The sequence below is a fragment of the Salvia splendens genome, chromosome 2 (genome assembly GCF_004379255.2).
Source record: "Salvia splendens isolate huo1 chromosome 2, SspV2, whole genome shotgun sequence".
Taxonomy (NCBI): domain Eukaryota; kingdom Viridiplantae; phylum Streptophyta; class Magnoliopsida; order Lamiales; family Lamiaceae; genus Salvia; species Salvia splendens.
Window position 1 is genome coordinate 7,328,678 of NC_056033.1, and position 141,197 is coordinate 7,469,874.

Below are 141,197 nucleotides of genomic sequence, written 5' to 3' on the forward strand. Positions count from 1 at the left end.
GGAAATGGTGATTATGTAAAATTGGTTGAGCACTATCTATAACTATTATTTTATTATATTAATTTTGACAACTATTTACAAAAATATCACCGTATGGCCAGCCATATTGTGGCCGCATAGCATTATTGATTCAAAAAATCTCACTGTCTTTTCCCCCTACATTCCGACCTTGATGAAACATCACTCATCGTTCCAACAAAGCAAAGTTACAGCAAAAGTTAATCAAGATATATACTCCCTCCGTTCCATAGTAATGGAGACGTTCCTTTTCGGCACGAAGATTAAGAAAAATTGTGTTAGGTGAGTTAAGTAAATGAAGAATAAAGTGGAAAATGAAAAAGGTAGAGAGATGAAGAGAGGAAAAGTAAGAGAGATTAAAGTAGGTGTGGAAAAATGTGTTGACTTTTACTAAAAAAAGGGAAATGACTCTATTACTATGTAACGTATCAAAATGACAAAATGACTTTATTACTATAGAACGGAGGAAGTAACTGCTAAACCTGGCAGGCCAAAAATCACTAAGTTAATTAACTAAACTTCAAAAACCCACTATGTTATCCTATTAGCTTGGAAATCATCAAAGCGAAAGCTCAGTTGCTTTTTTATAAAATTGGTTATAACCGTTTTGTGTAACATATTCTAAATTGGTTACTAACCCTTATTAACGGCCGTAACGATTGAGTTATTCCAATAAAGTGTGACTGATTATATATCGAAATAAAATAAATGTTTTGACTAGTCTAATATTGAATATTTTTTGAGTTTAGTGATGGTGTCATTTTAGCTCAGCCTCTCGCCGGCCGGACCGGCCACGTCTTCACCTTATGACATTTCAACATATTGGTTTAGTTTTTCTGTGTGAATGCATACGTACGAGCTACTGTACGATGTTGAAATAATTTTGTGGTTTTATTTTACAAGGATTGGTTAAGTTAAATATGTAAATAGTAATTTTCAGGTTTAATTAGTATGTGATGTGGATATTTTTCCGGCCATTTGACTGATTATGAAACCCTTGATCCATTGGTGGTTGAGCTGAGGTGCGAAGGAGACATTTGGGGGGCATGGTCCAGACTCCAAACATAATTTTATATAAGTCAAGGGTATTTTGGTAATTTAATATTTTAAGATTTTTTAGGTCACATATTTATGTCTAATCCAAATTTTTTAGGTCACATACTTTTTAAACAATATATAGATTTAAGAAAAGAAAAAATAAAGCGAAATATACATCTATATATCACTATTTTCGTATTCAATTTATATTTTGAAGTAAAATACCTCCAACACATTTGGTCATGACTCAACCGTTAGATTGGAATTGTGAAGATTATAGTATTTGAAAATGTTAAAGAAGATGGCTTGGTCAACCAAGCCTTGTTACATGAGAAGTGTAAAGACGAGCGTGAGAAGGCTTTGCATGCAAGCTGCGTACGTGAGAAAGCAAGTGACAGCTCTCAACAAGCTGTCATCACACCAGCCAACACCTCACGAGCTCAGCTCGTGACTGTACCCACGCCCACAGCTAAGATGCGGGACCATATATGTACTTGGAGAGACGTGGTGCTCAAGGGATTAAAGAAAGAAGTAGATTAGCAGAGTTTGTTGTGATTAGTTTTGTAATCTTGTTTTAATCTTGTACTAGATGGATTAGTGTAGCGTTCTAGATGTTTCCTACGCTGTGCATATGTATGAGCTCTTGGAACAATTTGCAATTAATGAATGGAACAATAGATCTTCACTCAGATGTGTTATAATCATACAATACACAAAACTTCCTTCTACATGCATTTCATTGCTTTCTTTCATGGTATCAGAGCAGGATTCCTTTGATCCTGTCTCTCCTACCTCTTAAATCTAGCTTGCTAGTCAGTTTTCAAAAATGGCAGAAGCCAATGAAACCATTCCCTTGGCAACACTGCCACCTATTTTCTCTCAACTTTCTCCAATTTCAGTTAAGCTTAATGATGGGAATTTCCTCATGTGGCAGCAGCAGGTAGATGTTGCAGTTTATGGCTATGGCCTAGAAGGTTTTCTCACAGGAGAAGTGGATCCCCCAGAGAGGGAAATCCTAGATGCTGATGGTGAAACAATGGTAGTCAACCCGACTTTTGTCACATGGCAGTGACAAGACAGAAGAGTGGCTGGGTGGCTCTTGTCTTCTTTGTCTGAAAATGCCTTAACCTTGGTGGTTGGGCTGAGATCTGCAAGGGACATCTGGAGAGCCCTTGAAACTAACCTTGCAAGCCGCTCAACTGCTATAGTAATGCAGTATAGGCAACAAATGCAGAATTTGAAGAAAGATGGTCTGAGCATGACATACTATTTAGGTAAAATGAGAACTTATTTTGATTTGCTTTGCTCAGTTTGGTGTAGAGTGTCTGAAGAAGAACAAGTGCTCCACATCCTGGGAGGTCTTGGCCAAGACTATGATCCAGCAGTATGTGCTGTGACCTCAAGGATAGATCCATGGAACATTGGAGATGTTAGTGCCTTTTTACTCAGTTTTGAGTCAAGAATAGAAACTACTAGAGCTCAATCAGTGAGTTCAGAAGGATCTCAGCCAACACTCAACCTTGTTCAACATCAATCTGGACAGAAAAGAGACAAGCAAAGCTTCAGCAGCAACAGATTTGAACCTGGAGGTGGAAAAGGCTTTGGAGACTGAAATCAAAGAGGTGGCTGTGGTGGTAGATCATACGGAAGAGGAGGGAACAAGATAGTGTGTCAGCTTTGTGAGAGACCTTGACACTCTGCAGCCAAGTGCTGGCATAGGTTTGAGCAGAACTACACACCTCCTCAAGTTCAATTCAGGGGAAGTGCACCACAACAACAACAACAAGGATTCTTTAATCCTTCTGCACACCTTCTTCAATCAGTTCCAAGGTCTCCATCAAGTGCTTATTCTGTTGCTGCACCGTTAGAATTTAACTATGGCACAAGCTCTTCCTCAAGCTGGTATCCTGACTCAAGAGCTACTCATCATGTGTCAAATGATCTCAACAATCTCAACATCAGCTCAGAGTATACTGAAGGTAAGACACTTTTGCTTGGTAATGGAGATGGTGTTAATATTGCAAACATTGGTGAGAGTACTTTTAAATCTCATTCAACTAAATTTTCCAGAAAGCTTCATCTTAAAAATTTCTTGCATATTCCTAATGTCACTAAAAATCTCCTCAGTGTATCCAAGTTTGCTCAGGATAACTTTGTGTTTTTTGAATTTCACCCTAATTTCTGTTTTGTTAAGGATCCGAGCACCAGAGAAATTGTGCTCAAAGGAACCATTGAGAGAGGTCCTTATTACTTCCTAGTAGACCATTCCCCAATCAAGAGAAGCACTAGCTCCAATCCTCTCTCCAGTCAAGGATATCCAGATGTTCATTCATTGAGTTTAGCCAATTCTGAATCTTGCAGTAGCTCTTCCTGTGTAGCTAGTCAAAATTTGTCCTTGTGGCATAATAGATTAGGCCATCCTACTCTTGATGTAGTAAAGCTTGCTCTAAGCAGTTGTAATATCCCTTTCAATGAAATGAAAAATTCTTCACTTTGCTTACGTTGTTTAGTCTCCAAAGCACATAGACTGCCATATTCCAGTTCAGTATCAGAATATCATTCTCCACTTGAACTTGTTCATAGTGATCTTTGGGGGCATCTCTTGTCAAATCTAGAAATGAATATTCTTACTATGTGTCGTTTGTTGATAATTTCTCTAAATTTACTTGGATTTTTCTTCTCAAGGCTAAAAGTGATCTGTCTACTGTTTTTAAACAATTCAAAGTCTTAGCTGAAAATCTCTTGAGTTCAAGCATTAAAATCCTACAATCTGATTGGAGAGGTGAGTTTCAAGGTTTAGTACCATATCTTAAGGAGTGTGGAATCATTCATAGAGTCTCCTGCCCTTATACCCCCAACAAAACGGCCTAGCTGAGAGGAAACATAGGCACATAGTGGAGACTGGTTTAGCCCTCTTAGCTCAATCCTCTTTGCCTCAATCTTTTTGGGATGATGCTTTCATCACTGCAGTTCATCTGATCAATCTAATGCTCTCCAAAGTCATCAACAACTCCTCTCCATATGAGAGGTTGTTCCATAGGAAACCAGACTATTCCGCCTTAAGAGTTTTTGGTTGTCTTTGTTTTCCTTTGACTAGACCTTACAATAAACATAAATTGCAATTTAGGTCTGTTAAGGGTAATTTCCTGGGGTATAGTCCTTCACACAAGGGATATAAAGCTCTCCTTCCTGATAGGAAAGTCATAGTAACCAAGGATATAGTTTTTGATGAGTTAGTTTTCCCATTTCATCAGATTTCTCCAGTTCAGCCAAAATCTGCTGACTCTTGTTCTTCATCTCATCATATCTTGCCCTTTCCCTTTCAGTCTGCTCCCATCACTCATCATCATTCTTCCCCTGTTCCAGGTCCTCCTCCATCATCACCACAAAGTGCTTCACAGCCTCTTTCTGACTCAACTTCTACACATTCTCAGCCTCCTTTGCATTCACCTGATCAATCTCATGCAGACAGTGCCCCTCCTTCTATGGATACACCGATTCCACCCACTCACTCCATGACAACCAGATCCAAATCTGGGATTTCTAAGCCTAAACTCTTCACCATTTCAACATCTCCATCCTATCTGCCTAAATATGCTTCTGAAGCCTTGCTCATTCCCATCTAGAAAAATGCTATGCTGAATGAATTTATTGCTCTCATTTAAAACAAAACTTGGATTTTAACACCTCTCCCACCAGGTAAGAATCTTATAGGCTGCACATGGATTTTTAAGATTAAATTTCATCTTTCTGGTATTGTTGCTAGACACAAAGCCAGGCTTATTGCTCAAGGTTTCTCTCAACAACCTGGGTTTGATTTTAATGAAACTTTTAGTCCAGTTGTAAAGCCTACTACAATAAGACTGATCCTCGGTTTAGCAGTCTCACTTGGTTGGAGTGTTACTCACCTTGATGTGAATAATGCCTTCTTGAATGGTGAGTTGAGAGAGGACATTTACATGAAACAACCTCTGGGATTCGAGCAAGGTGGACCTCACCTTGTTTGCAAGCTCAACAAAGCTTTGTATGGCCTTAAGTAGGCTTCAAGAGCTTGGTTCTTCACAGTCCATTATGTATTACTGATTCTAGGATTCACTCAATCAAAGGCTGATGCCTCTATGTTCTTCAGGCAGAAGGGTGAAGAGGTTATTTATTTGTTGATATATGTTGATGATATGCTTATCACTGGAAATGCTCTTTCATCCATTCAACAAGTTATATCTTAGTTGAACAAGTCCTTTTCTTTAAACGATCTTGGGGAGGTGAGCTTATACCTAGGTATTGAAGTGGTTAAAACAAGTGACAATGGACTTCATCTTTGTCAATCTAACTACATCAAAGATTTTCTAAAGAAAGCCAACATGACTGGAGCAAAGGGGTGTCCAAATCCTATGGTATCCAACTCTGAGCTAAGCAAAAATTCTGGTGAGCCTATTTCAGATTCAAGGCTTTACAGAAGCATAGTAGGAGCATTGCAGTATGCAGCTATTACTCGGCCAGATATTAATTTTGTTGTGAATAAGGTGAGTCAATACATGACAAATCCACTTGATACACACTGGAGAGCAGTGAAGAAGATATTAAGATACCTATCAGGGACACTGGATTATGGAATTCAAATCAAATGGAGACATTACATCATTTTCTAATTCTGATTGGGCAGCTGATCTTGATGATAGAAGGTCAACTACTGGAGTGTGTGCTTATCATGGAAGAAACCTAATATCCTGGTGTATTAAGAAGCAGACTGTAGTAGCAAGGTCAAGCACTGAGGCTGAGTATAGGAGTTTAGCTCAAGCATCATCTGAAGTGGCTTGGTTGACCTCAATGCTTGGAGAATTGAAGATTAAGAAAGGGCATACTCCAGTGATTTGGGTGGACAATATGAGTGCAATTGCTCTAGCCTCTAATCCAGTGCTCCGTGCAAGGACTAAGCATATTGAATTGGACATGCACTTCGTTCGTGACAAGGTTTTAAATAATGAACTTGAATTGAGGCATGTGCCTACTGGTGATCAGATAGCAGACATATTTACCAAATCCCTTAGTCACCAATCCTTTGTGAAGCTGAGAAAAAGGTTGGGTTTGGTTTCTCTAGCCTCCCTTGGATTGAGGGGGCGTGTTAAAGAAGATGGCTTGGTCAACCAAGTCTTGTTACATGAGAAATGTGAAGACGCGTGAGAAGGCTTTGCATGCAAGCTGCGTACGTGAGAAAGCAAGTGACAGCTCTCAACAAGCTGTCATCACACCAGCCAACACCTCACGAGCTCAGCTCGTGACTGTACCCACGCCCACAGCTAAGATGCGGGACCATATATGTACTTGGAGAGACGTGGTGCTCAAGGGATTAAAGAAGGAAGTAGATTAGCAGAGTTTGTTGTGATTAGTTTTGTAATCTTGTTTTAATCTTGTACTAGATGGATTAGTGTAGTGTTCTAGATGTTTCCTACGCTGTGCATATGTATGAGCTCTTGGAACAATTTGCAATTAATGAATGGAACAATAGCTCTTCACTCAGATGTGTTCTAATCATACAATACACAAAACTTCCTTCTACATGCATTTCATTGCTTTATTTCAGAAAAGTTTGAGGTATAACTAATTAATTATAACAAAGACAAAAAATGTGACATAACGCTCTAAAATTTACGACATGCATAAATCAATAATAATCCTTATTTCAATTTTCCTAAACAAATAATAATACGGACCGTTGGAGTCACTTTCAATATCTCCACGCACTCGTATGCCTAATCACATATTCATTGGGCAATACCAAAAAAAGATCACATCACAAATAGGATAGGTTTTTAATATTGCAATTTTGTGCAATATTTTTTTGCTTCAATTAGAGGTATTTTTTTTGGACATATATCAAGTCAAATATGGGCATTTGCTTTGATAGTTACGATTTAACCCCAATTTTAATTTCAAGAAAGCATGCAATCACATCTAGGGCCCCAAATTTAAAGGAATCACACTGAGGAGAACCAATGAGAAAATTCAAGAAAATGGGATTAGTGTTTACTCCTACAATATATTGTAGTTGGGTAAGCTAGTATTATGCAACACAAAATGCAAAATATATAAATGGTGCACAAGTTGGTTGAATTATACCGTAGTACATTTTGTTTTTCATAGACCAGTCAAAGGTGTACGTTACTATCACAAAAGTGGTCTAATTATAGTAGTAGGAGTAGTACTTAGTTTTTATCACCTTTAGCATCTAAATTTCTATAATTCAAGTAGTAGTTAACTTCATTTCATTTACATTTGTTGTGAATTTAATGTGATCGTGTTTGGCCATGTAGGTCTCAAAATAGTTTAGTGGAGTAACAACTAGATGACTTGATTTTCTTAAAAAAAGATTATTATAATTATTAATTTTTCATTATTTGTGTGAAAATAAGTTGGAATGTGAAGAAGTAACAAAACATGTATCTTTATCTATTTTTAACTTCTCTCCCTATATTTTGATTTATTTGTAAATAATAGTGCATACAAGTACAATAATGTACAATTACGAGAGTGTAGCTTAAAGATAGTATTCCAATTTTTTTATACTTAGGGTTTTCCAACACTTCAACTAAATGGGAGATGGCAAAAAGTGGCTATTTTGATGTGTCGGAATATGGATTAGATGTTGGATGTCGAAATTCACGACTGATGAAATAAGAGGATGACAAGGATTGGATCGAACATGCAGGGGAGGTTAACGTTTTATTGCATCTTTTAGAGAACTAATTAATACTCGAAATATGAAATGATGGTTGTTATTTTGATTAGACTGAATGTATAAGTATATTTTGCTCATAAGCAAATAATCGAAAATCAAATACAGTAATTAATTTTGGAGCAATTCATAAATTAAACGAGTATATATATCTTATGTACTTTCAAGTTGAGATTTGATCCATTTAAAATAGAAATAAATATATTTGACCATACTAATAATAATAAACTTCCTGAAAAAACAAATATAGAGTCATTTGTTTGAATTCTCCAAGTTGTTTATTTTTATTATATTAATATAAAGCTGTGACGACGCAATCAAAAAAAGCTCTTAATCAGTCTATGCTTAATTATTTATTAAAAAACTATCGACATATTAATCAAAATATTTTAATTATTTTGTTGAAGAATAATGTCAACCCACTCACTTATAAAATAATTTGGGACGAAATATCCTTCGAACATTCCCTTTAGGGAGGTGGCATGATATTGTTTTATTTCTATTCTTGGAATCCTTGCATATAAATTACTAATGATTTATTTACAAACTTATCTTATGATGGAATACAAATAATAGTACTGTTGTTGTGGCTAATGTATTTAATGATATTTCAAATCAAATTTCCGATGAGTTTTAAATTTTGATTTCATCAGCAAAAAAATTTAAGATCTCTTTTTTCCTTCTTGTCCGGTTACTCCATTATTGACGCATTTCAACGAAACTCTGAAATTTTTGCATAGCTCGATTAGGTCATACACAAACACACCGAAAAAAATAGCCAAGAGATTATGAGCTGCCGATATCCTAAGCTCTTTCGTAGGCTTGAAAATAATAGACCTTACTATTGATTTTTCTTCTTCTTACATATGAACATAAACTTATCAATTTGAATGCATATATTCTAATAATGAATCAATTCGAACTAGCAAGATCAACTTATCTAAATCTAATTTACTAACATCCGAACAAACAATTTTATTTTGATTAGATTTTCCAGTTAAATTTAGACTTACTTTGATTTAAAAATGTTGCTCTTGATTTGATTTTTGATTTGGTTTGTCGCATGAAAAGACGACTGTTCATAAAAGCAGCAGCATATTGTTTAATTAGTAAAATTTTAATCATAAATAAAACTACTAATACGACATTTGGCGCTCTTGCTGGCTTTGTTTTATTCAATGGACTAATTTGTCATTAATTAATTTTAATATAAATCGCAGACAGGTGTTAATCGCAGAAACTATTGGAGATTATCTACCTAAGACAAGATTAAGTCTATAATTAATGTGTTTCATAATCACTAATCTAATCTTTTTGTATGTGCTAAGCCAGTAACATCACCATCGTTTCAGATAATTTATTAACCAACTACATCCAAATTCCAAACGCATTTGATTGGATATTTTAGTTTTGTAGCTTGTCACACTTGTAAAGTTTTTTCCTTCAAGTAGTTTTAATTTTGGCAGTTTGTTAATCAGGCCAAAATTGAGCGACTTGGTTAAATAGTTACCTCTTTCTTATTATTAATCCGAAATAAGTGAATTGGTTAATTCTCAATAATGCAATATTGATATCGGACTGAATAATTCACCATTTATTAGGATATCAATATATATATATATCCACCTAAATTTTTAAAAACAATATATCAATACGACTTCAATTTATAAAGCTTGTAACTTCGTTTTATTTATTGAGCAATTATTAGTGCAATTTTTTTACAAGTACTAGCGCAGTTGAACATGATGAGAATTGAGACCTGCTTTTTATAACAGAAAACCAAAAAAAATACTCCATCCGTTCACGATATAACGCCCCGTTAGGTAATCCAACCCTAAAGCTAAATCCTTACTCTTACCCAAGCTTCTCTCATAATCCAGAAGAATCTTGGATAGCTTTCGCTTCTGCTATGGCAGAATCTCTCCGAGCAACAATTCGTTCCAGCTCCTCAACCTTTTCAGACAAGGAAGCAACGTGGGAATCGGTAGAATCAACCAACTTGTTTGCAGTTTCCAACGCAGCACACAGCTATATACATTGCAGTGAAAAGGGCGATCGTTTAGAAAATTTATCATATCGATGCTAAAATTTGAGAAGAACTACATAAACAACGATTAAACTGTATGGTTTTTAATCCGAGTGATCAGAAATGGTAAAGTGCGACTCTGTCTGAAACAGGAAGCATAGAATAACACAATAAACTGAAAGAAACCATATAGAAAACGATAGTATTTTAGACGACTGGTTTCTTTAGCGCTAACCAGCCTTTTGCTAACTTGTAAAATAGAGCTCAAAGATGTGTGATAACAACAATCAAGAAGTTTTTTCATCACATGTAACTGCTGATAATTTTGCAAAAACTGCAATAAGCAAAGGGATATAACTAGCGATCATAAAAACAATCGAACTATTTAGTTTTCAATCTGAGTGATCAGAACCAGTAATATGTGTAACTCTGTCCAAAAAGGTGAAGCATAGATTACTTTCATGTTCTAACTGCATAAGTGATGAGAGTAAGAAAAACACAATAAACTAATAGAAACCATATAGAAAACAATAGAAATTTTAGACGACTATTTTCTTTAATGCAAACCGAACTTTTGCTACAGTCAAGCTTCTTTATAACATTGAACTGCTTATAATTTTGTAAAAACTGCAATAAGGCAATAAGCATATGACAATTTATCTAGCAAATCATAAACATCAATGGTAATACGAGTGACTCGGTCCAAAAGTGAAGCATCTATAATTTCAAGTTCTAACTATATAAGTGATAAGAGTAAGAAAAAACACAAAAACTGAACGAAACCATATAAAAAAGATGGAAATTTTAGACGACTGGTTTCTTGAATTCTAACCAACCTTTTGCCAACTTTTTTTATCTAAAGCTCAAAGATGTGTGATAACAATCAAGCTTCTTCATAGTAACATTTGACTACTGATAACTTTGCAAAAACTTCAATAAGCAAATGAAAATTTATCTTGAAATCAAGCAATGTGTGACCATATGCCCGATACAGGAGAGCAGTTTACCTTGAGCGTTAGGGCAGTCCATGAGTGATCATCACCCTTAAGTGCCCCTTTCAGTTCATTGAAATTTTCCTGACAAAAAGCAACCAACTGCTTCAGTTTAAGCCAGAAACAAATGTTTAAGATAACTTCATGTGAGACGAGATCAATAATTTGAGGCATATTAGCTCATACTTCCACATACAAATGGTCTCTAGCAGCCTAACAAAGTATATACGAAAATCAGATCAAACAATTGAGGAATTAGCATTCTCAAGATTATTATTCAGAGAGTACAAAAATATCAAATTTCAAGCTCATTAATTCCATGTAATTTTGATGGAGACGCATAATGATGAATAAAAATAGAAGCTAACAAGTAACCTTGAATATGTTCTTGAAGTTTTATGCATAAATTCAACCAAAACTAATTAATCCCTAGCTGCGAAGTCATTGTAGGAGTCTAAAAGGTCAGAAATTGCAAAGTAATCCTAATGGAAAGGGAAAAAGAATTATAGAAACACAATTCAGCAACACAACAAAGAGTTAATACAGCTTGGCATGAACTAGATTATTGGTTACATCGTTTTGTCTGATCATATTCATAATTACAGCTTGGTTGGTCTTCAATTGAGCAATGAATCTGAAATTCAATTCCTTCAATTCAAAACTGTACAATTCCAAAAGCGAAATAGACGCTGGATGTTTCTAGAAATCATCTTCAAACCAAACAATTCACGGATCCGACGGAAATGCAGGCTCAAGGAGTTGGTGGATGTAAGAGAATACCTGAAATAGCTTGGGAATTTCAGACGCCGGGAGTTTAGAAACTTCGGCGGCGACAGGCGGCGAGGCGTGATCGTGGGGGCTGCCGGAGCTTTCTTCGCCGACGTCGCTTAGCAGATCGCTGATGCACAATAACGGACCCCCAACTCCCCTCATCTTTCTCTCCCCACCTCTCTCTCTCTCTCTCTCTCTCTCTCTCTCTCTCCTTTTATTATTGAGCCCAAATTTCGAGTCTTGGGCTAACCTCAAGCCCAGAGATGAACTAAGAGCCCAATTATACCCTTTCAGGGCCCAATCTAAATTAAATTACCTAGATATATTGATTGGAAAAAAGGAAATTTTCGGTGCTGATCAGATTGAAGTTTTGGCGTGAAGAAGCTGAGTGATAATCATTGCAGATGGCCGGCAAAGCGGAGGAGAAGAAATTAGAGGAATGCACTGTTTCAAAGTATGCATATTTTCTTATCTATCTTTTTCGCTCGTAAATCTTGGAATTCTTGATTATGTGGCTGTTTGTTGTTTTTAGTGGCAGTAGAAATGAGGTTAGGTTTTGTCATTTAAGAAGGAAATTGAGGATAGTGATGCACTAGGAAGCTCTACTCCACTCGTTTAGAACCTTTATTTGACGCAGTAGCTCTATGGATTTGACTTAGGGCGTGATGAATTTGTGAAGACTAGAAATTGTTTTTATGATTGGTGTTGTCATGGATATGATTGATGATTCTTGGATGGTGGTTGATTGATGGCACTTGGTTGAAGCTTGATTGAGTTGCTTGACACATTGATGTAAAATCCGGTGAAGGATTGCTACCAGCAATCCTTCACCGGATTTTACATCAATGTTGTCATGGATATGATTGATGATTCTTGGATGGTGGTTGATTGATGGCACTTGGTTGAAGCTTGATTGATTCTATGGGGGTCTGGGATCTTCCTCTCGCAGTCACAAGTGATTAGATTGGATATGGAAAGATGGAACATTGAGCATGAATTGAACGAGAAAAGCAAACCATTGGCTGAATTACATACAATTGGATTTTTATGCGTAGGTGAATTGTGCAAAGAAGCAAACTTAAGGACTTGAGGTGTAGAAGCAGGCCTATGTTCGACATCAATTGAGAAAGATGTGACATGGAAAGCTCTAGGCTCTCGATCAGATTTCTCCATGACTTGGAAACACACATGCAGCTCATGAGTGTTTGGATGGAGAGTCTTGATAGGATGTGGATGATGATTTGTTGTGGTAGATTTGCAAAGAAATCTTGATTCTGATTGGTATGCACATTTCAGAGTATATATGGAAGAGAGAATTTGGAGAGAGAGAGGATGCCAATAGTCAATATGGGACAGCCTAGTGAGAAGTTGTTCTCGAGCTGCTCTAACATTACTTAGAATGGATAACGTTAACGAAGCTCATGTAACCTGCTAACTACTAGAATGAGAGGGCTATGACATGTTGTGAAGTGAGAAGCTTGTTTATAGCAACAATAGTGTAGTAGAATCTGTTGGTTGCATAGCTGTAACTAATCCTGTATTTAACAATCTTTGGGTGGAAGAAGATTGTGACTTCTCTTGCTGAATAATATTTTCTGATTATATGCCTTGGTTTGATGTGTTTGCAACATTTTGTGTTTGTCAGTGCTTTGGGGACATGGATTTTCTCAGTGGCGGGTGCTCTGATTGCGATCCCAGTAGGAATCAAACGGAAATCCCTGGCGCCCCTCGTGTTCTTTGGTACGACAGGTACCATGCTCGACATAATCATGGGGATCGATGCTTGCGAGAGGGAGCACGCAGAGCGCCAAATGAAGCTCTTGGAAGCACAGAATGCTGCAGCAGCCGATGCCACTGCTGAATCTTGATGCAGCTCCTCCTTGGTCGATTCTCTACTGGCTGTCACAAGCTGGTTTTCTCTGTTGTTGGCATAACTTCTCTGTTATCTTAGGGAGCTGAGACTGTTTTATGTGCAGAAACTCAATTAGCTTGATACATCATTTTCCTATGGTGTTCATTCTTGGAGTGGTGTTATGTTGTTACAATAATAAAGAGGCATTAATTTAGTTCTAGTGAAATATGAATAAGCTCTTGAAATGGATTATTGAATGTTTGGGAACTTTAAGGGCATCCACAGAGCCGGTGGTTTTGGCCCGTCCAGTTGATGCGAAACGCGTTGCGTTGTGGAGATGCTAAGGGATGAGGCGTCGAGGCCGGACGAGTTGGCTTAGGGTTGTAGTTTATTTTTACGTGAAAAGGTTAGAGAATTTGTGTAGGTATTTTAATTTTGCTACTAAGCCATTAGGGTAAATATCAATTAAAATTTAAAACTATACATAATTTTATTAAAAATGTCCTAAGCTATACGAAATAATCCCTCCGTCTCACAATATGAGTTACATTTGGTATGAGAACGAGTTTTAAGAAATGTAAAGAATAGTGCGTTGGAAAAGTTAGTCAAATATAATGTATTTTTTTATATTGATTTTATAATAGGAAACATGAGACGGATTAAAATGACAAAATGAGACTCTTATTGTGTGAGAGAAGAGTAGTATTTAATTAAACTCCAAATTATTTGGCCTCCTTTTTCGGCCTCCAAAAATTGCATTGCACAAAAATCACGCCATTTTAGTCTTTGGTAATTAAATTGACAAGTTATGTCAAGATTTCCATATGTAAGGTTCGTCAATAAAAAACAACCCACGACGTCGTTTAAGGCGTCTATTCATTCTCTGGACTAAACCGAAATTGTTTCTCTCAAAAATAGAACATAAAAAAAAACGAGATAACACAGCCAGAAAAAAAAAGGCGAAGAAATGGAAGATATTCAAACGGAGCAACGGAAATCAATTGCAGCTCCAGTGATTTTCATCCTTGTATTTGCTTTCCACTTCATATCTAAGTACATCGAATCCCAAAAAAACAAGGTTTCTTCTTTTTCTATTTTGGGGAATTATTGATTTGATTTCCAATTACGGGAGGTTATCGATTGTATTAATGGCATTTCGTAATGTGTGATGTGAAAATATAGATGATTTCTGTATCGTTTTAACATATATTTTTGGCTCATACAGAAAGGATCAGGCGAAAACTTGGATGCTAAATTGCGACGAGAAATCAAGCAGCTATTGAAGGAGGCCAGTACTTTGTCGCAGTAAGTACGACTCTGCATACATATGTATATAAATTTTTTAATTATAAGTTTGTGATTGTGATTAAAGACAAAATAGTTTGTTTATATGGCCATCGTATGCATGATTTCTGGTAAATGGATATATAGGTTTATGTTGTTTTCATGATTTCATCTTTGATTGATGCGTGTTTATCATTTTTCAGGGGAAGTAAGTCTTTTAACTTGTTGAAATCCATTTATTTTCCAAGGAAGCAGTATATTATTTTGATTGATAATATCCATGATCATTTTTTAGAACCAAGATGATCATTAAATTATTTATTAGTAAAAGTACACATTCTCTTCTTGGGTTCAAAAGACTTTGAATTAAATGAAATGATTTACTGAAGGTAGGAATATAATGTATTATCGTTCCATAGGTTGGTTGTGGAGAGTTCTAATTGGATTTGGACAATCATATTGTTTATTCAATTTGAAAAGCACTGTATGATTACAATCTCTTGCATTTAAAGTATGCCTAGGAAACCAGTCAAACATGGTGACAGTGAAGTGTTTAAGTTTCTCTCTCTTTGTATTGGGTATGGATACTCATAATGCCGTCATTGTTTTCAGGCCTTCAACATTTGCTCAAGCTGCAAAACTAAGAAGAACGGCAGCTGCAAAGGAGAAGGAACTTGCAAAATGTAGGATATCATTTCAGTTCGAGTTCTCTTTTCTAGGAAATGTTTTTCTGAAATCAGAGATTAACTCATATCATATGCAGTCTTTCGATGGTTAAATGCCATGTGAATTATGATATCTTACATTTTTCAGATTGAGATATGTGTGTAATAACGTGCCAACTTGCTTATCAATTAGGGATCCTTTGCATTCTCAAATTTACTCAAATCAATCACTGAATTATTTGACTTCACCAGCTGTTAGTTTTTGTTTCATAATGTTGAAGCACTATGATTATTTATATTCCGCTAAACAAGCAGAGTTGGTATATACTCTAATTTTATCTTTCTTAGTTCATAATTGGGAAAAGGTCAACATATTCTTCATCTTCACGGTCTTCTTTGACATGGTTCCACCTGTATTCTGTGATTGGTGGTAGGCGATCTGAATCGTATTATCAGCTCTTACCATTTTTGCATGATGTATTTCTGATATTATCATTTTGGAAGAAAGTCTGAGCATCATTTCATCATTCTGCTGCTGCCTTGTCTCAAGTCTACGAACTGTTTCAAATTATCTTGTTCTTATGTTTAAATGAAGTAACCTTGAGATGGCAAGCACCATTTCTGGCATAGATGCACCGTTTTTAGTCATGCTCTTTTATTTATTTCTTTCTTATTTATATATGTTCAGTTCTGACTGTGTTTAAATGTACTCTCAGATTGCCTCTGTTTTCCGCACTTCTTTTAAAACCTCGACTCCTTTAATGCTTTATTACTTTCCACTGATGTATTGCATGTCTGTAAATTCAAGTTTCTAAGCATTTGACATACCGTCCAAACCAGATCTAGAGATGCAAGAGAAGGATATGAAGTTGTCAGTTACTTCATACGGAAAACACTTGATGATATCAAAGGTCATTATATAACTCTTGGATGTTGCACATGCGGTTAATCTTTCGAAGTGCTGACATGGTTGGGATTTACTGTGCAGGTATTTACGTATTTTGTGCTGATTTTATGGTTCTGGAAGATACCCGTAGCCACAATATCTGATCAACTCGTGCACCCTTTTGGTAGTGCTTCTCCCACATATAGTATTGGTTTTGTTGTACCAAAGATATATCAATCCATCGATTCTTGACAAAATTATTCAGTCAAAGGAATATCTGATAGTTGCTGCAAGATTTATGCCTTATACTCCACATTCTTAATTGGGGCTTCATACAGTCGGCTTGCTTTTACAGGAAGGTTGCTTTCTTGGAGAGCAGGAAATTCTTTGAAGGACAGTGTTGTGGTAATGGAACAATCCCCCTCTTTTTACAGCCTACACCAATTTGATGCTATAAGACTTTTCAAAGTACACTAAAAATTCTTAGTTGATTTTAAGAAAAGCACCAAGGTTTTGGTTCTAACTTCTAAGTTTACTGAGATGTGGAGTTCTTGAATTTTGCTTTGAAAACGTTATAGCAGTCAAGTCTCTATTTCAATTGATTAAGAACGAGGCTTCTAACATTTCATTTTATGTATCTGCAGATTGGAGTCATACCATGGTTGATAGTATCCACCAGAGTGAGCAAATTTATTTGCAGAAAGGTATTCGAGTAAGACTTTTATTTCTAGGAGAAAGGAAGATCAAAAACAAATGGAAACTACTTAGATTAGCCTGCCATTTTACTTTCCTATTATAACAAGTGGTCAGTTCAAATTATGCCCCAGTTTTGGTGCATTTATTCTTAGCGTAGCACTGTAGCTTAGCCATCGGAAATTTTATTTGCCTTGTACTTTTCCAAATAGGATCAAAACTGTTAAATCATTGAATGTATTATTACACCAGCCATACTTTTTGTGTCTATACAAAACCAGTTGCAATATTTCAGCACAAATGTTATTCACTATTGAATTGTTCATACACAAGGTTCCAACTATCATGCTCAATTTTGGGGTGTTCCCGTAAAAGCGGGAAGGGAGACTGATACCATCTCAAGCCTCCCATTTTCCCAATCCCTATTTGTATCAACTGTTACTTTAAATTTGAAAGGGCGGTTTTTACCATGTTGAAACACACTACGCAATAAAATCAACCAGATCATGTAGAAATTCGGGTTATGACCGCCTCCCTTTTCACCTTCGTTATCGACCTCTTTTCTGGCACAAGAACGATCCTTCTTGAATCCAGTATGGCTCGGACTAGGCCGGTGAAGTTTATAGGACGAAAGAACTTTCTCAGCAGGGATGTTACCAAACAGAAGTTCAGCCGCTTTGTTGGTCACAGAAATGGGAAGGTATTTAGAGTCATCCCACAGGTATAACTGGAGAATGAGAAGAACTTCATGAATCCAAGTTTACAGCTGAACATCTATAATCAGCAGGAAGAAATTCAAGAATTAGTTGTACCAAGAAAGGTCTATATATGGTCCCTATCATATGGAGACGGTCTGAGCTTCTTTGGCAATATAAAGGAATGGTGTTATGCTCCGTGTTTGACCTGCCAGAACAAGCTTATCAGTATGATGAATGCTCTGCTTGAATGAAGAAGACGTTCAAATGCTTGTATCGTACGCTAGTCTGTCATTCACTGGGGCACCGCATATCTGACAGCCAATAGTTATGAGATCGTCAACCAAACTGTTCTCACCAAGTGAATGTAGCCGCCTGCTAATAAACATCCTCTCGGCTTCAGGTTCTCGGAGATCTGCCCAAGTAATTGGCAAAAATATTTCACCAATGGATGCGTGAAAACTTGCTTTGCAAGAGTCCTCACATTGGCTTAATTCCGACAGAGAGGAGCAATCCTGGGTACATATCTCTTCATGCAATTTCCAGTTTACATTCAATTGCCTTCTGCACTAAGGATTATGTCACATTATTTGCAAACGGAGCATTATAGAGAAAGTAGTAGAATTCCATCATTCAAACATCTTTATCCAATCTGAATTTGGTAAAAGAAATGGAATAAGGGGGTTCTGAACTCACTTCATTGTAGTTCAATATACTGCCACAGTGAGCAAGGTTAGCTCGCTGCAGCCAGCCAGCAACTTTCCGGAGTTTGTCCTTCACAGTGATCCCCACACGACTCTCTTCTATCAATTTATCCAAACCTACGCGCCATGCAAAATATAATGTGCCAAGAAGAACTAGCTGTCTTAGGAAATAAAACTACACTTGAAGCATATTATAACCAGCAGCACCCTGGCTGGACAGTCATGCTTAACACTGAATCTATACTATTACAAAATATATGCTTCAGATTCAACTGCTCAGTCTGAATATCTTATAAAGATAGTGCAGCATCCTGTGTCTATGTGAGAGAGAGAGAGAGAGAGAGAGAGAGAGAGAGAGAGAGAGTACCCTTGGGTGAAACAAAGTCATCTGGCTGAAGCAAACATTGCAAAGATGAACAAAATAAAGCCCTGGCTTCAACAGTATCTCCATATCTTGTGATTTTGAGATCTGCATATATTCAACTGATTACTAAGAGAGCACGAAACAATGAAATCCATAAAAATGCAGCCAGAAATGGACAAACTTTTAGGACAGAAAGGACGATAACATTAGCAAGATACTGCTTCCGTCCTAATCTGGAAGAGGTAAAACGCTATTTCACTAAAGTAGAGCAACAAAATCTGGCTCGTATGTATGCTCGTTGCAGTGGATTCAAGAAGATAGACCGAGTGACAGTCATAATGCAACTCTCAGGGCCTTGATTCTTGAGAAGAAGAACTGAGAATCTAACTAAAGCAAACACCTTTAGCAAGAAGAAGAAAAACACTTGATCACAAATTTCCCCAACTGTCGTATCACAGTAACGATCCATGGATTAATTATATGCTACAATCATCCCAATTTCGACAAAGATCATGATAAATTCACAATCAGAAAGCAATAAAGCCAATGCACCAGAAAACTAGTAAGCATTACTAAAAGAAGCAGCATTACTTCGCAGCAGAAAAACACGCCCAACTGAAATTAGGGACCTCATATGCTTCTGCCAAATGGTCGCCGGGAAATACGACCTCGTTTCATCCCCCACCAGAACGTCCATCCTCACCACCCCTCCTCCATTTCCACCAATTTTATACTGCACTCGGCGAAATCCATCAACACGGATGAATAAACTACTACTCCATGATTTAATTAAGGAGCAGAAAACGCATAACATATCCATTACCCTGAAAAATACCTGTATAGGGGTGAATTGGTGAACGAAGACTACGAGCTGTACATAATCCCCAACATAAGAAGATGCTTTGCAGAGATCAATCAGCGGTCCGTACCATCCGATCGCCGTCGCCATTTTTTCAGTTAGGGCTTTGCCGCGTCTTCGTATAATAATTTGAATCGCAGCATCTTATATGTATGGATTAATTAATTCTTTCATTTTTATGATGAGCCCGCTATAATTTGGGCTTTGTGTTGCTCGTTCTGCAACTTAATAATCAGTTGGAAAATTCCACGAGTTTTAGATTTAGTCTGGGACGAAAAATATAGTTGTCTAAGTAAAAATAGACTACATCGTTGTACTAATCACTTGGAGATATCGACAAATAATTTTCCAACAATCATATTGGACACAAAATTCACCAAAATATTTGAGCATAAAATAATTGCAAATAAATTCAAACATTATAATTTAACTCATTTTGAAAGCTAATTAGCATTTCCCTCATTGGCGAAGCTAGGATTTCTATGATGGGGGCTCCACTTTTAATAGTTATGAAGTGGCGAAGCTAAGATTTCTATGATGGGGGCTCCACTTGTTGGGGAAATGAATGCTGGAATTATAAGAGATAAATAATACCGGGCGTAATACAATCCAAGAAGGAAGAACTAAAACTGAAAATTACAATGAAATCGAAACTGTAAACTGGAAATAAAACTTAGCCGAGTCGAGGAGGCTTCTTTCCGCAAGATGAGATACGCCCCGGTAGTGCTCTCGGTTTGGCGTGTCGTCCCCAAAGATAAAACGACTGTGTCTCTGTTGAAGCAGCACCGCAATCAACAGAGCTCCGACGAACTGGAAGAGGAGAGGGCAGAGCTTCGAGAAGAAAGACAATGCAGAGAGAGTATGATGCTTGTGAGTATGTTCGTATGTTGTTCTGTTGTGCTAATGCAAGGAATGACTAGCCTATTTATAGGCTTGGTCCACTGCGGGGGTCAACTCAGCCTTGATGGCTGTCATCATGGCTCATCATGGTGGCAGTGGCGGATTCAGAAATTTTGGTTTGGGGGTACGAATTGTACAACATATTAATACATAATAAAATAATATTTAAAAAAATTAAAAATAGCAAGAATTTTTTTGAGGTACAAGTTGAGTACGAATAATATTACATAAAATGATAAGAAGAATAATAGAGTATAATTTAAAAATCAAAGTAATTAAAAAATTACTAATAGAGCATAATATTTGACAAACAAGAATATTATTTGAGGTACAAGTTTCCCTACAGAATATACTTATTACATAAAATTATAAAATCAAAGCAATTAAAATAATTACATAATAAAATATAATATGAAAATTCAAAATAATCAAAACATACTTCGTCCTAAAAGATCTAATAACTAAAAATGTAAGTGCACAAACAGAAAATAGCGAAGTTAAACAAGACATATTTTCTTCCAAACCAAACTAAAACTACATACAGAAAGGAGTGAAAAAAAATAAAATTACTTGCACCTCTACCAGGTCTCGAACACTGGTGTAGAAAGAACAAAGTGAGAGCATTTTTCCACTGGACCACCAAACTTACATGAAATTTAGCACTGAAAATATTCTTATACTAACAAAGTTTGGGGGTACAGTGGTACCCCTTGTTCCAACGTGCGTCCGCCAGAGCATGGTGGGGCAGTAACCGTCGGCCGTTACGAGTTTGAAAGCTGGAGTGGTCGACGTTGAATCTAGACGCTGTACATGCCCTAGTTCAACCGTCACATGTGGACTTCGTGACTTGATCAAGGCCGAGTTGATCAGGCTGCTGATCAAGGCGCATCATGTCAAGTTGATCAGGCTGCTGCCCAAAACTGGGGTGGTCCAAAACATTAAGTGTGGATCTAGGGACAAGCCCAAAGACCAATTGCCAAGATCCAAGTCCAAGACCAAGACCAAGGGCACGGGCGCGGCTCGGCTCGGCGCGCGTGTGCGCTCTTTCACCCATCTCAGTCCACGATAATTACTAAGTGTAATAAGTCACTTAATAAATACACATTTAAAGATGTGTCTCATCTCCTATGTGGGATAATTAACACTAGTTAATTACTCCCTACACTTTCAACTCATACCTTTATCAAAAGCTACAATGTGACCAACTTTTATCCGCTATTTCTCACTCACCGGGAATCGGATTTGAGAAAGTGAATATACTACGGTCATCTACGCGGAACGTAGATGGACGCTATATCATTTAATTTTCAAAAATTAAATGTCTCGTCATATTTATTATTAGTCAAACTTCGTTGATCGGACATCTTAAATTCAAGATTCCAACACCATTGTTAATAGTTATGAAGTTCATTCGATGTCGGTGATGTAGAAAGCTCAAATTAATTAATATTTAATAGTTTTTTCAATTTTTATGTAAGAATAGTATAGATGGAAATGAATTTTCAATTATGAAGTGGCAACTTTCTATTTGTTATTTTTTACACTAATAATTATGTCAAGTTTAAATCCTAGCATATATAGAAAATGAGAAATATGGCACCGCAGAGATTCAAACTTGCGACCTCTGGGTTGCCAGACTACGCCTCAAACCAACTGCGGTAGCGATACTATACGATTAGTGTAGTTTGCATATATTATATATACACTCAATCGACAAATTGATGGGGGGACCAAAGCTCCCCCGGCCCCAATGTGGCTTCGCCATTGTTTCCGGCCAATAGGGATAGGAGTTGTTGACAACTCATTGTGTGGTATGATTGATCATTGCCAATTGTAACAAGTAGTTATAAATAATTATAAAGAGGTTGAGCCAACAGAATATATAGAAAACTTTGCAGAAAATAAATGTTGGAAATATTGAAGCCTTTTAGACGGGTAAACTCTTGCTATTACAAAAGAACCAAAAATTGGAAGGTAAGTAAAACAAAGTAAATACAATAAAAGGAACAAGATGCAAACTATATTCTTCTTCAAGTCGAGTCGAGGTATCCCTCTCTCCGCAAGACGAAATACGCCGCGGCTAGTGCTCACGGATTGGCGTAATGTCCCCAAAGATGAAACGACTTTCCTCCTATCGAGTTGAAGCACCTCAAACTCGTAGGCTCCGGCGAACTTGAATTGGAGGCGAGAACCGAGCAATGCAATGCTCCTAAGATGCGAAATAAAATGATTGAGCTAGAGAGAAGAGAAAGTGTATGTTGTGGTGTCATCTTCCTTCCAAGATCAAGCCTATTTATAGGCCAAATGAAGGTACTTGAAAGGCTTGACAATCAAGACATGACATAACATTCAAGGATGTCTCTATAAAAGAAAAAAAAAAAGACATGACATAAAGAAAATGGAGGTTACTTAAGTTGAAAGGCCAAAAGCCTCTCTCTTTTCCCCACATTTCTCACGTTTTCCTACAATCCCCCACATTGGTTAGAGCGCTGCAAGCTCAAACCAACACCAGACACAAATGCATGTATGCAGACTCTTTTGCTCAGTTCTCAGGAAACGATACTGTATTTGGAGAGGTAACTTGACATTACGCCAATCCGTGAGCACTAGCCGGGGCGTATTTCGTCTTGCCGAGAGAGGGATACCTCGACTCGACTTGAAGAAGAATATAGTTTGCATCTTGTTCCTTTATTGTATTTACTTTGTTTTACTTACCTTCCAGTTTTTGGTTCTTTTGTAATAGCAAGAGTTTACCCGTCTAAAAGGCTTCAATATTTCCAACAATCGCAAGACGAAATATTGTACTCTTGTTGAAATCATGTCGACCGAAGCTGGAGGAAACATGAAATTCAAAGCTGGAGTAAAGCAACGAACGGTCGCAATGTCAATGCGCCATGGAGTGGTTAATTCCTTGAGATCTATTCTCTTGAGAATGATGTTTATCGTTTGTCATTTGACAAGCAAGAACAATTTAGACTTGGTAGTAGTAATTGGGATGCATGGGCTGTTGAATATACCAATGCACATATGGTTCAATATAATTGTGTACTTATTGATGAAGACAATATTGTGCAAATTATTTGAAAGTGTTGTTATAAACAACAAAGATCACGAGGTGATCGCAATGGTCTCCGACGTGGACCATGGTAATAATCCAAATGAATGGTTTGTTGATACGGGTGCCACATGTCATGTGTGCTCCGAGAGAAGCGTTTTTTTCTACTTACAAATCTGTTGGAGGTAGAAAAGTACGCATGGGAAACCTAGCCTCTTCTGAGGTGGTTGGTGTGGGAAATATGTTCCTAAAATTAGGATCAGGAAAGGTTCTTACCCTTAAAGATGTGCTGCATGTCCCAGACATCCGAAATAATTTGGTGTCAGGCTCACTTCTAGTAAATCATGGATTTTCACTAGAATTTGAGTGTGAAAAGGTTATACTGACCAAGTATGAAAAGTTCATAGGTGAAGGTCACCTAGTGAATTTTGAGATACTTGAAGTATACTATTAACTTTGAGTTGCATTACACAAGATATCCCCAAGTACTTGAAGGGTACTGTGATGCAAATTGGATCTCTGATTCAAAAGACTCATTTTCGACAAGTGGGTATGTGTTCACTGTGGGGGTGGTGCTGTCTCGTGGAAATCAACGAAACAGACGTGTATTGCTCGTTCCACCATGGAATCTGAGTTTATCGCTTTGGATAATGCAGAGGAAGAAGCCGAGTGGCTCAGAAATTTCCTAGAATGTATTCCATGTTGGAAGAAGCCAGTGTCGGCAGTATTGATACACTGTGATAGCAAAGCAGCTATAGGTAGAGCACAAAGTGGCTTTTATAATGGTAAGTCTCGACATATTCGTCAGCGACATAATACCGTAAGCCAGTTGATCACAAGTGGCATTATCTCAGTTGACTATGTAAAGTTAGTGGATAACTTAGCGCATCCGTTAACAAAAGGTTTAAACCGTGATCAAATGCATAAATTGCTAAAAGGAATGGGACTGAAAACCACATCTTAAAAGATGAGTATAGTGGTAACCCAACCATACGATTGGAGATCCCATGGGATTGGTTCAATGGGAAAACGAAGCTATACAAATCTAGTTGTAACACTCAGAAGATTTTAATCTTTGCCCATTCTTTAGAAAACATTGAGTGTTGTAACCTGCACGTGGTAAGAGGTTAAGTTTTTTTACTTTTAATGATTCTTGAAATCTCAAGGAGATGCAGTGTGGCAGGATACTCATGAAAGAATCACCTATATAAGTGAGAAGTGGGGCCGCTTCGTGTGTGTGAGTCACTTATGAATTCCAAAGAGGTGTTCCACGGCCGAAACGGACACAAACATGAGAACTGATGGAGTTGAGACAATATTGTGTTGATGCTATTGACTAGGCATACACCAAGGAGGAATAGTTCAAGGCATCGCGTCCACTAGTCCGCCGGTATGTCCGATAGTGTTGACTATGGAAGGTTCAAAACCACAAGTTACCTCTCCAAATACAGTATCGTTTCCTGAGAACTGAGCAAAAGAGTCTGCATACATGCATTTGTGTCTGGTGTTGGTTTGAGCTTGCAGCGCTCTAACCAATGTGCGGGATTGTAGGAAAACGTGAGAAATGTGGGGAAAAGAGAGAGGCTTTTGGCCTTTCAACTTAAGTAACCTCCATTTTCTTTATGTCATGTCTTTTTTTTTTTTTTCTTTTATAGAGACATCCTTGAATGTTATGTCATGTCTTGATTGTCAAGCCTTTCAAGTACCTTCATTTGGCCTATAAATAGGCTTGATCTTGGAAGGAAGATGACACCACAACATACACTTTCTCTTCTCTCTAGCTCAATCATTTTATTTCGCATCTTAGGAGCATTGCATTGCTCGGTTCTCGCCTCCAATTCAAGTTCGCCGGAGCCTACGAGTTTGAGGTGCTTCAACTCGATAGGAGGAAAGTCGTTTCATCTTTGGGGATATTACGCCAATCCGTGAGCCATAGCCGGGGCGTATTTCGTCTTGCGGAGAGAGGGATACCTCGACTCGACTTGAAGAAGAATATAGTTTGCATCTTGTTCCTTTTATTGTATATACTTTGTTTTACTTACCTTCCAGTTTTTGGTTCTTTTATAATAGCAAGAGTTTACCCGTCTAAAAGGCTTCACTATTTCCAACTATAAATATCTTGCGTTTGAAATTGTAACAGAGAGGTTTGGTTCAGTAGTTTAGTAGAGTTATAGAGATTATATTGTAATCTTGTATTACTATTATTGTATTCCATTCATTAACCCCATTCATGTAGTAGTTCTCGTTCACATAATCTAGACTATACATTCATATTCTTCAATCTTCATCATATGTACCCTTTTTCTTAACTCATAAAAATGTATATCAGGAACATCCAATTAAGTCTTCCCGCTCCGGTGGATTTTATAACTCAAATTTCACAAAATTTTTTTTATCAGTTTAACTTAAATTAATTATCTAATTTAAAAAGAAAAAATAAAAGTATAAAAAAACATCCCATTGAAGATATGGGCTTTTTCCATTTATGAGAAGCTCATTCTTAATTTGGGCATTGTAGTGCGATTACTAGCCCTTAGAGCATCCTCATCCGTGTTCTTGCCAACGAGCATGGATGTGGGCCCGGGCCCACTTTTACTCTCTGCTCTTAGGCAAGAGCACAACACCCACATCCGTGCTCCTCCACAAGGACAAGCTCAAGGGTCACACCATTCTATTATTCAATTTAAATAAAAACATTTTCACAAAATTAAAATGCATTAAAAATATCCGGAATACTATTACAAATTACAAAAAAGTAAAAATTATATAATTAAAATCCTAAAAATTAAAAAGTACATAATTAAAATCCTAAAAATTAAAAAGTACATCATTAAAATTCTAAAAATAAAAAATTACATAATTAAATTTATAAAATTAAAAAAAACACTACTCGTGGCCGAATTTCGCCCAAATGTGTTTGATTAGGTCTTCTTGTAGCTCAATGTGGGCTCGGGTATCGCGCATTGTATTTCTTGTTTCCATCCTCTCGCCACCGTCGTATGCACACCTCGGCGTGGGGGAGATCTCGCGGTTGAGTTTCCGACTTCATCCTCGTCGTATAAGCTAGCCGTCATCGGTCCTTCGTCGGCTATAATCATGTTGTGCAAGATAATACACGTGTACAAGATGTCGACGATATTTTTCATGTACCACAGCCGAGACAAGGCCTTCACAATGTTGAATCGGGCTTGAAGGACCCCAAAAGCTCTTTCGACGTCTTTCCGAGTGGACTCTTGACGCTCCGCAAAAAGAACTCATCTCGGGTCTTGCGGGTTGCTGAGCGTCTTCACGAAAGTCGACCACCTTGGGTAGATACCATCAGCGAGATAGTAACCCATGTGGTATGCATTTCCGTTGACGGTGAAGTCGATTGCCGGTGCTACACCATTCAAAACATCATTGAAGAGTGGTGAAGAATATAGCACGTTCAAGTCATTGTTGGATCCGGCAATACCAAAATATGCATGTCAAATCCATAGGCGGTAGTCGGCGACCGCTTCAAGGATAAGTGTTGGGCCGCCGCCTTTGTGGCCGCTTACGTGTTGTCCCCTCCAAGCAGTCGGACAATTCTTCTACCTCCAATGCATGTAGTCAATGCTGCCAAGCATACCGGGAAAACCATGGACTGTTTCGTGAAGACGAAGCATCTTTTGGCAATCATCGGTGGTGGGTGCCCAAAGGAATTCCTTACCGAAAGCTGAACGTACGTCGTCGCAAATATTTTAAGGCAAAGGATTCCAGTTGACTCACCGACATGCAAATACTCGTCGAAGAGGTCAACCGTTTGCCCAGTAGCAAGTTGTCGGATGGCACACGTACACTTCTGCAACGCCGATAAACTTTGCCGACCGGTTGCATCTGTACTTGTTTGAAAGTATTCAACACGGGCGGAGAATGTGATGACAATACGCATAAACAAGCGTTTTGACATGCGAAAACGGCGTCGAAAGTAATCTTCCGAAAATCGCGGCTGGTCGGAAAAATAGTCGGCAACGAGCCTTTCGTTGGCTCCCTCCCGGTCACGATGGATGTAGCGGCGAGTTGATCTAGTTGGTCGAGGAGGAGGGGCGGGGGTATTCGCGGTGACATAGGCTTCATAGGCGGCACAATATTGTTCTTAGGATTCTTGATCTTCGCGCTCCGCTTCCGCAATGAGATTGGTGAAATCCATTTGAGAGGGTTTGAGTGAGAGAGGAAGATGTAGATAAGTTGTATGAAAAAAATATGAATGAGAGATGAATGAGAGATGATTTGATGTGAAAAATGGATGATAAATGTGCGTATTTATAGATGATTTTGAGAATAAAAAAAAATTTAAAAAAATCAAAAAAAATTCAGAAAACGGTAAAAAAACGGCCATATTTTTTGGAATATGAAAATATATTTTTTAATTTTTGGTATTATTTCCGATTAAAAAAATAAATTTCCAACAGAAATGTCGTTGGCCAATCAGGAGCCGCCACGTCAGCCGCGTCGCTGGCACTGACGAACGGACGACCCGCTGCTTACCGCAGCGGATGCTTTTATCGTGGCAATTGTACGTCACAAGATTTAAGATAATCCTCTGAGATTTATACACCAAAACCCTAACCCTAACCCCTAATTCGATTAAAAAACCTATTTTCTGCTCAACGTCTCAATCCTCCGGAAATGGATCGTTTGAAGCTTTTCGACAAAGACGGCGATTCTTCAGACGAAGACCTGTCCAAAATTGAAATCAACCAGGAATTTGCCAAACGCTACGAGCACAACAAGAAGTGAGAGGAACTGCATAGGTACGAAGCGCTCAAGAAGCAGGGCAGAGTCGACTCGTCGGACTCGGATTCAGAGGAATCGTCGTCTGGGGAGGAGGAGTTGAAGAAACCGAGTAAGAAGACTGACGCCAAATTTTTGAGGCGTTGATTAAGGTGAAAAATCAAGACCCGATTTTGAGGGAGCAAGATGCGAAATTGTTCGAATCCGATGACGAGGATAGCGATGAAGAGGAGGATACTGCAAGTATGAAGAAGGGGAAGCCAATGTATTTGAAAGACGTCGTTTCGAAACAATTGATTGAGGCGGGTCCAGAGCTAAGTGATGAAGAGGATGGAAGTGGGGATGATGGAGAGAATAATAAGTTGAAGAGTTATTCGCAAGAGCAGGAGGAGCTGAGGAAGCAGATTGTGAAATCTCTGGAGCAGATTGTGCCAAGGATGAGGAAGATGAAGAGGATGATAATGTGCTTGGGGAGAAGATGAATGGGTATTTCGGGGACGATGAAAAGTTGGATAATGAAGAGATGTTTTTGAAGGATTATTTTCGGAAAAGGATGTGGATTGATGAAGGGAAAAAGTAAAGACCATGGCGATGTGGATGTAAACATTTCAGAGGACGAGGATGAGGTGGAGAAGCAAGAGGATTATGAGAGGGAGTTGAACTTTAGGTTTGAGGAGAATGCTGGCGACAGGGTGATGGGGCATTCGAGGAAAGTGGAGGGATCCGTGAGGAAGAAGGACAATGCGAGGAAGTCACAGAGGGAGAGGAAAGAGGAGAGAATGGCACAGGCGGAGTTTGAGAGGAAGGAGGAGCTGAAGAGGTTAAAGAATCTGAAGAAGAAAGAGATAAAGGAAAAGTTAGAGAAGATTAGGGAGGTGGCTGGGACTGAAGGGATCTTTCTAGATAAGGATGATTTGGAGGATGAATTTGATCCTGAAGCACATGATAAAAAGATGAATGAAGCATTTGGTGAGGAGTATTATGGTGCTGAGGATGTTGATCCGCAGTTTGGGACTGATGATGATGAAGATGAGGATCTCGAGAAACCAGATTTCGACAAAGAAGATGAGTTGCTTGGACTTGACAAGGGTTGGGACGAGGTGGATAAGTCGGGTGAAGGGTTCAAGTCGTTTAGAGAACGAATTATGAAAGATAGGTTAGCCAGTGGGGAGGAGGAAAAAGATGGAGAGGATGAGGGAAATCAGAGGGGAAATAAGAGGAAGAGAAAGCATAAGCCTAGCGAAGTGGAGAAGGCGGTTATAGAGGAGCTGTTGGATGAGTACTATAAGTTGGATTATGAGGACACCATTGGAGACTTGAAAACTAGATTCAAATACAGACCAGTAAAGGCCAAGAGGTTTGGATTGAGCGCGGAAGAGATTCTTGCACTGGACGACAAAGAGCTGAATCAGTATGTCTCTTTGAAGAAGATAGCACCATATAGGGAGAACGAATGGAAGGTGCCTAGGATCAAGACTATCCAGCTAAAGCAGAGTAAATACAGAAAGGGTAATACTTCTAAGGCTGTTGATGAAGACAGGAAGGGGAAGGGGAAAGAGGTGGAGGTTAATGCTGTTGGAAGTGAGAAATCGCGGCCAATGGAGTTGAATGGGGAGGAAAAAACTGTTTCAAGAAAGAGGAAGAGAAAACAGGAACAGGCTGAGCTCAAGATATCACAGTCCAGGCTTATGGCATATGAGAAAATTCCATCCAAATCTAAGAGCAAGAATTGTTTTTGTAGATACTTTGTTGTTTAGAAGGTGTTGTGTTTCTGCAAGCACACATATAATCTGTTTGTTGATGTGCCCAGTAATGTTTTCTTTGTTGCTTTGCTGTTGCTGCTCTTTCTTTGTTTGGCCATTAATGATGACAATGGTTGTTTCAGCATTAGCAAAAGAGTATGTAATTTTGGAAGATGAACATTATGAATGAATGGCCTTGTTTATTAAGAACAATTAGCTGAGATAGCTAGAGCATTTGCATCCCCGTGCTTAAGGTAGGGTTAAGCACGTGATTTCGTGCTTAAGGCCACTGAGCATGTGGCCCATTCACGCACGCCTTTGGTGCAGCCGATGGAGACGACACATTTTATTTTCTATTTTATAATTCAAAATTTTATTTATTAAAAAACTAATGACACTTCTTTTGGCCCTCAAATGTTTGTGGCAATTTTATCAAATTATGCGTTGTTTTCATTTTTTAAAATTATATACTCCTTCCGTCCTAAAAAAATAGATTAGTTTTACTATTTTGAGTCATTTTCCAAAATTAGACTAAGTCTAAATTTGAATTTTTTTTTATTAATTACTCACTACTAATAATGTGGACCTCATAATTCACTAGCAGTCTAACACTACTTCTATACTACTTCCACTATTTTCCCCTCTCTCTTTCTTAATTTTTTCCATCTTTTTCTTACTATACCAATTGTATATTAAAACTCATATATATACTCCAAGTTTGTCTATTCCTTTGGGGACAGAGTATTTAATGTAGAAATTCTTTGTTAATTATGTAACTTTTTGTTATTTTAATAAAATTATTAATTTTCATTTTATTCTTAATTAAATATTTATGCAATATATAACAACAAAGGAAAAAAATCATATATGTAAATAATATAAGTACATAAGATTAAACGTGGAGATTTTTTGTTTTACGGGTATTTTTATTTTACTTTCTTGTAAGAGAAATATCGTTGTTGAGTGGAATTTGATGGTGTTAAGTTAGCTAATTTAATGAAGCAGAGACGAATACGAAACAACATTTTATTTTATATGAGCAACATAATACTCCATAATATGTCTTCTTAATCTCACATAAAGCCACATAAAACTCTATAATAGTGTGTAGAATTCAGATACAATTGTATTCGTGATTACATTCTATACAGTTTCAATTTTATATAATAATCAAGGACATTTAGGTTCGCCCTTAGAATTTTTCATGTCTCTATAACAAGGGCACTCGTCCTTATTTCCGTAAGTTCCCGATGGCACACAACCACACTTATCGCAACATATGTGGCAATATTGCAGACAACGGTCAGCCCGCCCCGCCTTGGAGCATCGCTTCGCACATTTCTGGTCGCAAAAACTTGAGTCGTTATCCGCCATTGAAGACGTGATGATCAACATCATAAGAATAATTGAAACTACAAATGTCGTCACTGACTTCATCTTGATTCAATTCTTTCCTTGAAAAAAAAGTCAATTTTATTAGTAAAAGAATAATTTAAATACTATGCTATAACAAATAAACATGGAATAGCAGAATAAGATTCATATACATTAAGATGAAAAACACGAAAATATAAATAAATTACCAACCTGAAATGGTTATGAAAATATTGTTCAGCTACCACCTTTCAATGCCAAATACAAAGGCCTATAATGTTAGGAATTTAGATGTTGTAAAATGAGTAACATTGGTGAGATTTATATATAGAGTTAAGTTAGAAGCAGTTGCTCCACACGTCGCATTTCTTTGCGTAAAATACATCAAAGCTTCATATGTAAGAGAGCTGATTTTTGCCTGGTTTAGAGATCATGGGTGTCGTATGCAGCTTCTATCTGGATTCTTCTCTTACCAAACTTTCTTTAATTTTTTGTTTTCCTATATCTATAAAATTAGTTTGTGTTATTTTAATAATAATTATATCAAAGTATGAACTGCTAATGACGTGGAGCTCACTCTCCACTGACACTACCCATTATATCTTTCTCTGATTTACTAATTACATATTAAAATCGTTACTAAACTAAATGTTCATACTTTTCAGGGACAAATGAATAATATGTATCTTGCAACTTCAAAAATATTTGACAAAAATTTAAATTGATATTCAACTTTCCTCTAAACCTACAAGAATTTCTCAGCTTATTAAAGCTCGTAGGATATGCCATTAATTTATTTAGAATGTCTTCAATTGCTAAAGATTAAATTGAAATTAATTTAGATTGAATAGACTCGTAAATTACTTCAGAGTATAACTTACATTTATCTCTTAGATTAAGTATCAAATAATTGTACGCATCAACAAAATCAAACAATATTGATGACTCAAAGTGTTTATATACAAACCTAACCAAGTTTAAGAAAATAGGAGGGATTTACATTCACAATCGGCAATTGAAAATAAAAACAAAATTCATCACCTCTGTCTTCCATAACACTTGTTGGATTACAAATTTTCAGCACTATAAGAAAAGATAATTCCTCACTCACAAGCAAGTGCTTAAACCTACATTATTAGAAAACAACCAATTCTACACACTACAAATTGATAAACTAACTACGTACACCTGTAGGGTTTTTGGGCTTTCAAATTGCAGAAAAAAGAGCCCAATGGGCTCGGCCCATTTTGAACAAAAAAACAATTATGAAAGAGAGGTCAATTTGATTAAAATCCACCGTGCTGTTTTGGCGAGCTGACTTACGTGTCCAAATAGGAAACGGCCTCCTGGCTGTGCTCCTGTGATATCGGTCACACCTGATTCCTACCCATATCTATATAAACCAGAGAGGAAGACTCCGGAGAAGTGTCGTCGCTTCCACCATGGCATACGTCGAGAGAGGTTCATTTCCCCCCATTCCTTTTGATAGCTCGTTTGATAATTAATTCATCTGTGTTGTGTTTCCTTCTGATCCTTCAGCTAATTTGATGCTCATTTCGATTTTTCGTATTTGGCGATCCTATTTTTTTCACAAATTTTACATGATTTTGGCTCAGAAGGATTGATTGTGAATCAAAGTGATAGTTTATGTTCAGCTTATTTTAATTCGTGACGATGTGTTATTGTCTTAAAAATTAAATGATCGATCGCTCAATAATTCGAAACACCGCTGTTGCTGCTGCTTGGTTGGTTGAAATTAGGGATAAGTCTGATTATTACTCATTAGAGATGATAAAAATGCAATTCTTTTAATTCATTGTTGGATAATTTTGTATAGGGAAATTTAGATATGAAGGAGAAGTTTTGTTTCATATATGACTCATTAATCTGCTATGACAGTCAAGTTGTCATGTTGAGGACTATTATTTGTTTTTTAAAAAATAATGAATAATTCTATTGTTCTATACTACATATGTAGGATATCTGAGTGAAAAAGCCGAACTTTTGGCCCCTGTGTTGTCTGAGGTGGGGAGATGAACAGAATTTCTACTGTTATTTAAGCATATTTGATAGCTCTTAGAAAAGTCATTCTACAATTTCTTTGCATTTCCTTTGCATTTTCATTCCATTTCCATCGTACCAAGTAAATGAATAGAATGGAAGGAGAAATCACATCCCATTCTCTTCTTGGTATGATAGATGGAATGAGGGTGAGAATGGAATTAGGATATGAATGAAATGACATTTTCTTGCATTTCCTTTGCATTCTCATTTCATTCCCTTTTTCATTCATTGTGCCAAGCAAATGAATAGAATGGAAGTATGAATCACATTCCATCCCATCATACCAAGAAGGGCCTTAGTTTCTGATACTATTTTGTGTAAATTCACCTGCCGACTTCATAAAAACTCATTTGCATTGATATGAGACTTGATGCATCATTCATGCATACATCAATATCGATAAATAGATAGATGTACATGACGCACATCCATTCGATGCATCATTTGAAACATCTTAGGGACTGTCCTGCCCTTCAGGTGTTATCAGAGATAAGAGAACAATATGGCGACTGAAAACAATCAGACTTCTTCTGGGCCGTAATCAACTTGATTGGGGTTTTCTTTGCCACAATGTTTTCGGTACTCCTATTCTTCTGGCTAAATATAGCAGTTTCACTGCGAATCATGTCCTCATTCACCTATACCTTGTGCAGATGGAGAAGACTGAAGCCTACCGGAAAGGTTCCGGTGCAAGCAAGAAATGGGATGGCGGTGGTCCAGGAGGACCGGGAAGTGGCCCATATGGTGGGGGTGGTCCACGTGGGCCACCCCGTGGAATGGATAACGTTAGAGGAATTGATCACAGTAAATTTTTCCCTCATCTTTTACTAATGTTCCCCCTTGTGGCAAATTCTGGTCATTAACTTGGAATATCTAAATCTTGCTTTAGGTGCAGCTCCTGCTTGTGGCTCTTGCTGTGGAGGTTAACTTCATATTGTAAGATAGTTTTTAAGTTATAAATTTGGCTATGTTAAAAGTGTTTTTATAGTATATCCGAAGGCTAATCGCTATTTCACAATTGGCATATGTACATGGTTATTTGTTATGTGTATCAAAGTTATCTTCTGAGTGCCTTGTTTGATTTCAATAAACTACTTAGTTCTACATTCACAACTGGTGTGTCTGGGTAAATACACTCAGCTGGTGAGTGACAGATTCGGGCAACTAAACTCGTGTGGGTCAGTCACATGGGAAAAATTAACGACGAATAAAAAATATTTGCATAATTATTTTTAAAAGTAGATTCCAATTTAAGCGGCATTATCTTTTGAGATTGAGTAATATGCACGAATTTTTAATTTTACCTTTTGACATAAAATGTGTGAATAAGAGAAAATGAGAATAAAAAGCATAATATAAAAAATATAGAAAGTGAAGCAAATTGTTTGAAAAAAAATTAGGCTATTAGCAATTATGGCCCCGACTTTAATCTTATTTATCAAAGTAAATAATTATTTAATGATCATTTGCTCAATTGCATAGTTAATCTTATTTGTCGAATTAAATAGTTAGATAATTCCTTTTTTTAAGGATAAATAAGTTTAAATTTAAAATCAATGCCATAGAGGATTCGAATTCGAGACCTTTGGCCTCGGATTTTACCTGTGTACGACTCGGCCAACTTACACACAATAGTTATTCCATTTGTCCCACTTAAAATGACTATATTCTTGAGTGGCACCATAGTTTAGGTGAAATTGTTGAACAAAATAAAGTAGAATGAAAAAGGTTTTATAAATGTTACCTTAGGACAATAATGTTGGGCTTATAATTAATTGTTTTAGTTGGTAGTTGAGCAGCTCTCATTTTTAATAGAGCCTATAAATTTTGCCCGTTGAATAACTCAGTTTGTATGCTAACATTGTTTTATTAATTTTTTTTCAGTAGTTCCTATATTGGAATTGATTGTGAATATGTGTTTATGCATATTGTTGGTGTGCTAATAGTTTTATTTGGATTTGTTAAAAGCATGTTATAATTTGTCATTTCTCAAATCTTTAAACTTTTTGTATATAAATTGTTTTAAGAAATTAGAAACTAATGTCTTATGATAATGTGTATATACATATGAAATGTTATTTTAATTTTACCTGAGATATGTCTGGACATTTTTTTAAGAATTGAGATTGAGTATGCAAGGGGTATGATCAATTGACAATTATTTGTTAATTGAAAACTGATAAAATATGTCAACAACCTACATTATAGATGTCAACATGAAGATATTTGTAGTTGGAATACAAACATGTTCACGTTGACATGTAAATATGTATGTCAACACAAGAATAAGTATGTTAACTATAGATTTTTGACATACAATTGCTTTTATGTTAACATCTATAACGTATGTTATTACATAATTATCTGTTATCAATTTAAGATAATTAGCACCTAATAGGATCCGAGTATTGCAATAGTAGTTATGTTTTCTATATATAATGCGACACATAAATATATTGTCAATCAATTTGATTAAAATTTCATATTACAACTAATTGATTAAAGGTTATAACTAACTTTTAAAAAATATCTCAAAATTTTGAATGATTTTAACTATCTCAAATTAATTTTTTTATACAACATATATCATATTAAAGATAATTTATAAGGATTTTACCAAAAGCACTTGCATATGTTTCGATGTCAAAATTTAAAAAAAATCTTGAATTTTCATATTTTATTATGAAGTACTGTACTAGTTTAATGCCAACATAACTGTCATAATATGTCAATATAATACATATACAATGTCAATGCTAAATTGTGATGACATATTCAATGAATCTTATTAATATGTTTAATACACTATATTGACATTTTGATCCAATACCTTAATTTTGGTAGTTATCTTATATTTTAAAATTTAAATAATAATAAAACGAAATTACATATGACAATTTATAAATCACTAAATCTCTACAAATTTTGTGATTTTAAATAGGTCATAGTTAGTAATTAAAGGTTAAGTTAACCATCGATCACATTTCCTTAATAAATATATCAAGTTAATAATTAATTATAGAATTAAAATAAAGTATTTAATTAGTTTGTAGAACCATTCAAGCTATATCGGTAGTATTAAACTTTTTGATGGCTATGATATTAAATTATAGTTTTAAATTAATGAGTGGAGATCGAACTATTAGATCAAGAGAGGGACATGTGCCAACTGGTCTATGCAGACCCAACCATATCCGCAAGACACGAATAATTAAATCACAAAACTTTTAAACTGGTATCCATTTAAAGTGATCGAATTTATTAATACTAGTAACTTTTTGCATTTTAGACTATATAAACAAATAAAATGTGGAATTTGGAATGTTTGTACATTTATTTGTACAACATACTCCCTGCGTCCAAAAAAATAGATAAATTTTACTATTTTTAGCCGTCCACCAAATTTAATAATATAAACTCTACAATCCACTAACACTGTTCATTTTTTACTTTTCATTCCATCTCTTTCTAACTTTACCAATTTCACATTGAAACTTGTGTTATACACAATTATGTCTATTTTTGGTGGACCTAAGGTGTAACATTGAGATGTTTGAGTATGATTTTTTTCATATATTTTGGATATATAATTATATTTGTTGTTGGTAATTGGATTAGATTTTATTTAATTTTACTTTTATTAGTTCTTATCGTGTATAGATTGATTTTATAAGTAAATTTTCCACTTTTTTCAGAGGCTTGGACCCATTTTGTATTTGTTCTGTTTATAAAATTTTATTTCTCTTTTCATAAATTTGGTGTTTGTGTTTATATATATTTCCTTCGTCCGCGAATAAAAATCTCATTTAAGTTTAGTGTGAGTTTTAAGAAATAGCATAAAGAAAAGTGTAATAGCATAAAGAAAAGTGAATAAAAAAACTCAGTGAAATGTGAGTTCTGCTTGTAGAAAAAATGGAGTATTAATTTAATTATTCTCTTAAAGGTGATTAAAATTTATCCCTACAACAAAATAAACCCTAATATAATTAATTCCTTCCACCAATTCTATGCGATGGACATGACGAAAAGTTGTTATTTCTGTTTTCTAGAATGATGTAAGCTCACTACTCTCAACTCAACTATATAAGGATACGAAACCAACCACATATCACGAACCAAAAATTTAGATACTACTACAACAGAAAAAAAAAAAAAGGAAAAAAATGGAAAATGTGAAGCCTAATGTTGCAGACCTAAATCAAGAACTGCCTCCGGAGTTCATCCGGCCGGAGGCGGAGCAGCCCCGCTTCACGACGTCCAGGGGGCGGCGGCAGAGGTCCCAGTGGTGGATTTCGGCCGCCTTGGCGACTCGGAAACCCTGGTGAAGGCGGTGGTTGAGGCGAGCAGCAAATGGGGGCTTTTCCAGATTGTGAATCACAGCATTTCTGCGGAAGTGATTGAGGATTTGCAGAGGGTTGGGAGGCAGTTCTTCGAGCTTTCGAACGATGAGAAGATGGCGTATGCGAAGGATCCGGAGAGCAAGAACATCGATGGGTATGGGAGTAGGCTGAGGAATGGTTGGGTTGATCATTTGCTCAACAAAATATGGCCTCCTAAAGCTGTTGATTATGGTTTCTGGCCAAAGAATCCATCTGATTATAGGTATTGTTTCATTTTTGTTTGCATTACTGGTGTTTCGTATTGATTGTGCCAAGCAACTGGTATGAGGTATATACACTAAATAAGCTCTTTCTAATTTTGTCTATAACATTGGTGTTTTCGTTGGGCTCAATGACAGAGTGGTGGTTTGACAAGGGAACCAATGAGGACGTTGGCACTAAGGAGCTCATTTGATAGCTAGGTCGAGATAGGTGTGGTTAGTTATAAATTATGTACTATGTTAGTTCTCGATGTTTAAACTAATACTAATGGGTGTTTGGTATGTTAAATTAATGAAGTAAATTACTTATAATAAGTCATACAAATGGGCCATCTCCACCTAATATGATAGTTTTATTAAACGAGTTCTTCTATTTGGTATGTAACAGACATAAACGATGAATGATTATTATTGAAATGACAGGAAAGCGACCAAAGAGTACGGAAAAAATCTGCATCAAGTGGTGGAGAAGCTGCTCGGGTGCCTGTCATTAGGGCTAGGGCTAGCGCCGGATGAGTTGAAGATAGCGGTGGGAGGCGATGAGCTCGTCTACAACTTGAAGATCAACTACTACCCGCACACACCGAATCAAGTCCAAGGATTCCAAGTCCACCGAGACCAATATTGGTACGATGTTGCATACATCCCGAATGCATTGATCATCCACATTGGAGACCAAATTGAGGTACTTAGTTACATTTTAAACTTTATACTACATTATATTATTAGTGTTTACATAATAATCTTTTTTGTTTTGGATAGATATTGAGCAATGGAAAATACAAAGCAGTGCTACACAGATCAGTAGTAAACAAGGATGTTACAAGAATGTCATGGCCAGTTTTCATGGAGCCATCTCCATATCTTGAAATTGGACCTCTTCCTAAGCTTCTAAATCAAGAAAATCAGCCCAAATATAAGACCAAGAAGTTTAGTGATTATGCCTATTGCAAGCTCAACAATATACCTCAGTGACTTTAATTAATTAATTACCCTCTTTTACATTTCCTTAAATTAACTATAATATTAATAACGAGGGTAATCAACAATAAACATCCATTGTACTGTATGCGGAAATATTAGAATATTACTTAGATTTGTACGAACTGAGCCAGTGAGGCAATGTATTTTGGCATAAATTTAGGTTATAATAATTGATAAATACATTGCAGTTGTTGTTGTGAGTCTTTTTATGAATTTTATGCCCATTGTCAAAAATTAAATAAAATGCGATTTCTAATTAATAATACTACATGAGGGTAAAATAGAATTATTGCATGTATAAATTTTATATTTTTCTCATTGGCTAATGAATTCCAAATCATATTAAATTTGAAAAATAAACATAAATTAACACGTAAACAATTTAAGTATATGTTAAATTAGATTTCATGTAAATTATTTCTTGTATAAAACCATTTTAGTAATGAAACCACAACAAATAGCAAATTTTGTAGTAGGAACGTAACTTAATACATAAATAAAATTCAAATTTTGTGAATTTATTTAAGCGAATTAATTATAGATTGAACTACTGACATCATACTATAAATTTTTTATTCTATCATAATATAGTTATTTAACAAGACATAATATTAAAAAGTAAAAATTAATTTATCATATAAATTAAAATGCTATTTAATTCATTAGAATACCTAATTAATCAGTGAGTATTTATGTAGAGGAAAATAAGATCTTCTACTTATATTCAAGGTCACATAATATAATTTCTCTATGAGACGATGTGTCACACTCCAATCCCATGGCATATACTTTTCTAATAAATAAATAAAAATAGAGCAACCACGTAGTATTTGATACGAGAACATTTTTATAATAAAATATAAGTCTTCAATTTCAGAAAACATCTGAGTATTACTAGTAACTAATAAGAGCTTTATCAAATTCCATAAACACATAATGTGACCTGCTTTAGGCCCAAATCAGTTTATTAGGTTGGCCCAATTTAATGAATACATGAATTAATGAGTCCAGTAAAATACAAAGAACCCGAAGTCGATACACACCTAAGTGTTAATAAAATTGTTTAGAGTATTGTGTAAATAAAAAACATTTCAAAATTCATACTAATAATGATTTAAATAATTTATATAGAGAAGTGGTGGACATTGTAATTGAAAAAATAAAAGAACTCTTACATGCACAAACCAACTCTTTTTGGTAACTCAAACATTCGTTCTAATAAAGAGGGGAAACCTCTTATCGACAATTCATGATGTTGGGATTTACGCACACAAGGCTTACACACACTCAATAAGATCACACACACACTCACTGTTGTATGAGATCACACAATGCAGAAAACACACACACTCACACTTTGAGTATTGAAGATGATAATCTTGGAGAGAAAACTGGAAAACTCTTTATTGATTAAACTCTACTCTAAACTACATACACGGTGAGCTATTTAAAGCTCTATATTCACGTAGCAACTGCTACTAACTAACTACAAGAAGAATCAAGAAAGCAAGAAGAATAACCGCTACATCTCAGCTAATTAACTGCTGCTCCAACGGCTAGTTCGGCTAGGTTGCTTCTACCTTCTCGGTTCAAGACCGAACTCCTTCTTCGGCTCAATACCGAACTCCTTCTCGGCTTACAACCGAACTCTTCCTTCTCGGCTCGGCTTACAACCGAACTCTTCCTTCTCGGCTCATTCCAGCTCAACGCCGAGCTTCCTTACCGAGCTTCCATACCGAGCTTACCGACTTCTGCCTTCTTCTTCTTGGCTAGTTCCAGGCTAGTTCCAGCTCGGTAAGCCGAGCTTACCGAACTCCTTTCTAGCCGAGCTTCTTCCAACTGAAATGAGCACTCCATTATTACAATTCTCCACCTGAGGGCTCATCTCAGTTCTTGCACAAACATTGATCAATTTCTTGCAATGGTCAAACTTGTCTCTACCTAGAGACTTCGTTAGCATGTCAGCCGGATTGTGCAAGGTGTTAATCTTAATCACCTTCACTCTCCCCTTTTCAATCTCATCTCTAATGAAATGCAACTTTATGTCTATGTGCTTGCTCCTTTCATGAAAACCCGGATGTTTAGCCAAGCACATTGCTGAGCTGCTGTCACAATGAATCACCATTGTCTTTTGGTCAAAACCAAAATCAGAAATCACTCCCTGAATCCAAAAACTCTCCTGTACAGCTGCAGTGAGAGCTATATACTCTGATTCTGTTGTTGAGAGAGCAACAACACTTTGCAACCCTGACTTCCAGCTGATTACAGTTCCAAACATGGTGAAAAGATAACCTGTTTGGGACTTTCTGTTGTCCAGGTTTGCAGCATAGTCTGCATCACAATAGCCCTGCACAACCTCCTCAGATTCACCTTCCCAGCCATTGAACACAATCCCCCAGTCCTTAGTTGACTTCATGTACCTCAATATCCACTTAAGAGCATTCCAATGCTCCTTCCCCGGGTCTGCCATGTATCTGCTAGTCACTGAGATAGCATGAGCCAAATCTGGTCTTGTACAAATCATAGTGTACATAACACTTCCAATCACACTAGCATAAGGGATAAGCCTCCATCTCATCAGCCTCTTGCTTAGTTTTAGGGGCTTGTTCCTTTGATAGCTTAAAGCTCTGGGACAGAGGAGTTGATGCAGCTTTTGCATTTTCCATTTTGAATCTCTGCAAAACTTTCTCAATATAGTCAGTTTGCAGCATCCACAGCTTCTTGCAGCCTCTATCTCTCTGAATATGTATGCCTAGGATCTTCCTTGACTCTCCTAGGTCCTTCATTTCAAAGCTTGACTTCAGATCTTGTTTAACTTTCTGAATTTCTGTCATAGAAGGCCCTGCAAGTAGCATATCATCCACATAGAGTAATAGGTAGGCAACGGGAGTCCTGCCTGCCTTCTTGATGTAGATGCAATCATCATATTCTGACTTGGAGAAGCCAATCTTCTTCATCTGTGCATCAAACTTCTTATTCCACTGTCTAGGACTTTGCTTAAGTCCATAAAGACTTTTCTGTAACAGGCACACCTTGCCTTCTTCTCCAATCTTCACATATCCCTCTGGTTGTTCCATGAAGATAGTTTCCTCTAGATCTCCATTGAGGAAGGCTGTCTTCACATCAAGCTGTTGTAGCTCCCAGTCAAGCTGATTCACCACAGCCTATAGAATCCTAATCGAAGTGTGCTTCACAACAGGTGCAAACACTTCATTGAAATCGATTCCCTCCTGCTGTGTAAAGCCTCTAGCCACCAGCCTTGCCTTGAACCTGATTCTGTCTTTATCAGTGGTTTCTACCTTCTTTTTAAACAACCACTTGCAACTGATCAGCTTCCTCTCCTTTCCATCTGTATTCAGCTTGGATTTGTCCACCAAAATCCATGTTTTGTTCTTGAGTAAAGACTCTATTTCCTCATTCATGGCTTCAATCCATCTTTCTCTATCTTTACTCTGCATAGCTTCTTTATATGTGAGTGGATCTGCACCATCAATACCTTCAGCTGCACACAGAGCATAATACACAACATCAGAGAACTTTGTTGGTGGCCTTGTTTCTCTTCTAACTCTGTCCCTTGCAAGCTGATAGTCCCTGATAGAGTCTGATATAGACTCACCAGCCTGGTTGCCCTGAGTTGGAGCCTCTTCTTTATCTGAATCAGACTCACTCCCCGAGTCAATGACTCCACCTGCTCCTAGGCCAACCCCCACAGGCTCCACCTTGAAGAAATCACCCTCATCTTCATTGGAGTCCGGCTTATCTTTCAGGAATGGCATCTGATCCTCCAAGAACACCACATCCCTACTCACCAAGACCTTCTGCTTACCGGGCTCAATACACCAGAGCCTATACCCCTTAACACCTCTCTGATACCCCAGCAAGATACATTTCAGAGCCCTAGCTTCAAGCTTACTTTGCCTAGCATGAGCATAGGCTGCACACCCAAACACCTTGTATTTTGAGTAGTCACTGTGAGCTCCATACCACATGTAATCAGGAGTTTCAGATTTCAGGGCAGTAGATGGGCATTTATTGATGAGATAGGCTGCTGTATACACAGCCTCACCCCAGAATCTGCTGCTCAAACCAGACCCAAGAAGTAGGCACCTCACCCTCTCTAGGATTGTCCTATTCATCCTCTCCACAACACCATTTTGCTGAGGATTACCAGGAACAGTCCGGTGCCTCTTCATACCCTTCTCTTTACAAAACAGATCAAACTCAGCAGACAAGAACTCTAGGCCATTGTCTGTCCTTAAGCATTTAACACTTCTACCCTTCTCTAGCTCAACCTCCTTACACCATATCTTGAACTTTGTGAGTGTTTCAGATTTTTCTTTAAGAATATATACCCACAACTTTCTTGTATAGTCATCAATAATAGCTAGATAATACTTTCCTCCACCAATTGAACACACCGGTGAAGGCCCCCAAAGATCACTATGTATGTAGTCTAAAGGGGCTGTAGAAGAGTGAATACCTGTAGGATAGGGTGCCTTCTTAGCCTTTCCAAGTATACATTGCTCACAGGGGTCCATCTTGTTGAAATCTCCAGAGATCAGACCCTTCTTGATGAGTTCTTTCAAGCTTCCTTCGGCTGGGTGGCCCAATCTCTTGTGCCATAGCATTATGGAATCATCTGACACTGCATTGCTTTCTCCATCAACAGCCCTAGCCTTCAGATAATAGAGAATATGCTCTCTGTCAGCCTTCATCATCACTGCATCTCCAGATTTCACAAACAATTTTCCTTGACTCATCAATATGGTGAACCCTTTCTGTTCCAGCATTCCCAATGAGATGAGGTTCCTCTTTACTTCTGGAATATACCTCACCCCAGTTAGGATCTTTATAGAGCCATCTTGTAGGCTTAGCTTTACCTTCCCTATTCCTTTGATCTGACAAATGTGGTTATTACCAAGAACAACTGTACCCGATGCTTCTTGAAGATCATGAAACCAGCTTCTATTGGGGCACATATGGAAGCTGCACCCCGAGTCCATAATCCACCTATGACTGACCCCACTATTACTGATATTCATGAGTTGAGCCGGGGGATCAGCACTCTCCACACAATCAGATTGATTGTGTCCCTCTGAGGCCATCTTTCTCTTCCATGCATGACAATCTTTCTTCAAATGTCCAGGTTTCTTGCACCAATAGCAAGCTCTGGTTTCCTTCTGAGCATCTGAACTTGAGGGTTTAGGGCCCTCAAACTTCTTCTTGAAGTTCTGCTTCTTGAACTTCTTCACATTCAAGGCCTCTGCAGCTTGAACATTGGAGCTTGCAGAGCCTCTGTTGGCTGTCTTCTGGAGTTCTTTGGCCATCAAGGCTGAATAGACTTCTGCATAGGTGATAGGTTTATCTCTTCCATAGATAATTGCATCACTTAGCTGGTCATATGAGCTAGGTAAGGCATTCAATGTGAGAATGGCCTTATCCTCATCTGAGATCTTGACATCAACAGATCCCAGGTCATCAATGATCTTGTTGAACTCCTCTAGCTGCTCAATGATGGACCTATCTCCAGAAAAACTATAGGCATACAGCCTCTTCTTGAGATACAGCCGGTTAGCCAAGGATTTGGCCAAGTAAACTTCATCTAACTTGTCCAAGATCTCCACCGCAGTCTTGGCTTCTTGAACTTCCCTCAAGACCTTATCTCCAAGGCACAGAATCACTGCAGAATGTGCCTTGAGCTGCATCTCCTCCATCTTTGCCTGAGCTTTTTCATCAAGCACTGGAGCCTTTCCTTTCTCATCTGGTTTTGCAAGAACTGCCGCCAAGCCTTGTTGAATTAAAACCGCCTTCATCTTCATCTTCCACAGGCCATAATCATTCTTGCCTGTGAACTTCTCTGCATCAAGCCTTGCTGCCATCTCTGAAACCGTTTGATCCTCTGCAAATCAGCTTCAATATCCCTTTCCCACAGACGGCGCCACTTGTTGGGATTTACGCACACAAGGCTTACACACACTCAATAAGATCACACACACACTCACTGTTGTATGAGATCACACAATGCAGAAAACACACACACTCACACTTTGAGTATTGAAGATGATAATCTTGGAGAGAAAACTGGAAAACTCTTTATTGATTAAACTCTACTCTAAACTACATACACGGTGAGCTATTTAAAGCTCTATATTCACGTAGCAACTGCTACTAACTAACTACAAGAAGAATCAAGAAAGCAAGAAGAATAACCGCTACATCTCAGCTAATTAACTGCTGCTCCAACGGCTAGTTCGGCTAGGTTGCTTCTACCTTCTCGGTTCAAGACCGAACTCCTTCTTCGGCTCAATACCGAACTCCTTCTCGGCTTACAACCGAACTCTTCCTTCTCGGCTCGGCTTACAACCGAACTCTTCCTTCTCGGCTCATTCCAGCTCAACGCCGAGCTTCCTTACCGAGCTTCCATACCGAGCTTACCGACTTCTGCCTTCTTCTTCTTGGCTAGTTCCAGGCTAGTTCCAGCTCGGTAAGCCGAGCTTACCGAACTCCTTTCTAGCCGAGCTTCTTCCAACTGAAATGAGCACTCCATTATTACACATGACTTATAAAATAAATAACAATTATTACTAGAAAGGTAGCAATTAGATATCAGTTTAGGCAAGCAGTGACATAACAATGATTTAAATATTGAAGGCCAACATGATTTCTTAATAATTTTCTTGTGTCGAATGTATTTCCCCATTTACAAACGAATCATGTCAAATTGGATGTAGTTTTATTAGAAATGGGCCATGCCCATTTCTAATAAGTTTTGAAAAATATACTGATATAAACAAAAAATTGCATTCTTTATAATACTATAGACTATAGTGCAATCAATTATCGCATCTATCATTGTGGCCCATTTCTAATAAATTTTGAAAAATATACTGATATAAACAAATAATTGCATTCTCTATAATACTATAGACTATAGTGCAATCAATTATCGCATCTATCATTGTAGGCAGATTTACGTTTTTTATTTCATCCATTCTATAAGGAAAATCAAGTTCATGTTTTTTAAATGAGCGGAGATTTGAGTAAATAAGCTCCAACTTGTTCTCTCGAGTTTTGTGGATAAGTTATTATATTAGGTCGTATTTTTAGATTATTTGAAATTTATTCCAAATCAGCTTGAATTTTATTTCTATTTTTGAAGTTGGGGAAACAGAAGTTCATTAATCGACTAAGAGCATCCGCAATGGCGCCCGTCCCGGCGGACGTCCGACCGGCGTGCCGGACGTCCGTCATTGTGCAAGGGTGACGCGGATACGGACGTCCGCTGCGGACACCGGAGTTCCGCGGCATTCCCGGGACATCCGTCACGACGTCCTTGCGGACGTCCGCTATTGCGTTGACCCCCACGGACGTCCGCGCGGACGTCCCGATTATTTGATTATTTTTTTTTCAAAAATTCTATAAATACAGCCTGAAACGAAACATCGCGTCCCTTCACGAAGCATTGCGTCTTTTCCATTTCTTAAGTGAATTTAACAGTTTTTTAAGGAGTTTCGAAAATTGCAAATCAGTCCTTCGACTATCAGAAATTATATTTTCGGATGAATTTTCTACACAACAACTTTAATGGAAATAAAAAATTTCCAAGGGCTCTGCCCCTTGGACCCCGCAACTCGGGGACGCTGCCCCCGAACCCCCGTCTAATCACAATGAATTCAAATAAGTGTGCACTCTGCACTTCCAAACTTATATGGTGTCTCATTATGATAATATTGATCAATCAAGTTAATCCAATTACACTAAAATAACCAGCAGTATCTCTCTCTCTAAATACTTTTCTTGCGAAGATAAATACTTTTAATAATTATGTATGTTTTTTTGTACTATGTATGTTTTTTTTAATATAAAGTGGTTGCAATTTCTCCGTTTTGTGTCAAAATTTTAATTCCGTAAATTGTTTAATTTGGTGAATTTGTGAATTTTTTATTATTGTGGGAAGTCCGTCGGGATGTCCTTGGCGATGTCCGCCACTGTGCAGTGGAAAGTCCTTATGACGTGGCAATGCAATGAGAAGTTCTTATAACGTGGCAGGAGGTGTTTTTTGGATGTCCGAGGGGATGTCCGCCGGGACATCCGCACCGGATGCCCTAAGATGAAAACCCGATACAATAAGATTTTTTTTAAATAACAATTTATCTACTTAAACCTATAAATTATAAAAAAAAAAGACATGCACCTTTTTTATGATCCGATGAAGACAAACACTACAGAAAGCCATTTCACGTTTATAGCCCAAAAGGTTGTTTCACAAGTTTCTTCAACAAATATTTTTTTAAAATTAAAAAACAAATTAAACTCAAATTTATCATAATTTTAACAAGTGTTATTATTTTAACAATATCTTGACTAATCTTTGAGAAATGATAAATAAAAGCATTCATGATTTTATATATTTATCACAAAAAAACTTATAAAAATAATTTTAGAAAAATTCACATTATTGTTGGCCATGGCCCCACCTCACCATAGCTCCATCAATGGGTGAGATTTTCGTTGGGTAGCAAGATGATGACAAGATTATCTATTAATTAAACTCAATTCACATTCATGTCACCTTTATTTTATTTTTTAAAAATTATCTTTTTTTATTATTATTTTCCGTCAATAATACATACTATAGGTTAATAATTTCCTCGAGGTTTCCATGCAAAAAAAAAGAGGCGAAGCACGCTTCTGAATTTACCAATGAGTGGAAAGCATGTGGACCAGCCCCTCAATTTTGACTGTTTAATTAAACTATCATGTGTTTCATTTCCACAATTAATTATTTAGTATACTACTAAAGTCATGTTTAGTTGTCAGGATTCTGTCTGGGAAAGTAATTTGATTTCTTAAATTTTAAATTCTTGTGTTTGTTTCGGTTTTTAATCAAATTGGGAAAGTAATCAAAATCCAAAAACATGGAAAGTTAGTACAACTTTCCAGGATTATGAATCCTAACTTTTCTTAGGTATTCTTTTTCCATATTTTAGGATTCTTACATATTTAATGCAATATAAGTATAATTTTATTAATACAATTGTTTATTATTATTATTATTACAATGTATTAAAAATGACATAAAATTATAAATCATACTTAATTTCGGTATAATAAATAACTATAATTAATATAATCCTAATCATAACTATATTATTATAATATTTATATATATTTGTAATTATCATAATAATAATTAATAATTTAATAAATAATTAAAAATAACTATAAAATAGTACAAATTATACGATAATAATTAATAATAATTATTTTATAAATTAATAATTAATCAATAAATTCGTAGTGAAATTTTAAATTATAAAATTTATTCAATTATATTATCCGTAAATATTATAATTATAATTATAATAATCATATTTATTATTATAATCATTTATGATTATAATACTGCACGTAACTATAATTATAATTATATTATTATATATTAAGATGAATAGTGCATATTTAAACTAATAATAAATATAACAATATAATTATTATCATTTGTAATTAATAATTTATTAAAAATTTATGTTATTATTCTTTTTTATAAATAAAAATAGTAATAAGTAGGGGTATATTTTTAGTTTGGTGTTTAAATCAAATAGTATAAAATTTAAAATCTTGATATTTTCCAAACATAGGAAAGTAAAGTTATTAGGAATCAGATTTCCAGGATTCATTTTCTCAGGAATCATTTTCCTTGTCAACTTTACTTTCCCGTCAACCAAACATGACCTAATAGTTTTAATTTACTACATACGAAAACCACAATTAATTGACTAATTCTATTTCATTTCCACCGCGTCTTCTCCAGCTTCTAATTGTCAAGTCAACTATGTAACAACTCCACCAATTTATTTTTATTATATATATTCAACATGTTTCTCATCTCAGTCTCTCCTATAAAATAAGACCAAAACCATAAGCATCATTTCCCCAACACAATAATCTTCCTTAGCAAACCAATTAAGATCCGGTCATCCATACTCAATCTGCTAATATCGAAGCTAAATAATGTCAATGGCTAGCTCTTCCTCCATCGCCGTCGCCCACAACTCCGCTGTCTTTTCGGGTTCGGGTACGAGGTCTCAAGCTCTCTCTTGGAATCCCATCTCGACATTAGCCGTTTCCAAGCGCAGGAGCGATGAATTGAGCTTCTGGGCCGCCAAGAAAACAGTACTTCGATATGCTACCAGGTGTGTAATAAGTAATAAGAAAGACGTCTAAAACTGTAACGCGACCTTTAAATTTATATTCATTTATTAATTAAAAAATATGTGAAACTGCAAACAGTTTGGAGTAAGCACAGGTTCTAACTTTGATATGTATGATTCTTAATCAGGAAATCTGTTGTTGTGAGTGCTAACACTGCACCTGGAGTTCCACCTGCAGCTGGCCCACCACCTTCTTCAAAGCCCATGTAAGTAAAACTCTAATCGGAGCTCTCTCTCTTTTCTTTTCTCTCTCTATTGTTTTCTGAATGAAGAAGGGTTGAAACAGGAGCTGGATTCTTGGACTAGTAGTGTCATTTATTCTACCCTTTTTCACCAACAAATGGGGGCCTTTATGGGTGATTAAAAGTAAGAAATTCAAAATCTCTAGTTGCATTTTTAGTTTTTTTGCTAAATCTCCATTTCACTGAATCATTTCATTCTCATTTTATTATAAAAATAATATATATTCCATATTTGATCTACATATTTTTAAAAATATATGGTAATTTCAAATGGGACATTTAATAGTAGACTTATCGATGCTGAGAAATAGAATTGTTTTGGGTGTGCAGACAAGCTTGAAAACGCGGTCCAAACGGTGGAGAACATAGTGGAGGCAGTGGAGAAGGTGGCGGATTCCGTTGACAAGATCGCCGAGGACATTGCCGACGATCTTCCCGAGGGATCCAAACTGCGTAATCTTGTTGAGAAGGTTGAAAGTTTGGCCGAGAAAACAGCCAAGACGGCTGACTCTCTTGATGACGTCATCGATAAGGTAATACTCCCATTTTAATTTCTTTTGTGACGTTTGTTCTAAGTTAAATGAGCCGCAAATATCAACCATCTTAGGGCAAGAATAACCCCATCCCCATTTTCGGCCCCAAGTTCCCTCCACGTCATCATTCCCCTACAGTTGCGGCCCAAGCCTCAACTGCTCTAACCCTGCAGGTCGCAACTAATAAATGACATTATTCACAACTCCAACTTATTTTCCTCGTAAAATAGAATACGTTGAGCAATTATAACACGAGAAATTTATTTTTAATACAAAAATAATAATTTATAAACTAAAAAATATACAAAAAATTAGAGTATTAAAAAAATGCAAAAATAAAAAATAAAAAAATATTAAAATTCTGCAAAACACGTTCCCCTCTCCATCTCCTTCTTCTTCTTAAAAATGCAAAAAAAAATAAAAAAAAATTAAAATTGATGAAAAAAACGTCGTCCCTCTCCATCTCCTTCTTCTTCCTCTTCCTCCTTCTTCCCCCTCTCCCCCTTCTTCTTCTTCTACTTAAAAATGCAAAAAAAAAAATTTAAAATTAATGAACAGTAGCGGCCCGGCTCGTCGCCCCGGAAGCTCCAACGCGCGCTCAGGCCGGGCCGCGGGACAGTCACCAGGCCGGGAACGCGGCCTCGGGACCGGCCTAGGCCGTGACGCCTCCTCCTCCAACGCGCAGGACGGGCCGGGACTCGCGATTTGCGGCCCGGCTCGTCGCGTTATTCATGCTCTTAATTACTCATGTACATCTCTCTTTCCTTATAGTACTATATATTTTATTATATCTTTAACTCCAGTTTATCAAATCAAATCATGCCAAAGAAACACATCTCAATTAAAAATAATTTCATTGTAATAAAGTTAATTTTTTAATGAAAAATAATTTCACGTCTATTTTCTTAAAAGATATTAATATTAATTCGTACTTATCTCGTTGTTCTATAAATCTTGACTGATTCCTCATTTTAAATTATTGCCCAAGTTGTATAATTCAATGCTGTCTTTCTCAAGCTGGTCATGTGCTAGCTGCTACTACAAGAAACCATAAAAAATAAAATAATGATACCAATTTTGTACAGCTCAGACTAATATGGGGAAATCATTTAGTAGGACTTTGCATTGATTTTTGATCAACCAGTGTGGCCAGTTAATTAGTTTTAAATTACTTTGCACATGATTATTAGCGTATGACAAGTAATTATTTTTTGTAGTATAAAATTCAATTTGTGCCAAAACCTTAATGAAAAGTGATTGAATCAATTTTGCAGGTCCAAGAAGCTGGAGATCATGTGGACGACATTGTATGCGCAGCCAAAGCAGAAAGTGATCTGCTGCAGCAAAAGAAAAATAGTTGAATTTATTCATTTTCTCTATGCTAAAACACCAATTTTGGTTACCCTTTTCGATGTTATAATTTGTAAATATACTCAAGAAATTTAAAATAATCCCATTTTCCCCCCTTTTTATGTAGTAATTGTTCGGACCATCTGTACTTTTATTCAAGAATTTGAATTCTTTCTTAATTATCAGTTTCCTTCCAGCTTATGATATCAAAGTCTGAGATACAAAATTGCTTACATTCTAGAATCAATTTACAATTAAGATTAATATAATTAACAATACTAATAAATAATACAGTTTATATTTATTAATTATTTTTAAACTAAAGCATTAAATATTGCTGAGAACTCCATGATGTTGATGTTTAATTTTATCCACTAATTAATTTCAAATAAAGTACCCCACATCACCCCATTTTATTCGCTTCTGTGCATTCAATAGGAAATGCATTTAATTGTGCATCATAACATTCATACCATTATGAGATATTAGAAACAACAATCTTCATTAATGACCTCTAGAATAATATTTTATATATTGATGGTACTAACAGGACGACAGATTTGTCTCATTAATCCATCAACAATATTAACAACAATATTTAATCTATGCAAATTGGCCAAAATCCAGCTGGAGATTAAAAAGTTTATTGAAATGTATAGGATTATATAGTTTGAACATTTGGAATTTTGAACTTTTTTATTCTCTTTCTTTGTGTAGATAATCATATATATATATATATATATATATATATATAGGGAGATGATCAAAATAAGTATCTGTTTAAATCCAGAAATGCAGACCAAATCTTGGCCCTAGGATTAGATGATCTAATGGTCAATAATTAACCAAAAACACGGAAGGTCATAATTAAGCAATTTTAGGTCATATTATAATATTTGGGTTTAATGTCATGCTAAGATCGTTTTAGGTCATGCTTTGTTAGCATGACCTAAAAATTACCTAATTATGACCTAAAAGTGCCCTAATTATGATATTGTTCTGCGTTTCTGTATTTAAATCTAGTTTTGCATAGATCAAAACCCTATATATATATATATATATATATATATATATATATATATATATATATATATATATATATATATATATAATATACTATTGAGAATGGTGCATTATTGATGTACAAAAAGGAAAAAGAAACAAGATGATTCAGAAACCCACCTACCATTCTCAATTTAATCTCGTGGGCTGTAACTTACATAGTGTTAGGTAGAGAAATTTAATTATTGAAATTAGGTCTTTAAGAGTGACAATACTGTATTTGGTTATTAATATATAATAGAAGCTCGTGTTTTTCGATGATTTGTTTTTGTCTTATTGAAAATTTTATTTATATAAAGCCAAGAAATAGTGGTATCATATTACATTGTTACATGATAACATCAACCTAACTTCCAACCAAACCTTGTATATGTAAGATACTTTTAATTACATTTTTCTTACTTTCTATTCCTCATTTTAGCATTTGATTCTTCGTAATTGAGCCACACAAATTTATAATCTAGATTAGTATTAGTAATTCTTGCTATATTAATATACTTTGTTTTAATTTTATGTGAAACTAGAGCAAGATCGATTACCAACAAAATATCCATTAACATGGGAGGTTTTAAGCAGGATGTAGTTTGTGTATGTGGGGACATATATGAATAAAATTTATCAATCACACTTCGTTGTCGAAAAATAAATATTGATATGCTTCAGTGGCCCCTCTTTTTGTAGACATCCATGTAGAACTTATTTGGATTTCAATAAACAAATAGTATGAAGAAAGTATGCGATAAGTATCGTTTCGAGTAATTTTTTAACTCTTTGTTTATATTTTACCCAGACAATTCCGAATTATGGGAAAATTTTGAATTTTATTTCTGTGCTATTTTATGAACTAAATTACGTGCACGGATTGAATAATCTTGTCGCAATGCATATATATTTAAAGAGATGAAATTGACTCCTAACTAACTTAGCAAAAAAATTAAAAATTCATGAAGTTAAAGGCGTTACTTGAGAAGGTTTGAATAGAAACAAGTTAAAACAAAAAGGTTAGGATGGAAAATGAATAAAAATAATGCAATGTTTTGTTGAAATAATTTTATTTTTAAGTGACAACCGAAATTATTGGTCTTCCCCTTAGCCTTAAATAGGATGAAACAGCAACTTAATTTTGTGTCCAACTGATTGCAAATCTTATTTGGAATTAAAAAAATATAGAATTTAGGACGATATTTAATTTCATAGAAAACGCACTTCATTATAGCTTCATCGGAACATCATTATAAACTGTAAAATTTTCCAAAAGTATATTAATCTGTCATTAGTTAAGGATATTTGTCAGCTTGGACTAAAAATCACACAAGGATGAGATTTCATAGAAAACTTGCTTCATTATAGCTTCATCGGAACATCATTACAAAGGTAAAATTATCAAAAAGTAAATTAATCTCGCAATAATTTTCTCTTACTCTATTAGTCAGCTGTCATTTATAACTTAACAAAATTTTCCACAAAATAGATAACATTAATGAATCGACATCGGTATACCATTGAATTAACTTAAGCATAAAACAAGTGTACTGAAATACTTATATATTTCATGTTTCATGCAATTCTCTTTATGTAAACATATAGAATTGCGATATGTTCAGAATTGATTTACATTAATTAACAAAATTATCTTTAGTTCTTGGTATATATATGGCGTTAATCGCAACAGTTTAGTTTCCAAATACTAAAGCTGATATTTATCGATAGTTTTATATTAAAATGTTTGTTTAATTTGCTCACTTAAATAATTGATGAATAGAATTTTGCACATGTTTCCCGTGCAATTAATTGTCCACTTTATGCTCCAGCTGTATAATCGACAGCCATTTCACATGTTTCCTAAGACCTAAATCTGCATTATCGAGTGTATGCTTTTCCTTTTTGTTATCATGTTTTATTATGCGAACTACACCTTTTTTTCCCTATTTTTATCTTTTTGAATAATTAGCGTAGTGATCTTTCATTTTTTAAATCTAAATTTTAATTTAAGATTTTAAGTAGTTAACTGATTTGGTGATCGGTAAGGATTATGACATTTAATAATACATCTCCTAATATGTTTTATTTTTCGTGGACAGAGGGAGTATATGTTTTATTTTTACATATAATACATTTATACATAAATAAAAAATTTAAACAAAACCCAGCTCAGCCCATTCCGGGCCTACATGGCAAGTGGGCCTGGGGCGGACTGGACTTAGCAAAATTAGAAAAAGCCCACTCCGATCAGACATGGGCCTGGACCTCAATATAGGCGGGCCTGGACCGGTCCGGCCCACTTGACAACTCTACTAGGGAGTAGTATTTTCTAACGTGGCACAATGAGTTTACCTATACTTGTCCACCCATTCCAACTTTTTAATTTAGTACTGTACTAATTTATTCCACATAAATTAACAGCAGATGCAGACCTGCGCTTAAACCTACACCACTTAACTTTATTTAAAATCATTATTAATCATATTATTCTAGCTACTATTTCTATAACTTTAACTCCCCGACTTCAAAGAATGAAAGATATAATTCTAAATTAAAGCTAAAGTCAGCCAATTATACTATTATTGATATTTTTCTTGATGAGTAAAACATAGTACTACTAATCAAGTTCTAGTGCGGAGTTAGAACTTAGAATAAAACATACCAACCAATATAATAATAAAATTAATATTAGTCCAGATCATGAATGTTTGGAATCTATAAATTGTAACATAATTCAAACACATATATTTGAGAATTGAGACTATGATGCTTCCTTGATACGATCACATCCCAATTATTTAGTTGCATATTTGATTTACCATATCTTTCCAATTTATATTTAGATATTTGTTTCTTAGTCAATAAGTTAGGGTAGTAGTATTCTAGTATTATAAATAGGAGAGATTATATCATTGTAGCAATCAAGAAATCAATCAATGAATCAATGAAATATTTTCCCTAAATTTTACTTGTGCAACGAGCATATTATCGTTCCCTATTGCAGCTCATCGGAGAACGTCCGAGAACCGGCAAATCGTGAGCTTTCCTTCGAGCACGTCGAAGGTTTGGTCACAGCAACTCGCGCGAAGATCGCCATCCGGTCACGTTACGGAGGACGTCCGTAACAACTGGTGTCCGTAACATTCCTCTTCGACTCCAAACAGCAGTTTGAGTTGTTGTTCATAGCTGTCGTCTTCAAACAATTCTTGGTAACTCTTTTCAGCCACATTCACACCTTGTGGCAACTCCACCACCAACGATTCAAGAAGTTCATCACTCTCCGTAGCACTGTAGAAATTTTCCGACGCCGTTTGATAATCTTCAGACATTTCATGTAGGGAAAAGGACAAGGGCTTTGCTCAATCAAACCACCATCCATTTCAAGAACCTTAATTCATTTCCAAACACAAACAAATTATATGTTTAATTATTGTATGTTAGTGAAATAAGAGAAAAAATGATTAAAGTATTGTTACTTTTGCTTTAATGGACAGATACCAAAAAGCAATAACAAAATTATTTTTCATGAACGGAGTAATATTATGAGATAGAGAGAAATTAGGTACCTTAAGGGTGTCTAAAGACAATGCAACAATCTTAGCATTTCCAAGCTGTTGAAGCATCCTAACACAATTCAGAAGCAAAGATATGCAAAACCCTAATAAATCTAAACTAATTAAATGAAGAAGGAACAAATCTAAACTAGACGAAGGAGGCTCGTATCAGAAGCATTCTTTCCTCATCGAATTAGCTAAAAAATTGTTGTTGCCTTTTGTGAATGCTCAAATGAACTTCCTCCAATATTGGGAGATTAACCTTGGAATATACCAAAGGTAAAAATCCCTCATATCTAAACGAAGTAAGCAACGGAGCATAAATCTCCACCATCATATGCGAATACGAATATTCTTGATCAATAATTTCAAGAACTCTAAGCTTTGGAGCCTTCACAATAAGCCCATAAACCAAACTCCGACCTATAGTAAGCTTCTCCAGCTCCGACAAGCCCGAAAACGGCTCCTTCAAGCAAAAATAACACCCCCTATCTGAAAAATATATGAACTAGATTAGGACAAAACGCTTTAATTAAATAATTATAATAGGACTTTAATTAATTAATTCAGACAAAATGATGTTAATAATACCTACCAATACTGACCAACGCAGTGCTTACAAGAGTAAGTGTTTTCAAATGTTGTAAACATGAAAACTGGTTGGGTGTCCAAATCACGTAGCGGAACTGCCTGAGCTCGAGCTCCCGGAGCGTTTCGGAGGTGAAGAGCGCCTGCGGGAGCGTCAGATCAGGGCGGCAGCGCGCGTGGAGGCGGAGGGATCGGTGCTTACAAGAGTAAGTGCATTGATCTTCTTCATAATATATGTGACTGTTTCATGGCGTCCCTATTTGAAAAATAATTAATTTTTTTTTCTCCTATTGACTTTCAGTGAAGCACGTTGTTCCCATTATCATGCAAGTGTGTACTTATTATTTGTCCAGAAAATAGAATAGGATCAACGCATTCAAATTTTATACCAAAAGAGTTAACATATGATGATCATCAAAATCATCAAAAAAATGGACGAATCCTTGATATAAAAATTAGCTAAATAATACTACTACAGTTGTATTATTAGAAATAAGTTGATGGTCAACTTTGAATTTGCAGTATGCAAACAGTAGTATATAAGTATAAATTTTGTCTCTAAAATAGAAGTTGTACACCAAATTACTAGTTTTATATTTTCTAGTTTCTACCAAACTCAGTATGGGAGTACTTACTTAAAAGAAAAGAGCCACCAATATTTTTCTGATTGAGAAGTCGTCTCAGAGAAAAAAAATACGAGGTCAATAAAAAAAAGAGACGAATATTGCAAAGATTTTTTATATAAAAATTTGAACCATAGAACTTTGATTCAACTATCTTTCCAAGATGATGTTTCATCTTCTATTCAAACATACGCTGAAGTAGTTGAAGTAAATCAGCGCCGCCATCAAAACCGTCGGACAAATTGTGTTCAACCACATCCACACCGTGAGGAACCTCCGCCGTCAATGAGTCACAATGCAAAGTTTCCGCAGTCAAATAATTCATCACGCATTGTAGCACTGTAGAAATATCCCAACGCCCTTTGATCAATTTCAGACGTTTCATGTTGGGAAATGGAGAAGGGCTTTGCTCAATGAAACCACCATCCGATTTAATCACCTTTCAGTTTCAAACAAGCATTCAAGTAATTAGAATAAATATCGATAGCTAACACAAAAGATATATAGACTAGATTCGAAAATTGAGTTTTAGTTACTCCATATGTTTGTTAATTAGATTTCCTAGGTTTATCTGATTGAACTATGCGCCAAGAATCAGCAAGTGAGTTTTCTATTTTGAATTTTGATTTATTCGTATATATAGGAATTTATAATACCTCGAGGGTGTCCAAAGTCAATGCAACAGTGGTAGCATTTCCAAACTGGCGAAGCATACTAACACATTTGAGATCCATTGACTTAGTGAAGCACGTTATTTCCATTATCGTGAAGTACATGTAGTATTTTCATTTTGGGTTAATAGTAAACTGAGTTATTATTATTTGGTTTATTCTTTACCACAACAGTTTTCTTTCCCACATTTGAAAACCCTTTATCTTGAAAGCTATGTATTCAGCGGTGATTGTACTATCTCGGATGAGCAATTTTCGGGTTTTCCGGAGCTGGAGAAGCTTACTCTGCGAGGGTGTAATGTTTCTGGGGTTGTCGTCAAGGCTCCTAGGCTTAGGTTTCTTCATATTATAGATGGTACCAACGTATTTCCATCAAGAGATGAGAATGGAAGAGATTTCTGCTCCTTTGCTTACTAGCTTTAGCTATGAGGGTTTTTTTGCTTTTGAATGCTCAAAGGTTAATCTCCCGATGTTGGAACAAGTCTACTTCGACATTTATAAAAGAGTGAATATAATGTCGTAGGGATGCATCTCAAATGTGTCAGGATGCTTCAACAATTTGGAAATGCTACAACTGTTGCATTAACTTTTTATTACCAATTCTTATCCTTATCTAATCACTCTAAAAAATAATACTCCCTCCCTCCTTTCTAACAAAGTTGAATCAAAATTTTTAAGTACGAAGATGGTTGTTGAAAAGTAGGAGATAGTAAATAAAGTGGGAAAGATAAAGAGATATCAAATTAAGTAGATGATGGGATAACGTAATAGTGATTGGATGTTTTGTTTTTTATCAAAAAATTAAAATGATTCAACTTAATTGGGACATCCAAAAATAGAATACGACTCAATTTAGTTAGAATGAAGGGAGTACTATGAATATGATCTAGCTAGATTCATAGTAATTCATATTTCATGTTGAGAAATTAAACACAGCAGTTAGAAAAGTAACATGTTGCGTGATTCGTTCTAGTTTTTTTAATGAATCATACAGTTTAATCCACCACTTTCGGTATTAAACATGAAGAATCCTTGGTACACAAATTCAATCGAAGAAAATAGGAAATCTCTGATCGAACATATTTGATAAAATAGTGATTCCTTTTTCCTAATAATTGTTGATGATGGTTGGATAATGTAGTGTTGACTGTTGACCAGTTTTCTTAAATGGGCTGGGTTCATAAATTATGGAATAGAAATCCTTATATTGACCTTTGTAGGGATCAGACTTAGATTGGATTCACTAATTATCAAGACCTCTTTGTTCTTGTACAAGGAGCTCAGTCAAACTCCAACCAAGCGACTGATTTACAATTCAAGAATTACAAACACTTGAATACAGAAATAGGAGCCTAGCTATTACAACTAGAACTAAGCCTCATTTCCTTGTCAAAGCATCATTCACCTGCACACTCAAGTAGAACGTTAGTAATACACAAGATGATCCTCTCGGATCTAAAGCAGTATCACAAGAACATCAAAGGTACAGAAAGAACACGAAGGAAACAAGTATCAGGCTCAGGCACCCGCCGAAGGCTCTAGCCTATTCTCCAGAACTTAGACCCAAAGGAGTACCGCCGAATCAACCGGTGAATCACCTCACACTCCCGATTTCAGGCCAACACAACCCCTAACTACCGGATCTAACCGTTCAAGAACCGAAAACCTCTCAGAATACACCCCAGAACAAAACCCTAGTTCACCAACTACTCAGCAACCGAAGTAGTTGCTTCCACAGTTACTGTAGCAAGACCTATAGCCCTTCCTACCAAGAGAAACCACTCAGAAACCGACGAGGAACCGTCTGAGAAGGAAGAAGAAAAGAGAGAGCGAAAGAGAGCGTCTGAGAGAGAGAGAGAGTGTAAAGTGTAGAATAAGAATAAGTGAAGCCAAGAGTCTCACTCTCATAACAAACACAAACCTGGATCCAACGGCTGGAGACAAGGATCCGAGTGAGAGGGGCACGTGGCGGTATCTGGAGTGGAAGGTGAGTGAATTGGGTCAGGCCCAATTAAGATACACATGGGCTACACAAAATACAGGCCCAAATGAAGTCCACCAATAATTCAACATACTCCACCTTGGACTTTATTCTGGAAAACCAGCCTGAACCAACCCGGCTAAGGTGTATGTCATCACAGCCAACATGGCAGTCCCCTCAGCCCCAAAGGACAAAGTCCACTGGAATATTAGGAACCACCACACTGCCTCTAGACACCAGAGGGTATGAAAACCCATTAGTCTAAGAGGGCTTATTGCCTCAAGTCACCTATCACCCTTACCACAGTAGATAAGATGACTGAGGACTTTTCCCCGGGACATGCATCCTAACCTAGATCAAAATACAAAAACTTTATGCAGAAAATAAGTTTTTCAACAGGTAAGCTTTTGGTGCCCATATCAGCAGGATTTTTGTCTGTATGCACCTTTTGAAGAAACACTTCACCTTTTTCCTACAATGTCTCTAATGTAATGAAACCTAACATCAATGTGTTTTGTTCTATCATGGAAAACAGGGTTCTTGCATAACTGAATTGCAGACTGAGAATCAGAAAACACAGTAGGAGATAACTTCACAAACTTGAGTTCAGAGAGTACTCCCTTCAACCAAATTGCCTCTTTCATTGCTTCTGTAATAGCAATATATTCTGACTCAGTAGTGGATAAGGCCACTATATGCTGCAATTGAGATTTCCAACTAACACAAGACCTGCAGACAGTAAACACATAGGAGGTAGTTGACTTCCTCTTATCCCTGTCATTAGCATAGTTAGAGTCCACAAAACCAGTTAAGTTAACTCCTTCATCACATTTAGAATAACACAAACCATACTTAGCAGTATGCTTAAGATATCTAAGGAGCCATTTCAAGGCCTCCCAATGCACAGATCCAGGATTTGACATATATCTACTAAGGCATGAAACTGCATAGGCAATATCAGGCCTAGTGCTTACCATCAAATACATCACAGAACCAATAGCATTTGCATAAGGAACCCTCTTCATAGCATCTATATCAGACTTAGTTTGAGGGCATTGATCTTTACTCAACACAAAATGGGCAGCCAAGGGAGCTGAAGTAGATTTTGCATCAAACATGTTAAATTTTCTAAGTACTTTGTTCACATAAGGTTCTTGATGCAACACAAGGGTAAAACTCTTTCTATCTCTGAAAATATTTATCCCTAAGATTTCTTGAGCATCACCAAGATCCTTCATATCAAAATTTTCACTTAGAGCAGACTGCACAGACTTGATGGTCTTCAAACAGGGACCCATAATGAGCATGTCATCAACATACAATAATAAGAAAACAGGCACAGGAGTCTTAAGATTCTTAACATACAGGCATGCATCAAAAGTACTTCTTACAAAGCCTAATTTGTGCATACAACTATTAAACTTGATGTTCCACTGCCTTGGTGACTGTTTCAGCCCATACAAGGCCTTTTTTAGCAAGCAAACATGATTGGGAAACTTAGGATCAACAAAGCCTTCATGCTGTTTCATATAGATAGGCTTATCTAAATCACCATGCAAGAAAGCAGTTTTAACATCCATTTGCTTCAATTCCCAGTTAAAGTGAGCACATAAGGCAAGCATCAATCTGACAGTAGTAAATTTAACCACATGAGCAAAAATTTCAGTGTAATCTACCCCTCTTGTTGAGTAAACCCTTTTGCAACTAGTCTAGCCTTGTACCTAAGGCCCTCCACCTCAGTTTTTAACTTGTATAACCATCTGCAATCAACCACAGAAGCACCAGGGGGCAAAAGAACCAAAATCCAGGTAAAGTTTACTTTGAGGGAATGCATCTCCTCTAACATGGCTTTATGCCACTGATTCCAAAACTTAGACTTGGTAGCCTGCTTATAAGACTGGGGTTCATCCCCATCAGATTCATGTACATTAAAAGCAAGATTAATAAGAGCAATCAAACCAACATATTTGTGAGGTTTTGGCACATTTTGTCTCCTAGCCCTATCCCTAGAAAGCACATAATCACTCAAGTCAGTTTCAGCAATAGCATCTTGCACACCAGAGGGACTATGTATAATATTCTGAACAGGAGAATTTTGCCTAACAGGACTAGCATGCACATCAGTGTCATTATCATTATGGGGCACATCAACAACCAAATCTCCTCCATTGGGTGTGTCATCAGATGTAAGAGCTGGATAAGTATGCCAGAAAGGCTGCTCCACCTCACTTGGAGTATCATCTTGATTCTCCACATCAGTGAGTGGGATTGAGGACTCTTCCTCCATAAGAGGTTCACTGTCCTCAGGTGGTAGAGATGAGTCAGAGGTCAGTTTCAGGCAAGGGAATTCAGTCTCATTAAAGACAACATCCCTGCTTATAATGACCTTAAACCCTGGTTCATCTCTCAGCCAGACTCTATAACCCTTAACACCCTCAGGATATCCAAGAAAAACACCTTTCCTAGACCTAGGCTCAAGTTTATCAGACTTAGTATGCACAAAAGCAGTACAGCCAAAAACCCTTAGGTGAGAAAGAGTCAGATTTTTACCAGTGAACACATGCTCAGGACACTGACCATTTAAAGGCACAGAAGGAGACAGATTGATCAGATAAGCAGTAGTTAATAGAGCTTCACCCCAAAACCTTTTTGACAAACCAGATTTTGCAAGCATACACCTCACTTTTTCAAGTAAAGTCCTATTCATCCTCTCAGCCACCCCATTTTGTTGAGGTGTGTTAGGGACAGTCTTATGTCTCTTAATACCATTAGCAGCACATAAGTCATCAATATTTTTATTGCAGAATTCAAGGCCATTATCAGTTCTGATAGCTTTTATCTTCTTACATGTCTGAGCTTCTATCAATAATTTCCAGGTTTTAAATCTCTCAAAGACATCATATTTGTGTTTCATAAGAAAGCACCAAACCTTCCTAGAGTAATCATCAATTATAGATAGAAAATAAACAGAACCAGAGTGAGAAGATACTGAGGCAGGGCCCCACACATCTATATGCAAGTACTCAAGAACACATTTGCTCACATTGACAGGCACAGGAGATGGAAAAGAAACCCTGTGTTGTTTACCCAGCACACATGTGTCACAAAAAGGCAGGCTGCCTTGCACATCAGAATCAGTCAGCATTGCATGTTTTTTCAGTATATTCAAGCCTTTTTCACTCATGTGTCCTAACCTCTCATGCCACAACATAGTTTTATCACTTTTAACAACATTAGCATAAGCATTTGCACATGACAGAGGCACAACATTACAAACATACAGGCCACATTTCTTTCTAGCCTTGAAGAGACACATGGATCCTTTGCAAATTTTCATGCATCCATCCCCCCACTTCCCCCCCATACCAGCAGCCTCTAAAGCAGTGCAGGACATCAAATTATAGCACAAATCAGGTACATATCTGACATTTTTCAAACTGAGCACAAAGCCATTATCAAATTTTAAGCAGACAGTGCCTATACCATGTATTTCATACTTTTTATCATCAGCCATAGATACATAGGTGTTAGTAACAGGCTTTAGTTCAGAGAAAACTTCTTTAAAAGGACTGACATGATATGTACATCCTGAATCACAGAGCCAATCATTTGAATTGAAAGGACATGCAGGGGAAGCATTAGTAAGTAGCAAATCATGCACCATGAAAACACATTCATTTCCAGCTTCATATTTAGCCACATTGACAAGATTTTCCAACTAAGTGTCATTATTGGGGTTTTTCTTCTTCTTAGGCTTAGTGCATTCCTTTTTATAGTGCCCAACCTCCCCACAATTGTAACACTTCCTGAAAGATTTAGGATCCCTACTATTAGACCTAGATCTATTCTTTTTCTTGGAATTAGAGCTGGTTCCTGAAGCATTATTAGAGTCCTTACCCCCTCTAGTTTGAGATCTACCTCTCACATTAAGGGCCCTATTAAAAGCACTCTTATCAGCTGCCCTTTCCCTTAGTTCAAGTTCTTTAGATTTTAGGGAGCTAATAATTAGGTCCAGAGGGGCAGTGTCTCTGCCATACTTAATGGCAGATTTAACATCACTATAGGAATCAGGTATGGCATTCATTAGAGCTATACTTGTGTATTCATCTATAGTTTTATCACCAGATCTCTTAATATCTTGCACAAGCTTCTGAAATCTATCAATGTTGTCATCAATGTCTTTAGTTAAATCAAGCTTAAATTTGAACAATTTTTCAAGCAGATACATTCTAGAGGACATAGAAGTCTCTGTATACAGAGTATGAAGATTTTTCCACATTTCAGAGGCAGATTCAATATGATCAACTTTCCTAATCACAGAATCAGACAGATTTAACACAATAGTGGCTCTAGCCAACTCATTCATCTCATCAATTTTGTCCTGAGCAGTATCCTCAGGCAAAGAACCATCAACAACTTTAAAAACCTTTTGTTGAATCAAAACACACTTCATTTTCTGTTTCCAGATCACAAAATCATTTTTACCATTGAAATGGATCAAACCCACAGGCTGAGTCATTTTTGCAAGAATCTTAACACAGGCACAGGCAGCAAGACAAACACAGAGAGCCTTACAGACCTTAAAGCACACAAACATAGAGCAAGAAACACATAGAACACACTTTCTCACAGACAAACAGCCTCAATTCCCTGACTGTCACGAGCACACTGGCAAAGGCTATCCCAGTTCGCAATCACTCACTCTTGGAGGGCGCAGGGGGTCACTTTGGCAGTATCAGTGCTTGGTGGCCAAGTGAAGTGAGGTCAGATACCCAAAGCAGCACAAAGCAACAGCAGAAGCAACAACAAAGCACAAGAAAGCAGATAAGCCCTAAGTTCTTGCCAAGAACTATCTACCAGCAGCAATAACCCAAGCCTAATGTGGCACTACAACAGAAAACAGTAAAACAAGCGGGTCAAAGCCAATTTACCAGAGTGAATCCCCACTCGAAGGAGGATTCCACTTGCCCACCTCCTTACGCGACTTGGCGTGCCAATCTAGTCCCCCCGTGGCTCTGATACCACTGTAGGGATCAGACTTAGATTGGATTCACTAATTACCAAGTCCTCTTTGTTCTTGTACAAGGAGCTCAGTCAAACTCCAACCAAGTGACTGATTTACAATTCAAGAATTACAAACACTTGAATACAGAAATAGGAGCCTAGCTATTACAACTAGAACTAAGCCTCATTTCCTGGTCAAAGCATCATTCACCTGCACACTCAAGTAGAACGTTAGTAATACACAAGATGATCCTCTCGGATCTAAAGCAGTATCACAAGAACATCAAAGGTACAGAAAGAACACGAAGGAAACAAGTATCAGGCTCAGGCACCCGCCGAAGGCTCTAGCCTATTCTCCAGAACTTAGACCCAAAGGAGTACCGCCGAATCAACCGGTGAATCACCTCACACTCCCGATTCCAGGCCAACACAACCCCTAACTACCGGATCTAACCGTTCAAGAACCGAAAACCTCTCAGAATACACTCCAGAACAAAACCCTAGTTCACCAACTACTCAGCAACCGAAGTAGTTGCTTCCACAGTTACTGTAGCAAGACCTACAGCCCTTCCTACCAAGAGAAACCACTCAGAAACCGACGAGGAACCGTCTGAGAAGGAAGAAGAAAAGAGAGAGCGAAAGAGAGCGTCTGAGAGAGAGAGTGTGTGTAAAGTGTAGAATAAGAATAAGTGAAGCCAAGAGTCTCACTCTCATAACAAACACAAACCTGGATCCAACGGCTGGAGACAAGGATCCGAGTGAGAGGGGCACGTGGCGGTATCTGGAGTGGAAGGTGAGTGAATTGGGTCAGGTCCAATTAAGATACACATGGGCTACACAAAATACAAGCCCAAATGAAGTCCAACCTTTATTAAAACTAAATTCAAAATTAATATTGGGCTACATTTTTTGCACCGAATTCAAATTCTTCAATTCAACAAAAGGAGAGGGACCCGAGCGGAGGTCTTCACAAAATAAAACTTTCACCCATCTCATAATAATTCAATTTCCAATTCTTTTTCCATTTTAACCCGTTATCTTGATATCTTATTTTTTGCATATACTCCTATAACTAAAGTCCTGTACTATATTTCCATCCGTCAACGACAAATTATCATTTTATCATTTTAAAATGTCCAAAAAAATAGTTTTATTTCTTAAATAATTTTTTTAATACTTTATTCACTTTTTCAATTTCTCTCTTACTTTTTCTCTTTCACTCTTCTACTTTATCTATTTTATAATACTTTCTTTTACTTTTTAATTTTTCATTAAACTAGTGTCGTCCACAAATAAAATTATTTTTTGTAGACAGAGAAAATACAAGCCTAATTATATACTCCTCAACTAAGAAAATTGGGAGAAAATATATACTATTACAACCCAAAGCAAATATCATAGATTTTCAAAAATACTAATTTTTTTCTCTTACTTTTTCTATTCACTCTTCTACTTCACTATTTTTTCTACTCTGTCTTTCTTACTTTACCAATTTCTCATTAAAACTCGTGTCGTCCACAAAAAAATACACACTATTACAACCCAAAGCAAATATTATAGATTTTTAAAAAGAAAATATCATAAATTTGAAAGAGCTAAAAGGAAAAAGTGAAATGAAAAGGGCAATAAAAGGAATGAAATACTAGGATATAGTTTAGACTTTAGAGAGAGTGGCGATCAATTTGTACAGATTCTTGATACCGACTCCTACAATGTTGAACAGATAATGGGCTATTTATGCCGGGCCCAAATCCGGTTTTAGCCGAGAGTATAATTGCTCAAACGGGTCGGGTCTTTTCGATATGGGGTCCATGTATGACATCTTTATAAAATTATCTCATTAATGTTTTTAAAAATGTAGGGATCAATGTAGCTCGAAATTCGTAGGCCAACATGAATAGTTGGTTGAATTTAGAGTGTTATATAGTTAGAAAATTTTTAACTTTATACAATTACAATCCGATTCACTTATAACTCGAGAAAGACAATATGAAACTCAATGAATTAATCTTAGATGTAACTATTATATATTCTTATGCCTTGTTTGGAAATTGATTTGATATGTATGTGATAATTTGATGATTTTAATAATATGAATACGTTAATAATTGCTTGCATGGTATTTTCCTAGTAAAATTTGATTTTTGTGTTAAGTTAGTGGAATAAATATAAGGGATTAGTGGTGGCGTAGTTTTTTTAAAAATAGAAAGCTTACTCCCTTCATTCCACCATAAGCGTGAAACGGTTCCTTTTTGTTCTCGTTTTAGAAAAATAATAGTACAAAATAGGTAAAGTGGAGAAAAAGTAAAGTACGAGAGAAAATAATATAGAGAAGACTATTTTGTACATTATTAATTATGTACATTATTAATTATCTCTATTACTTTACTCTTTTGCTACTTTAATTATTTTATAATACTCCATCAGTCCCAGAATAAGAGTCGTGTTTTGCTATTTTGGTCCGTCCCATAATAAAAGTCATATTTCATTTTTACCATAAATGGTAAGTAGGCACCACATTCTACAACTTATTATACTCACATTTTATTATAAAACAAATATATATAAGTGAGATTCATATTCCAGTAACTTATTCAACCCACTTTTCTTTACATTTCTTAAAACTCGTGTCATAACCAAATAAGACTCCTATTACGGGTCGGAGGAAGTGTCATCTTTTCAAAATGAGTGTGCAAAAAGAACCATCTCACTTATGGTTGGACTTAGGGAGTAGTATACAATTTATTACTCCTACCTTATGGTAAAAAAAACTAATTAAACAAGCACACCTCATAAACAACTCTACGATGAACCTTAAATCAAGATTAAATTTTACAATAAAAAATAAATATACAATTATTATATATATACATTCAAATTATTAAGTAATAATACTAATAAAAATTCCAGAGGGCTAATAAAGCCGTTCATGGTCTATTCACACCACTTTTCTTCCCTCCAAGTCAAAAAATGTGACATTGCACCTTATAAATCAAATTAAAGAAAAAGTTATAAAAACAAACGGGCTTTGACAAAATGAGCAAATTTTATTAGAAAAAGAGTGACAATTTTTTCTTTAAAAAGGGTAAATAATTATTGATGCCCCATGTCTTATTTTGAGAGACTAAGGCTACCAAACAAATGCAAACTTCTGAAACACTCCATAATTCCTAAACACAAAAATATGTGTGATGACTCCATTGTCACTAAAAAAGAGAGTATCCCCACTTCATCAAAATGCACACTCTCACATCACATGCAATATTTCTAACTTTCATGTGTAAATCTGTGAAGAAGAACGAAGAAAACATTGGCTACATTAAGGGTCCATCACCCCCCACCCCCATCCCATGTGTGCCCTATCCTCACTTATATCAAGATCTTGCTCTTTAATTTTCATATGCTTACAATGTGAAAAGTCCAACAAAATATATAATTAAACAAGGATATGCGATTTGTTTTTTATTTTATTTAATACGCTCATTCTAAATGAATCATTTCTTTTCCGACATGAAATTTTATGCAGTGTTGTTTGATGTGCTAAATGAAGAAATATATAAAGTTACAAGATTGTTACTTCCATTTATAAATATGTCTCTTAGAGACGTCTCAAAAAGAAAAAAATGTGCTGGTGTTATTTTGGGTTGGAGGGTGATGATGCATTAGTATGACGTTTGGTTGAACTGATTATATACATGACTCGATTCAGTGGATTAGTTCGTTTGCTGTTTATTATTCATCGATTGAGACTCGTGTGCATAGTTTGTGGTTTGGTCTTGTCCGGGGTGTCCTATTTTGAGTTGATCTTTTTAAAAGTATTTTTTTTGTTAAAACAATAGCTTTTGTTAAGAATATCACACAATATATATCTTGTGTCACTTTTAATTTGTCACGCATTGTAAATTTTATTCATAAGAACAATCACTTTGATTCACTTTTATTTGGGACACATCCAACAATCAATAACATTTAATCTATCGGAACATATAGTAGTCAATATATAGAAATCAATCTCAATTCATAAATAATTAGCTTAAGTCCTCCTCTAAAGCAAGTTCCATTTATAGTTACCATTTAGTTCAACATTAATTCTTCATTTAGATTACCCTAGAAAAGGCATACATATATACTAGTACTAATTAAGCAGGTCCTGTTACATCTGATTGATTATTTATTGAAATTGAATTAGATCATCTCTTTTCTCCCTTAACAATTTTGTATCACAGTGATAATTACAAATCATGAGTAGCATATAGACAATAGAATATATTCTTTAAATGAATAATTACATCCATAGTGGGGTTGTGAAATCTTGGTATGCTATCTTCAAAGTTTGAAGCCCGTAAGTCTTATGTCTTGTCAATGTATTATAGATACATTTCGAACTTTCCAAATCGTTGGATAATTACTCAATCAATCAACTACACCATGCATGTCCCATTTTTGACATATGAGTATTATTATACTTATATTTTATAAAGAACTAATTAGTTTTTCTAATTCAAATACTAGTTAAAGTTCTCTACATCGATATCTACATAGTTATTGATTGTGGTTGAAATATCAAAATCGATTTCTTTTTTAAAAACCAATTAATGAATATTTTTTTTTAAATGGCACAAAACGTTCAAGCCAAAAAAATGATTACTTGTATCTGTCTAGAAGATAAAATTAATGGTTTGAATTGAGGGTAGCACGTCTTGTCGATTAGTTAGGCAGAATCCAATTATGTGACTTGGAGGTTTGGCTTTAGAAAAAATGAAGTAGACGTGAATCCGTAAATCCGATTGAAAATGATGAGCGACTAGAATAAAGTAATCAATTAAAATTATTGAATGAATGTAGATAGCTTCAACGAAGTCACATCTTCTTGATATATGCATGATTGATTACCACATCGATTAGAAAGACTCTATGAATTGTTTTCGATCGACACCACATAAATTATCTCTATGGATTTATCATTTTGCTTCACGGGTCATCTTCTATTGCTTATAGCATCATAATCCAAAATTAAGACCAAATTTCAACCATTAGATTTCAAAGTTAGTGGATGAGATTAAATCTGACAAATTTCAATAAATAGTAGACAAAATATCAACAAAAGGGTAAGATCGTCATTCTATTATCTTATCATAATTTTTGTATTTTTTTATATCAACATAGTGTATTATAAATATCAACAAAATGACATGAGTATTTCAACACAAGTACATGAAAATATTAACACAGTTTTATTGAGATTTTACATGCATTATATTGAGCTTTTTTTATGTATTTATTAATAAAAATCTGCTTATGAACATATACCGAAACTAAAATAAAAATCATCAAATTCCATCATCCGAACGTCGTGGGAACATATGCAATTGAAATCTCGTTAGAATCCTTATAAAATTACCTTTAAATTGATATATTTTTTACAAAAAATAATAATTTAAATCGAGTGAGTTACGTAAATTTAAAGTTTTGGGATAATTTTGATAAGAGAGAATTGACATTAATACCGTTTAATTTTATTTAATAATTATTTAAATATAAAATATAATCTACTTGTCATTATATCAACCACTAAATCTCATAAGCTAATGGTTAAAAACTGATCTTTATTTTGGATTGCTAATTAGTTACAATTGATCACATCCCTTGCTTCACATATTGATTTATAAATTACTATATATTATACGTATTTTTTTGTATGCTTGTACTATATTAGTATACAACACAAGTATTTAAGAAAGGCAAAATGCTCAAACGTTAAACATATAATTAAGTAATCCCACAAAAACAGAGGGAGATACAACCACTAATTTGTCACACGCACGTTGAACAATAACACCCCTTCAACTAAAGAGGAAACCACCAAAAAACAAAAAAAAAATTGTTACAAATGACAACCTTAATCTTTACATACTTCCATATGTATAAAATCTTGATATGCAAGAACTATTTTCTCTTCACTATAAAGCATAGGAATTTAATTATAATCCAACCAAACAAAACTCAATGCTTGGGGCATTGGTAACACTTTGCGAAAAGGCCAAAAGTGTTGATTTGACGCACGAAATTCACCATACTTGCCCACCCTCCAAATCCAAAACCAATAATGAAAACCCATGCCACCACAAATATGTTGGTTATGTACAATCCAGCCCACCCCCCAAGAATTCTTGGAGGCCTCTCCACTGCATTCTGAAATTTCAAAAAAAAATAATGAAAAAAAGTTCGGTCGTCAGTAATCTGTCGACAATCAACGATAAACAATATTCGGTCGGCAATCCACACTTTTACCTTTGCTTTACAAAATATATGCGTGTGTGGGGGAGTGGTGTGTCTATTTCATTAGCTGCCTAACATGTTGAAAGTGTTAAAAAAAGTTAACCTAAGGATTGAGGGTTTTGGTGTCTATTGCACTTTAAATAAATAGTCCTATAAATATACATCACATTATCTGTCACACTAGACATTCGGAATTTATGCTACCGAAATTGATCATAAACAGTTTTTATTAGGCATATGAGCATATCCCTAGGCTATTCCGGGACCATTAACATGTGAGTTGCTCATATCATTATATCAATATTTCTTGAAATAATATACTATTGATTAAAGAATAAAGATATATTTTTATTTTGCTCACCTCCCTAGCTGATGGAGAAGCAAATGTGACCATATGTGCCATTGCAGGAATAATGTAAACTGTGAAGCTAACTAGAAGTGATCCAACTGTGGAGTTGATAGGCCCAAAGAAGGGGAAGATTATAGCAAGGAACCATATCGGGATGACCACGGGCAGCCTCGTTAGAGCGCGCTTGAACAAGCTTTTAGTTTTGTGTACCCCGACAAATTTCTCCCACACGAAGTAGAGAGGTGTGCACGCGAACCCAAATGTTATGAACTGTTAGGACAATGATAAAACATTTTCTTCATCGAGGGACATTATTATTAAAACTTTAAAAAAGTAAAATTTAAAAGAAATAGACCTGATGAATGAGCATGAGGACTATTGCAGCATCTCTAAACCTAGTTCTTGGGAGCAAAGCCAAAGCATTTGACCTATTTAGAAGCAAATCTCCAAAAGCCCAATAAACAGCACTTGCTGAAGGAAGGGTTAGTGTTAGGACATAAATTGTTGCCAACAAGTATATTAGCTTGAACTTTTGCGGCTTCCACATTGCATGCATTATTTCCCTGAAAAATAAAATAAAATAAAATAGTATGATCATTAATATAATCAAAGAATGGAAAATGAAATTGTGGTTTGTGAGGTTCTAATTTCAACTTAATTAGCTTAAAATAATACTATTAACTTATAGTACTATAATATCATGTCATTTTCAAGAGAAGCTTTGATCATGTTTCTAGGAAGCATGCTCCATATCCTAATAAAAAGTGTCAAATTCCAGCTGTGAACTTTTTCATGTGGATATGCAACTACTAGAATATAATATAAAGTTTTCCTATCTTCTATCTCTTGAAAAAGAAAATGAAAATTTGTAGAAACTCACACTGTGACAGCATGCCCACCAAATGTATAAAGAATGTTGGTAGCTCCAGTAAAGTAGAGGACCATTTTTGCTGGCCCTGAATGCTGCACTCCTTCAACCTTCACTTACCAAAATTCATTATTTTAATAAAGAATTCTTACAAGTCCAAAGTTCCACTTTAGTACCATGATTAAGGTTGATTGTACTATATAATTACTTTAGGAAAAAAAAGAACTTACCTGGCCATGTAGGAGGGAAGCAATGGTTAGGTACCAAGCTGTATAAGTGGTCATAATTAGGCCTAAAAACGACCAGATCCTGTAGTTGTGGAATGATGGGATGAAAACAGTTGTAGCACAACATGCTCCAAATATGTATGTCCAAGTCCTCTTATCAAGGTTGTCATTTATGTAATAGATGTTACTGCAAAACAACAAAGGAGAAGTTATCATTATTCAATCCTTTTCCTTATGTGATTTGAGATATAGATGTATATTTCATAGAATAATATCATGTCTGAGAAAATGTGAAAATGATGGATGGGTCTAACTTGGTACTTCAATTGTACTTTATGCATGCCATATAGGGGATACATGGTTAAACCAGAACAACCGGTTTGTCTTGGAACCGGATCGGTCGTTCCGATTTTCGAACCGCAACCGCCTCTCAGAGAGTGAATCTGAAGTGGCATAACGGTTCTATCAGTTCGGTTCCAATTCTGGCCAAAAATTGGGAAAACCAGGGGAAATAATAAACCCGTGGAAAAAAAATTAAAAAGTAACCTTGAAAAAAATGGTCCAAAAATCAGCAATTTTAAATCGGAATTGAAACTATTGGTTATGAACTGAAACCACTGACTCTTGAACCTGCAGAGCATCCCTAGTTCCCTACACATTCATAATTAATCGTTCTTTATACATGATTCGTGTATAAGGGCAATGGATGAGATATAGATGCTACACTCAGTGAATTTAGCGGTTACAGTTACAGTTTCAGTTTTCAAACCGTAACTGACTCTCACAGACTGAATAAGAAATTGCATACCGTTTCTATTAGCCTGGTTCTGATTTTGGCCCAAAATCGAGAAAAACCAAGAAAAACTAGGAAAAATTTTAAAAAAATAGCTCCAAAACCCGCAACTTTTAATTGGAATCAAAACTGTCAGTTCTGAACCGAAACTATTGGTTCTTGAATCAGGGGTATCCCTACCCATGCATAATAAGTCATTCTTTATACGCAATTCGTGTATAATAAGAAAATTGACGATAGATGCTATACTCGGTGAAATATCCCCGAACGCAATATCTCTCTCTTGCATATACCATGTAAAACAGTACTACTAAATAGACATGATTTATCAACAAAAAGCAATACCTTGCACATGCAATGAGCTGAATGACAGATCCAAATAGAAGGAAGGTACAGTTGAAAAAAAGGCCTATGTTTCTCCAATGCTTTCCCAACAGCCCATCAAGAACCTCAAACCACTGCACGAGTGTAAGAACAAAAGATCACACATCCATAGCATAATCTAAAGAAGCTCAAGAAAATTAATGGTACCTGGATGACATGGTTCCTAAAATCAACTTTCTCTCTCTCCTTCCTAGTTCTGTACTCAACATAAAGCACACTGATGAGATAAGCAGTCCAGCTCCCCATCAACCCATACAACAGCTGAAACACAATCCCAGATGCCATCCCCAGTTGTGAGAATGAATAAGGCAGTGTAAGCAGCACTTGAGCAACCTAAAATTCAGACAAATTTTGGTTTAGTGATTTTCAAAATCTTATTACAACATATGCAATAACAAACATAGTGTCCTAAATATGAAAAAAAATGAAAAAGAGTTGCCTGATTAGAAGCACAGCTGAACCATGCATCATAAACTGAGCCACCATGCCAAAACATACTTGATAATTTGCTCTTGGTGGAAGTGGATCTCACATCTTCTTCTCTCTCCATTTCCACATAGTTTCCTGCAACTACAGTTTCTACTTTCTCTGAAGCCATTTTTTTGTTACAGAGAGTTACTAGAAAAGCAGTGGAGAGTTTGAGGTGGGTTTGCATATATAATAGAGGAGTGGAATTTTTTCTCTTTTTAAAAAAATATCTTGAAAATAAGTATAGTATTTTTCTAATTTTATAGTTTGAACAGTGGACAGTTTTTACATTCTTTTGCTTTGTACACAAGAATGTGTAGTGTTTCTTGAGCAGTGATTGGGACATGCTCATATTATAGCATGTTATTTTATTTTGATAAAATGTCACTGATCAGCAATGTATATATATTTATATATTTGTGAATTGTTGGCTACTTTAAAGATTACTAGCATTAAATTAATTAGAGTAATCTAGTTAATTAGATTCATAATTATATAAATTACTAATTTTATCAAAACATGTTTGACAGTTAAATTTAACGGAAATATTGTTTATTCTGGACCAAAACTTATCGTTTGGAGCCAAAAAGGTAACACACCTAATATATAGGACCAAAAAAGTTTTTTAGGATAAATGTAAGGGACTAAATTTAAAATTTAATCTAAAGATTATGAATATATTGCGTTGCATAAATTGATATTCACTGATGCATTTGATACATCTCTTTTTGATAAAATTCCCTTCCTAGAGCGATCAATTATATCATTGTACAGTATACTATTCGTCATTTTTTTTTGTAAAAGTAATTATATGAGATCGATTGGATCGTTAGATTATGCGTTTTTATAACTATATAATTACTTATATAAAGTAGGTATCATTAGCAAAATATACAAATTCTTGCTAAGTGCTAATTAACACTAGCTCCTCACTCATGACTTTACATGTGACAATGTTATGTTAATAAACTAATTCATAGTTATGATGATTTGATATTAACAGACTAAATAGTTGTCGATTAATAGTTTGCAACTGTTGTAAGAAGTGAAATGAAAAACACTGGTTGCTCTAAAAATTTAAATATGATACTGGGCAAACTCTCCGGAACATTTATCTTAAATACTTATTTTTTTATTTTGATTAATAAATTCCAAAATCAATAAGTTTTAATCGGACACTATTAAATTATACCAATGAAGATTAATAAACCTTAATTAAAAGAGTGAGGCTTGACCTATACCTCTCTTGGATTGTGGAATACTCTATTTGCTCTAGCTAACTAATATTTCTATTTATCCTCAATTAATTAACTAGTATTATACTCCTATTATATATAACTAATTTAATAATTTCTGATTAATTATTAGGTAAGTTTTCGTGCAAATAGATCAGATGGTTCAAAATTTAAAAGTAGTGTACATTAATATAAACACAGGACAATATATAACCAAAAAATAATGATACAAAATACTAACTCCAAAAACGTTGAAACTCTCTTTTCACGATATTTGTGTCGATTTGCCCTCAAACAACCATGGCTGGCCAGCTAATTAAAACAAACAATAAATCGATTTTTATTTGTTTTCTAATTTTCATTGATTTTGTCTTTGCATATTTTAGCTTTAATATTAGCTTCTTTTTCACTTTTCTTTCTCATTTGTAGTGCTAGTATTAACATCGGTCGAGCAGAATTAATCCGATTCCGCCGAAGGATGGTTCGGAACACCTGTGGTCAAACCAAAAAAATGTGTGGAAAAAAAGATCTAAAGTTAATTACTACTATATAAATTTAAATTAATTACAATGGCATTTAGGTAAGTTTCTAGAAAACCCCCCTTTTATATACGTAAAGGCATTAATCTGCAAGCCCGGTCGAGCAGGATTAATCCGATTTCGCCGAAGGCGGGTTCAAAACACCTGTGATCAAACCAAAAAAAATGTGTGAAAAAAAAGATCTAAAGTTATTACTACTATATAAATTTTAATTAATTATAATGACATTTATATAAGTTTCTAGAAAACTCCCCTTTCATATATGTATAGATATTTAAAATATTAAATGGAATAGAATACAATGTTATTTGAAATTAAATGCAGCAGTTATAGTGTAATTTCCTATTTTTCGTTTCATCCTTTTTCCTTTTTTTTAAATCTACATTTACTTTTTTTTGGACTTTTATAATGTATTACTATTTTAGTAATTAATAATAGACATTTGTGTAAGTAACAACTTTCTTACTAATCATTTTTAAGATTGATGATTAATAGTGTGCTTTCATATTTTTATTTTTCTATTCATATTTTTTAATGAAACTGAACTAAGTTCATAAATCAACAATTCTTTGATAAAATAGATTAAAGTACTTCCAAATAATGAAAAATCAACCAAATTTCAAGTAATTATTAAAAAATTCATGAAACTAACTAAAAAACAAACATTTATAAATAAATAATGACAATTTATAAATAATGCTCAAAACATCCATTCATCAAAATAGAATAATAATATCATAAACCAATAAATTATTACTACTAAATTATAATTTTATAATATAAATAATAAAATCCAACACTCAAATTAAACTCTATTCAACTGAAAAGAATATCAAATTTACAAAATTATAAACTAAAATCTTAATTACATAATCCATACTATAAGCCAAAATAATAGCCCAAATAGCATACATAAACCAATATTCCTCAGACCCTAAATTAATGGAGTATGGTGTGTTGCCTTTTGCGGATTCCCTTCCACACACTCGCCTCTCCTCCCACCCGCTCGCCGCCTCCCCTTCCTCACCCTCCAGCTGCCATGGCCGGCGATTCCCTCATTCCCTCCCTCTAATCGGCGGAACGACTGAACACCAGCTTCCGCCTCCGTCGACCACCTCCTCTTGCCCGCCGACCCACTAAACATCAGTCTCCCCGCCGCTGTAAGGCACAATACCGCAGTCGTGCCTCTCGGCCTCCATGTGACATCCCTAACCCGAAACATGCATCAATTTGCATATTGATATATATATATTCATTTATTATTGCATATTTATAATGTTATATATATATATATATATATATATATATATATATAAGTGTGCTATGTGACCTTGAATAGCTAATTTAAGTACAAGTGCATGTGTAATAATACGTATGTGTGTGCATGGGGGTGTGTAGTGCATGAGAAATATATATATTTTGATAGTGATCCTAAATGAGATATAAATAATAGTAGTAGCATAGTTAAAAAAAATACATGTGTATGTGTTAGCATGTACGTGGCCACTAGTTAATAGTGCCACTAATCATATTGGACAAATGTCAAAGAATGGACTACATAGTATGCATGCTGCTTTTTATTTTAATATTTATAATTGATATCAGTAGCATTAAGTTAATTTTTTTTATATAACTGCCTTTGCATGTTTATATATATACGTAGAGGTAGTGAATTTGGAAAAAGAAAAAAAAGGGAGAAAAGGAAAAATGAAATAAAAGAAAGAAAAATAGAATAGTAGTTGGAGACAAGAATAGTAGTTGGAGACGAGAGCAAAAATTAGAAGAAGAAATAAGAGTCATAGATCGCAAAGCAGAATTGAGATTTTAGTTAAATTATTTATCTTAAGGTACGTATAAATCACACTTTTAATTCTACATGTTTTATTTGCTTCTTTGCTAGGTGTTAAACAAAATGAATGATTTGATTATATGATGGGATCCAATATGATTATGTGTTATTTGATATAGATGGTGGAATATGATATTGATATTTTATTGGTGCAAATGATATGTTTATGATATTGATTATGTGAATCATTGGATTAAAGAGGATCTGTGACAGCCTTGTACTGGATCTGAAATTTTAGAGGGACCTATGAGTCCAATTACAGAGGGACCTTCGGGTCAAATACAGAGGGACCTATGAGTCCAATTACAGAGAAACATTCGGGTCATAGAGGAATCCCGGGCAGATACCAGGCTTGACTGTTACAGAATAATAAACTGAATAGAGTGGCATATGTATATGAATATGAAATAGTTTATTTTTAAATTATGTTATATATTATTTCTGATTATATGTATTGATAAAAGAATATGCTTGATGTTTGTATCATGTGAGATTAAAGGTGGAAATTTATATACACTAAGTTGTGGCTCATTTAAACCACTAAATTTTTCAGGAATAAGATAGCAGTAAGTTTTGATTGACATGGGTCATAGGAACTCCACGTTTTATCAGGTTCGGCGGCTGACGCATATTGGCAACCTTCTCCTCCTCATCATTTTGCATGTAGATAAATGTATAGTATATAGAGTGGTGAGAGGGTTCACTACTTTACAAGATATTTTGAAATATGTAGCGGATAAGTGTTGGTTTGAACTTATATAATAGGTGTGTTCTATGAATTAGATAAATGTATTGATTGCGTTTATAATAAGAGATTTATTTATTAAAAGAGTATACGTCAGAGGGGTTGAGGTGTCACACTCCATATGAACCAAATCCATCTATCTCTCTCGCTCGCTGTCTCTCTCTCCCTCGCCGCCCCGCCTTCCTCACCCCTCGGATTGCCCCGCCTGCACAGCCGCGTCGCCGGCGAGCGACTCTGACTCTGACTCTTCTCTCTATCTCTTTTCTCTCTTCTTCCTCTCTCATCTCTATCCCTTTCTTACGCCACAGCCGCTGCTGCCTTCCGCTTCCACGCTAACGATGATACAATCACTTTCCGGCTGGTAAAGATTGGATCTTTGGATGAATCTGGAGATGGGCGAAGCAGTGGATGGAAATGCCATGATAGGGAGATGGAGGTGGTGGGTCTGCACAGATGCAGTCGTCGCCGTCGGACTTCTCTCTTCTTCCTTCCTATTCTTTTTCTTCTTCTCACCTCTCTCTCGTTTGACAGCAAGCACAGTAATAGGTTTTATTATCTGTAATTTCCTTGAGAAGCTTTCTATCCATTGGACCATTATTTGCCCAATCAATTTTGCAATTTAGTTTCGAGAAGAGTATCACAACTGTGTAAAAGAAAAAAATAATAATAATTACACAGTCCGCTCATACTTTCCCTCCAAAAAGGGTATCAAAGTCTTTTCATCCTACTGCTACTTTTTATTAGTACAGATGTCGTTACCGTTTCTTTTCCATTTTCCCCTTTCGCTCCTCTCGACAATTGACGATTGCAATTCTTATATTGCACATCTTTTTCTTTCTTCTTCAGCTCTCACAGTCTCTGTCGAAAGAGATTATCGCTAATCTCAAGAAATCCTTAAATAACTAAATTTAATAATCTAACCTTAGGCGAATGGCTATAATACAGTCATTTAGCACCACTTCAAAATAAATTCCTAATTTCAAACTAATCGAACATTATAATTTATCAGAATCTTGTCACAATCTCATAGTATCTTCATTTGCTAATGAGTGCTACTGTCTAAGAGCGTCAGCAATGGCCTCCGTCCCTGCGGAATTCCGACCGGCGTGCCAGAAGTCCGCACAGGACGTCCACCATTGTGAAAGGGAGGCACGGATACGGACATCCGCTGCGGACACCGGAGTTTCATGGCGTTCCGCGGATATCCGTCGCGACGTCCGTGCGAACGTCCGCCATTGCGTTGACTCCCACAGACGTCCGCGCGGACATCCCAATTATTGCATTAATTTTTTTTTATTGTGGGAAGTCCGTCGGGATGTCCGCCACTGTGCCGTGGGATATCCGTATGACGTGGCATCCGCAGTGGGATGTCCGTATGACGTGGCAGGAGGTGTTTTTGGGATGTCCGCGGGGATGTCCACTGGGACATCCGTACCACTGCTAATGCTCTAACTAGGCATGCACAACGGTTCGGAACCGGCGGTTCCGGTTCAAGATATGCATGAACCAGAACCGGCCCGCCAAGGGTCCCGGCGGTTCCGGTTCCGGTTCAAAAAACCGACGGTTTACTCGGCGGTTCACAACCACCGGTTTTCAGGCTGAACCGCCGGTTCCGGGCCGGTTCGGCGGTTCGTCCATTTTTTTCATTTTTTTATTTGTTTATGTATGAAATGTGCGTAACTAAAATTCAAAAAAATACAATAAAAGTTGCAATTTTATTGATATTACACGTTACAACAATTACAAATCGAAAAACCTTGAGGCCTTGAAGTCTTAAACAAAAATTTAAATACAAACGAGACTACTAGTCAACAACGAAGCTAATTACAAATGATAAAAACGACGTAGAAGTTCTTATAAAAAAAACTTATAAGTATATTATATATACTCTTAATCGGCGAAGGAGATCTTTCTACATAACTAAATTAAGGACATCTTTAGCAATTCAACTTTAAATGTTAAGTTTAGTCTAACAATCAACAATTATAGTAGAATTGTCAAAAGTTTCCCGGATTTAGCCGTATAGAGAAATCTACTTCATCGACTAGAGTATATACAAATACAATTATGTAATTGTATTTGTATATTTTTAAAGTAGGAACAAATGGAAAAAAAAAGAAATAAAGGAAAAAGGACTTGAACTCAACTTAAATTTAAAATTTAAGTTGAGGTACCTATGTATCCCCAATGCTCATTTGCAAAATAGAATCAAAGCCCACGTAATTCTCTTACCTTACTTACCAATTTGGCTTGGCCGGCGGCGGTTGACGGTTGGCCTACGATTCATCCCCGGTGAATTCATCTTGTGATCCCTCCTGACGATCATCCCTATCATTTTCTTGTTCTCTGACGTCGGCTTTGGCCCAATCATCAAGTAACATCACGACTTCCATATTTTTCGCCGAGAGCTTACTTCTTGATTCATCCAACACACGCGAGCCAATACTAAAAGCAGACTCGACGGCGACAGTGGAAGCCGGAATAGAAAAAATCTCCTTGGCCATTGACGCAAGGATGAGAAAATCTTTCTCGTGGGTTCCCCACCAATCGAGGACGTCGATTTGGGCGGGAGGAGTAGGACCTTCATCACCAAAGGAAAAGTGTGAATCGAAATATAAATCTAATTCACTTACCATACCTGAGGACCTTCCGCCGGTGCTGTAGCTGTATAGGTCGGCTAGTTGGGATTGCTCTTCGAGGTCATCATAATCGGCTTGAAATGCAAAGCCATAGTTATGTTGTTGAGGAGGGGGGGTCTTCTGACTTGGTGTGTATTGTTATACTTGGTTTCATATTCGGTGTAGAGAGCGCTCAAGTTAAACTCGAAGGTATGTTGGATAGTGGACCGGTCCGGGAGGGTTATTTGAAAGGTTTCTGAGAGGTCTACTCCAAATTCGTCACTGGCATCGGATTGGATTGCTTAAGGGGGCCAAGATCAATTGAACTCAAATTGTTATAATAAAAATCTAAAATCCTAGAGGTACCAGCTAATTTCCATTTTGGATCCAATACCCAATCAAAAACACGGTTGGATCTCACTGAAATACTTAAGTCATTTTTCAATCATATAATATAAAACATACATTAATTCAGGTGAAGAAGAAGCATTTTTCATTGCAGTTTTAAAACCAAGTGATATATGCATGCAATGCTCTAAAACACGTATAGCGGTGTAATAATAAACACCCGATAATTCAACAGTAGCATTTTTGAAATATTTGAACAATTTAAATAAAGCGACACTATGTTCCCAACAACTATGTGAAAGATATAAATCATGTGCGGGATATGTTCTAAAAAAAACACATAAAGAATCTTTATGAGTCAAAGTGGAATTCAAATAATCATATGTTGAATTCCATCTATGAGACACATCCATAGTAAAATTCGTATATCTAACATTCTTTTGATGACAATATTTCTTCCATGCTTTGCCAATAGCTGGCTTTTGATGGATTAATCTAACTGCAGTTCTAATAGGACTAACATGCTTTTGTCATAATTCAAGCGCATCTTGTACACATATATTTAAAATATGACATATGCATCTTTGATGAAAATACTTACCTCCAATTACCGGAGAACAAGCCGCAATCAACTCGCTAATACTTGCGGTGTTAGCAGTTGCATTATCAAAACCAATAGAAAATATCTTGTTGCATAATTGAAACTCATTCAAAACTTGTATAATCAAAGAAGCAATTTCGGGTGCAGTGTGTGGAGTTTCAAATTCTCTAAAACCTATTAAACGCTTGTTTAAAGTCCAACTATTGTCCACAAAGTGAACCGTAATGCCCATGTATGAATGACAGTTAAAACAATCAGTCCACACATCTGAGCAAATGATCACTTTGTGGCCCAAGTTAAACTAAATAACGTGCTAATTCAACATTTTTCTCTAAACATTGCCTAACGGTAGTTCGTTGAACGGTCATTCTACCTATTCTTTTAATAGCTACGTTTAAACCACTTTGCATAGTAACCTCAAATTTTTTGTCATCATAAACGTTAAAAGGAAAATGCTTCATTGCCGCTCATCTAGTCATAACATCAGAAAAAAAAAATTTGATCATATTTAAAAAGAGACGTACCTGACGAACCGAGCCACCGGGTTGGAAGTTTAGTTGGGTTTGGGTAGAGGTAGTGCCACATTCTACCGGATGCTTTGTCACCAAATGGCAACGGAGGGTGTCATATCCCCCACCACTCGAGAATTTGTACACTTTATCGCAATAGTTGCAATACGCATGAAACGCCGATGTCACTTCTTGAGAGTGCGGATCATGAGGACTTGGAATCACCACCGGGACCTTCTTGTAGTGTTTGACAAAAATATCAAATTTCAAAGCTTTTGTCGTGTTAGTGGGTGGAGGGGGAGTCATCTCCTCATTTCCGCCGGTGCTAGACGGAATACGAGAATGAGATCTATCCTCATTGTTGTCCGAGTCCGACGGTATAGCCACGTCGTACTCGTCATCTTGTTGGGAACCACCTCCCCCACCCCCACCTTGTTGCATTTCAGCGAGTAGCAAGGCGGTCCTATGATCTTCTTCTATCTATAAATATTATATAAGTTGAAGTTATAAGTATGAACACAAAAAAATTTATAAACTCAATTTTATGAAATTATGAAATATGAATTGTAAAAATAATTTTTCATTACTTACTTGCATGCGTTCAGCCTGCACTCGGGAAACCTTTTCCATAATTTCTCGACGACTAGGTCGCCTTGATTTTGAGGGACGACTAGTACTTTGATCTTGGGCAATTCCCTTGCCCCGATCACCAAGTCCCGATCCACCACGAGAAGAAGACATAGTGATAAATGAAAGTAGTATGGATGGAATATGTATGGACTATGGAATAAGTGGTATATTACGAGCACAACAACAAATATAGTAGTAAGTAGAAACTAGTAAATGGAGATTGAGAGAAGGAAATCCTTGTTAACACAAGAATGAGGTGAGTAGAAATGAGGGGGAAGTGGGATATTTATAGGAGTAAAATTGGAAGAAATAAATAAAAATAAATAAATTTCAAATTCGGCAGAAACCGTCGGTTTACCGCCTGAACCGGTGGTTCAACCACAAACCGGCAGTTCAGTCCACGGTTTTCTGACGGAAACCGGCGGTTTCTGACCGATTTTCAGGCCTACGCCCCGCACCCTACGACCTGCCACCTGAAAAGTCACCGGAACCGGCGGTTTTCGTCAGAAACCGCCGGTTTTCTTCAACCCTAGCCTGCACCCCTACGGACTCTAGCCCGGAATGCGCCGTTGGAACCGTTGAACCGCCGGTTTTGAACTGCCGGCTCACGGTTCAACAATACCTCGACCCTTAACCGGCACTTCTAAACCGACAACCCGCCGTATGGTTCAAACCGTCGGTTCAGGTTCATGAACTGGCGGGCACGAACCGGTGGTTAACCGCCGGTCCAGTTCGGTTTGTGCATGTCTAGCTCTAACTAGTTTCAAACGAATATATGTCCGAGTCATTCCAAATCACATAGTGAAATGACAGCTTTACCCCTCAACAACTATTCATCTTTTCCTTAATGGGCCTAATGGTAAGGTTAATGGGCCTCACCCCATGTTCGCACGAGCGGGGTGGCCCACAAATGATAACTTTTTATAAAGATAAAAGCAGCTCAATGTTTTATACCACTAATTAGCAAAAAGTATAAAGGCATGAAACAATAATTTCGAATATATGTAAAGGGAGAAAAATATTTTTTTATTTTAATTTATTAAGGGAATCAAGTGTGAATTGAGTATAATTAGGCGGAGATATGGAGACAATGATAGCATAAGGGATAGGGTTTAGTGGTAATCATGATTAAGGCCGCACGTGTGCCAACTGGATTCACAAAAGGAGATCTAATTAAAAGCTACTTTGTTTGGATTTTTAGTAGGAAAAAAGTATTTTGTAATTTGGATGTGTGTTTTTTCGAATTATTTTATGTATTGATTTCTGCTTTTGGTCCCCGAAATGAAGTTCTGCTAATCATGATCAACAGGTTGGGGGTTGGACAATTGAAAAAACTTAGCACGTCGATTAGATAAATAAATAAAATAATGTAAGCACATCTTGATTTAATTACAATTAGAGTAATTTAAGGGTTGTATTATATTTTCCTCCTTTATCTCTTGTATTGGAGGTACTCCCTTCTTCCCAATTTAAAACAGGTTTCTAAAAATTAGTGTTTAAAAGAATAGAGTTAGAAGAGAATAAAGTAAGTAAGAGCATTCGCAACTGTGTGCTTAGCAGATGTCTTAAGCACGCCAACAAGTGCTTATCCTCTAAATACACGCTGTGGATGGCCTAAGCACTGCTTCCTCTGTGCCCTAGCTTGCTTAAGCATGCTGTGAAAGCAGCTAATCGTAAAAAATAAATACGAATACAAGTACTTTGGCATGTAAAGGGCTACAAGTACTGGAATATAACAACTGAATAGTGTAAGTGCTTTTTCACGTATTCGAATATGAATGTTTTCAGTGAAGAGAGAATCAAGTACGAGAAAAAATAAAGCACAAGAGATTAAAAATATCAAGCGATTAATTTGAGAGGAAGGGAGTATAACATTATAGTACTACTTCTTAAACTAGGCACATTGAAGTAGCATAAAAACCATGATGGTTTAACCTAGTGTTTCAGTTATTGTTTGACATACAATATATGTAAGCTGTAGTTATTTTTATGCATCAACTCTCATTCGGATTGATTTAGACAATTCACAAATTCACAAGATCAAGGGAAAAAATCCTACTAATGAATCAAGAAGATAAAAACTGTAAGTTAAAAAAGATGTACCAAGAGATGAAGAACATGTTAACCAATTAGCAACTTCTGTAGACTGTATGATCATACGATGCTACAATAAATAATGGTGATAGTCTATTTCCACACAAACAATACAATCTTATCTTACTATATTCACCTGATTTCTTATGTATAAATGTAGTAGCACGACACAAAATTGATCAACAGAATTCCTATCTGCATTCAGGAATGGTGCAGATGTGGATTCCGATGGCAACGGAGCATCAAGGAGCTTAGCACAAAGACGAGATCCAGTCAGAAGGGTGGAGAAGAAGCAACCCCCAACTATCTCCTGTTGTTGGTAGCCTTCACCTTGTTTAGGTCGGCCAGTTCTTCAATGAGCTTCCGCTCTTCCCCGCTTAGACGTTTTGGGATCTCTACTTGCACTTTAACCAGCTGATCACCCCTCGTATTGTTCTTGTTCAGAAACGGTACACCTTTTCCCGCCATAACCAGAGTCGTACCTGGCTGAGTGCCGGCTGGAATCTTGAGGTCCACCATCCCGTCTACTGTGGGCATCTTCGTCGTTGTTCCTAAGATGGCGTCTATGTAAGAAACCTTACACGTGTAGAGGATGTTCGTGTCGTCTCGTCTCAGGACAGAGTCAGCAAGAACTTCTATGAGAACAAAAAGGTCTCCAGGCGGCCCCCCTCTCCGTCCAGCGTTTCCTTCAGACCGGACCCTCAGACGACTGCCAGAATCTACTCCGGCAGGAACTTTCAAGCTGATGCGCTTCGACTTCCTAACCCGGCCATCTCCACCACATGTATTGCAAGGGGTGGAGATTTCTCCAGTGCCACCACAGGTGGAACATGCCATAACCTGTTGGAAGACACCTAGAGGGGTCCTTGCTGAGGAGATGACCTGCCCTTGACCGCTACACGTGCTGCATTTAGACGCATTTGTACCTGGTTTTGCCCCCGATCCATCACAGGTGTTGCAGGTCTCAAGACGAGTTATTTCAATCTCCTTCTCCACACCAAACACAGCTTCTTTGAAGTTTAAGACCAGATTATAAACCTGGTCTTCACCCTCTGTGGCCCGGTTACGAGAGCCTCTTCCTCCCATGCCCATGCCACCACCCATACCACCCATTCCCTCAAACAATGACTCAAATAAATCAAATGGGTTGCTGAAATCCTGTAGCAGCGAAACATATATTAGAATGTTTTTTTATATCGAGAATAAGACAAACCATGTGATATTTTTAAGGCTCCAATTGTAGCAAAACGACTTACTCCCATGCCAGCGCCAGCACCTTTAAGTCCTGCCTCCCCATACCTGTCGTAAATAGAACGCTTCTCATCATCTGACAAAACCTGTAATAACACATCATCACTGAATTATCAAATTCTAAGAGCTAATAATAGCAAGCGCATTAGTTAGTAAGCAGTCATAAAGCATACACATTTTTATACCTCGTAAGCATTGCTGATTTCCTTGAATTTTTCTTCTGCTCCAGCTTCCCTGAAGTTATAATGAGATAGTTCAGCAATATAAAATCATGTATTCATTTCTTACCAAGTTATTTACTGAATCTCTGTTTAGCATAACAACTCATGACATAGTACTGGGAATTACGTCGAATAAACAGTAATTTTCTCCCAACAGGATGGTTTTAAGCATGAAAGAATTATTGGTAGTCAAGCTCAGTGTACCAGTCTATGCAGCACCTAAATATGGTTTGTTTGTGAAGAAGCTAGTTCCATTTTTTCATCTAACATATTTATCAACTATTGTACTAAACAAGTCAAAATCCAAGCTTCGGTGAGACCACAACTTCCAGCTACAACATACATATGAGAAAAAAATAAAGCCGACCGGAACAAAACTGACATGGTAGTCCAACAGAAACATGATATTATAACTTACTTGTTGACATCAGGATGGTAGCTCCTGGCCAGCTTTCGATATGCTGAAAACAAAATAATAATTAGAGGAATCACATTCAAACTATTAAACAGGAGGAAATGCAAAAAAATAATATAATGACATGGGAAATCCATCGCAATGATAGTTGTAGTTATACGAAAATGGTTATAGCATGTGAAAGTCTCAGCAACTCATCCAAGATGCAGAAGTCAATGCTCGCGAATAATAAGTGCGAGTAAGACTTACCACTTTTGATTTCGGACTTGCTCGAATTTTTCGATACACCAAGCACAGAGTAGTAATCCTGTGCAGGAAAATTAGTGTGTATTTATTTCTAAACATTGAGAATAAAAATCAAGGACAGAAGATCAGTTCATATTTGTTTCCTGTATAAGAAGATATCATGCCATAAAGCTATTACAGAGCACTTGAAGGGTGTTTACCTAAGAAAATGGGCAGCTATAAAAATGTATTTTACTATTTTATGTTTCTCTTAAACAGTGTGTGTTATTCTTCTTTACTCTTCTAGGATTACAAAAGCAGTAGACACCAAAAAACATGTAATAATCTCACTCTCTCAGCTCTAACAATCAGCCTAGCTCCTCTTCGATGATATGTATTATTGTATGTCCCAAAATTGGAAAGTGCACGCAAAGATTCTTGAGAATAAAAGGCCGAATTTTGTGATGCCAGTGACCTATTCCCACTTGATGCACTGCAAAAAAAAGAAAAATCAATGAATGAGGTTTAAGTAAATGCATCAAACACTGAAAGTTCAAATACAATATAAATAATGTTCATTTCAGAGAGAAAAATTACAGAGGAGAAAAGCCTGTACTATCTCTTTGCCAGACTCCAAACAAGAAGAATAATTAATTGAATATGTGTAAACAAATATCATTCCATACAAAATGGGTACTTAAGTTCTAGGAAGTAAAATTTTTAACTAAAAGGAAAATGGAAAGTGAACCATATAACCATAGTTCTGTAAACAGTCCAAAAAACCACTTTTTTGACCAAGATTTCATCACAGCTAAAAATTGAGAAAGATTGTGACATTTAAACGGCCACCACCAAGGCACTAGGGCCGGCCCCTTTTCACTCAGGTACCCATTCTAGGTGCCAGGCCCCCTCAATGAACAAGATGGCTCCAGGTATGTGTGTGCATGTGTTTTATTTTATCATTGATTCTTTATAAATAAAAATAACAAGAATACGAAACGGATGAGATAAGTCGTTTCAAACGGATGCCAAATTCCCCAAAAAGTGATGACATGGCATTGTAAACCATTTCAATCATACCACCAGAAACGTCATCGTGTTGTCTTTGACAACAACCAGTCCCAGCCATTTCTTTGATTAACATTAAATATACGACAAATATATGTTAGTTCTGGAATTGAAACCAATAGTAACAAAAAAAGAAGCTATAATAAGCCTATAATGCTAACCAGGATATAATATTCTAAAAGTTAAACACCAATTATAAATGAAGCTGCACCATTGGCGTAATGAAGTGTATACAATCGTTACATTTTTGGTGAATATTATTTCAAAGTCTTAAAGCGCTCGGTTAAAATTAACTAGTACACTTTAGTTACTCCGAATTTGTTTGCAACTTTGCATATATCATAAATATGATGAGTCTGACCCCCAAAAAAATATTGAATAAAGCTACTTCCTTCATTCCAGTTATGCCTAGGGTTCTGGGCTTTGATTAAGTCTAAAGAAAATCTAACGACAAAACAAATGAAGAAATGGTTTGTTCGCACCAAATAATTATGTCAAATTTGCAACAAATACAATATGAAACTACAAACAGACACCCACCAGCGCAGCAACAAAAAAAGACAAAAAAACAAACCAAAAGCTCACTACAAACTGCAATCGCATAGCTGAACATCACCAAATAAGGCACTAACAAAGTGCAATGTAACATACAAAAACGAAAGATGCAAAGAGTCATTGACTCAGTGTTCAAGCCATGCAAAATAGAGATCAAGAGGGTCCAAAATAAGCAAATGCAAACATTTCAAACAATTTAATTCAAGAAAAAGTACCAATTCGGGGATGGCAATAATCTGTTGGTAGTAGAGGGTCTTAGTATGCACTGAGGCTGAACTCCCCACCGGGTCACCCATGTATTTCCACAAGGTATGATTGCCATCCAGTCACCAAATGAGCATTAAGACACCAATTTTTCAAATTTTGTTACAATTCAGAATCATGGAATCCAGTGATGACCTAAGCAAATGAATATCAACTTCAAAAACTTATTAAAAGGCAGCATGTAACTCAATTTCAAGAATTAAAGATTAGAAAAGAAAAAAGATTCAAACTTTAGCGGGTATGCATCTGTAGCAACGAAACTTCACAAGCCTCAGTACAATTTTCAAGGATAAACAAAGTTTTTGCAGTTTTTCACTCTTTAAGTATGAAAAAACATAGGCCAACATTTCCGACTTCCTAGCCATTATACAATTGTGGATAAATTAGTAGCACTGACTGTTTGGGTAATGTATGAGAGACTGTGTGTAAAGCAGCTTACCTTCCGAAAACTGGTGGCCGGTGGCGAAGTTGGAGCCTGGAGCTAATGAGAGGTAGGGGACAGGCTTGAGACTTGAGAGAGATACAGAGACAGACAGAGGAGAGAGAATGGCAATTTGACTTCTAATTTCAGCCGGGTCGGTTACTGGCAATTTAACAGAATGACATGCACAAATTTAATTTCAATTGAGAATATTTAAGATTATTCTTTATTCAGGAAATTCAAGTTGCAATCAAGCAAAGGTAAAGAAATATAAATGCTCCTACTATATTGTGAAATGTCAATATTACATATTAGAATGAACTGAGATTCCTTCATGATTGTATAAATAAGTAAACATTTTTACTAGTACTATATTTATGGAGTCCATTTTTTTTCTTGCATTTAAATATTAGTACTAGAAAATACTGTGAAACTTCAGTTTTTCGTTTTGGATTTTGAGAAATTATTTTCTTGCATACTAATAAATCATTTTTTCTTACAATGCATAAGAGTGATGGAGTATAAGAAACACAAGACTAATAATCTAAAATTCACACATGTTAACATAAGCTGTATCTTATTCTTGGGACCTTGGGAATTTTTCTATGATTTTTCTGGAACAAATAAGTACAAAATATCTTGGCATAATTTAGTTTTCCACATTGATAGAATTTTATGTTTGACTGAATTCTTGTTAGCAACTGAAGATGGGACAGTGGAAATGAAGAGTGCTTGTTAAATTATTTTGATTATAAATCTAATATCTATCAACCAATTAAAATTAAATAAAATATCAAAGAGAATGTTGATTTAGCTAGTTGGACATACGTGTATTTTTGTCATTTTATTATATATTGATGAAAACAATTTTACCTACGAATCAACGTCATAAAAACTCTATCCTAAGGCCACCCGCAATGGGGCGTCCGATGGCGTCCATCGTCCTCGGGCGCAGACGATGCCCACATTGTGAGTGGCCGCCACCGTCCACGCCCTACGTCCGCGGTAGATGTATAGAGCGCGCCCTACGTCGCGGACGATGGCCTATCGTCCGCACCATCGTCCGTGCCATTATGGGCTCGGCGGACGATAGGCCATCGTCCGTGCCATCGGGCGCCCCATTGCGGGATCGGCGAACGATGACACGCGTTTTCGATTTTTTGTATAAATACCCCTACCCCACCTTCATATGTAACGTTTCATTTCACGATTTCATTCTCGAAACTCACATTTTTTTTATTACTACGAAATGGATTCAAGTCCCAAGAGTCCGATGTTTGGGCAGGCGCCTTGGCCGGGTATAGAACTGGGCGAATATCGACCGTGTACAAGCGCCAATGGGAACAGCTCCGCAAGCACTGGGACCAGGTGAAGAAGCAAATCAACATGTTCTCGTCAGGAGTACGAGAAGTGCGTGAGGGAGCAGGGGAGCGGCGAGAGCTTGAGCGACATGCGCTCCAAAGCGCTCATGTCGTACCAGTCCCTGTACGGCGAGTTCAAGCACGAGACCATCTGGGCGCTCTTGAGGGACAAGCAGAAGTTCCAAGGCGGGATTCTGCATACCGGGGCGACAAATAGGACGAAGACCACCGAAGCTGGTGGTTACACGAGCAGCGAAAGCGGGACTCGTCCGGTGGACCTCAACCAGACGTACGAGGACATTGAGAGTTCCGGCACACCGATGTCCTCCCTGCGTCCCATAGGCGTCAAGGCTGCGAAGGCCAAGGGGAAGGCGGCGGCGACATCATCCTCGACCGCCGCCGCCCCATTGCCGATCCCGCTCCCGACCCTGAACCCGACGGCCGCCGCGTATGAGCAGTTGGTAACAGTCTCGATGGCGAAGACGTTGTTGTAGACGCACAAGGCCCTCAAGAAGTGTACGGACCCCGCCGAAGCCGAATATCTCCGGGGGTTGATCGATGAGTTGCGCCGAAAGTTGGGAATTGCGTAGATTAGCCAATTTGAATCGTGTAACTTTTGTTTAATCAATGCAATCTTCGCCGATTTTTAGTTAATCGTTGTGTTTTTTAATTAGTTTGCATTACATATTTGAAAATATTTAAATTAATTAACAAAACAATAGTAAAACATATAGGGCGCGCCATAGGGTGTCCCATTGCAGGTGGGGGGTAGGAAGATAAAACTGATGACGTGGCGCGCCTTAGGGCGCCCCATTGCTAATGGCCTAACACTGGACCCAAAAATTCTAACTTAAGTTAGTTTTATTGCTATTTTCAACCCACGAGCCCTTAAGAGCATCTCCAATAGCGGCGAGCGCACCGGCTAGCCGATTCTTGGCGCTCGCCGGTCCGCTGCAGCCGGCGAGCGCCAAATTGGCGAGAAAAACGGGGAGCGCACGCCGATTCCCGAGCGCTCGGTGATGCGCTCGCCGATCTCCTGGCCGCCATTGCAGGCTCCAATCGGCGAGCGATCGGCGAGCAGGATTTTTTTTATTATTTAATTTTCGAAACACTATATATACGCGATCTGCACGTCATTTTCATTTGCACCACTTATTTTAACGAGTTTTTTCTCTATCTTGATTTCTGTATAAGATCAACAACGCGAAATGAGTAACGCGGGTGGTAGTAGTGGTGGTAGTGGTGGGGATGCTGAGGAGTTCGAACGACGTTTGAACGAACAGTTGGAGCCCTATACGTCCCGAGAGATCGGCCGGCTGATACAACGGGCCTTGCATCCTGCGGTACCTCGACCTCGACCCGTTGTCCACCGCCGAGCAGTGATTGATCGGGATCACGTAGCTGCACATCAGCGGCTATTTGACGACTACTTCGCATCGGAACCGCGGTTTAACGCCAACATTTTCAGGCGGCGTTTTAGGATGAGCAGAGCCCTGTTTATGCGCATTGTTGACGCTTTGGAGCGTCGATATCTGTGTTTCCGCTTCAGGCACGATGCGGCTGGCAGACCCGGCCACACACCTATTCAAAAGTGCACTGCGGCAATCAGGCAGTTGGCCTACGGAGGCGCGGCAGACATGTGGGACGAGTATCTCCACATCGGCGAGTCGACTGCCCTTGAACGTATGAAGTATTTCTGTTAGGGCGTGGTTGAAATATTCGGTGATCAGTACCTTCGAAGCCCTACCCCCGAAGACTGCCAGGAGCTGATGCAGATGCACGGGGCGAAGCATGAGTTACCGGGTATGTTAGGCAGCATAGATTGTATGCATTGGAAGTGGAAGAACTGCCCCGCTGCCTGGAAAGGGTTCTACACAACCGGCTACAAGGGAAAGAATCCCACGATGATCCTCGAGGCCGTAGCAGATTACCGGCTGTGGATTTGGCATGCATATTTTGGGGTAGCCGGGTCGAACAACGACCTCAACGTCCTCAACTCGTCGCCCCTTTTCAAAGAGCAGTGCCAGGGAGTCGGTCCGACCATCAGTTTTGTCGCCAACGGGAACCAGCATGATATGGGCTACTACTTGGCGGATGAGATATATCCTAGGTGGCCCGTCTTTGTGAAGACGATCAGATGCACATCAGATGAGAGGAAGGCCTACTTTGCGGACGGCAGGAGTCGGCTCGCAAGGACGTGGAGCGCGCATTTGGTGTGCTCCAGTCTCGATGGGCGACAATTAGGGGTCCAACGCGTTTGTGGCATGTCGACTGCATTGCTGATATAATGTACGTCTGTATTATCATGCACAACATGATTGTCGAAGATGAAGGAGTACAACTGACTAGTTGGACCAACGACGATAATGAAGCCGGTCCAAGCCACGACGTGGCCACCCCCAACGTACGAAGTGGGGTACCTCACGATGAAGCCGGCCGCCTCCAAGCACATGCCGACATGCGCCAAATGGAAGCTCATATTCGACTCCAAAATGATTTAATTGAAGAGTTGTGGGCGCGGAGGACTGCATGACGTTAGTTTTTTTTTTGTAATTTTGTAATTTTTTTAATGTACCTTTTTTTTAATTTAAATGAAATTATTACATTTTCCCGTATCTGTGTCGTAAGTTGAATTCCGTATTTTGTGTGATTGTTATTTTTATAATTTTGTTTATTATGGCTGGGCTATGGCTGGACTATTGCTTGTCCAGTTGCTTGTCCTGATGATGTGGCAGGAGGAGTTTTAGTGCTGATGATGTGGTAGGAGGAGTTTGTGACTGGGCTATGACTAGGCTATGGTTGTGCTATTGCCATCGGAGATGCTCTAATACCAAAACAGAATGCTTAATATTCAAGAAAAAAAATGGCATAATAATCATTCTAACTTAAAGTCTGAGCAACCTAAAGGCGTTCAGACATCCTTCCGACGCCGAAAATTTCGAACCGCGACTTTACTGAAACTACACTACTGGATTGATTGATTGTACTCTGCGCTTTAACAGCAGTACACTTACCAAATTCTAATTGCATCCCACGACAGGGTAGAGAGCTGAGAGACTTGGTAATTGAAGCTGCATTTTTCCTGCTCAGATTCTCAGCATTTAGAATAGCTCGGAAAGTTTCGGTCCTCTGCCAGATCTCTCATGGCAGTCCCAGTAGAGGAAGCCATTGCTGCGCTGTCCACATTTTCATTGGAGGTAATTGCAAATTCAGTTACTTTACCGTTGTTTTTGCTTTAATTGTTGATTTCTGTGGACATTAAGCAAATAGGAACTTCAATTTGGTTTAGGACGATCAACCAGAAATTCAAGGACCTGGATTTTGGGTGTCAACTGAGAGAGGTGCAACTATTAGTCCAATTGGTAAGTTTTATTATTATTAAAATTTTGTTTCCTTAAAGGTATGTGTGCTACACTTGATGTTTTTGTGAATTTTTATGCAAAATGGTTATGTGTTTCCTTTGTTAAATTCATGTTAAGCTAAACGGAAATCAGGACATTCGTTGTTATGGCGCACAGTTTGCCTCAGAAAAGCATATTTTAGTGAATTTAGGTGTTTGTATTAACTTGCTTTCATGCAGAACTTCAGCTCATGAATTGCAGAAAACACCTAATGTCTGAGAAGGACTTCATAATCATGCCTAGATAGGTGATACATAATGTAGAGCAGCATAATTATTTTTGCGGTTTCAAGTATTTTCTATAAGCTAATAGTTGAAATTGGGTTATAAATGGGTTGCCACTTCGGACAGAACCAGGGGCTGGCTAAATTAAAAAATAGTTCTTGACCGAATTGGTTTGAACATTTCCTTCCGACACACGGACTTAGTTTGTTGATTAAAAGCTCCAAGCTTGTTCCAAAATTATCTAGAGATAAATAGATCAAGTAGGTGAATGCTACTTTTCTTTTTACTAGTGAAAAAGGTGCCCTTGAATTATATGCAATCAACACTTTCAATCTGTTTTGGTTAGTAAAAGCTTAAATTAACATAAATTCAGTTCTTACTTCTTTCACTGAGAAAATGGAGTGAAATGAATATGTCCACAGTAAGTACTTTCTTGGATCACCTAAAGGGCTTTTGCAAATCCTGTATCCTATCTACATCATTTTTTTTGCAAATCTTGTTCCAAACCGTTTGCATGTTTTTGCAATCAAAGCCATACTCAACAAGTGGTACCTTTCAATCTTTCATTTCCACGTTCTGATTGCAGAATATAGTGATGTTTCCGCCTATCGCTTATCTTTATCCGAAGACACGAAAGCCATTAATCAGCTGGTATGTCAATTTACCTTCGTATATCCTCTTTGTTGAATAGTTCTATAATTCTCAGTATGATTTATCTTTACCTTAGAGGCTTAGACTTTGTGAATGCAATCAGACTTTGCTCTTGCGTTTTCCACTCTGCGATTGGTTTTCCATGACTATCAACTGGTAACTTTTGTCAATGGCTGCAGAATTTGCTTGTCCGAGAAGGCAAGGAAATGGGTTCAGTGCTTTATACATATCGGAGTTGTGTTAAAGCCCTTCCACAGGTCAACTGAATCACCTTTGACCTCTAAACTACTTCTATTTTCTATTTTTCAGTCATGCTTTCTCATTGGCTGTAAATCACACTTTAGATCTACAAGACGTATCTTACAGAATCTTACCTAATAAAGGCAAGAAAAAGGAAATTAATTGTTGTCCTTACACATTTTGAGCACCATATTAAGCTAATGAATTGAATTACATTATCCTTTTGATTCCTATTTTACTTCTGTTTTTCATTTTATATTTGCTATAATGGATGAGAGGCTCAAGTAGGATAAATGATTTGAATGAGCTCTGTAGTTCCTTAGGGAACTTATGTTTGTATGGGTCTGATAGAGAAAACTGGTGTGTGCCACCTGTAAGTCACACTATAAAAGAATGTGCTCTTGCTCTTCATGTTTTACCTTATGACATAATATTTTAAGTGCACTCATGGCAGCTCCCAGATTCTATGAAGCAAAGTCAGGCCGACTTGTATCTGGAAACATACCAAGTTTTAGACCTAGAGATGAGCCGTTTGCGCGAAATTCAGCGATGGCAAGCATCAGCTTCATCAAAAGTATGATTTTATATTACCACCTATTTTCTTTTCATAGTTTTAGTTCTTCTTTGGAACATGAAGATGATTTATCTTCATACAGCTAGCAGCTGATATGCAACGTTTCTCAAGGCCAGAGCGGCGCATCAATGGTCCTACCATAACACATCTCTGGTTTGTTGATGGCATCATTTCTTTTTTCCCTTATCAAGTTTTTATATTTGTTCAGTTTTACTTTGTTAGAGAAAAGAAGCAAATGGAAATTTATATTGAACTCTTTGGAAGTGAAATGCAAAATACAATAATTATAAAGATAACTGTATAAGGCCCTCTTCCCTTCTAGGAAGCCTCGGCAAAGCCGTACAATACTCTTAATCTCCCCCCTCCTTCTAACCTTAGAACACTATATATAATGGAACAATAATTAAGATTCAACAAATGATAATTAAGACTAATAAACTAGGCAATTATTAATAATAAAGACTGCATAACAGCCACTCTCTCATCATGGGTTCTGTAACTGCCATCCACTAATTCTAAGGCATGTAACTGATGTGTATCAATTGCACCACCCGTGAAAATAGCCTTGTCCACAAGGCTAAAAGGGTTCTCCAGGATCATGTGGCTCGGCGTCCACCGATGATTCTTTCCCGGCGTCGTGGAACATCTCACCGTCGTGGAACATCTCGCCGGTCTCAACATCTTCCTCCCCAACTAAAACTTGTAGAGTCTTTGGCGGACAACGATGGGTTGGACCAAACTTTAACCCACACTTAAAACAAGTTCCCGCTGCGATGTGTTTTCGAAACTCTTCGTTGGAAATACTCCTAAATGGCCGGGGGTTACGTGGTGTAAAGGTTGTAGTACCTTGTTTGGCTTGTGAAGAATTCGTCCTTGCACCCATCACCGCTAACATGTGCGCTTCCTTTTCCTTTCGTGCAACGGATGGATCTCGAGGTTGGTGTGATATCATCAATTGAGTGTTGTACTCAGAAGGATTCTCGAGAAAGACTATCCTCTTAGCCATTTGAATGGCATCCGTATAGTGGGCAATATTCGGATCTTTGATTTGCATCCGTATTTGAGGCTTAAGACCCCCCAAGAAGAAGCTCAAATATTGGCGCTCTGTAAGGTCGGGAAGTTGTGCCAATTGGCTTTCAAAAGATGATATGTAATCGTTGAGGGAGCCCACCTGTATAGTGGTATGTAAAGCTTCATACTCATCCAAGGCGACGCGCGTTCCAAATCGGATTTGGAGCTCTCGAGAGAAATCATCCCATGTTATCAACGGCGATCGTCGTAACAGGACTTGAACCCATGCCATTGCCGGACCAGCTAAGGCAATGAGGGCCACTTGTACACGACGTTCCGCAGGTGTGTTGTGCACAAGAAAATATTGGTTGGCCCTAGCGATCCATGATAACACGTCCTTGCCCTCAAAGGAGGGCAATTCCATAGATTGTTGCAAGGACAAGGGAGTGGCAAGAATATTATTTCCCTCAGTTGCTGCCCCATGAGAGTTTGAGCTCCAGGAAGAACCTGAGCTGCTCAAATTCGGTCGGCTGGTATGCTGCCTGATCTCGGAGTTGATTTTCGATGGCTCCAAGGCGAGTGTTGTGTTCCTCCATCGCTTTCTCTAACCCCTCGACACGAGTCTCCATTCGTGTAGTCATTTTCCACGTTCACCGCACCAATTTGTTAGAGAAAAGAAGCAAATGGAAATTTATATTGAACTCTTTGGAAGTGAAATGCAAAATACAATAATTATAAAGATAACTCCTTCTAAAGAAGGCCCTCTTCCCTTCTAGGAAGCCTCGGCAAAGCCGTACAATACTCTTAATCTCCCCCCTCCTTCTAACCTTAGGACACTATATATAATGGAACAATAATTAAGACGCAACAAATGATAATTAAGACTAATAAACTAGACAATTATTAATAATAAAGACTGCATAACAGCCACTCTCTCATCATGGGTTCTGTAACTGCCATCCACTAATTCTAAGGCATGTAACTGATGTGTATCATGCTTATACTTCATGAGGGATAGCAATTTGGTTAAAAATGGGAAATTTAAGCTATTCAACGTTATATCACCTGTTTCATATGTCAGATTTATTTTTCTGGAGTAAATTCCTTTCCTGTTACTCTACTAAGGTTGGTGTTTAACTAGGTTTACCAATGATAATTTGAACATTCCTCTTTTATGTGACAAATCTGAGTGAAGTAATGCTTCTTTAGGTGTTGTTATAAAAATTGAATTCTCTATTGCGATTAACATCTAGCAATTCAACCAGTTCCTCATATTCCTGTTACTGTAGCTTGTTGACATCAGATATTGAAAAAACTCAACCTTTTTTCTATATTTTGTACCTTATACCTTATCTGGAAAGGTAGTTAGCGAATTGCATGATTCATTGCAGGTCAATGCTGAAGTTACTAGATGTGTTGGTCCAACTTGATCATCTAAAAAATGCAAAGGCTAGCATTCCTAATGACTTCTCTTGGTACAAAAGGTATACCATAAATTATTCAATGGAAAAATAGTACTCGTAGTAAATTTTATGCTTGTGAGTTTTAACTGATTCTCAATTCTGGTATCTGGAAGTATTTACATTTTCTGTGCTGCAGTTACCATACAGGAGTAAAGTTATTGTGCAATATTAACGGGAAAGTAACTTAATATCTTATGTAAACAGTGCTTTAGTTTTATCCATTCTATATGCTAGTATTTTTTATTCATGAAATTTTGTTGAAGTGAGCTTCCCTATACATCAGTCACTATTCTCTTACATTTAGATCCTGTTTAAATACTTGTTAGAGAACATAGATTGTCACGGACTCACGGTTCTTGATTTTCCATGTCCCGTTGTCTGGATGGTGACATTGCTAATTAAATTATGTATGTTTCTGACTCACAAATATAATTGTCTAATATGGGGAACATATAATTTGGAACGAAAAAGAATGAAAGAAAGAAAGAAAGAGAGAAAGAAAGAATCAAAGAATTGACAATACACTAGGTTGGTTGTTAATGTGCATTGCATTAACTGCGGTAAAAGAAAACAGATATTACTAATTTTTGAATGAGCTGTGATGGGGAATTGTTTGCTAAGCTACTTCATCATAATAAGTGCTAAACTTAAGCTGTAATCTTGCTTTAGCTTGAGTTCTTCGTTTACCATATTGATTATTTACAACATTCTCTTTTCAGTGTTCTCTTTCCACTGATTGTATTCTTCAGTATACTCTTTCATGGGTTTATATATATCTTCACAACTTTCACTAGAGTTGATTCAGTTGAAGCTGCTAAACATGCATTTGTATTTAATGATCAGGACATTCACACAAGTTAGCGTGCAGTGGCAAGATACTGATTCAATGAGGGAAGAGCTTGATGACTTACAGGTGAGAGTTCCACTCTTCATTGTTTTGTGTTTTTTCTTAAATATTGTGAAAAAATGTGGTTTTGCTCTGATGAAATTTATTTGAGAATCTTGTTTTTTTTATATAAATAATACGTACAATATTATGCATGTTGACAGATTTTTCTCAGTACGAGGTGGGCAATTTTGTTGAATTTGCACGTTGAGATGTTCAGGGTCAACAAGTATCCTTCATGTCAATATTTGATTATTTTCTTGTTACTATATCTCCACACTTACCGTTTTAAGTTACTCCTAACATATATAGCTTGAGTCACTACCAACTATGCATACTCCATAAGAACTGTATTTCAGTTGAAGGTCCATTCTATGTTCTCTCCGTGATGTTTAAGAGATAGTACCCTGATTGAGGTTTAAAACAAAATCCTTCCATCTCTTTTACTATCTCGATGTAGATTACTCAGTAAACCCTCCTTCATTCCTAAGACAGACCTTCTAAAGAAAACATTGTATGGACTGGGCATACAAATTATTTCCTGGAAGCTCTCATGACATTTTTCTGTATATAATCTCCACATTAAGTTGTATAGAGTTATTGACAAATACTTGTATGCAGTCAATTTTTGCTGATAATTTTTTTTCAAATATACTACTATAGCAATTCCTCGTTAATGCCATTTTCTATATTCATATTTCTATAGTTTTTTCATCGAGATTACATATTGTGTGCCTACATATGCTTTGTGAACCCCTTAACTTGCAACAGTGTTGAAGACATCCTCCAAGTTCTCATAGTTTTTGCTGTTGAGTCACTGGAGTTAAATTTTGCCCTTCTGTTTCCAGAGCGCCACATCCTTCTCCGTGTTTTGCCTGTTATTGTTGTATTGGCAGCTTCATCAGAAAAAGATAGCGAGTCTCTGTACAAGAGGGTAAAAATCAACAGATTGGTCAATATATTTAAGGTACAAAACTGTTCAGATATCTGTTGTCTGCTAGTGTTACCTATCACCTTTCCAGTTCGTTGGTATAAGATTGTAATGAATCAATCCATATTTATGTAGAATGATCCAGTCATCCCTGCATTTCCAGATCTTCATCTTTCTCCAGCTGCGATACTAAAAGAGTTGTCAACATACTTCCCAAAATTTTCGGCTCAAACTCGATTTCTCACTCTTCATTCACCCCATGAGCTGCCACCTCGTGAAGCACAAGAATATCCTTGAAATTGTATATGGATTTTTATAAGACTGATCTGATGTTTAATGTCTTGACTACTATTTCTTCTCTTATTGGAGTCATGCACTCATTTTCCAGACAAATGATTTATATGGATACATATGTTCACTAACGACATGAGTAATAGTCCCTTGACTTCATTTACTTATCAGCGTCACTTTTTAATCATCAACCACATTGGAGCAGTTCGTGCGGAACATGATGACTTCTCCATTCGTTTTGCTTCTGCCTTGAATCAGGTGCTCTCTCTCTCTCTCTCTCTCACACACACACACATGCAAGCGAACCTACCCCCACCCCCATCCCCTCTCCTTCAGTAATTGATTTAGTGCATTTTGGTCTTCTCTTATTTCTGTCATGCTAGTATTTGTTTGATCATTTTTCCTATTTGCAGCTTGCTCTATTAAAAACAATGGATGGTGCAGGTGTGGAGTTTGCAAAGGAAGTCAAAGGAAACGTCTATGATATGGTTGTTGAAGGTTTTCAACTCCTAAGTAGATGGAGTGCACGTATTTGGGAGCAGTGTGCATGGAAATTTTCACGACCTTGCAAGGAGCCTGTTTCCACAGAGTTGCATGAGCCATCATCTTTTTCTGACTATGAGAAGGTCTTACTTGACATTTTTTTTGGTTAATCTGAAAGAAATTCAGAGTTGCATATCATTGTTCTTTCTATCCACAAGCTTGACATACAACATTGGTTTACACACTCACATCATCAGGATCTACAGAGTCCACACCTGTATGTAACTTTTGTTGGCATAAGTCAAGTGGAACCTGAAGAAATGAAACCCGAACTTTTTCCTTTGAAGTATAATAATTTCTCAAACAGAAGTGCTTAATTGTGCTGTAGGTGGTAAGATATAATTATAGTGCTGAGGAAAGAAAAGCCATGGTAGAAATTGTGAGCTACATCAAGGGAATTGGGTCATTAATGCAGAAGTCTGACACACTAGTGGCAGATGCCTTGTGGGAAACTGTTCATGCTGAGGTCCAAGATTTTGTGCAAAATATACTTGCCACTATGCTGCGGACTACCTTCCGTAAGAAGAAAGATCTTTCTAGGTACAAATTTCATGATCTTGATTATGTCAGACTGCTAAAAGCTTTGGTTACTCATGAGTTTTAACCTGCATTATATCATATCATAGCTATGTTGAAAATACTCCCTTGTTTCACTTCAAAATTTTGCCATCATGAAGACCTTTATTATGAAAAATTTAGCAGGTTTTTGGGCTCATCAGTTTGTTATTTGCAGGATTCTTTCTGATATGCGTACCCTTTCAGCCGATTGGATGGCAAATACAAGCAAACCTGATTCTGACATGCAAGGTTTCCAGCATGGAGGTGAAGAAAGTAGAGGAGCCTTCTTTTACCCAAGACCAGTAGCACCTACAGCTGCACAGGTTTGTGTTTTCATGACTTATTATATTGGTTTGCAGATGAATATTGCACAGCTCACATGAGTCTTTACCTAAATGGCGCTTTGTGACAGAGCATACTTTCATGTTTGGAGTAGTCAAAATAACTGCATAGTTACATTCATTTTTCCCTGTATCATGCTATCAAATGAGTTAAGAACTTTAGGTATATGAAATGACTCTTTCATTTTATCCATGCTTGCGTAGAGGTTGTTTGACATAACCATCCTTGCTTGTTTAATTTTAACTTTTTGAATTCTTTATGACCATGAACTAACACATAACTTTCTCCATCTCATACACCTGCCAACCCAGATCCATTGTTTACAATTCCTGATATACGAGGTGGTGTCAGGTGGAAACATGAGGAAGCCTGGTGGTCTTTTTGGCAATACTGGTTCTGAAATTCCTGTCAATGATCTAAAGCAGTTGGAAACATTCTTCTACAAGCTTGGGTTTTTCTTGCATATATTAGACTATACAGGTTTTGTTAAACATTTCCTGTTCAATTAATTCTCATCTCCTGGAACATATATTTATGGCATTGGAATCTTAATATTACTTGTAACAATTCATGAACAACTGAAAAATATCAAGTTTAGGCATTCGATATCTTTCTATGTTAAACACAACTTATTTTCAGCACCATTAATGTATACCAAATAACAGCATCTTCCTCTTTTCTTTAATGTGGTCTTTCAGAAAATCTAAATGTGTAGATGTGATTACATTATATATTTTCTAGTTATGCATGGACATTGCTGCATGTCCTGATTAATATCTTGGCCTTAATAGACGTATTGTTGATTTAGAAAAGTCAATACTCAATCATTTTACCTTCTTTACCATCATGCATTATATCACTCATTTTATAACATACAACACTATTAATTACCATGCATATCCTCGCTATACTTGGCTAACCACTGTTATGTTTTTGCAGCGACTATTGCAAACTTGACAGATCTTGGTTTCTTATGGTTCAGGGAATTCTATTTGGAATCTTCTCGGGTTATTCAGGTAAAATTCTGATGGATGTTTTGGAGAATTATAGCCTGGGATTTTTTGGTAATATTTTTCATGTACTTCGTATAAGCACCCTTTAGCACTGGTGGTGGAACATTCTCCTATATAACTTAATCGTCTTTGTCTCTGCACATTAAAATCAACTATTCAAATTATTGTGTGACTCACTCATGTTTAAATCTTTTTTTCATTCTGTGTGATCATGTTAACATATGTCCTTTAAAAATATTTACTATAACATATGGTTCCCAAAGTTAGTCTCCAAATTTTTGCGTATTACTTGCATTCCAGCTAATCCGCTGTGAAGCAACTCTGTTTTTGTGCTTTTTTGCTCCTGGATATTAAGAGAATCTATGCATAATTTTCCTGCAGTTTCCTATTGAATGTTCCCTTCCTTGGATGCTGGTGGACCATGTAATAGAGTCTCAAAATGCTGGTCTTCTTGAGAGTGTATTGATGCCCTTTGACATCTATAATGATGCTTCTCAGCATGCACTTGTAGTTCTCAAGCAACGGTTCCTTTATGATGAAATTGAAGCAGAGGTAACTAAATATAAACAACAAGGCAAAGTAAAGAGTTTTGGGCTATGTTTATATAGTTGTACCAGTTACTATACTGCATTCAAGCATTTTGTACTGTGTTTTCTTGAACTATATTCTGCTTGAATGTGCATGCTTTAGAGAGAAGGCTTCTGTTTCCTTTTTCAGGTGGACAACTCCTTTGATATCTTTATAGCAAAATTATGCGACACCATTTTCACGTACTACAAGAGTTGGGCAGCAAGGTTTTTGCCTCAACCTTTTTACATATGGCTTTCTGGACAGATTAGTTCCCTGAAATCTAATGGAAATTTTCTTTTTCATTTTCAAAGTGAGCTGCTGGACCCATCATTCCTGTTTGCCTTAGACATTGGTGAGAAGTTTTCAGTTCAGCCTATGAGATTCTCTGCATTATTAAAAATTACTAGAGTGAAGGTAAGAAAATATACACTGTATCCTCTTTGGTCAGTATGTCACTTTTCTATTGTTGAACTGATCCGTCTATCTTCTCGGTTTTTGTGTGAGGTTGGTCTCTCTGCCAGAGCGCCAGTTATATTTTACAATTGTTTTCATCATCTAGAAAACTTGAGTCCCCCTTTATGTATCTACTTTATGCTAAAATTGATTTTCCATGGTGAGCAGTTGCTTGGAAGGACCATCAACTTGAGAAGTTTGATCTCTGAAAGGCTAAACAAAATGTGTCGGGAGAATATTGAATTTCTTTTTGATAGATTTGAGTCTCAAGATATATGCGCTATTGTGGTGAGTGTTGGGTGAAAAACTTTGCATGTGTTAGCTAAATTCCCTTTCTAAATGACCACCTCGATTTCAGGAATTGGAAAAGCTCCTTGAAGTCTTGCAACTTGCTCATGAATTATTGTGCAAAGATCTAACTCTTGATTCATTTACGCTCATGTTGAGTGAGATGCAAGAGAATGTATCTCTTGTTTCTTATTCTGGCCGGCTTGCAACACAGGTAGAATTATGTGCCTATTGTTTTCAGCCATACTTCTTTCCTTTATATGTTTCTTAGAGCATCCAGATTCTCTTTCTAACAAATTGTGTCAGTTGAAGGTTTCCCATTAATAACAAATAACATTGTTGCTTCTGTTCAAGGATTGCTCACCTTGTTGTCTCATGAGTCATGATTCACTTTGTCTGCCTGAGCAGTATTTTGAATGATTGAGTTTCTTATTTGACAACTTATGCTCAATTTGAAATATTGGAATATGTTAAGATAGTATTAGCAGTTGTAATTCATTTCAATATGAAGTGTTGGAATTTGTGCAATTGCAAATTTCACTTAGCATGCCTATGGATTATTGGCTAAGAGATAGTTAATTAAATTAAATTCATATTTCTCCATAACTCCAATATTTATGCGACATTGAAACTCATTAAGTAACCAATTGTAACTGCAAGCATTTCCATCCTCCAAATGGCAAGGGTTGATGCTACTGCATTGATTCTGGTTGATGATTGTGCCAATATGTATATCACGTCGCACATTACCGGACCATTGTTTCAATTGATGACTGCTACTACATTGATTAGCACTTGTTTTTATTTTTGCCTGACCATCCAGATACTGCAATTCTAACAAATTGCTTGCGTAACTTCTGGACTTTCAGATTTGGACAGAGATGCAAAATGACTTCTTACCCAACTTTATCCTGTGTAATACAACTCAGCGCTTCGTTAGATCATCAAGAGTGCCTCCTGTCCCTGTTCAAAAGCCATCAGTTCCTCAGGCAAAGCCAAACTTTTACTGTGGTACCCAAGTAAGAAATTTCAACCCGTAGCAATGAACAATTTCCTTGCCATGTAATCTCTAAATGAACTAATTCCGTAAAGCATGTGCACGATGATCATAATTTCTCGTGTTTTGAGTTATTTTAAGTGTAGGTCAAATGGTGCTTTAGTTTCATAGAGTTCTTTCGTTTCAGTTTTAATTACAAGAATCTATAAACCTGATAAAACTTGTGATCAATGTAGCATATTTATTTATTGCTACTGCATGTATTTATACACAGACACATATACATGTTTATTGTTTGCTGTCCTTCAAAATCTAGCTTGACTATGGATGAATAATGGAATTTATCTGATTGTCCTTTTTCACTAATTTTCTTCACAATTTTTTGGTTTCTATGTATTGCTTTTATGTGTGTTTGGTGCTACTATCCTCTTCTGATTCTCTGACTCCACTTTCATGTGTTTGTGACTCGAAGGACCTAAATTCTGCACACCAGAGCTTTGCTCGATTGCACAGTGCGTTTTTTGGTATTCCTCACATGCACTCCATCATCAGACTTCTGGGGTCCAGATCATTACCATGGCTTATCCGAGCACTATTAGATCATGTGTCAAATAAGGTTTGTCTTATCCTCCTTAAACTTTTCTTCATATTTCTTAGTTCATGTTGATAGGAAGTCATAAATAATCTTTTCTTCGATTTAACGGCACGATTCCATGTATGCTTGGTTGTCCTCGATTAGACAATTAGAGTTAATATGCCTTATATTATAAGTTTGATTTAAAAACACTTAATTTTATCTACTGCCGTCTTGCCTAACTGTCTTGATGACTAAAAAGATGTGATCGGTATCTAGTAGTTTACCATGTAAATGTTGACATACCATTTATAAAATCTTCTGTTTATTTATTACTACAAGTTAGTCGCATTTGATGTTTTTTAAATTTCTTTTGCAGATAACATCTCTTGAACCAATGATCACCGGGTTGCAAGAGGTTCTACCCAAATCTATAGGACTGCTTCCTTTTGATGGTGGTGTATCAGGTACATGATGTATTTAGCATCATTCACAAGCTAAATTTCCTCTGTATTTGCAGTTCATATATGCATAAATATAATCCAGACGAGAGCTTGTGGATAATGCTTTTCCTTCACATTTTTAAGATAGTAAGAGCTTTCTATGTAGTGGTCCATTGAATTTATAGAAGATGCTACATTTTCTTTGTTAATAAGCAAAGTGAAAAGCAATTGTTTTTTTGTAATAAAAATGTCTTCCTTGTCTGTGAAAAATATCTAAAATTCTTGGTTCTGTGAAATCTCCCTGCTAGGTAAGTAGGAAACATTCTTGTCATTTTTATCTCAGGTTATGGACCCTTACTTTGTAGGCATTCTTGTCATTTTTCTAGGTTGTGTTAGGGTTGTTCAGGAACATCTTAATTGCTGGCAGTCGAAATCAGAACTGAAACTTGAGGCTCTTCGTGGAATTAAGGAAATAGGAAGCATCTTGTACTGGATGAGTCTGCTTGATATTGTTCTGGTGAGTTTCTATGGACTAGGCCATTTCTTTTAACGAGATCCAGGAGATTTATTGAATTATGATGAAGCGTCTAAAAGATCAAGCAATGGTTAATTTGACTAAAAATTTGAACTTATAAAACTCTTGCCAATGCTTTACCTTCATGTCCTAGACCATGGCCTTCTTGATTCTGCTCTAATTCAAGTGCAGTTTTTTATGCAAAATGTCCGTTTGCACTTAGATACTTTAAATAGTTTAAATACAAAAAATCATTTTGGTGATGGTGCTTCTAGCTTATACTCTTAATTTCACTTTACCCGACAGAGAGAAGTAGACACTAGCCAATTCATGCAAACCGCTCCTTGGCTGGGTATAACTCCCGGTGCGGAGGGACAAGCAATACAATTCCAGGATGGCGAAGATAGCCCTATCATTAGCCTATTCAAATCGATAGCAGTTACAAGTGTTTCAAATCCTAGCTTCCCAAATTCATCATCGTTCAGAGTCCTTTCACGACAAGCAGAAGCAGCTGGTATTTATTTCTTTTCGATCTTCTCATCTTCTTTACTGTGTATCAGATGCACTGATGGTTATCGAACCATTAGAAAATGCATGCTAACTACAGGAGAGGAAAGAATCTGAAAAACAGTTTACGCTTCATCATCTTCATCTGATGCATAATCATGATGGCTTGTTATCCTGTGACTCGATGGAAAGCCAGGAGCCTACTAGGCTACTACTACATTTTTAACATGGCTCATCTCTCATACTAACATATAAGCCAAATGGACACTTTAATTCACCTCAAGGCAGAATAATAAGACGTGAACATTGAAATTGATGAGAGTAGACCATGCTCCCCAACAGCTTTGATGCTATCGAGTTTTATCTATCTTCGTTCTCTGTTCCCTGATTATCATATCTTTGTGTTTTTTCTCCTGTGATTCAATATAATCTGATTTGTAAACTTTTATGCAGACCTGTTATACAAGTCAAACATTAATGCCGGGAGTGTGCTGGAATATTCACTTGCTTTTACGAGTGCAGTGCTAGATAAATATTGTACTAAATGGAGCGTTGCTCCCAAGACGGGATTTGTGGATATTACAACTTCAAAGGACTTCTACCGTATATATAGTGGCCTCCAAATGGTATGAAACAGTTCTTTTGGTTCTTATTTTCGTACTTGCCATCAAATATCTGCAACTTGGTATGTTTTGGCATCACATTAGCAACTTGAATAAAGTTTTTTTGTAATCCGGAAATCGTAGAACACAGGAGCATCGGTACGAACAGTTGGAAGACATGATCCTTTCCTCTCCTGATATTACATGATTATATTCGATACTGGGAGGCTTGTACTCAATCTGGCAAATTGTGAGACTCAAATTGCTTCCTTTCTCGTAGCTGCATCTCACTCTGTTATTCGCTTGCAGGAATACCTACACGAAGCTGTTCAGGTACAACCAGGGCATCACGGAATGCTAGGGGATTCAGTCGCTTGGGGCGGCTGTACAATAATATACTTGCTCGGCCAACAGTTGCATTTTGAGCTGTTCGACTTCTCACATCAAGTCCTCAACGTTGCAGAGGTTGAGGTTGCATCGACTACTTCAGCCAATAGGAATTCACACTTCCTCCAAGTATGAATTTCGTTCTTTCCTCTTCTCCATTATCTTGGATTCATCCAGCCCCACAAAACACACTGACACATGATTTGTGTGATTGCTGACCGGTGTTCCTTGATGAAAAGGGCTTCGAAGGCCTATTGGAAGCCATGAAGAAAGCAAGAAGACTGAATAACCATGTTTTTTCAATGCTGAAAGCGCGCTGCCCATTGGAGGACAAGCAAGCTTGCGCGATCAGGCAAAGTGGCGCTCCACTGCATCGGGTCAAGTTCGAGAATACTGTATCTGCCTTCGAAACATTGCCTCAGAAAGGTGCCTGAGCATACCAGACTCTCAACACCAATCTTGTAGTATATGTTCTTGTTGATTTTTCTGCATCCTTATTTAATATGCCAATGTAATATACTAGTAATACTCTACTATTCAACTTAAATTGTATGATGTCTTCAAAACTAAAATGTTTGGTCCAAATGCATGATGTCAAGAGCATGCTTCGGCGATTTAAGACAGGAGTTTGTAGATTTGTTTGTTATCTAAACTGTAAAATTTACTGATGTTTTTTAGGTTGAGTTCTGTCACATGGGTAAAACTGTAAATTTAAAGAACTACACTGAATTGATTATGTTAACATAAGAGAACAAAATTAATGAGTGATAATGTACATAAAGTTTATTTTTAATTTGGACTTCTTAGATATTATACATTAAAATTAACTCATGAGCATTATTTTAAATTAATACTTATATTACATAAGTTTTTTGCAATAATTTAGGAAAATATTAACCTTTCAAATGAAATGATTACAGATTTGAGAAAAAGTATTGCATAATTATTTTCAAATATAACTTCCATGGAGTTTTGGGGGTATTTATGGAATAACAATTAGAGTTTTAGGGATATTTATGAAATAAGCATTTAAGCTTAAAGCTATAATTTCTAAGGTCATAATCTTGCCATTTAAGAATAAAACCTACTATAATATAGACGTTGCCTTCCAAATTTTGTAGCTGCAGGCCATGAAGCTTTAAAATAATTTTAGTCTTGGCAGTTACACTATTAAAAAATTCATTTAATTAAAACTGATTATTGTTTATGGATTTATACATTTCAACTGCCAGTTTCACATATTTAATTGAATGTGATGAATATTTAAAAATTGAGTGTTCAATATGATTATCTATACATTTCAATCGACGATTTCACAATTTTAATTGAATGTGATGAATATTGAAGAATTTAGTGTACATGATTATAAAATGTTCAAAGTCTTGAATGTAATAATATGAAATAAAAAAATGAGAGCAGTTACACTTGTCTATTAATGTAAAATCATTTATTCAATTCAGCCGTTTTCAATTATAACAATAAATATGAAAATAAAGAGTTGAGAATTTGAAACAAAGAGTCTTTTAATTAAATTCATTCATAAAACCACCCAATCATATATAAACGGGCATGTATATACTTATTTTTCATTCTCCGAGCCACCTCCGCTATCGCCCCAAAATTCCTGACGAGTTGACAGTGAATATTCTATAAAGCGTCGTTGGAGAACAATGAATATCGACGCTACTCTGAAGAAGATGGAGTGCTTACCAGAAGATGAAGCATGAAGAGGATGGAGGTGCTCCTGACAACATCCAAATAACTACCTACTAACCGAAAAATCTCCATTGAAAATCAACAAAGAAAAAAACACGTGATTGTATGGTGAGAAGCAACGCTCATCTTCCATGAATGAGTGAAGAGGGCGGTGTAAAAGGGGAGTAAAGAATAATAATCAGCGCATTATGGTAAATATTAGTAACACTATGTTTATTTAAACTTTACTAGATTAAAGTGGGCCTTTAATATGAGCCGCCTTGATAATTACGATTTACGATACACGTTTTTACCATATTTTTCTTCCTTTTTAATATTTAATTTTTTATGTATTTATTTAAAAAGTACATATTAAACGATTCAGATTTGGTAGCGATTTTTCAATGTCGTTTACATATATCTGAATGTACTATATTTCGAGTCATTGAATAAATAAATGATTCAGATTTGGAGGCTGTTAATATTTGATTGATTGACAATTAATGAGATTAATCTTAATTAATTTATGGGATTGATGAGATTAACTATCATTAAATGTAGTTTGAAATTTAGATAAATTAGTCTATTTAATGGGTAAATTGTTGATTGATTGGCAATTTATTGTTCAATTTCTTTTTGAATTTTCATTGTTATTTATGGCGTCAAATAAATACTATGATTTAATAATAAATGAAGTAAACCCATTAGAGAAAGAAAACGGAATGCATTTTTTTATATATTGTGGTGAATTCTAGAGCTGCTACATTCCACAATCCATATAATCCATAAATTTTTAAGTGCAAATATTCCAGTATTAAAGAAAATATTCGGTATTTAACACATGTAAGATGGAGAATTTTTAATTTTAATATACTAATACTGTACAATTTATTAATTACATTGACAAAATACCTACATGGAATATAATAGTTGTAAATCGTAATATGAAATCATAATTAACCCAAAACTATTGTTTTTAATTAAATAATCCTTATTTTAACTCAAAAATGGAATATAATAGTTGTTTTTAATTTAGCATACTTTTTCTTTTATCAATCCTTATAAGAATCTATTACTATATAATTGTGTATTTTAAACAATATAAAAATCTATTACTATATAATTAAAAATTATTTATAAACTTGAATTGTTTGCAAGTTCAAGAATGATTGACAAAAAACTAAAAATAATAAAATATTATACAATGTGTATTAAATAAGCAATTTTTGAAATAATATTTCACTCAACTAAAAATAAACTAACGGTACTGATAAATTTTAGTTATAAAGAGCAATAATTTTGGAACACTTATTAAAAGTCTTGGTTTAGTTTTTAACAACACAATATATAGTTTTTGATTTTTATTTGTTTATGAATTAATTAATATTAAATCATTTTTGTTAGTATTGGCTTGTGATGGATAACTGTTTTCTTCAAAATAGCATTATTTCATACTCCAATTTTTATATTTTCTATTTCTAATTTTCCTTTTTTGTAAGTATTAAAATACTTCTATTTTTTTAATAAATACTATACACTATAATCAAGATATGAAAAAAAGAAAAGAACAAAAAAATGCAAGTCAAAACATTGCATTTTTATAACTTTTGTCCATAATTGCATCGACTAAATTAAAAGTGTATTTCTTTAATAAATGGACATTAGAAAAATATAATCTATATGATGCTTACTTTTTAACATTATGATGAGTATATATTAAAGTTAAGGGTTTAGAATTTAGGTTTCAGGGTTTAGGTTTTTATAGTATAGGGTCACTATATTGCAATGAAATGAAGCTCGACTAGGAAGTGTCTCACCAGTACAATCTTAAATTATAGTTTTTGATAAACAATATCTTAATTATTTTACATTTCATATGCTACAAAGTTGGGGATTTTAAACATTAAAATTGATGATGGTCAATTTATTTAAGACAATTCTTCCGTTACAATTTACAACCAAGCTTCAGGTAAAAAAAACCTCTACTACCAGTAAGGATTATCAAGTAGGCCGACTCAGTCTAAGGTATTGAATACAGATCTAAAACCCCCAAAATAGAATAAGTGATCAACAAAGTAAAATTGAACTGGGACGGAGGGAGATTTTTATTGATATTTGGTTCATTTGTTGGTCATGATGAGTATATTTTAAAGTTTTTTTTTTTTTTTTTAAAAAAAAAATTAACTTCATATATTTATATCATATATATGAAGGAGGAAATTACAAATCAACTCCTATAACAAGGAGGAAAGACAAATTACGCCACCCAGGGTTCGAACTCGAGACCTCCAGGATGGACGCGGTATCCAGCACCTTTTACCGCTAGGCCAAGGGGCTTGGATTATTTTAAAGTTAAGGGTTTAGAATTTAGGTTTTAGGGTTTAGGTTTTTATAGTATAGGGTCACTATATTGCACTGGTGAGACACTTCCTAGTCGAGCTTCATTTCATTGCAATATAGTGACCCTATACACTAAAAACCCAAACCTTGAAACCTAAATCATAAACCCTTAACTTTAAAATATACTCATCATGACCAACAAATGAGCCAGATATCAATAAAATTCTCCCTCTGCCTCAGTTCAATTTTACTTTGTTGATCACTTATTCAAAATATACTCATCATGACCAACAAATGAGTCAAATATCAATAAAATTCTCCCTCCGTTCCAGTTCAATTGTACTTTGTTGATCACTTATTCTATTTTGGGGGTTTTAGATATGTATTTGATATCTTACATTGGGTCAGCCTACTTGATAATCCTTACTGATAGTGGAGGTTTTTTTACCTGAATCTTGTCTGTAAATTTGTTTATATGCTCATATCAGCTTTTGGCTTGTCATTTTAAATAATATTTAACGTTTGATATTTCAATATTTAACGTTTGATATTTTAAATAATAATACTAATAATATTGTAACTGAAGAAATCTTTTAAATAAATTTACTATCACTTCTAATATTTAACGTTTGATATTTCAATAGCCATTTATGTTATTTGATTTAAAAACCTTTTCATTTTAAAAATTTAAATCCTAAACCCTAAACTCTAAACATATATCATAACAATTGGGAAAACATTTGACTTTCCTCACTAAGACATAGCAGTATTTTATAGCAATTATATGCACGACCCATTGTATTTCCTTCAAAATTATATTATGAAATTATTATGAAAAGTAAGAATATAAAAATAATCATTCATTAAATATAACCTATAAACAGTGACTAAAATATTTTTTATATATAATGCAAAAACTACAAACACAACAATATATAATCAAGAACACGTGTACTTCAATAGTGAAACAACGTTAATAAGAAATATGTGTCTCATTTATTTTTTTGGTACTAACTTCACATTATCGATTAATTAATTGAAATGGAAAATGATATAATTGTACAAAATCTAAAACTAAGAAAATGTATAAGAATTTAAAAAAAAACATAAAACTCAATCAATTTGACATTTAAATAACGCAAATACATACTCCGATATATTTTGACTATACTACTTTTGGATCTCTATTACAACTTTAAAAAGATCATGAAAAATCATGATCCCTAACTCATATATAGTGTACACTTTATTGTTTTATTTGCAAGTGAGTGAGAATGAGTTTGTGGAAAAATCATGATCCCTAAATTACTTAATAAAATAAATAGAATAGTGGTTATATTTTGTGTATCAGTATTTATCATGTAAATAGATATCAAGGCAATTAACCGAATACCCACTCCTCTCATAAAACGATACCGGCAAGTCAATACAATTCATCTCAACTTTTTTCTCCTTTTCTTTCACTGTTTCATTTATGGTTCATATATTGAATTGGAGTCCACATAAAAATTCCATTTTCATTTCATCATCACTTACCAAGAATCATTTCATAGTAATCATTTGCCACACTTTATTTGCAATCATCATTTGCATGTAATCAATCTTTTCAATTATATTTATAATTTTTAATTGCACAAAAGCGTTATCACAATGTCACACATTTATTTAGCTTTTAATCGCAATTACTTTTTTTTTAATCGCAATTACTTTACATTTATACTTTGCGCCAATTAGTCGGGATCTTATTGCCACTCTAGCATTTTGAGGTGATTTTCAATTAACTAATTTTGAATTCTTTGTTTTTGTTCTCATAATTTCAACCGCCCCCTATTTTAGGGCGTATCATTATTTTCCCATTTAAATTCTCAGTTTCGTTATTTGATTCCCATTTAAATTCTCTAATTTTGTTCTCATAATTTCAACCTCCCCCTATTTTAGGGTGTATCCTAAATTAAACAATTTTTAATTATTGTATAATCGTTACATTTTTTATTAATGACTTCCTTTTTAATGGTTGTCTGAATTAAATAAATTTAATTAGTGTATAACTGTTCAAAAATGTTGATTGGCCATTGAATCTTTCAAAATATTCACGTAAACTAATTATCTTGTCAATAAAAACCAATGACATTAATTACGAAGCAATCTTAATTATGTTATTAACAATGTTGAAATTCTAATCTTATACTTATGTTTGATTTAATTACATTGTTCATCAATCCGTTTAATTATTAACATTCAATAATTTCACTAATAGAAAAAAAATCGATTGACAATAAAAAAAATTAATCAACTTCATTAATAAGATCTATATCAGAATGCAACCAAAAAATGAAGAAATCGATAAAAAATATTAGAGTTCAGAATCATTTATGCTCATGCAGCTCTTGCCCACCGCCCATCAGCCTCCATCTATCTCCAATAGCTTTCATCTTTTCCACTCATCGTCTCCAACACTTTTATCGTCATGCGTCGACACCATCTTCTCCATCAGGTTAGTATGCTCTCATATGTAGATGAGAACTTCAAACAAAAGTCAACTAAATACCCCATATTACAATTCGATAAATATTTCATTCATGAACAATGCAAATACAACTTTGCGTTTTGTACTATAAAATTTTATAGATTACTTACCAATTTCAAAACCAAATTTGGCAAGGGGAATGCTTCCATGATTTCAACATTTGATTGATAAAGTTGTGGTTTGTAGATCACTAAAAGAGATTAGTTCCATTTCCATAGTTTCAACCATCCTCTTTGGTAAGAACACAACAACAAATATTAGTAACATAATAATCACACAAAAATAATGCATAAAGTGGTTAAAGATAAAAAGATATTGTTGACAAAGAGGAAGAACCATACCGAAATATTATTTTTTGTAGAAAATTCAGTGATGCAATAGATTATAGGTGAGGGTAATATGAAAGTGGATAATAAGCTAGCAATGACACAAATATATAGACAAAAAATATAGGGAGTTTATAGTGTGTTATAATTTTCATTAAATTATTATTAACACAATTACTAATAATGTGTAATAATGTGGCTGTTATAAAGTTAATCTCTAGTTCGTGTAACCCCAATTCCATGGCGGATTGATATGTGGTGCTTATTATTGAAATTTTGAAATTAAATCATAATTATTAAAAATTTGCAACTGCCAAAATTTTTTAAACCTCTATGAAGAAATTGCATGCCACATTTATCACTCTAATTAGTGTAACCGCCTATTCTATTTTTATGGACGAAATATTATTAGTGTAAGATTGAGATGAATTGATTCAAATGATGATTATGATTGGTGAATTGTAACAGCTATATTAAATAATTGAATTAATTTTTTATGGACCAACAAAAATATCTAACGTTTACAATATAATCCAAAACTTATATATATTTACAGTTAAGGCTAAAACTTTTCCACTTCCACTCCCCTAAATTATTAATTTATTATAACAACAATAAAAACCGTACACATTATAATTTCATTTAAATATGTATAATAACACATTATAATCTCAAACCAAAATTTTTAATTCCTAAAATGCCCCCAAAACTCAACTTTTATATATGTATAGATATCTTTGTTCTTAATAAGTAATTCAAACTTTAATTACATTTTCCATTTATTTTTACACGTTTGTCTTAAAAATAATATGATAACATAGTACTAGTATAATTTATGTATATTTACTTAGTTTTTAATAAGTGATGCATACTTCAATTATATATTCCATTTATATTTACACGCGTGTCTTGAAAATAATTCAACGGTAACGTGGCAGTTTCTTATTGGCGGGATTATGCACCTGCGCGTATGTAGCAAGCAGATGATATTCCATATATAAATATTCACAATTTTTTCTGCTAAAGCTTTCAGAAAACAAAGCTTTATTCAGCTAAAATTACTGAGTAAGAAGAAAAAAGAAGGTTAAATACGGAAGAGATGGCGAGCGGTGGCGCCGGCGGCGGAAAGGTGTCGTTCAAAGTTACACTGACCTCTGATCCGAAACTCCCATTCAAAGTGTAAGGTTTTTCTGTTGATTATATCATGATCTATTATAGTAGTAGTTCTTAATTATCTTATTTTTTCTGCAAAAATTGGAAAAAAATAAATAAAGATTTAGCGTACCGGAGGCAGCCCCATTTACTGCAGTTCTGAAATTCGCTGCCGAGGAATTCAAAGTGCCTCCCCAAACCAGTGCCATCATCACTAACGGTATTTTTCTTTTTCTTAATTTTTATTGGCTTTTAATGAATTTTCATAATTTCGTACTTTCGATATGGGCGAGTTCAGCTTCTTGTGTCTGTAGCGCTCCGATAGAAATTGAAAAATTGAATATTTTGTGTAGTCTAATTTGATCCCTCTCCACTTTTAATCTAGGATTAATAGATATCAGATCATGTAAATGTACAAGTATTTTTGTGACAGCTGAATCCTCAAGTAGCGAGAATGGTAGTCGGTGTGATGATTAAGATATGGACAGGCTATGCATTTGTCTGCAATTTTAAGTTTGATTTATCAATCTGTCAATACGTATTTTGGTAGTTCCCAGGTAAACACCACTGTTTAGAACAAAAAAGAGAGTTATTTAAAAGTTAAATTCGCTCTTATTGGACTTTCACTTCCCTATCATGCGTGTTCGAATTTTAAGAGTTACTTTCTTCTGTATGTTTGATTGGTGTTTTATGCAGATGGAGTGGGAATCAATCCTCAGCAGAGTGCAGGTACATAATTTCGACTTCAGTTTTTTGCTTATTTAATCTCTATTTGTTGTATGTGTGATCTGTTTTATTATTTTGAGAGTGATTGGAGATTCATGTTCTTAATGGCTCAGTAGTAATGTATATGGTGCATCAGCTTATGATTCTATGCTGCAATTTATCATCTTTATGAATATGATGCAGCTAGCTTTGTTTCTTGACATCTATTTTCAGTTTTTCACACTTAAGAGTTAAGATCAATGCAACTGGTGTTGCTGTTTCTCGACATTCATGGATTGTTATTTGTTTTCACCGATGCTGTTTTAGACTTTTAGCATTTTTTATCTATACCTGAATCCTGACCTACCAACACTATTTTAGCCCCTTTGAACCTGAAATAGGAGATAATTAGTTGCAGCTTTGTTAAGATCTTGGTACCGGCTCAATATTGTATGTGGTGTTTGTGTAGTAGCAACTGACTGAGTACATGTCCACTATACCTATTCCACTGTACTCTTCCAAGCTCAAATTGCTTTACAATGATTTCATACTTCGACAAAAATATCTAGTCAGAGTTCAGACAGACTTAGCTAATTTTGACACCTAAGTTATATGATTTGGTTGTGGTATAAATTTGACCATGGTTTTGGGCTAAGCTAGGGCTCCCTACCTTATATGCTTATCAATTTGGTGCATGAACGTGGATCTGGATCCCCTACGGAAAGGGACTACCCGAAGGTGTACCCAAAGGGGTGTCACCAAAATGTGGGCCCAAGGAGCAGCAAATGGATAATGGGCCCTGTATACCCGGCATGTGCCATCCGTGGGCTTAAGGTTCTAAAGGGGATAAATTGATATGAATTCCACATTGATTCCACGTGGAGGTGTGGAATAGCATATAAGTGAGAGCCAACCATTTACTTTTGAGCATAGTGTTGACCTAACTTATATGCTTATCATATCGTGTGTATTGTGTACATATGTTGAGTTGATGCATGGTTTTTGCGTAACACTTCTTGTGTGAACTGATTTCACAGGAAATGTTTTTCTTAAACATGGCTCAGAACTGCGCTTAATTCCCCGAGATAGAGTCGGTGCCTGTATGTAAGCTTGCGCTCAAGTTTTAGATGGGTTTCCCCTATATGCATTTCAATATGTATTCTACAGACATAATCCTCAAACCTAGTACTGGGAGGTTGCTTTCTCCAGACCAGTCTTTTGTTTTCTTTTGCGCGCAAAAGATGATATTTCCAGTAACTTTAACTCTTATTAAACAGATATAGAAAACATCTTGAGTTTAAATACAGGATTGTCTTCCGTGATAATTGATGAACCAATAACGCTGCTTTTCTGTAGTAGTATATTTATGTTTCTCTTATTTTTGCTTTGCTCTAGTTAATTATGATTTCATGATCTTTATAGATATTTCCAGATAGGTTATCTTGATTCTTGACCTAAGTTTCTGCTAATAATGTAACCTGCTCCGGCAACCAAAAAAAGGGCCTAATGGGGTGTGACACAGGTTTGAATAAAAGGTGACCGGAGTATTTGTTGTGAACGGATGGAGTATTTTCTTTTGTTCCTTTATGATGTCTTCCCCAAAAGTGATGGTTTCTGCTTATAAGATGTGAAACTCTATTATAATACTCATGTTCAAGAAAACATTTCACATATGTCATGTGAAAGAAATAAAGGAGACTTGTAGTTGTGTTGATGGAGTGGACAGTAAGTAGAAAGAGTAAGAAGGTTGATGCATGTGACGAGTACCAGTTTTTTTAAGCCTTAAATAATTGCCATTTAAAGCCATTGATGCATGGTGAAGGTCCACAACTACTACACCCTTGTCGGTTGGTACTAAAAGTTTGGAAAAAAATTCATTAGATTTGAATCTCAACCTCATATTTTGTGTTAGAGATGAACAATAATCTGTATCATGTCATCTCTTCAGTACAATGCTGTGCTCCCTCTCCTCATCCTTCTTGACACGACTCGAAAAAAGTCCCTGTCGATGTTGATGATGTTGTTTTAAACACCCGAGTGGGTATGAAGGTAAAATATCCGGATCGGAAAAGTGGTGGTAGTGTGATGAGATCACGGTGGTAGTACTCCCGCCTAACCCTCCACCCTTAATGGTTTTTTGTGAAAAAAAAATATCAAGGTGGTAGTACAAACCAAAAAATGTTTAATCAAGATGATAATACTACATTCGTCCTTAAATACTGGTAATTATTTTCATAATGATCTATTCCTTAAAGTTATACACTTACTATTTTAGGAAAAAAAATTCTATCTTCTTGATTAATTCTCCACCAATAATATTTTAATTAATTTTTTTTATTATAATCACTCTTTTACTTTACTAATCATGCATTAAAACTTGTGATATTTTAAAGTTGCTATTTTTAAAGGAAGGAGCTAGCATAGATCTAGTTTTTTTTTTTACATATAGTATCTAGTATGTCTACAGTCTACATGTGCCTTTCCTTGGAATAATTGGAGTTGCTTGCTTCAAAAGCGTATGTTGTATTCTGGGGAATCCACTCTTTTTTTTTTTCATTCCTATTCTAACTAAACTCGGATGAAATCTGTACCACTTGAGGAAATTAAAGCATATCATGTGTTACTATTTTACATTATTCCACTTATGAGGCAATCAAACGCACAACGCTCACAACCACCAACCCACAATGGAGGTGAAGCTAATTTTTTTGCAAATTATTAAATACATTAAACCGAAATACCGAATACTCCAATATTGGACTCTGCAACATTCCATTCACCTTTGGAAACCACAAAAGTGGAATAAAATGAAAACCAACACATAAAATATCAAGAATCAAACAAAAGGATTTGTGGTCCTTAAAAGTATATATGTGTTGTGGGACTCACTATTTCTCCTTTTGTAACAAGGGAGAGGGAGCATGCGCAACAACGCTTCTTGTGAACGTACCGACGTGCTCTACATCACCTAATCATATCAAAATTATTCTAAAATACGTCTCTAAAAGCAATAAATGGTTATATCACTAACAAATCAAGATCCTAGTATGAAACGGCTCTACATTTCTAGAAGCGCATGTGGGGCATATTTATTCAAAAAGTTTGATGACAAAGAAATATAACTCATATTTAATTATGTGTAGCTTTGCTATTTGACTCCATGGTTTTGAGAAGGAATTAAAGTGACAAAACAGATCAAGTGACCAAAAAGTTCAATTTTTTTAGTGAAAATCTAGCAATTCCGCCGTGAATCCCGCCATGGTCACAATCCCATATAGTTTCACATCCTATTTTGATTTTATTAGTATGATTATTTGTTAATGCACATGTTTATGAATTTTCATCAAAATTGATACTGACTGTTAGTATTATATATGCATGACTTAAGATGTTTCATTTACAAAATTGAATATTTAAGTAGTTTGAAGTGACCAGGGAGGAATTCATGGCATAATATTATTAATATATCATTTACTAATATTTTCCCTAAAGATACCACTAATCAAAGCATAATAATTTTTGTTTCTTTTTACTTTTTGAACAAGGGTGGCGAGTGAAAAAAGACCCATAGTTTCATAATATTAATTATATTTTGATGGGGACAAACAAACACAGCCAAAATTTATTATAAGGACAAATAATAATAAGGCCACATTTTCACATTTATTAATAAAGATTTTTTGGTCAAACTCCCTCTTCCAAAAATCTTGATTCCAAACATCATTCCCATCTGGCCAACAAAGACAAGAGAAAAACATCCTAAATATCTTCTTTTTCATCATTAAACTTTGAATATGAAATTTATGATTATACTCAAAATTTATCACTAGTACTAGTTTTTCGTTATTTCAAAACTTGATATAGACCTTCGTAGTTAGAACACGTGACCGTAATAAAATCTTATGAGTAAAACATTAAATCTCCACCTCTGAAAACAAAAGAAAGTTGTTCAAGAATCTCTAACCCAATCATGCACCTAATTAATTCTAGTTGTATTTTTCTCTTTTTAAAGATTAATTCTAGGTTTTAAATATAACTAACTAACTAACTAATTAAATTGACTTAATTCCACTGTTTTAGTTGAAGCATTGAAAACAGCATCTTCTCCACCTCAGTAAATAGTCCATTCAAATCAACCAATGATGAACAGCAAACCATACAAAATTGTAGAGAGAGAGTGAGGGATCTTCAGACATTGCATGGCTTTAACGTACACCACGGAATCCGCCGCCACTGGCAGCAGATGCCGGCGGAGGCTCCACCTCCACTGCAAGCACCGACAAAAAGGGGTGGTGTGCTTCTTCTACGCCGGAATATTCTACAAAAGATACCTTCTTTTCTTGACGATTCTCTACATCACGGGGCTGATCACCTGTGCCGGTCCCCTGCTGACCCTCCTGCACCCTCCGCCGCAGCCACCGCCGGGCTCACTCTACCGCAGCCAGGAGCTGTTCCTCAAGCTCTGGCCTGAAATTCAGTCGGATAACTCTTCCACTGTTGAGGTTTTTCCATAGTTACATTGTTCTTGCTCTGATTTAGTTTCAAGATTTGATTTTTAAATGTTTCTACTTTTTTGCTAGTTACTATGGAAGTGCTTTTTCACTTTATGATAAAGCACATTTGGGTTTTAAGTAGAGTTTCTTGAAGATCTCTGTAGTCTTGGTGATCAATCTTGATTTGGGCAAGTTGAAAAGGGTTAGAAGATTTTGTGTGAAGTTTTTCTGGAAAAATTTGTTTTTTTATTTATTTATTTTACACTATAATCTGTTTACTTTATTTGCTGGGAATTTTTAAAACATTTCTTTGGAGCTAAATTGCTTAACTTATTTGCTTAAGGTGGAAGCCCCAAGATTCTTGGAATTTGGAAACATACTGGGGAATGTCATAAATTTTGAAGTTGGAATTTGTGAAGATGTTATTGACTTATTGTAAGAGTGAGAGAGTATAGAGGTGAATTTTATAATGAACAAGTCAAAAGAATAATAAATATCGAATCTTTCACTGATGTGTTATGATCCTTCTAAAATGCAGCTAATAGTTCACTTAATTAAACTGCTCTTTGTTGCTCAAGCCATACATTCCAGGATTCCCATTGCATTGGAATTCCTTGATGTTGATTTGCATTACTTGTTAGTTATTAAGAGATTCATTTGTTGCAGTTGGACAATCTGTGGAGGTATAGAAGAAAGCTGAAAGAGCAAAAGCTTTGTCAGAATGCTAATGCTCATCAGCAACCAGGTGTGTATCTGTGAATGATACTTGGAGATGGATTCAACGTTTATGTTTATTTGATATCTTGTTTTCTCTTTGCTTCTATCAGTCCCCCCGAGGCTTCAGCGCTATCTGGTGATTGAGGCTAATGGTGGCTTAAACCAGCAACGCTCATCGGTATGCAGATCAGCTTATTTTCATAATCTTGAATCTAATTGTTGTGTCTGGTTTGGCCTCCTCATTCATATTTGAACATTATAATGAAAGTGATCAACAATTTCCTATCTTTTAAGAGCAAAATTTTAGTTGTAGCTAGATGGTCACACTTATGGGCATATGGTGATTTCAACATGTTCCCAGGTTGTCTGTCATAAGTGATGTGTTCGAGGAAAATGGCTTCCGTATCAGGTCTTACTCACAAGATTAACATAATCATGCTGCTTACTCTGTTTATTAATAATCTTTTCTCACTTCTATGTTTCTCTAATAACTATAAATATAGATAGCCAATTCTTGTTGAACTTAGATGGATATACACGTATCGCTGATTCTCATGAAAGACGTTCACTTTTAGTAGTGGAGCCTTAGCTATATTACATTGTTGCACCTGCAGATTTGCAATGCAGTGGCTGTTGCTGGACTGCTCAATGCTACACTTGTGATCCCTCACTTCGATGTTCATAATGTCTGGAAAGACCCGAGGTATTTTCATAACGCCTCCTCCTCTTCTTCTAAAAACCCAACACTCGAGTGAGTTATGAAAAGAGCAACGTGCAATAACCTTGGTTGCTTCCTATATGAGAAATAGATTGGTGGAGGTTTTTCTGTTCTCGTACACCAGGGATCATTTGATGTTTCGTCGGATGAAACTGCTATCTGATTAGTGAACCATATATGTGTTGCTGCACAATGTGCATCACCTCTGTACTTACTATACCATTTCTTTCTCTTTTTGTACTTCACAGTACGTTCGCTGATATTTATGACGAGGATCATTTCATATCCTCCCTAAAAGATTATGTTACGGTGGTTCACCACCTACCAGATGAACTGATGGAAAACTACAACTTTAGCATCAGTGCTATCCCAAGCATGAGAGTCTCAGCCTGGGCGTCTGCTCGTTATTACATGGATGAGGTTTACCCCGTCCTGCAAGAAACAAGGTACTGTGGTACTAAAATATTTTGTTACTGCCACCGTCTACATTATTTAAGTCGCTGCGTTTGTATTCACCTAATGCTATGCCCTTGATGCAGGGTTGTCCGAATCTCACCTTTTGCCAACAGATTGGCAACGAGCATTCCACCTCACATTCAGTATTTAAGATGCCTAGCAAACTATAAGTCCCTGAGGTTCTCATCAACCATAATGAATCTTGCAAAAGTAATTGGCAATCGAATGACTGACAAGAGCTCAAGCTTTGGAGGGAAGTATGTTGCAGTTCATCTTCGATTTGAAGAGGTAAACTTCACTCCAGTTTAATTTACTTATGTTTCAGTGACATCTTAAAAAGCTCAAGCCTGACCACTTCAATCGGCCTTGAAAGTAGGACATGGTGGCTTTCTCATGCTGTGAATACGACGAAGGAGAAACAGAGAAATCAGAAATGGATGCAGCGCGTAAAAGGGGCTGGGGGAAAAAGTTCACGCTCAAAAACCGGGTTTCTGAGCCTGGTTTAATCCGCGTGAATGGAAAGTGCCCAATGACACCAGTGGAGGTTGGTTTTGCTTTTAAATTCTGTGACAAGTTAGAATATCTTTACCATTTCTTAGTCGAACGAGTAGAAAAGATGATTACATATAAATGATACAAACCCCACAACCATGTTGTCAGCATAGGTTGGTTTGATGTTGAGAGGCATGGGATTTTCAAACAACACTCCCATTTATCTGGCATCGGGTAGAATATACAAGGAGGATAGATACTTGGAGCCTCTGCGAAAGATGTTTCCTCTTCTAGAGACAAAATGGTCACTTGCTACTGCAGATGAACTTGCTTCAGTAAAGGTAAAAATCATTGCTTGATGGTGTGTGAATTGCACATATACGCCTCTATGTGAATTGCACATATACACCTCTACATATGCCTCGTGTTTTGTTTTTATCACAGGGCTATTCTTCGAGGCTGGCTGCTGTCGACTATATGTTATGCTTGTATAGTGAGGTATTTGTGACCACTCAAGGTGGAAACTTCCCTCATTTTCTGATGGGCCAAAGAAGATTCATCTACAACGGGCATGCCAAGACCATCATTCCCGACAAAACCAAGCTCGTAGTCTTAATGCAGAACATGACTACTAGGTACTCAGAATTTTAGTAGCTGTCATGACAATGAGGAATTCACAGACTAAACAGATTTCATGGTTTTGTTTTCAGTTGGGACAGTTTCAAGGATGAGATGGAGACGATGTTAGCAGAAAGTGATCGTAGGAGCATAATGGTGCCTAGAGTGAAGAAGTCGACGAGAAAGGGCTCCATATATTTGAACCCTTTGCCGGAATGCAGGTGCCTGTGGGAATCACAAAACTCCACCACAATATCAGATTTCTTGTTATGACATGTATATATAAAGGCTGATGCCTATATACATGTTTCGACTGCTAAAACACCGTCTTCGTCTTCCATGACCGCAAAAGGAGAAGTGATCTTGCAAAGGGGGAGGAGTGAATGTTTAAAGGTTAAAGGTTGAAGATACGAGGTATAGACATGATCCCAGGAAATGAGTCTGATGGCTTGGTTTGTCTATTTTTCAACTGAAGAAACTGTCGAATCAACAATTTTGTATGTTGCATAGTTACTACTTAGTATTCTAAATTAGTTTGGTTGTTTATTTGTGTGTATTTAGTCTTATTTGTTGAGATTTTATTTATTTCTATAGCTCGCTAGTTATTTATAAGAATTTTAGATCTGTTGTTTAAATTGACTGATAAGAGTTCTAATGAATTCAGACACGAGTACAACTCTTGGAAGGGGGCGAAACTTTTACTTTTTAAATACAGTTAATTTTTACTAAGAATGTAATCAAGTATTTTCAAAGTCCTTACAATAAAAAGTTTGCATATAATAAAGATTCAACCCTATAGGTCTATAGGATAGTGATAAAATGCAAACTCTATATATAGTACGAACTTCAAACTGTTCAACACAGTGTAAAATTTCAATATTTTGATGTCAACACAATGTCAACCGTTGACATTGTGTTTACATTTTTTGTTGATGTTATTTTGTCATCTGTTTACATTTTCTAACCGTCCAAATCATACTTTGGAGTTTGTACAATATAGTAAGATATGACTCTTATGAATTATTAACATTCTCATAACTTATTTTTTGGAGCAAGATATAGTACTCATATGTGGAGATAAAATTGATAAATTTCGAAAGTTCAGATAAAATTACTGAAAAAATGTACAAATGTACGATCGTCGTGAATTCGCTTATATGAAAGAAAAAAAATCATTTTACCCTTCAGATTCATTAAATTTCTGTTCCTAGCATTTAAAATATTACTAGAATAATTATCATTTAAAACAAGAAAATTGGTCACATAGTTGCATAAGATCTTGAAAGAGAAATATTAAACACGAACTTTTGATTTTTTTCTTAACTTTTCGATTCGTATATAAAACGATGTCTTTTATTAAAGTAACTATTTTCGCTTTCTTTTCTTTCTTTTTTATTAATTTAATTAAACAACATTGTTTTAATTATAAGAATCGGTATAAGATATTGTTTCATACAGAATTGAGACAATTGTAAAAATTTAAAACTTATTGAGAAGAATTGCATAATTATTTTCCTATACTTTGGATATAATTGGACAAATTTGGCGCACGTATGTCTTTATTAAACCACAAAAATATCTCAATACTCCTATATAAAAGAGAAAAAAATAAAAATATGTAGCATATTTGTGAAGAAGACAATGCAACCCTTCATAAATTTCCAAGTAACCCTTGTCTCTGCCAACAATCTCGAAAATGTCCGAAAGCGTGGCGAGATGAAAGTGTACGCCACGGTTTCTCTGAACGAAGAAACAAGCACCACCAAGAAAACCAACGTGGACACGGTCGGAGGCCTAAATCCACGTTGGAATTTCCCGGTGGGTCACACAATTAGCGAGTCGGCTTTCACGGGACAACAAGGAGAGGTACAAGTGGTTGTGAAGCTCTACTGCGCCGGAATACTTGGCGACAAGTGTTTGGGCGAAGTACGAATACCAATGGAGAGTCTTTTCGAGTTTTGGGTGAAGGATGTGTATGGAATGAGCTACACGGTGGCAGGAACTCGAGATGGGAGTCTCCACATTAGCTACCGCTTTGGAAATGGGTTTTACTTTAAGGAGCAAATGGATCAGAGGCAGCAGTTGGGTGGGGAGAGAGCGCTCCGGCTTGGATGGGTGGTGGTGCGCAAAGGAAGCTCGTTTTTTTTAAATGGTAGTGTCGATTTCAGCTCTAATTAGCTATCAACTCAATCTCAATGTATGTGTTGTTGCTCTCATTTTCTGTTGAATTCTTGTCTTGTCACTTTTTGAGATTACTAGGGCTGATAGATTCAAAGGATCTGGCGATCGATAGATAGAGTGAGAGTGAGGTGTTCTTTTGTGAGTTCTCGATGGTTGGACTTCGTTTTCTACTGATTAATATTCAGTGTGTTAGATATTCCGGTAGCTCGTGGACTAAGTCTGGGGTGGGTTGACTATGAGGAAGACTATATAGTTATGAAGCTATGCGATGACTTAGCCTTCAATCCTTGTATTTTACCGTTTTCTTCACTGTGTTCCTTAGATCTTGTGTAGATCTATTGTTATCTGCTGTTTTAGGTAATTTGATCTGTGTATTCTTGTTGTAACCTGCAATTTGTGTATCCAATCTGTTTCTTGTGAGGTTTGATCGTTGAATGCGGGTTTAATTGATTGTGGTAGATATACTTATTACAATTAGAGTGGGATACTAGTATGTGGACCGATCAAAATGACAAAATACGACACTAGACGAAAAGATTTTATAATTAGCGGCCTCGATTATTCAAGATTTTTTTGGGCAATTTGCCAGAAAAACCATATAATTTGGTTAAATTCTAATTCGTATAGTAACTTAAATTTAAAATCAGTCAGAGAAACTATGAAACTTGGATTTGCACGCAAGTATACTAGCACAATGAAGAATTTCAGTTGTCTACATGCAATATTGATGCCTTTTTCTTTTAAATAGACCAAGTCATACTAGATGCAATTTCATACAAAACTTTTGCTATGGATAACAATTCCAAATTCATGATTTTAACAGCTGAATTCTAAAGTCATGCAAAGTGTAAGAATTTGACGAAACTTTATAATTTTTTTGGCGATATGCATATTTGTTTTTCCACGTGGCAAAGCCATCTCCATTCGTTATGACTGGAAGGAGCATCGGACAACGCCGTCAAAACCCCCGTCGAACTTCACGATGAGCGAGTCAACATCGTGGTGAAGCTCAAGTGTAAGAGAAGTCTGGGAGATAGGTTCGTTCAAGATTCCGGCGAAGGATCTTTTTGAAATGGGACTGAAATCGCGGAGTGTTTTGAGCTACCCGGGCGGATTGTGATGACAGTTATGAAGACGATGACCCAACACCTTGTGTCGAAGTGCATGATGGCGACGTTTTCTACGATGCCAGTTGATTATGTTTTCGAACAAGAGGGAGACCAAGTCCAAGACCATTGACTTATATGACGACAAATTAGTCAAGACATGATATGTGCTGTGTTTGATGTAGCTTGATTTGATTTCTTGTTATGATATTGATCACATTTCATTTATTAGTGCTCGATCGTGATTTAAAGTAAAAATTTTGTAGAGTTTATTTGAAATAAATTATTTGCAACTTACTCCCTTTGTAACTTTTTTAAAACAAATAATGTCAATTTTCTACCTTCTTAGCTATCATGTACCCAAATGACCAAATGCTAGACGGGTCAAATGTCAGACACTATTGTTAAGGGTAGGAAGTGTTTTAAACAAAGGTAAATACTAGTACAATTTAGGAAAAATTATAAACTTTGGAATTATTTTAAATTATTTTATGGCATTTTTCAGTGAAATAGTATTCATATGAAAGTCGAGAAAATAAGTGTGAACGTCATCACCAACGAATTAACAATAAGTTTATTTAAAAAAACAACATTATTATTAATCAATAATATATTAAATGTAAATGATCAAATTCTTTAATTATGAAATAATTGTTAATATATTCAAGGGGTGCGTTAAAATGACAACACCTCTTAAAGTAACAATCATTCCTAGCCAATCAGTTGCCATGTGACAATCATAAAAAATGCTCAAGGGTAAATTTTCTCGACCAGCAATATCCAATACACTATACAACAATTTTTCTCGGCCAACAATATCCAATACGCCAGACAACAATCTATAGATTGCTGTCTAGCGCGTTTATACTATTGCTATGTAGCGTTTATAATATTGTTAGATACATGGTGTCACAGTTTCACTTTAAGAGGTGTTGTCATTTTAACACAAACCTATATCCAAGTTTTATAATTTTTTTATAACTTGTCCTTAGAGATAAGAATGAATTAATTGAATCTCACAATCAAACAATTTACATAAAATTATACCAAAACACCAATTCCCAAAGTCCGGTGCCCAAGATTCACCCCAAACGAAGCCGCGTGGACTTATAAATTTTGTACATGTGGATATTATGTGTAAACGTACATAATTAATCTCTATGTACTAATTAAACATTCAATTATGTGATCACTTAAATGTTACTTTTCACATTCATCAATACATGCCCTAGTCCATCCTTTTAGTGGAATTTGAATTCTAAAAATTTGTATTACAGGACATCAGATTATGAGATCGTAACATTTGATGTCCTAAAGAGACACCAAATTTTGATCGAGAAAATGAAATACTCGTATGTCACATTATCTATTCGGAAAAATCCTATGCCATTCAATTTAAATTTTCAATAAAAAAAACAATCAACCGTCACAACCAAATTAAATTTATAACACTCTCATTTTGTGTTCAAACTTGAGAGCGAGTGAGATCTTTGTTGCAAATACACGAAAATGATGGAGAATAAGGAGACAGAGAAAGGATTATGCCGGAATTCGTACCTAAAAATTAGCTAAAAAGAACTATATCTTCTATGAATAAAAAACAAATATCCACATCACTAACCGGCCAAAACCTTATTATAATACACAAAACTAGTTAGTTCAACCAATGTGTTAATTTAATTAAACAATTATCAAAATTCATGCCGATTTTCAAGGGCCAACATTTTCACCACTTCACCTTCCTCCTTCCTTTATATATAAAAAAAACAACTCAACTATTCTAGCTCTGCAAACAAACAAACAATAATGGAGTGCAGAAAACTTGAAATAACTCTTGTCTCAGCCCAAAATCTCCCCAATGTCCGAAACACCGGCCGCATGAAAGTCTACGCCAAGCTCTCTCTCAAGGGAGACTCCAAAACCACCCGGAAAAGCCACGTGGACTACGAGTCGGAGACGAACCCGAGGTGGAACTTCGTCTCCGACTACACAGTCAGTGAGGAGACCGTGAGGCAGCCGGGCGTGAGCCTCGTGGTGAGGCTGATGTGCAAGAGGACGCTGGGGGATAGGCTCGTCGGAAAAGTGAAGATTCCGGTGAAGAGCTTGTTTGACATGGGGCGGATGTCGAGGAAGATTCTGAGCTACGAGGTGGCGGGGACGCCGGAGGGGCGGCTGAATCTGTTGTACAGCTTTAGCGAGACGATGATTGTCAGGCAGCCGTCGCCCGGGTGGAAGACGGCGTTTGAGGCCGTAGGGTTCTTGGTGCTGGTTGGAGGAGCGATGCTCCTCCTCAGCGGTGAGTCTGATCACGACGATGGCGATGATCGGAGGCCCTCTCGGGGTTCCTCGGATGAGGAGGAGGAAGACGAGGTTTTTTATGACGCTTGTTGATGTCGTAAAACGATGAAGTTTGAACCCTAGATTTTAAAAAAAAGTGTTTACAGTTTGAATATTTAAGAAAATGACAATTAAAATTGTTGATTCACTAGGTTATTAGGGATTGTACAGTTCAGATCTTGAAAAAATGTGCTTTGGAATAAGTGTTTTGCATGGATTGAAAATCTTTTATTCGATTAGATCTGGTCTTGTTGCATAGTTTATGATATTTATTCATCAACTTACACGAAGTCATGAGCAAATAGGGTTATAGGTATGGTAACTTTGCGTACTCAACATTGCCAATTTCTCAAGCAAAGGTAATTTTAAGGTTTGATTATTTAATGAAGGGGTATTAGTCCAAATCACAAACTCTTGCCAAAATTTAGTTTTCCCACAAAAGTTAGAGTTGGCAGTATAAATCATGAACTTAGGCTGTGTAGTGATTTTTTCTCGAAATCAGTTTTTTCTCCTGACTTATGAGAAATTCAATATTCACAAGGGAACGGACCTTCATATTTTTTTCTGACCAAATTTTAATCTCTATGGAAATATCAAATTACGCCATACTGTCATTTAAGGGACCAATAGCCTTATTTGTAATTAATTCTTTATCATTCCTAACACAAAATTTCTTGTTTTAAACTGTATTAATTTTACATTTTATTTTCTTGTTACATCAAATTTGTGTAATAAAATATTTTATGTATTTACTACTCCCTCCGCCCGCTAATAGATGTCCCTGTTTTACCGACTTGGGTTATAAGTTGTTTGACTTTAAAAAAATAGTAGAATGAGTTATTGAAATGTGAGGTCCACTTACTAAAAATAGTAAAAATGAAATGAGACATTTGTTGTTGGACGAACAAAAATGGGACATTTAATGGCAGACGGATGGAGTATAAGATTTCATGTCCAAGTAATCATATTCATTCATCTAACTAATACTGCTATTATTTGCCAAATAGTAATATTTAGTGTGTGGGCAAATATTTTAAATACGAGATTTAGTATGTTCACTAGTTCACAAAATCACAAACATTTACCTAATTTATATTTCTCATAAACTTAAAATACAGTTAAAAATCGAGAACTTATACCTTGTAGTGAATTTTCTATAGTTGGAAAAAAATATGATTTTCTAGAAATTCACTACAAAATCTAAGCTTGTGATTTTTGCGACCAACTTTAAAGTTCACAGGAAATACCAAATTTCGGTCAAAGTTTATGAATATTATGTAGTGAAATTTCTAGTTTCACCTTACCTTGAACGTAATATATGCATCATATAAATTAGATAAATAAAGAGTATCGTATCAAACTGGCACAACCGAGTAGATTGAATTGAATTAAGTTGAATCTCATGATAGTTAGATTTATCTCAGTTATACTGCTTCCTTTTGTTTATTTTGCCCTATTTTTTTCCCTTGATAGCATTAAGGATCCCGGCTTGTGGGACCCCCGGTCTGTTTTCTCATGTTCTTGTTTTGGATCTTAGTCACTTTTGGGATAATGATCATGTTTTGGAACATTATATTTTGATCTTATTTACGGGTTGGTGGTCTGCCTAAACCCCCGCCCACAAGGGCGTCTTTGATTTAAAAAAAAAAAGAATTGAATTAAGTTGAATTAGAGTTAAGCCTGTGTATGTATTTCTTCAATTTTTTTCAGCTCTTGGTGGTACAATTGAGTATGATCTATTTCTTGTGATCTGAATTGAATTGGATTGAATTCAGAGTTAAACCTGTGTATGTATTTTTTCAATTTTTTGCAGCTCTTGGTTGTACAAGAGTATGATCTAACTCATGTCACACTTCTACAAAAGTACAAACTATACCAACCATGGATCATATAGTAATTCTATATCTGACAAGTGGCCACATGACTTAATATATTATTACATTCAATTGTTCTCTTTTATCCAGTTGTATTCCTAGACCTATCATCCACAAGTAAGACAGCATCTTGTGTAGAAGTCAAACTAAAGTTCAAATAGAAAATGACCAACTAGGTCTTGTGGGCAAAGAGAGAAATTAGTTATGAATAGATCCAGTTGTGAAATTGAAATCATATAGTACAACCTTGATGGACTTGATTCAGTTTATCTAGCTTGGGAAATATCTTTGTGTATTTGTAACCTTAGAGCAATATATAACATTAGCATAGTCAAGTTGCAATCATATAGTGCTTAAGGGCAAAAACATCTTTTAACTTGTGAAAGCCCTAATATCTTAAGTAGGAGTATTTCCTTTTTGAAGGGTAAACAAGCAAAAATTTTAAAATTCCTATCACAATGGAATCGAACTCAAGACCTTTGGACTCACGCATTACTAACTCTATCACTAGACCAACACACGTGTATTTTTTTACACTTGCTTCAAGTGGGCACATCCAAGTTGAAGTAGTGGGTGAGTTAATAAAATCATGAGGTAGACAAACTGATCTTGCATATAATCATTGGGCAAAGGCTTTTGAGAGTCCCCAACAAAATATAAGTAGTGGACCAATTCATGAAATAGGGTATATCATACTACATGGCCTGATGTAGTCAACAATCACATAAAAGTAAACCAATTAATTTGTGAGGGAATGTTGGGACATCATCACCTATATATATGTAGAACAACTAAACCATATCCAAAATCAAAACAATGGAAAACTACGACTTCGCTCAAAGACATGCGAACCCCACACCAAACTCAAGGTTCGGAAATGCAACGAGCTTCGATCTAACCCTCGTCTCGGTCGACAACCTCCAGTGTAAACGTCGGATAGGCCACCGTATTAGAGTGTACGCCGAGGTCCAACTAGATGGCGGCAAGGTCACGAAAACCGACCCGTACGTGGCAGGCGGGCCGGATGGGATGTGGAACATCACCGTGCCTTACCGTATAACGGATGAAACGGGAGGGAATCTGGTGGTGCGTCTTTACTATAAGAGAAGTGTGGGGCACACTTGTATTGGTGAGGTAAAGATAGAGTTGATTAAACTTTTCGATAGTTGGCGTGACTCTCGTAAGGATACTGAGACATGCCATATGCAGAGGGGGGATTTGAATATCACCTATCGCTTTGTATTTTAAAATAAATGATCAAGTGTAGGCTAAGATCTAATTGTATTTTGATTAGTGTTACATTCATCCATGATTCGGATTAGTACCCAAGTGTAGAAATCGAAGTTGATGAATTTCAAGCTCATTGCATCGTTTATATGTTTCTTGTTAGAGCATTGGCAATGGGGCGCCCTTAGGCGCGCCCTATGCACCGCCACGTCATCATTTTTATCCTCCTACCCACCCACCTGCAGTGTGGCGCCATAAGGTGCGCCCTATGCATTTTCTTTTATTTGAATATTTAAATAACTACAAAAATTGGAAAAAAACTTCATTTCATTTATAAAAATTAATACATTACAATACGGATTAAAAAAATACGCAAACTCAGCGACGGCGGTTACGGGCTCACACTTCTTCAATCATGTCGTTCATGAGCTGGGCATGGTCTTGTTGGTTGCGCATTGAGGCTTGTCTAGATAGAACCTCATTGAAGCCAGTCAGTAATCCTCTAGCGGGGGGCTCGGTCGCCGTGCTGTACGAGCTAGATGCACCTTCATGCTTGACTATCATGTTGTGCATGATTATGCACACATACATGACATCGGCGATGACTTCCTTGAACCAGAGACGAGCCAGTCCTTTCACAATTGCCCACCGTGCTTGGAGCACACCAAATGTCCGCTCGACATCCTTCCACGCCGCCTCCTGCTTTTGAGGAAATAAAACCCTCTTCTCACCAATTGGGCAACTGATCGTCTTCACAAAAACAGGCCATCGTGGGTATATGTCATCGGCCAAGTAGTACTCCATGTGGTATTGGCGCCTGTTGGCAATGAACTCGATGGTCGGGCCGTTGCCATTGCATTGCTCGGTGAAGAGGGTGGATGAGTTGAGGATGTTAAGGTCGTTGTTCGACCCGGCCACGCCGAAGTAAGCATGCCAGATCCAGAGCCAATGGTCAGCGACGGCTTCGAGGATCATCGTCGGGTGGCTGCCCATGTATCCACTAGTGAATTGGCCTCTCCACGCCGTCGGACAATTCTTCCACTCCCAGTGCATACAGTTGATACTCCCTAGCATCCCAAGAAAGTCGTGCGCCGTCTCGTGCATCTTCATCAGGCCCTGGCAATCAACGGCAGTCGGCCTGCGCAAATATGTGTCGCCGTAGGCCTCCACAACTCCCCTACAAAATCTCTTCAGGCACTCTCGGCCTGTTGTCTCCCCGACGTGGAGGTACTCGTCGAAAATGTCTGTCGTTGTGCCGTAGGCCAACTGACGGAGTGCAACCGTGCACTTTTGCAACGGTGTAAGGTCGGGTCTACCGACGCCATCTTCCCGATACGTCATGTATTCATCACGTGACGACAAAGTCCGGACAATGCTAAGAAAAAAGTAACGCGACATTCTAAACCGGCGGCGGAAAATGATCGGTCCCCACCATGGTTGCTCGGTAAAATAGTATGCAATCAGACGTTGGTGAGCTGCCGCGTGGTCGCGTCGGACAACCGTCCGACATCGAATAGGCCTGTGGATCTGCTCCGCCGCCGCCTCCTCGCGCAGCATTTCGACTAAGCATTCCGCCATGGCCTCTTCAACGGCTGCATCTAAGGTTTCCGAGGTCGGACTACCTGACTCCGAGGAACTAGAACTAGTGTCGTCGTCGTGGTTCATTTTGGTATGTGAGAGAGGTAGAAATGTGGGAGATGAGAGAAATGAGAGAGGCGAGATGTTCGTATGAACAAGTGAATGAGAAACGAGGTTTCAAAAACGCGTGCCATCGTCCGCGTCCTTTGTCAGCCGAGCCCACAATGGTGCCCAATGCAGCGGACGATAGGCCATTGTCCGCGCTTCTTCCGCGCCCGAAGCTTAGGGCGTGGGCATAGGGCGCGCTCTATGGCGAGCACCCACAATGGAGGTATCGTCCGCGCCCGAGGACGATTGCACGCATAGGGCGTGCCATCGGGCGTCCCATTGTGGGTGCCCTTATTTTTAGAATATCAATTGTGGGTGATGATCAAAGCTTATACTCACTTCATCAACAGAGTAGTGGTGAACACATCAAACTGAAAAATTCTACCATGTTATAGTAATATTTGACATTAATTGAGAACATTGAAAAAATGATACTCCTTACGTCCCTCTGTAGTAGAGGCGTTTCTTTTCGGCACGATATTTAAGAAAAAATTGTTTTAAATGAGTTAAGTAAAAGGAGAATAAGGTAGAAAGGAAAAAGGTAGAGAGATGAATATAAAATAAAATAAGAGAGAGTAAAATACGTTTTACCAAAAAAGGAAATAACTCAGCTATAGTGAAACGACTTAAAAAGGAAGACGACTCAGCTAAATTGTCAGAGTGGACAAAGAAAACTGTAGTAAATTATGATTAGGAGAATGTCCGGATATTAAGGAACCTTGACAAAAAAATAAAATAATTGAAACGTAATGCAAATTATCTATCACTATTACAAAAGTGGAGTATCTCCTTATGCTAAATTTGAAGAGCAATAAGACGAGGTTTTCTTCGATGCTTATTGATGAGTGAGAAAAGAAAACAGTGTAGATTGAACTCTAAATTTAATATTTTATTCGTACCATAAAAATTGGTCTATTTTTTTGTCCGTTCAATAGAAATTTTCTATAACCTTTTATGACAATCTAATTTTTCTCCTTCTCTTTTACTTTATTTTTAATTTTACTTATTTTATAAAAACTCATCTAAAAAAGATAGTATATAAAACTAAGATGGTGTTCGGTTTCCAAGATAAAATAATACCAAGATATAATCTAGGATTGAGTTGTGAGATTATTTTAGTCATATGAGTTTAGCTATAACTAATTATTCAATTATTATCTATCAAGGATTGAGTTGTGGGATTGAATCTCATGAACCAAACACATTACAAATCTAATCCCGGGATACAATCTTGCAAACCGATTTCCCCCTAACAGTAATAGAGCCCTCTAATATTAAAATTTCGGTTTCGCCGCCGATTCAAATATACATATGTTGCTTTTATTTTGTGAGATTTTTGTTGGAGTCAAGGTGTAGATGCTGCTCTTGTTTCTTCATTGATCCAGCATAGCTAACGATGAAGCTTCGCTTAATTATTAGAAATGGACGTTGGTGATATAACAAATTTTCATGAAACTTCATTTCCGCGCGTAGCATTAATTGGAATTTGGAAGGTACTTGGCATTTCTCTAGAGTCAAATATTCAACTTATGCAAGTCTGAGGCGATTTATTCTTTTTTTCCATCTTCCTTGTGTGTTTCTCCTCTATTGGAATTTTGTAAAATATGATGGACCACTTATTATTCTCCGTGCTGATATGTAGGCACTCTAACGGGAAAATTTTGTAATTTAAATAAGGGTAAATTAAAAAATTACGAAGTACTCCCTCCATTCCTTAAAAATAGGAAATGTGGAAAACGTACATGTTTTAATAAAAAAATTGGTAAAGTAAAAGAAATGATGATAAAAATAGATAAAATAAGATAGATAAATAGAAAAAGTTGTAGAATTAGTGTTAGTTAATTATGGATTCCATTTTTAAAAATTGAAATTTTTTATTTTTAGAAAACTAAGGGAGGTATGAAATTTTATCTGATAAGAGAGTCAGGAAATCGTAGATAGACACCATTTATAAAGAAAACATGATTGGTTGGCAACCAATATATTATACATAGAGAATCAAATCTATTAACACTGTCACTTATTCGTCTCTTAATCGTCCCTTAAATTACTATTCATGAGTCCCACTGTATTTTTTTACTCCATCTCTTAACTAAGGGACAGAATCTGCAACCCTCCATCTCTTATCCGTCCCTTAACCGTCCCTTAAATTACTATTCATTCAATTTCATTTTTATTTTTATTTCTAACAAATTCAATTAATAAAAACACATTTCATTAAATAAAATAAAATTACAACATTACATTCTTAAAACAATAAAATAAAACATAATTAAAAATCCTAAAGAAATTAAAAATATATAATTTAATTTCCTCCACTAAATTTTGCTCAAATGTGCTCCATTAGATCATCTTGGAGTTGGGCGTGGGCGGTAGAGTCACGTGTCCTTGCCCGAATAGACAACCGTTCTTGTATAGACGGATGCACTCCACTTCGAAGCGGACTACTTGCGGTTGAGCTTTCGGGGGCTTCAGGGTCGAACTAATTTCCCGTCTCGGGTCCTTCGTCTTGGACAATCGTGTTGTGCAAGATTATGCATGTATACATGATGTCGACCATGCTCTCCATGAACCACGTACGAGACGGGGCTTTGATAATGTTGAAGCTCGCTTGGAGAACCCCGAAAGCCCGCTCCACATTCTTCCGAGCAGCCTCCTGGTTCTACGCAAAAAGAGTCTGCTTTGCGTTCACAGGCCTGGTGCACGTCTTCACGAAAGTTGGCCACTTCGGGTAGATGTCGTCGGCAAGATAGTACCCCATTATATAGTGTCGGTTGTTAGCGGTGAAGTTGATGGCCGGCGCTTTACCATCCAAAACTTCAGCGAAGAGGTCGGATTGGTGGAACACGTTTATGTCGTTGTTCGAGACGGGGACCTCGAAGTACGCATGCCAGATCCATAGCCGGTAGTCGGCAACGACCTCGAGTATAACGGTGGGGTGGATGCCTTTGTGGCCGTTCGTGTACGACCCCCTCCAGGACACTGGGCAATTCTTCCATTGCCAGTGCATGCAATCGACGCTGCCAAGCATCCCGGAGCAGGAACTGGAAATCTGTCGTGCTTGGCTTCCAGAGAAATTCGTCCGTGAAGACTGCCTGGACGCCTTTGCAGAATTGGATCAAGCATATCCTCCCAGTGCTTTCTCCAATGTGGAGGTATTCGTCAAATACATCCGTCGTTTGTCCAGTCGCAAGCTGACGGATTGCTGCAGTATATTTCTGCAGCGTCGTGTGGCTGGGACGGCCGATGGCGTCGAACCTTTCTTGGAAGAACTCTTCCCGGGCTGCCAATGTATTTACGATGTGGAGAAATAGCGATCGCCGCATGCGGAAACGGCGACAGAAGTAGGTATCTCCCAACACCTGGTTATCGCAGAAGTAGTCGCGGACTAACCTTGCGGCGGCATCCTCCCGGTTACGATGGATACAAGTCCAGGAGCGTCTTTGGGGTGGCGCGGCTTCTTCCGTCTCCCGGCGTCGATCTTTTTTTTTTCTCAAACACCATCACGGTGGGGAGTTAAGGCTGACCCCCAACCTGTATATATCAAAAATCATCAAAAGAACATACATCAACCAAGCCCAAAAGTGACTCGGTCCGCACAAGAGATACAAATCACAAGAGCTAACAAAGCTACTATGGTATCCCCACAGACTGGGTACTAACCATCTAACAATCGAGAAAACTAACATAACAAAGCTATACATCGAAATAATAACAAGGATGATGGCCAAATGTTGGCCAAATCCAAAGGAAAACAAAAAACCATAAATCAAAACCACGAACCATGTGAAGTAGTCATCCATCTCGATATTTGAATCTGAAGTTCGGATAGCCCAACTGGTCCATCCTCACGAGCGACTTCAAATACCGAGGTGCTGAATCTGCATCAAGAAGGTGATGGCAGGGGTCTGGACCCCCCTACCTGCCAAAAAATCGGCTGCCCGGTTGCCCTCTCGAAAGATGTGAGAGAACATGACCTGCAGCTGTGAGATCAAAGTGCGAATGCGAGCCATGTGATGTCTCACATCTGCCGCTCCTCCGTGTCCTGAAGTGAACACCGCAACCACTGATACTGCATCCATCTCGACCCAAACCTGCGAGGAGAATTGCATAGCCAATGTCAACCCGTGAAGAAGAGCTAAAAGCTCCGCCTCGAAGGCCGACCCAGCTACGAGAGGCGTACAAAAGGCCCCCGAGAGAGAACCGTCTGAGCCCCGAACCACTCCCCCACCGCCTGCCTGTCCCGTCGAGCTGATAATGGCCCCGTCGGTGTTCAGCTTCACCCAAGGATCGTCGGGTGGATGCCAAAGCACTAGCAGGGACCGCAGAACTCGCTGGCGAGGAGGAGCCAAAGGCATGAAGTCAACGGACGGGGTGCAACCGCGCCAATGAAGGGGGACTAGCACACCCGCCGCCACCAAAGTCCGCAGGTGCCAAACAAACTGCCAAATAACATGTGAAGAACGAAAAGAAATGCCGCGGTGCTTGCAGCTATTCCTCTCCGTCCAGATAAACCAGTATACCAAACAGGGAATAATGAAGCTGATGTGCAAGGCGGTGGCCTAGTGAGAGGACCTCCACCAAAAACCTAATCTAAGTGCAATATCAGTGCACGTGTGAATGTGTGCTAAGGTAAGGGAAATAGCCATCGAAGTAATCCCAAACCGATCTCGCCAGAGGACTCAACACAAACAAATGCTGAAACGACTCGACTGAAAAAGAAGAGACATAACACAGACACTTGGATGCAAGAGAGATACCACGGGCCTGAACATAACACTCAACAGGGAGCCTCTGGAGGAGGAGGCGCCAGATGAAGACAGAGATGGTAGGGGTCAGACCAGCATTCCAAACCATGCGAAGTCCGAAATGTCTAGGGGACCGTGTCCGGATAAGCTCCCAAGCTGAGGCCGTCGAGAACTCGCCATCGCCAGTGAGGCTCCATCGCATCACATCCCGTCTGCCCACCTCAATCGGAACAGCCCTAATAATATCCAACACATACAAAGGAACATCATACAAAGCCAAAGAATCATGCAGTTTTTCAATATGCCAAGTATGATCATGCCAAAATCTAGAGACCTCAGCGGCAGGAAGATCAGTCTGGGGCAGACAATAGGTCCTAAGGGAGCGATCCCCGACCCACACGTCGTCCCAGGCGTCGATCTTCTTCAAGTGATTCTTCCATTATTCGACGCATTTGCTCATATGGATCCATTAGATCGATTAAATTTGGGGGAAGAATAAAAGATATGACTTGAGATGAAAATTGGAGTGGAAAGAGAGATGATTTGAGAGGAGTAGATGTGTGTTTGAGTGTGAAATGAGGATGAAATATAAGTATTTATAGAGTAAAAAAATAAAAATAAAAAATAAAAAAAGGAAAACGGTCGAAAACGGTAATATTACCGTTTTCGAATTATTATTCTTTTTATTCAATTTTTTTTAAAAAAATTGATATATTGCGTCAGCGTGACGAAACCCACTCGCGGGCCGGCGAGTGGGCGTCACACATCGCCCAGGAGCGCGCCACGTCGCGCAAGCGCGTGGCGAGACAGCTCGCGGGCTGTCTCGGCGTGACGGGGGTTCCGGTGGAATGGTGACGGGACGGGACGCTGCAACGCGTCCCGCGCCCATCTCATCACGGAGGGACAGGACACGAGCCACCCGCGTAACGCGTTGCGGGTGGCCTAAGAAGTGTGGTACTCCAATTTGCAAGCGAATCTTTCTTCATCAATTCCGGCGGCTCTAGCGAAGCCACTATCAAATTACAAATTGATTTGAGACTTTTAGTAGTCTTTTGTATTGTTGTATGTGCCTATTTTTAATCTCACAAGGTGTCAAACTCCCATAAATAATTAAACTCCTAATTACATCTCAACTTGTGAAAGCCCTAATAACTTAAGTAT

The 141,197-nt window shown here is 36.6% G+C and overlaps 11 protein-coding genes and 3 pseudogenes across 14 annotated transcripts; 10 read left to right on the top strand and 4 right to left on the bottom strand.

Annotated features, from left to right (window-relative positions):
- Positions 1–9,452: 9,452 nt before the first annotated feature.
- Positions 9,453–11,774, bottom strand: LOC121786376. Its single transcript, XM_042185000.1, has 3 exons — positions 11,588–11,774; positions 10,823–10,891; positions 9,453–9,817 (listed from the first exon to the last, which is right to left on the bottom strand). Exons 1-3 carry the CDS (start codon positions 11,738–11,740, stop codon positions 9,659–9,661), a joined length of 381 nt encoding a protein of 126 aa, XP_042040934.1. The 5' UTR covers positions 11,741–11,774; the 3' UTR covers positions 9,453–9,658.
- A 101-nt stretch (positions 11,775–11,875) lies between these two features.
- LOC121786386 lies at positions 11,876–13,650 on the top strand. Its single transcript, XM_042185013.1, has 2 exons — positions 11,876–12,032; positions 13,224–13,650. The coding sequence occupies exons 1-2, from the start codon at positions 11,983–11,985 to the stop codon at positions 13,444–13,446; spliced, it is 273 nt and encodes a 90-aa protein (XP_042040947.1). The 5' UTR covers positions 11,876–11,982; the 3' UTR covers positions 13,447–13,650.
- A 651-nt stretch (positions 13,651–14,301) lies between these two features.
- LOC121786409 (protein GET1-like) lies at positions 14,302–17,247 on the top strand. The gene is made up of 7 exons (XM_042185040.1): positions 14,302–14,508; positions 14,656–14,735; positions 15,327–15,397; positions 16,220–16,290; positions 16,368–16,449; positions 16,621–16,670; positions 16,910–17,247. Exons 1-7 carry the CDS (start codon positions 14,398–14,400, stop codon positions 16,979–16,981), a joined length of 537 nt encoding a protein of 178 aa, XP_042040974.1. The 5' UTR covers positions 14,302–14,397; the 3' UTR covers positions 16,982–17,247.
- Positions 17,240–19,731, bottom strand: LOC121786393. Of its 2 annotated transcripts, XM_042185032.1 has the most exons (8): positions 19,557–19,731; positions 19,313–19,454; positions 18,725–18,826; positions 18,350–18,474; positions 18,138–18,222; positions 17,936–18,068; positions 17,771–17,861; positions 17,240–17,685 (listed from the first exon to the last, which is right to left on the bottom strand). In XM_042185032.1, exons 1-8 carry the CDS (start codon positions 19,668–19,670, stop codon positions 17,308–17,310), a joined length of 1,170 nt encoding a protein of 389 aa, XP_042040966.1. In that variant the 5' UTR covers positions 19,671–19,731; the 3' UTR covers positions 17,240–17,307. The 2 variants fall into 2 exon arrangements, with proteins under 2 accessions (XP_042040966.1, XP_042040959.1); XM_042185025.1 differs by having other exon boundaries at positions 17,936–18,222; positions 19,557–19,727.
- An 8,454-nt stretch (positions 19,732–28,185) lies between these two features.
- On the top strand, positions 28,186–30,047 carry LOC121772381 (annotated as a pseudogene).
- A 2,801-nt stretch (positions 30,048–32,848) lies between these two features.
- LOC121762296 lies at positions 32,849–34,542 on the top strand (annotated as a pseudogene).
- Positions 34,543–36,982: 2,440 nt separating this feature from the next.
- Positions 36,983–39,111, top strand: LOC121772390 (annotated as a pseudogene).
- Positions 39,112–48,942: 9,831 nt separating this feature from the next.
- Positions 48,943–51,572, top strand: LOC121760425. The gene is made up of 5 exons (XM_042156098.1): positions 48,943–49,250; positions 49,397–49,474; positions 49,555–49,634; positions 49,841–50,043; positions 51,318–51,572. The coding sequence occupies exons 1-5, from the start codon at positions 49,069–49,071 to the stop codon at positions 51,402–51,404; spliced, it is 630 nt and encodes a 209-aa protein (XP_042012032.1). The 5' UTR covers positions 48,943–49,068; the 3' UTR covers positions 51,405–51,572.
- A 19,017-nt stretch (positions 51,573–70,589) lies between these two features.
- Positions 70,590–74,395, bottom strand: LOC121786419 (auxin transporter-like protein 3). Its single transcript, XM_042185051.1, has 8 exons — positions 74,198–74,395; positions 73,906–74,091; positions 73,720–73,832; positions 72,585–72,768; positions 72,367–72,464; positions 71,842–72,049; positions 71,499–71,756; positions 70,590–71,050 (listed from the first exon to the last, which is right to left on the bottom strand). Exons 1-8 carry the CDS (start codon positions 74,354–74,356, stop codon positions 70,862–70,864), a joined length of 1,395 nt encoding a protein of 464 aa, XP_042040985.1. The 5' UTR covers positions 74,357–74,395; the 3' UTR covers positions 70,590–70,861.
- An 11,015-nt stretch (positions 74,396–85,410) lies between these two features.
- On the bottom strand, positions 85,411–89,983 carry LOC121786429 (chaperone protein dnaJ A7A, chloroplastic-like). Its single transcript, XM_042185063.1, has 8 exons — positions 89,833–89,983; positions 89,345–89,528; positions 87,858–87,999; positions 87,531–87,588; positions 87,285–87,327; positions 86,831–86,879; positions 86,651–86,731; positions 85,411–86,552 (listed from the first exon to the last, which is right to left on the bottom strand). Exons 2-8 carry the CDS (start codon positions 89,449–89,451, stop codon positions 85,698–85,700), a joined length of 1,335 nt encoding a protein of 444 aa, XP_042040997.1. The 5' UTR covers positions 89,452–89,528; positions 89,833–89,983; the 3' UTR covers positions 85,411–85,697.
- Positions 89,984–94,064: 4,081 nt separating this feature from the next.
- LOC121786433 (protein PIR-like) lies at positions 94,065–109,284 on the top strand. 3 transcript variants are annotated; one of them, XM_042185071.1, is made up of 30 exons: positions 94,065–94,372; positions 94,465–94,537; positions 95,387–95,451; positions 95,631–95,708; positions 96,146–96,265; positions 96,348–96,418; positions 98,668–98,760; positions 99,583–99,652; positions 99,790–99,854; positions 100,397–100,592; positions 100,692–100,843; positions 101,012–101,105; positions 101,261–101,473; positions 101,719–101,930; positions 102,124–102,271; positions 102,602–102,770; positions 103,230–103,306; positions 103,685–103,855; positions 104,021–104,097; positions 104,185–104,377; positions 104,495–104,614; positions 104,685–104,828; positions 105,484–105,633; positions 106,084–106,227; positions 106,565–106,652; positions 107,015–107,145; positions 107,449–107,656; positions 108,103–108,275; positions 108,561–108,767; positions 108,878–109,284. In XM_042185071.1, the coding sequence occupies exons 1-30, from the start codon at positions 94,319–94,321 to the stop codon at positions 109,070–109,072; spliced, it is 3,951 nt and encodes a 1,316-aa protein (XP_042041005.1). In that variant the 5' UTR covers positions 94,065–94,318; the 3' UTR covers positions 109,073–109,284. The 3 variants fall into 3 exon arrangements, with proteins under 3 accessions (XP_042041005.1, XP_042041009.1, XP_042041013.1); XM_042185075.1 differs by having other exon boundaries at positions 94,066–94,372; positions 104,185–104,287; XM_042185079.1 differs by lacking the exons at positions 94,065–94,372; positions 94,465–94,537; positions 95,387–95,451 and having other exon boundaries at positions 96,355–96,418.
- A 7,260-nt stretch (positions 109,285–116,544) lies between these two features.
- On the top strand, positions 116,545–118,761 carry LOC121760432 (ubiquitin-fold modifier 1). The gene is made up of 4 exons (XM_042156102.1): positions 116,545–116,705; positions 116,801–116,898; positions 117,375–117,407; positions 118,421–118,761. Exons 1-4 carry the CDS (start codon positions 116,626–116,628, stop codon positions 118,489–118,491), a joined length of 282 nt encoding a protein of 93 aa, XP_042012036.1. The 5' UTR covers positions 116,545–116,625; the 3' UTR covers positions 118,492–118,761.
- Positions 118,762–121,454: 2,693 nt separating this feature from the next.
- Positions 121,455–125,423, top strand: LOC121760441 (O-fucosyltransferase 10-like). The gene is made up of 10 exons (XM_042156109.1): positions 121,455–121,885; positions 122,543–122,621; positions 122,704–122,771; positions 123,208–123,296; positions 123,560–123,757; positions 123,851–124,055; positions 124,144–124,311; positions 124,433–124,600; positions 124,704–124,894; positions 124,970–125,423. The coding sequence occupies exons 1-10, from the start codon at positions 121,583–121,585 to the stop codon at positions 125,148–125,150; spliced, it is 1,650 nt and encodes a 549-aa protein (XP_042012043.1). The 5' UTR covers positions 121,455–121,582; the 3' UTR covers positions 125,151–125,423.
- A 4,547-nt stretch (positions 125,424–129,970) lies between these two features.
- Positions 129,971–130,555, top strand: LOC121772401 (protein SRC2 homolog). The gene has a single exon (XM_042169495.1). The coding sequence runs from the start codon at positions 129,971–129,973 to the stop codon at positions 130,553–130,555; it is 585 nt and encodes a 194-aa protein (XP_042025429.1).
- The last annotated feature ends 10,642 nt before the right edge of the window (positions 130,556–141,197 follow it).

What these genes read in the sequence shown, in the direction of transcription:
- LOC121786376 (XM_042185000.1), bottom strand. Translation starts at nt 11,740, where the DNA reads ATGAGGGGAGTTGGGGGTCCGTTATTGTGCATCAGCGATCTGCTAAGC. An exon ending in AAATTCCCAAGCTATTTCAG is followed by an intron (nt 10,892 to 11,587) that starts GTATTCTCTTAC and finishes GCTTTTTGTCAG; the next exon opens with GAAAATTTCAATGAACTGAA. An exon ending in GGACTGCCCTAACGCTCAAG is followed by an intron (nt 9,818 to 10,822) that starts GTAAACTGCTCT and finishes CAATGTATATAG; the next exon opens with CTGTGTGCTGCGTTGGAAAC.
- LOC121786386 (XM_042185013.1), top strand. Translation starts at nt 11,983, where the DNA reads ATGGCCGGCAAAGCGGAGGAGAAGAAATTAGAGGAATGCACTGTTTCA. An exon ending in GAGGAATGCACTGTTTCAAA is followed by an intron (nt 12,033 to 13,223) that starts GTATGCATATTT and finishes TGTGTTTGTCAG; the next exon opens with TGCTTTGGGGACATGGATTT.
- LOC121786409 (XM_042185040.1), top strand. Translation starts at nt 14,398, where the DNA reads ATGGAAGATATTCAAACGGAGCAACGGAAATCAATTGCAGCTCCAGTG. An exon ending in AACACTTGATGATATCAAAG is followed by an intron (nt 16,291 to 16,367) that starts GTCATTATATAA and finishes TTTACTGTGCAG; the next exon opens with GTATTTACGTATTTTGTGCT. An exon ending in TCAACTCGTGCACCCTTTTG is followed by an intron (nt 16,450 to 16,620) that starts GTAGTGCTTCTC and finishes TTGCTTTTACAG; the next exon opens with GAAGGTTGCTTTCTTGGAGA.
- LOC121786393 (XM_042185025.1), bottom strand. Translation starts at nt 19,670, where the DNA reads ATGGCGACGGCGATCGGATGGTACGGACCGCTGATTGATCTCTGCAAA. An exon ending in TGACTTTGTTTCACCCAAGG is followed by an intron (nt 18,475 to 18,724) that starts GTACTCTCTCTC and finishes CATGGCGCGTAG; the next exon opens with GTTTGGATAAATTGATAGAA. An exon ending in GTATATTGAACTACAATGAA is followed by an intron (nt 18,223 to 18,349) that starts GTGAGTTCAGAA and finishes CATAATCCTTAG; the next exon opens with TGCAGAAGGCAATTGAATGT.
- LOC121760425 (XM_042156098.1), top strand. Translation starts at nt 49,069, where the DNA reads ATGTCAATGGCTAGCTCTTCCTCCATCGCCGTCGCCCACAACTCCGCT. An exon ending in CCACCTTCTTCAAAGCCCAT is followed by an intron (nt 49,475 to 49,554) that starts GTAAGTAAAACT and finishes GGGTTGAAACAG; the next exon opens with GAGCTGGATTCTTGGACTAG. An exon ending in GCCTTTATGGGTGATTAAAA is followed by an intron (nt 49,635 to 49,840) that starts GTAAGAAATTCA and finishes TTGGGTGTGCAG; the next exon opens with ACAAGCTTGAAAACGCGGTC.
- LOC121786419 (XM_042185051.1), bottom strand. Translation starts at nt 74,356, where the DNA reads ATGGCTTCAGAGAAAGTAGAAACTGTAGTTGCAGGAAACTATGTGGAA. An exon ending in CAGCTCATTGCATGTGCAAG is followed by an intron (nt 72,769 to 73,719) that starts GTATTGCTTTTT and finishes GTTGTTTTGCAG; the next exon opens with TAACATCTATTACATAAATG. An exon ending in GGTGGGCATGCTGTCACAGT is followed by an intron (nt 72,050 to 72,366) that starts GTGAGTTTCTAC and finishes TTTATTTTTCAG; the next exon opens with GGAAATAATGCATGCAATGT.
- LOC121786429 (XM_042185063.1), bottom strand. Translation starts at nt 89,451, where the DNA reads ATGGCAATCATACCTTGTGGAAATACATGGGTGACCCGGTGGGGAGTT. An exon ending in TTATTGCCATCCCCGAATTG is followed by an intron (nt 88,000 to 89,344) that starts GTACTTTTTCTT and finishes TTTTTTTTGCAG; the next exon opens with TGCATCAAGTGGGAATAGGT. An exon ending in AAATCAGCAATGCTTACGAG is followed by an intron (nt 86,732 to 86,830) that starts GTATAAAAATGT and finishes GTGTTATTACAG; the next exon opens with GTTTTGTCAGATGATGAGAA.
- LOC121786433 (XM_042185071.1), top strand. Translation starts at nt 94,319, where the DNA reads ATGGCAGTCCCAGTAGAGGAAGCCATTGCTGCGCTGTCCACATTTTCA. An exon ending in TGCAACTATTAGTCCAATTG is followed by an intron (nt 94,538 to 95,386) that starts GTAAGTTTTATT and finishes TTCTGATTGCAG; the next exon opens with AATATAGTGATGTTTCCGCC. An exon ending in AAGATATATGCGCTATTGTG is followed by an intron (nt 104,615 to 104,684) that starts GTGAGTGTTGGG and finishes CCTCGATTTCAG; the next exon opens with GAATTGGAAAAGCTCCTTGA.
- LOC121760432 (XM_042156102.1), top strand. Translation starts at nt 116,626, where the DNA reads ATGGCGAGCGGTGGCGCCGGCGGCGGAAAGGTGTCGTTCAAAGTTACA. An exon ending in CCGAAACTCCCATTCAAAGT is followed by an intron (nt 116,706 to 116,800) that starts GTAAGGTTTTTC and finishes AAATAAATAAAG; the next exon opens with ATTTAGCGTACCGGAGGCAG. An exon ending in CAATCCTCAGCAGAGTGCAG is followed by an intron (nt 117,408 to 118,420) that starts GTACATAATTTC and finishes CTGATTTCACAG; the next exon opens with GAAATGTTTTTCTTAAACAT.
- LOC121760441 (XM_042156109.1), top strand. Translation starts at nt 121,583, where the DNA reads ATGGCTTTAACGTACACCACGGAATCCGCCGCCACTGGCAGCAGATGC. An exon ending in TAATGCTCATCAGCAACCAG is followed by an intron (nt 122,622 to 122,703) that starts GTGTGTATCTGT and finishes TGCTTCTATCAG; the next exon opens with TCCCCCCGAGGCTTCAGCGC. An exon ending in ATGCAGAACATGACTACTAG is followed by an intron (nt 124,895 to 124,969) that starts GTACTCAGAATT and finishes TTTTGTTTTCAG; the next exon opens with TTGGGACAGTTTCAAGGATG.
- LOC121772401 (XM_042169495.1), top strand. Translation starts at nt 129,971, where the DNA reads ATGGAGTGCAGAAAACTTGAAATAACTCTTGTCTCAGCCCAAAATCTC.